The sequence below is a fragment of the Syngnathoides biaculeatus genome, chromosome 2 (assembly GCF_019802595.1).
Source record: "Syngnathoides biaculeatus isolate LvHL_M chromosome 2, ASM1980259v1, whole genome shotgun sequence".
In the NCBI taxonomy this organism is placed as follows: domain Eukaryota; kingdom Metazoa; phylum Chordata; class Actinopteri; order Syngnathiformes; family Syngnathidae; genus Syngnathoides; species Syngnathoides biaculeatus.
The window spans coordinates 6,256,067-6,371,497 of NC_084641.1; the positions used below are offsets into that span (position 1 = coordinate 6,256,067).

The 115,431-nt window shown below is 41.8% G+C and overlaps 7 protein-coding genes and 1 pseudogene across 10 annotated transcripts; 2 read left to right on the plus strand and 6 right to left on the minus strand.

The window, feature by feature from the left end:
* Nucleotides 1-342: 342 nt before the first annotated feature.
* Nucleotides 343-11,586, minus strand: mfsd6a (major facilitator superfamily domain containing 6a). Of its 2 annotated transcripts, none has more exons than XM_061829322.1 (7): nt 11,391-11,586; nt 8,827-10,267; nt 7,730-7,827; nt 7,329-7,490; nt 5,771-5,869; nt 5,073-5,362; nt 343-735 (listed from the first exon to the last, which is right to left on the minus strand). In XM_061829322.1, exons 2-7 carry the CDS (start codon nt 10,263-10,265, stop codon nt 631-633), a joined length of 2,193 nt encoding a protein of 730 aa, XP_061685306.1. In that variant the 5' UTR covers nt 10,266-10,267; nt 11,391-11,586; the 3' UTR covers nt 343-630. The 2 variants fall into 2 exon arrangements, with proteins under 2 accessions (XP_061685306.1, XP_061685298.1); XM_061829314.1 differs by having other exon boundaries at nt 11,171-11,582.
* A 1,805-nt stretch (nt 11,587-13,391) lies between these two features.
* On the minus strand, nt 13,392-15,604 carry LOC133494841 (leucine-rich repeat-containing protein 17). Its single transcript, XM_061809046.1, has 2 exons — nt 15,579-15,604; nt 13,392-15,370 (listed from the first exon to the last, which is right to left on the minus strand). Exon 2 carries the CDS (start codon nt 15,351-15,353, stop codon nt 14,286-14,288), a length of 1,068 nt encoding a protein of 355 aa, XP_061665030.1. The 5' UTR covers nt 15,354-15,370; nt 15,579-15,604; the 3' UTR covers nt 13,392-14,285.
* Nucleotides 15,605-33,555: 17,951 nt separating this feature from the next.
* On the minus strand, nt 33,556-51,344 carry LOC133505841 (aryl hydrocarbon receptor-like). 2 transcript variants are annotated; one of them, XM_061829358.1, is made up of 11 exons: nt 49,966-50,192; nt 49,696-49,883; nt 46,194-46,306; nt 45,581-45,670; nt 44,629-44,755; nt 44,037-44,170; nt 41,534-41,739; nt 41,348-41,457; nt 40,259-40,400; nt 38,893-40,189; nt 33,556-36,138 (listed from the first exon to the last, which is right to left on the minus strand). In XM_061829358.1, exons 3-11 carry the CDS (start codon nt 46,218-46,220, stop codon nt 35,989-35,991), a joined length of 2,283 nt encoding a protein of 760 aa, XP_061685342.1. In that variant the 5' UTR covers nt 46,221-46,306; nt 49,696-49,883; nt 49,966-50,192; the 3' UTR covers nt 33,556-35,988. The 2 variants fall into 2 exon arrangements, with proteins under 2 accessions (XP_061685342.1, XP_061685331.1); XM_061829347.1 differs by lacking the exon at nt 49,966-50,192 and adding an exon at nt 50,415-51,344 and having other exon boundaries at nt 33,559-36,138.
* LOC133497404 (5S ribosomal RNA) lies at nt 41,119-41,237 on the minus strand (annotated as a pseudogene).
* A 384-nt stretch (nt 51,345-51,728) lies between the features above and the next one.
* On the minus strand, nt 51,729-84,436 carry LOC133505834 (aryl hydrocarbon receptor-like). The gene is made up of 11 exons (XM_061829336.1): nt 84,027-84,436; nt 78,607-78,794; nt 58,615-58,772; nt 58,458-58,547; nt 57,211-57,337; nt 56,003-56,142; nt 55,686-55,888; nt 55,477-55,586; nt 55,268-55,409; nt 53,190-54,858; nt 51,729-53,095 (listed from the first exon to the last, which is right to left on the minus strand). The coding sequence occupies exons 1-11, from the start codon at nt 84,083-84,085 to the stop codon at nt 52,997-52,999; spliced, it is 2,985 nt and encodes a 994-aa protein (XP_061685320.1). The 5' UTR covers nt 84,086-84,436; the 3' UTR covers nt 51,729-52,996.
* A 2,342-nt stretch (nt 84,437-86,778) lies between these two features.
* LOC133494140 (cell adhesion molecule 1-like) lies at nt 86,779-91,704 on the minus strand. Of its 2 annotated transcripts, none has more exons than XM_061808038.1 (4): nt 91,489-91,704; nt 91,090-91,174; nt 88,282-88,323; nt 86,779-87,618 (listed from the first exon to the last, which is right to left on the minus strand). In XM_061808038.1, the coding sequence occupies exons 2-4, from the start codon at nt 91,160-91,162 to the stop codon at nt 87,383-87,385; spliced, it is 351 nt and encodes a 116-aa protein (XP_061664022.1). In that variant the 5' UTR covers nt 91,163-91,174; nt 91,489-91,704; the 3' UTR covers nt 86,779-87,382. The 2 variants fall into 2 exon arrangements, with proteins under 2 accessions (XP_061664022.1, XP_061664021.1); XM_061808037.1 differs by having other exon boundaries at nt 91,090-91,164; nt 91,489-91,703.
* A 5,149-nt stretch (nt 91,705-96,853) lies between these two features.
* LOC133494166 (SH3 domain-binding protein 4-A-like) lies at nt 96,854-106,637 on the plus strand. The gene is made up of 5 exons (XM_061808039.1): nt 96,854-96,984; nt 98,794-98,957; nt 99,678-101,998; nt 105,093-105,281; nt 106,037-106,637. Exons 2-5 carry the CDS (start codon nt 98,837-98,839, stop codon nt 106,259-106,261), a joined length of 2,856 nt encoding a protein of 951 aa, XP_061664023.1. The 5' UTR covers nt 96,854-96,984; nt 98,794-98,836; the 3' UTR covers nt 106,262-106,637.
* A 1,646-nt stretch (nt 106,638-108,283) lies between these two features.
* Nucleotides 108,284-110,583, plus strand: LOC133494182 (ADP-ribosylation factor-like protein 4C). Its single transcript, XM_061808040.1, has one exon. The coding sequence runs from the start codon at nt 108,548-108,550 to the stop codon at nt 109,130-109,132; it is 585 nt and encodes a 194-aa protein (XP_061664024.1). The 5' UTR covers nt 108,284-108,547; the 3' UTR covers nt 109,133-110,583.
* The last annotated feature ends 4,848 nt before the right edge of the window (nt 110,584-115,431 follow it).

Genomic DNA, 115,431 nt, shown 5'->3' on the forward strand with positions numbered 1-115,431 from the left:
ACCCTCCGTGCCCGCTTCCTGTTTGAATGCAAACAGCACGAGGACGACGATTCTTATTGAACAAAAAAAAAATGTATTGGTACATCCACTGTGGAGTTTGTCAAACTTGTCGATACTATAGTCATAAACACAAATGGTTTGTGTACCAGTGCAGCCTCAAGATCAGAAAGATGAAACAGGCATTCAACAATACATGTACAGTATTGGGAATTCTTTGGCATTTTATTTTCAATGGTCACTTTCAAATGAGAGTTTAAAGAGCCAATTCTTTCCCAAACTGCAGTCATCACACCTCTAATTCATCATATGAACCATCTGAAATGACTGCGATGACAGAAGGAATTGAAATACTGAGTATTATAGTGCTTTACTGGGAACGTGAAACATAAGGCGAGTAAAATCAACTTGTTGAAGTAAAAACTGGTTTTGCATCAAACAAAAGTCTCCAGCTCAGAAAAGCCCCAAAATAGACAACTTTTCAATTAAATTAAATTAAATCATCATAGCACCTCATTAAATAAGCACTTTGTCAACAGCGGAAGGCTTTAACAGTCTTAAAGTGACAGCAAATCCAACTACTGAGATTTGAAGCCCCCCCCCCGGCACATCCGGCATCTCCTGCATTTTGTTTCAGTCTATAGATGTTGTGGGGATGGGGCTCGGTCCACGTGGAGGTGCGACGCCACAGTCACCGACATTTCCGTGCGCCATCACCACCGCTCCATCATTAGGAACCTGACGATGAAGACATGAAAGAGTTGACAAGCGCCATCAATGCTTGGCCTCACACAATAATGAAATTCCCACGGAATTCCCTACTGAAACACTTATACATGACTAAAACACTCTCACAAACTACTGGAATTTGATGCTCGTAATGCAAAAGCAATGCAAATGTACTCAGCCACCAATTGTACTGTACAAGTTCTCCCATTTCAAAAGATGAGAGGCCTGTGATTTCCATCATAGATATTCCTCACCTGTGACAGAAAAAATGTGGAAAAAAAAAATCCAGAAAATGACTGACTTCTAAAGAATATATTTGTAAATTATGGTGGAAAATAAGTATTCGGTCCCCTACAAAGAAGCAAGATTACTGGTCCACACAGACCCGTAACAACTTCTTTAAGAGGGTCTTCTGTTCTCTACTTATTTGTATTAATGGCACCCGTTTGACCTATAAAAACTACAAAAGACACCCGTGCACAACCTCAGTCACACTCCAAACGCCACTATAGCAAAAACAAAGAGCTGTCAAAGGTCACCAGAAATAACATTGTCGACCTCCATCAGGCTGGGAAGACTGAATCTGGAATAGGTAAGCACCTGTAGCTAATATTATATTGTGTATAAAGTTCTATGAAAAAGAAGAAATGAAATAGAAAATGGAAGACATACTGTACAAGCCCATTGATAATCACCCTCAATATGGGACTCCACACAAGGTCTCACCCCGTGGGGTCAAAATAATCAAAAGAATGGTGAGCAGAAATCCCAGAACCATATGGTGCGGACCTAGTGAATGACTTGTAGAGAACTGGGACCAAAGTAACAAAGGTAAATTAACAACACACTGCCAAGGACTCAAATCTCGCAGTGATAGATGTGCCCCCCTACTTAAACCAGTACGTGTCCAGGCCAATTTGAAGTTTACTAGAGAACATTTGGATGAACCACAAGAGATTTGTGAGAATTCCACATGGTTAGATGAATCCCAAATGGAACTTTTGGTAAAAACACAACTTTTTGTGTTTGGAGGACAAAGAATGCTGAGTTGCATCCAAAGAACACCATTCCTACTATGAAGCATGGTGGCTGACTAAATACTTTTTTCGCCCCACTGTAGAGTAGAAATATTTGGATACCAAATACTGAAATGCTCCCACATTCAGTATTTAATTTGGAACATTCGCGCAACTACAGGGCCTCATTCTCACTACAGTTACACTTTCACGGACGCGACAAAAATATTCAAACACACCACTGAAATGATATCTTGCAAATTATTGAAAAGTTCTCACTCATTCCAGAAACGTTTTTATGTTCATGACTGAAACACTCACACATGACACTGAAACGCTCTCATAAGCAATAATGAAACATTTTCATATACAAATACTCTGATACCCACTGCTGAAATGCTCTCACATGCAATACTGAATTTGGAACGATCGTGCAAACTACAGAAACACTCACATACATGACAAAAACTGTTAAATACACACACACCACTGAAATATTTTCATATTGTAGGAATAATTGTGATCATAATTAACAGACATCTGCTTCCAATAAAGAAATGCTTTGCTCTGCTCTAGATAACGTGGCAGCCTCCTAGCAGAGATGGCAAGAACAAAAACATCTAATCATCAGAACTGTTAGAACTGCTGCTTGTTAAAGTAATGATGACCACACATGTATTCAGCAATCTTCCACACATGCACACGCACATGAACAAACATGTACACCTTGTTTCAAACTGCTTTGCTTGTCGTCTCCTTTTTGTAACATCCATGTAAATAAGGGGCGTCTTAAAACTAAATAAATAGAGGTGCTGAGGAGAAGATAATCAGAGAGTGCAGTGGTAAATTGTACGAGACAGTTCCTCTCCTCTCCTCTCCTCTCCTCTCCTCTCCTCTCTCCTCGCGAGGCTTGAGCTGGTGTCTTTGCTTCCTCTTTTGTCCTGTATAATGAATGTCTGATTGGTGAACCTGACACATATGCACTATTGAAATGTTTTCACACTCATTGCTTAAACTTATTCATATCTCTAACTGAAACACTTTCATATTCATGACTGAAAAACAGTTTTTCATAAACTACTGAAATGCTCTCAGACATCTGTAATACTCTCACATATTGATCTGAAATATCCTGAGATAATACACTGAAATGTATAACTTTAGCAGTAGAGCATTTCAGTAGATTGTGAGATGTAGTTTTGAAACCGAAATTTGACGCTGATGGCCCCAAACCCACAACATACGCCAATGTGCACAAAGACCAGTACACGAATGTCTAACCGCACCAGATTGAAAGGTTGTCACGAGTAAGAAAAGGAAGCATCAAGTCTGAAGAAGGAATTCATCAGAGAGAAAAAAATAAATAAATGTCATGACATATCCTGCCAGTATAGTGGATGTTCGTTATAAGGTAGAGTGCAGAGTCTGCAGTTAGATACACAATATAGATCTTTACACCATGACATCACACATGCAAACGGGCAGAAAAACACCGAGCATTATATGAAGGCATGACGGGCAAACTCTTCCATGTCATTCGACCAGGGAAGCGCCATTGAGAAGAAATGGGAAATGGCCTAAATAACGCTTTCCATCTTCTTCTCTGCCACCGCGGTTTCGCTGTGAAGTGTCAGTCGAAAAATGTTACACGAGATAAATTGCTTCCGAGTGACAGAATACTGACTCTAATCAACATTTCAAAAGTTGGCGATCTAAAAATATACTTGGTGGAAATTAAGACTGTTGATATAGAGGGAGATGAATAGGGTAGGTGTGATCTACCCCGCCCTTGCGCTGCCAGGTAATTATGTAGTCCGACTCACTCGAATGAAAGTCTACTAACAAAGACTTGTTTGCAGCCCGAATGATGATCCTTTAAATAAAAAATAAGGATTTACATTAAGATAAAACGTAGTAAGATCACACTGTCATAATCTGGAATTACAGTATTTTGTAATATAGGAGTGTCATAAGAAAAGAGATTATCTAAAAATGTGTTTGCAATGATCAAGGTCAGAGATTGAGTGTGACTTCACCAGTCTTTCCTGTCACAATGTGTTGCAGAATGCTGAGTGCAATGATAATGAAAAAAAACCACCCATGTCTCAGGGTATTGACACGACAGTCGTGTGGAGCTACAATTCGCCACATTTCAGTATAGTAGCGGCGCCCCACACATGCAACGCATAGCAGCACGATATGATCAGCAACACCACTCCCTCTGGATCCAAAAATTACATGATACACTCATTCTATAAATTTCAAAAACTGCATGTAGTACTTGGAGGAGGATGCAGTTTCCTACCTCAGCCTGATTCCTCTTTATTTTAATTCCTCATTAAAGCCTGTTCAAGCCTCATGTTTTAAGACTGTTGGGTGAATGCCAATCCACTTCATTTTATAATGGGCGAACTGAACTTTAAATTACATTGTTGGGAAAAACTCTTCCAACACTGGCCGTTTGAAAAGTCAATGTCTTTAGACTTGTCGATTTGGAGAATCCTTTTGGAATTTGTACTAGCTTATTGGTGGATATTTTTCCAACTGAAAATTGTTTCCAATCTGAAGCAGCCTTACTCGAATAGCAGACAAAACAAAAGAAATAGGCGGTACAGTATCGCACAAAAATGTTCCCAAAGAGGCAATTATTTTCGACAAATATAAATAAATAAAAATCTTTCATCCAATTTTCAAAATTCTTGGCAAGTACTGTACTCACATTGAAGTACATTCCAACAGGACATCATCATTTGGACAAAAAGCTTGTCACTTTAGTATATGGAGTTTAAAGGGTTAATTACCCCCCCCCTTCCAAAAAAAAATAAAATAAAATCTGGACTATTCCTCCTAAATTTAACATGATAATTTAGGGACGATCAGACTTTCACGTTGCTCCGGATGATAGAACAAATGTGCTCTGTTGACATTGAAATAGATGGCACCCTGTGGAGCAGATGTTAGCTAGCAGGCCAGCCATCGTTTTGCTAAACTACTCCAATAACAACCCAACCCAATTTTACACTGGACATACCAATGACAAATTGACTTCTAATAACTCCATAAAAAAAAAGAAACAACAACAACACCCTAAACCTATGGGACAATATCTGATGTTGAAATTCCAAACAAGTTTTTGTCTTTGTTTTCAGTCTGGGTCAGCAATGCAGCAGTCACTCGTTTTGCCAACCAGAAGTACCGCGACACCTATTGTTCACAAACATTATGAAAAAGTCTATTCAACCAAACAGAAAGTAAATAAAAGATATTCTTATCAGACACTAAAACAACTTAATATGAACGGCTATGGTATGTGAAAGTGCCATTTTTCACCTGTAGTGGCTGAGTCTCGCGCGGCTGTCCAATCTTCACCATGTTCATCATTTCTGTGATCTGGACGATCGCGAAGGCGATGGCGACCCAGGGGGCACCTGAGAGCACCCAGGCGGGCTTTGCTATGTCCTCCTGCTCTTCTTGGTACTTTGTCTTCTTAAGGGGAAGAGGGGTAGCCTGCTTGTTGAGGGCGGGGCTCTCTCTGGCGCTCTGGTTCTCCACCAAATCAATAGTGGCAATGGGAACAGGGCTGGAGGGGACTGGAATGTTCTCTGCCAGCATTTTATCCTCTAGTCGGAGAAAAGAGACATACATTCCTTACAGCTGAGTGGTTAGCATGGGGGGAACAAGCAAACCCCATGCAAGAGGGCTGGATTCAATTCCCCAGTCTCTGTGCTAGCCAGTCGTTTACCGTGGCAATAAATATAAAACAAATCAAATTAAAAAATGGTTACTATACAATGAATATTTCAAAATTCTGTTACTTGAAACCATTTTGTGTCTTAGAAACTTTCCATATTTTTCCATACAAGGGTAGGAACCCGAGAAAAGCAATAAGTACAGCGCTAACTAAGAGTTCCTTTGTATTACTTGCAAAATTTAATTTGAAAAGTAGGGAGCTTCTCTGCATTTACATGTTGTACATGCTCAGTGATAGCTTGGCAAGAACTGAGCGTTTGGAAGTCGGGGTTACCCACCATTTCCTTCCGTTCCGCTTGTCAGACACTGGATGAGGATGAAGATGAGTAGTATGGCCAGGGAGGCCATGCCGATCCCCCGGAACGATACTGCAGCGCCTGCAAAATTTGAAAGGACTGACATCAAGTGTACAATATAGTTGTTTCGCTTTCTTTGGATTGCCATATGTGAGAAAAAAAAAGGATTAGCGGTGTGGGGAAAAAGCTAATCAAGGACTACGTGGGTCAATGTGGTTTGTTGCAATTCTTATGATCTCGTTACGAGACTTTGAAAATTCTAGGTACTCTTCAAGTTGGAAACCTTCCAATGGGAAATTATGGGAGTTACAGTCAATTAAGATGGGATAGCCTCCAGCTCTCCCACAACCTTTGTGAGAATAGGTGGCTTGGTAAATGGATGGATGGATAAAGGGAATCAACTGGAATAAAATGGGAATTTACAAAGATGAAGGTTTTATTTAAAGGTCCCATCTTTTGGCTGTTTAGACACCCATAGAGTGATGCTCTAACAAGAACTTTGTATAAAAGTGTCAATCTCATAAAATAAAAAAATGCACCTTGGTTTTGTCATACAAGTGCCAATAAAAGGTTCCCTCACAGCTACTTCTTATTGCCCCAGTTTTGGAACCACTTGTCCACATTTGGCTAAGACCAGCCCCTTTCTTCCAATTTGATGCCGCCATGCAAAAGACTCACTTGTGAGTGTAGGTTTGTTATCTTGAAAGCGCTGGCTAAGTTGAGATCTTTGATAGTGGTCTGGACAAGCATGAGAACTTCAAATGACCTCATTTCAAGCCTCTTAACAGAAAAACATCTGAAGTTACATCTGAACAAACCTGAAATTTTACTACAAATTTTACATTTACTGAGGGACCTTGGAGACAATATTTCATTCCAAATACTAGAAAAAGTTGGTTTGGCAAAACACAGGACCTTTAATTGGGAAGTTCAATATAAATCAGGAAAATGCAACCTAAAAAAAAAACTGACAGAAACTATTTGCAGTGGTACCTAAAATTCAGTGCCCCCAACTAACCAATTAGAACGAGTTGCTTTTTGGTCCATGTTTTTTTTTTTTCTCTCACCTTGCTTAGTCAGGCAAAATCTAAGGAATGAACAAGCCTCAGATGCTTCACCGCTCAATGAAGAGGAAACAAAATAGAGCTGTTAAGGTACTGCGACACCCTGAGGAAGAAAAATCTATTTTGCATGGATGCCTGCTTTTGACAAAAAATGTATTATTCATCCTTTTTTTTTTTCACCTCATATGCTACTGAAACACTCACACACAACTGATTTTTTTCTGCCATTCAAATACATTATTGAAAATAGATTTTCCAGTGGAGTATGAGGAACAAAGCATTTCTGTAATGTGTGAGCAGTAATCCTCAACCAACCCAACCTCCCCATACCAATATATATATATATATATATATATATATATATATATATATATATAAATATAAAAAGAGCTCTTCTTTTCACAGTGACATTACATCATTGGGGGATGAAGATTTAGGTAACAAAAAAAAAATTAAAAGGAATTGGGTAGTCATACCAAAATAACCGACCAACAGTCCTCCCACCATGGCCCCGCAGCCGCGGCCTAGCCCCAGGTGAAGACCCTGCAGGATGCCCTGGGCAGACGTCCTCAGAGCTGGCGGCACGGCAGCGCTCAAGAAGGAAATACAAGCGGCCCAAACAGAAGCGTGTGTCACACCTGCAATGCAACCATCCCACGTGACATCCTGTAAGTCACGAACATCTTCTCCAAATAAACAAAACAGACAAACACAATGACTTCTTTTGGCTCTATTTTTCAATGTAGTATGTGCAAGTGCTGACATCCATTTGGCAATATTTGCATATGGTGTGTGTGACTAATGCACTTTATGTTCGTACATAATGTAATGCAACTTACATGCAAAGGCTATTTAACACATACTGTATTCGAGTTACCTTGGAGGACCTCCATTGGCAGCACGGTCCAAGCATTCTTCAGATATGAGATGTAGAGGTAGCGCGCAGTGTTGCAGCCCAGGCCGATGTAGAGCACCCTTAGACGAAAAACACGTGTTGAAGCATCTTGGTGATCTTTTAATATCTTACACAATCAATATTGACCTAAATGAAAGCAAGCAATCTAAACACGACACACCCTTGGGACACGTATTCATCGAGATCGTTGTGTTTGCTAAGCACACGCAACACGCTTGCCGACACACACATTCACAAGTACGTCGCAGCTAACTGTGACCTCTGAAATTACACAACCATGTAGTTGCAGTGCTTTAGTGTAGTTATGTGGAGTCTCCCTTTAAATGGCCTCCATCCACACAGAGAATGTGGTTCTGTGTAATCTCCCTTCAATGGCATCACCACAGAATGTGAAGGGCTGCCAGAAGGACATCTAATATGTTTTCTCAAATGTTCCAGCAGATGACAAATTCACAAACCACATCAACGACAGATGAGTCAACAGTGGACTGGGACAGGATGTTGGAGACAAGGTTGTCAAAGCTGCCCTTGAGCAATGAACTGAAGCCACCCAAAAAAAACATTGGTTGAATGATTTCCCATGTGGGAACGATTGGAACAACAGAGAGAAAATTGACTTTTTTTTTTTAAATCCCAAAAAAGGTTTTGGTGGCGTTACAGAAAAAAAAAAAAAGTGAAAACATCTCGTAACTTATCTCAAGTGTGTCAGACTAATTTTTGTAGCGTGCCAATTTGTAGAAATGATTACCCTCAATGGGCCATTATTAAAACTTTGTTGTGAAAATTGCAAAAATCATACATTTAAAATCACAAATCATATTATTACACACTATGCACTCAATTCCCCTACATTTGCTTATGATATAAAGTAGTTGTGTCATTTAACGACAAACTGATTTTGAAATCCAAAGGCAAGGAAAATAGTGTCCAAAAATATTTTAGCATACAGTTGTCCAATATCTGTTAAGTAGTGAGTGGACACCTGGGATCAGTTTTCTACTTGTAAACTAATTTTTTTTTTTTTTTTTTTTTTTTTAATGACATGTTCAAGCTCTCACCTGATGTGTCCCACCAGCTCGATGAACTTATGGCTGGTGAAGTAGGCGGTGAGCTCCGAGACGTGACTCAGGACAGAGCAGACACCAAAGAGCGTGTAGGTGCCATGAAGGTCTTCCAGGTGCCAGTACAGGAAGCTAAAGACAAAGCCGTACCCAAAGCCCATGAACCAGGCTACGAATAGAACCGAGCTGTAGCGCACGCTGCACAGTAGCTTCAGAAGATCGCTGTAGTGGAACTCTTGCTGGAGAACTGTACTACTGCTGGACGGATCCAAGTTGGGTGGCGCCCTTGGGCCGTCCGTCTCTTGTGCTACGCGTTCTGGAATTTCCTGCTGATAGTCAGTACCCTTTTCAAAGTAAAACTGAGTGGCAACAACAAATGCTGCACCCATCAGCACACCGAAGACAATGAAGGCGATCTGATAGTTGCGCAAGCGGAAGTCGGGCAGGATACAGCCGAGACCGTCAATCGTGACGCTAATGTGTGTGTGATCGATCCAGATGCCCACCAGCAGCATAGCGAGACCCCAGCCCAGGGAGCCCCACATCCTCTGCAGGCCGTAGCGATCGCGGGCCTTGCCGAGATACTGCAAGGTGACCGTGTCCACGATGGTGACGGCAGGAGCGCTGAAGAACTCGCCAACAATGATGACTAGCAAAATGATGAGGAAAATGTTCTCCACTTGGGTGTTGTCATAGATGATTTGGTACTCCTTGGGATTGACTGTTGGAACAGAAGTGGTGGATGTGGTGGTGGTGTTCATCGTGGGGGGTGTATCATTGATGCTTCGCATGGTTCTGGAGGCTGGGAAGCGAGGGAGCCAAAGGAGTTCAATGAGGCTGCGGCGGACACGATCGCTGGAGTTACTCTCCTGCGTGAAGTTTCCGGGTGGTTGAGTGGCAGTCACCGAGGGCGGCATCGTCACATCTGCACCCTTCTCCACACATTTCATGTCGGCTGGTTTCACAAAGCCGATGCCGCAGTTGAACACCAACCAGCAGAAGACAGAGAACAGTAGCACGGCCTTCCCCTTTTTAAAGCGGTCGGCCACCACACCCCAAAACGGCGCGCTGCAGAACTCGATAAAGTAACGGATACCCACCAGGAGGCCGCTTCGACTGGCAGACATTCCCAGCTGCTTATAGTAGACCGCAAGCAGCGGGTGCAGCGAGCCGTAGGCGGCGTAGAAGAAAAAGTAGAAGACTTTAGAGATGAGGAGGTGAATGTTTATGTGGCGGAAGATCCTTTCACAGCAGTCCAAGTAGTTGGACTGTGAGACCACCGGTGGCTCAGCTGGGGCGTCGATGGACAGAGTAGCTGGAACAGGAACACTCCTCTGCTGCAGTGACAGCTTGTTGAACGCCTCCTCCGGCACAGACGTGTTCTGTAGGTCCTCCTCATCGTCGGTCAGAATGGCAACCTTGTCATCAGATGGCATATCTGGAAGATAAAATGTGACAGCAGCATTAGGACTTTGAAATTCCCACAGCAATTCTCTGATCTCAAACGTTAATACACTCTTCAGTTTGTGTGTTGTTACCACCACCTACCACGCTATTGCATTTCAAAGTTATTCATCATTGTGGTACTGAGGGAGCCAAGTTGGTTTTTCGGTGGTGACACATGGTGTAACAAGTTTGAGAACCAGTGTCCTATGAAGTCCTTCACTTGTTCCCAACTGTCAAACATCACTATAAAGCTACATCTTGGAATATGGTAGAAGAGTATTATTTTTGTCAGTACTCATACATGATGTAGATTCAATAAACACTTGTAAAAATACATTTTCTTAGGGCAAACCCCTCCCTAATTTTTACATTAAAAATCATGTTCATTGTTCCTTGATTGTTTGTTGCATAATATTCAAGTTTCTTCTGGGTTTTTGTTTGCTGTAAGCTACAATCCTCACGACGGATATTGCATATTTAAAAAAAAATAATAATAAAATATTTCACCGTGTGTGTGGTGCATTTCTATGAGCTTCTCCTTTTTAATTGAACTAAGTGACGCACCACTTGTGATTCACAGCACAACCCATTAAAAGGTAGCAGGTAGGAGACCGTGATGGGGCTCTTCGTGGCCCTGCGCCACAGCTTTGGAAAAAGACTGTCCCTCACTTCGATGCGGAAGTGATTCATTTCTCTCAGAAAGCGTTTAAAATAAGTGTTCGTCTGATCAAAACAGCGCTTACAGAGGCGTCACCAACGATCAGAAATTTGAAAATGACTAACACACTGAATCCATCTCATAAACGGGCTTATTCACTTTGTGCGTGAGGCAGCTCACCTGACACCATTAAACATAAAAATGCAAACCGGCTGAGAAATACATTGAACCGCTCACCTGCTTAGGTCATCGATCCCATTCAAGTCAAACTATTGTTGCGCACTTTCCCTGGAGATTTTCGCTCATTTTCCCATTGAAATCCCATAAATGTCTTCGTTCATGCCTTCGATCCAACACAAGTCGACGTATTGTATGACTTTATCACGAGTATCTATTTGTCGCCGTTTCGTTTGTCTTATTGTGGCTAGTAACGACCTCGTCGAACCGGAGTTCCCACCTGTCCTGCGCCGACATCACCGTCAAGGTAGCCGTGGTGGATAACAGACAATTCCGTATTTTGCTTTCAAAATAATATCATTACATCACACATGTACGACAACTAATCCCGTCCGTCATGAAATTTGGAAGCATTTATGGAATATTTTTAATATTATTATAAAATCAATAAATCTGTTCATGTACAGTTTGCCTTCATCAATCAATTGGACTTCTCAATGTGTTCATCTGAACGTATTGATGTGTATTTTTTCAACATCCGGTATGCATACTGGTGGAATGAAAATGACATCCTCCCGCGACTCGATTATAAGGAACACTCCCAATTAATAACAAATTAACCGAGACGGCCGAGAGCCGAAACTCTGGGTCGACGTCTAATGGACGCAACGCTCAACAGAATCTGCACCAGATTTTTTCTAAATTGTAACATAAAAATAATGTGCATCAACATGCGGCCGAAACCAGTTCAAACTAGACTCAAGTTATCGTCCATTTACACTGTTTTGAATTCAATAAACCTCAATTCAAACGGACAAAAATAGTGTTATGAAGCGTTTACTTATCAAATAATCAATAAATAATGTGAATGAAAATCTTAGCGTACATGTGGCTGACTATTAAATACTGTTATCTCTAGGGGGCGTTGGAGTTATGGACATTGACAATTGACAATGGATGTGACGTAATTCGGACTGGTTTTCTTTCAAGGAAAGCAAATATGAAGGCAAAAGTTGATCTCAAGAGTAATTTATTCATGTCACACACTTATTTAGTACAACAGCTTTCACTTTATCTTAATTAAGCGTCAAAGTCTCTATGTGACAGAAAAGGACTCTGTGTGAACTAAGCATAAGAAATGAAATACTGAAATAATAATGCTGTCTTATTTTATCCGCCAAGAAAAATGGTTCTTACTGGGGAATGAAGCAGCAAATAAGAAGAGGGTGAACTTGTTGGTGGAGGATTACAAAATTGAAAGTATAGTGCTATCTCAATTAACGGGTTTAATGAATTCTGCTCAAAACACTCTTATCTCAAGTCATCTTCCACCAGTAAAATCAATGGAAATGCCATTAAAAAATAAACTTCTTTGTAACCTTTTTAATAAGAAAAATAATACTGTTCGTACAGTATAAAAACATCAAGATATAAAAAAATAAAGAGACTAAGGACATTTTTCATGCTCCAAAAGACATTGTTTGGCTCCCTTTCGGCCAATGGGGGGCAGTATGATACAATTAAATCTAATGCTGGCCCACGAAGAAGACATTTATTGAGTATTTTTAATAAAATGATTGATGATCATTATACTCTATGTATTCTACTGTTGCTGCAGTATTTGTATTTAAATAGCTGTTGTTTAAAGCCCTAAAACTACCTTAAAACTCAAAACTACCATACGACGGCATTTTACAAATCTTAGCAAACATAACTTTCATATGTAAAAGTTTTCTTGTGTTGGAGGGATCTCTTTTTAGTTGATGTTTACATTAACAGTAAACTTCAATATTTGCCATACTAGTGCTTGTTGTAAAGTTCACTGCTGCTGTCACTGTTGTAACTCAAATCATTATTCACAACATGCAAACTCCATCCATCCATCCATTTTCTTTGCTGCTTATCCTCATGAGGGTCGCAGCGAGTGCTGAAGCCTATCTCAGCTGTCAACGGGCAGGAGGCGGGGTACACCTTGAACTGGTTGCCAGACAATCGCAGGGCACATGGAGCCAAACAGCTGCAATTTAGAGTATCCAATTAATGTTGTATGTTTCTGGGATGTGGGAGGACACCGGAGTGCCCGGAGGAAACCCAGAAAGGCACGGGGAGAACATGTAAACTCCACACAGGAGGGGCTGGGATCAAACCCGGGACCTCAGGACTTTGAGGCCAACGCTTTTGCCATGCAAATTCCACACAGGCAAATAAATTAACTAACAATAACCACCAACACAAAAGTGCTTCGTAGATTTATTTGCCGTTAAAAGCAAACAAGATGGTATTGTAATTTGTCCAATGCATTCCAATATGATGAGTGATGATGATACAATGATTATTGTTCCATTCTCCTTCAATTCTGGATCTCGGATGCGGTAAGCAAAATCTTTACTCTTTGATAGCTCAATGAAGCATTTCCGCCGTCAACAACTGATCTTACTACCTGTGCCGACGTAGCACTTCCACAAATGACTAGCATCGTATTGACAATTGTTGACAATATTTAAATTTTCATTCAAGGTGATAGACTACATGCTATCGATATAAGACGGCCTATGTGCAAGAAAGAGCTAAATGAGAGTATGTTAGACTATTCATGCTTATTGATGCTGTCAACTCTTTTCCTTGTTCCCAATAATTACGTAAGTGGTTACTAACAGTTTCCAGTTGACTCACCGCATCAGTCAAGATCCTTGGATTAGTACTTTACATTTTTATGAATTGCTGTTGGCAGCTAGATCCTCCAGCACAAACCTGGCAAAAACAACCATCCAGGGTGGCCTTAGACCAAAAGACAAGTTCCTGGTGGACCCTCCCTATCCATCTGTTTAACGATTTCACCCTTCTAACGCTGGCTCACACCTGAGCTGCCAACATTACTGCAAATAGCACACGGTCACTACATTTAATGCTGTGGGCTACAATCGTAGATACAGAATCCACCACCACCGTTGCTAGCATCACTCGGGCGCTGAACTTTTTTCACTTCATTGGAGCAACAACGTAGCTGAAGCTCACTCGCGCTTATCTCAATTATTGCCTCGGAACACAAAGGAAAAAGAATAATAAATAACTGACAACTTATACGTAACTAAAAAATAAAACTGTAACTCGGGGGGGACTCGTAAGTCAAGGTATCACTTTAAAGGAAAATTTAAAAATACTACAAATGAAAAAGTCAGTAATCTGACTCATCTGAGAGTTCTCCCTGCTGTGTCCAGTGCTTCCTTTTCTTCTTCTTTTTTCTCTTCCTCTCTCCCATAAGCATGGCAGCCAGCACCGTGATAACAACAGTAACGGTGATGATGAGTACGGTGACAGTCTCGGCGATGCACAGTTCTGTGTCCACCTGGGTCAACCGGTAGTTGCGTAGAATTGCGGGGTTCCCGCACGTCAAGTTGGAGTAATCATCCAGGAAGAGTCTCTGGATGCTCCGCAACTTGCGGAAAACTCTCTGCAGGTCACAGTCACAATTCCAGGGATTTCCCTCCAGCAGGATATGGGTGCTGTAGGTGTGGATGCTCAGGAAGGTCTTGAAGTATATGCCGGTCAGCCGGTTGTGGGCCAGGTTGAGGAGGGTCATGCTGGTGAGGGGTTTGAAGACGCCCACCTGTGTCTCGTTGATGTGGTTTCCGGCCAAGTTGAGGACCTCCAGGGAGCGCAGCATGGAGAAGATCCCACTGTTCAGAGACGTCAATCGGTTGCCCTCCAGGTGCAGATGGCGCAAGCTGCTCATGGAGGCAAATGATCTGAGCTGTATGGTGCGGATGTTGTTGCCGCTTAGGTTCAACCTCTGGAGACTGTCCAGGTGCATGAAGCTGGTGCTGTCCAGGGTGCTCAGTGAGTTGTGGGCCAACTGCAGTTCTCGTAGGAAGGTCAAACCAACTGAAAAGCCTTTTCCTAGGGCGGAGATCTGGTTCCTGCTTAAGTCCAGCTTCTGCAGGAACTCCAGGTGCAAGAAGGCACCATCCTCCACCACACTTATGTTGTTGTTCTGCAAAAAGAGCACACGCAGCTTGCGGTTCTTGTTAAAAGACTGCTCGGGGATGATGGCAATCCGGTTGACGGACAGGTCCAGAAACTCTGTGGTGGACGGGATTCTGGCAGGCAGCTGGGTGAAGAAAGCTCGCGAACAGATTGCAAACCTCAGATCCCCATGACAGTCGCAACCCAGCTCGCACCAGTTGACGTGAGACCTGGAAGATGCAGCTGACACAGCCAGGAGGAAGAGCAGAAACTCCCTCATGGCTCCGCACACTCAAACTACACGAAGAAATAATGTTTTTTTTTCAATGAGTTAATTTTCAAGAAGTGTTAAAAATCATGGTAAATGGTCGTCTGTGTGAAGAGGAAAAAAAAAGGACAGATAATACAAAAAAAGTTGCATGATTAAACATGCTAAAAGATAAAGCTTCAAAGAATGCCCTTGCTACAGACATATAGATTTGGTAGATGAAGGCTTTCGTCTTACCAGCAGATGCTCGTCGACATCCAGCGGGCAGCAGGTGGAAAGTGCACATGCTGGAAGTGAGGGAGGGAGGGGATCACGCGGCTGGAAAACCTAATCAGAGATGCCACAAAGAGGGTGGAAAGACACACAGCAGCGAGGGGAGGAGAGCTTGTCAATTATTTACCAGGCGGTGGGAGGACAGGCCAAGCTCAAGGGGAGTGTGTGTGTGTGTGTGTGGGGGGGGGGGGGGGGTAAGAGATTGAAAGAAAAGTGGGCCACGGCGCGGAATTAGAAGGCTTTATTCAAATGACTGCAAGAAGCGCTTAATCACTACCATTTCATAAATATATAAAATAGAGGAGAGTGATTTCTGCACGTACTTTATATATGTGCACAAATCTTTCTCCTATCTAGTGTTTCTATGTTCTTGTTGTACTTGTGGAGGTTTTCTCCAGAATGCCCCCCACCCCCCCCCAAAAAAAAAACATGCTTCGTAGGTTAATGTAAAAATAATTTTCAGTGAATGTGAATTGTTGCTTGGATGTGCTCCAGGTCACCTGCGACCATAACAAGAAAAAAACTACAGAAAATTTACGGATGTCAGAAATTGGAGGCCCATACCAGTTAATATGACATGTAGAATAGCGAGCTGGATTAAGCAAACACTACTAAGTACCAATTGTGCTATAAAATTTCTAAAAGAACAAATAAAATGGTTGGTTTGTGCATCGATTGTGAACAAATTAAATGTGAAAATAATAGTTCCAACTCTGAAGTTTGTAGTTTAATTGAAAACTCAAAATGCTGAATAGTTTCAGGGTACACCACTCCACATATACACAAACAGACGCCACTGGCCGCAGGTCCAGATGTCAATTTGTTTACTCTCATCTGTAGGATGGCGCAGGATGTATCAGATAAATTGCGAGCAGACCTGTTGGTCACCAAGAAAAAGATTACATTAATACCGTCCAAATCCACGGGTCAGATGAAGCACTCTGATGTCATGTGGAGTCCCATTTCGTACTTGAACACGTGTTCAGTTTGGCCTTGATTAACAATGAGGGCATTTTAGCACCTACTGAGGACATCCTTCATTGATTATTTTATTATTATTTTTGTAATTTGTTCTTTTACACCACAAATCCTTTTTTCCTACATTTCTTCATTGATTCAAACCATTTCAACTTCAAAACCCATTCAGAATTTTGGGCATTTTTTTATTGCATTTTTTTAGCCATAAAATTTCCAAAGCAAGATATATTTAAAATTTTTCCAAACTCCTTCCTATTCGTTGACCATTCCAATTTAAATTCTTACATCTGACATTACAAGCTTACGGCCATGCTACCCTTAGAACGCCCGATCTTGGAAGCTAAGTGCGTTTGGTGAGAACTTGGATGGGAGACCGACTGGGAATACCAGGTGCTGTAAACTTCTCTCCCTGACTAAATGCAGAGGGGTTGTGTCAGGAAGGGCATCCGGTGTAACACTGTGCCAAACAAATGTGCGTTCATCTAAGATGACGCGCTGTGGCGACCCCTAACGGGACAAGCCGAAAGGAAAAGAAGAAGACATTTGACATTGCAATAAATTCAATTCAATTCAATTCAATTCAATTCAATTCAATTCAATTCAATCCACAGCATTTCAGTTCAACATCAGCTCTTTAGTATTCACACTTGATTTCTCCACAAATTTAAACACTTTTTGCTCTCCCAAAGAAAATCAATGGCTTCTTTTTTGTTGCAGTGGTGTGTTTGTAATGAGGATGAGGACAGGTTTCCCGTTCCAGCAGGTGTCGGATGTCTGTCAGGGTTCCAGTTTCACCGAGTCACACTGAAAACAATGAGCACAATGTCAATCTGTTTGGCTCACCAAGGAACCGTGGCCACCGTCTAAAACATGGCAGCGATGAACATAAGGATGGGAGAGACAATCATGAAAGTACATCATAACTCACACTTCCAGAGAGCAGCGGGATTAGAGGAAAATCACCAAATGAAGACGTTAATCCACGCATAGAAGGATTACATCTGTGTTCTTCTACTTTGGAACATTCAACTCCATATAACTTAATCTCGATTACTTTCACACTCCAGCCTGGCGGCGCTTTGTATTCACTGCTTCTCACCGACAGAAATCTGAAACTATCAAGCCCCTTTCCACCTTTCAGTACGATTGTGAGTGAAATGAGAAAGTTTCATGATAACAATAACACAGAAAACCCACACGGATAAGAATGTTTTCATCTCTGTGAGATTTTGTACTATTTCCGATGTGAATTGCTGCAATGCTAACATGCTAGCACTCTACACGCCCGAACGTTTGGAAACTCTCACTTTTGATGGAGCCTCCTGTTGTGTTATTCACTCTCTTCGATTGGATTTCCGAACGTAGCCAGTGTGTATCCAAACGTGTATCAAGATAGCAACGCGAGAAAGAAAGTTTAGCTTAGTACTACTTCTAATATGAAATAATTCCAATATGAAAACTGTTGGTATCCTATCATATAGAAAGATCAGGTATGTTACAAAATCCAGAAAACCGGCCACCATTTTCTTTCCATTTTGCTCTGCCAGATTTGCAGCACTCGAATATAGCGAGGGGCAACCAAAATTGCGTTTTATCATTGTTCTTTCCCAGTGACGCTATTGGGACATCCTTTTACCAACAATTTTTTTCAATTCTTAATTCAAATTACTTTTTCTGTGGTTCTGACAAAGATGAAAATGTTTCTTGATTCCGGTCTCCAACATCATACATTGATAGGATTCGGACGCGATTGAAAACTGTATGTACGTGATGAATAAATATTATTCTTACATTTTTTTAGAATGTTGATATCAAATGCCTTTTTTTTATTTTATTTTAAAGGTAATGGCCTGTCACTAGTTCACTTTTGTAATGGTGAAATTTGTTCAAGATTTTGAAATAAGAACTATGAACTGAACCAGTTCATTTTTTGAATGGTCAAATGAACTATTTTGCGTAGAAAATAGTGAAAACCACAACACAGCGATATTAAGGTACAGCAGAAGTGACTTCCTCCAACTGTTCTCTCTTATTTCATTTCAGTGGGGGCTATTTCACCTTGCCTTTTGTGTTATGTTTTTCTGGACACGCTTTCTACAAAATGCGTCACACATAGTCCCATAAAGTTTGTCGAGATGATCGGGGCAATAGCATATGTTGATCCTCGGTGATGCTTTTGAGTTATGTTAAGGAGCTCGAGGTGCGTAAAAGAAGGTGCGCTGTTGTTGTTTATGAAGCACGAGTAAAGGAAGCTGTGTTCAACTTACCTGAAGTATCTGGAGTCTACTTTTATAAAGATAAGCACTTCTACAAAGCTGCTTTTATTATCACAATAAACAGAACAAGAACAAGAAGTGGTTCAGCTTTTTAACTCACAGCACTGTTACGTATGTGGCCAGTTGGCCAACAGGAGGCGCAAAAGACCTTTTTTAAAAGGAAGAGAAAGTTGAGAGGTGTTTGAGCACAAATGAGATCACACACAGAATACTTAGGAATACAGAGCTTATTTAAATTATTATTATTTAAATTTTGCGTAGGGGAAAACCGCAACAGTATCTAAAAAAAATGAGCACACGCCTGATTATTTTTGTAAATATTTTGTTATATTTTTTCATGAGGCAACACGAAAGAAATGACACATTTCTCTAAGGTAGTCAGTTCACATCTTGTACAATTTTAAATTCATAAATTTGTGGTCCCTCAAAATAACTCAACACAGATCCATTAATGTATAATCAGATGGCAAAAAAGGTAAGTAGAAAAAGTCCATATTTGGACACATCAGCAATTTCTGACTGATAGTAATGTGGTTAAAACCAGAAGTCAAATGTTGTCACTATGTCATGGCAAGAAGATGATTCTTCTTATTCTATATATATATATCTATATATATATAGATATATATATATTTTTTTTAAATTTACAATACTCATTTGCCTTTCACTGCAATACACCGTGTACTGATAAGTGCAGTAACACAGTATTTGGGGGGAGATTGCACCCCTGGAAGTGTCCACGCATGTGACAGACAGAGGTGTGAACAAAGAGGACGGTGGCACAGCGTGGCGGCTCCTTGACGCCTCTTCCGTGCCTCTCCTCACATTCAACGTGGCATCTCGGGATCAGTAACAGGAATTGGCTCCTGGTGCCACTGGTCACCACCGCAGGAGACCCAAATGCCAGTGCAAGACTGTGCCTGGTGCTGTCCTCCGTTAGGCCCTGACATCCCGGACCTCCAAGAGGTAATTAATTTGGGTCTACAGCCAGATTCATGGTCCTGATTCCACTTTATCAGATGTGAAGTCATCTGACGATAGATAGATAGATAGATAGATAGATAGATAGATAGATAGATAGATAGATAGATAGATAGATAGATAGATAGATAGATAGATAGATAGATAGATAGATAGATAGATAGATAGATAGATAGATAGATAGATAGATAGATAGATAGATAGATAGATAGATAGATAGATAGATATGGTTATTTACAGATTGAATATTCAGGAGAAATCCAACCTCATCTCCTTGCTGTGCAAGACAAACTAGAAAAGGACATTCTGGACATTACAAACCCAAATTATGGGAAAACTTGATATAATCACATCAAATTATATGTATATATATATATATATATATATATATATATATATATATATATATATATATATATATATATATATATAAGAGGTGTGGCATGGTACCTTTAACCACATATTACACACATAGTAGAGTTAGCAGAGCAGTGCAGTGCAGGACATTTCAAAATCACATACTGTACATTCAATGAAGAAAAAATTCACAATAAAGGGAAAATATTTTAGGAGACATATTATGTAACTAGCGTGTGTACTAATATTTTGGCACTAATATTAAGCCCTCAGAGTTTCATTTTTTATTCATTATTAGAGGGTCTGAATATACAGTTGGACTTGGTATGAATTTAGTGTATTATTGACGACTGCAATATTGTAGCGTTACTACTACTGCACCGCGTCTTATTCTTCCCCCACACCTTCTTTGTTTGTTTGTTCAGCATCTAGGTCAAGGTTGTGTTCCAGAGGAATACACAGACAAACAAGAGCAGTATTTTTGTCAGCTCAGTGTGTGATCGCCCTGTGAGATGTCAGAGCTTTTAGGTCAGACGGATGTGAGAGCTTCCGCAGCTTCCCAGAAAACGGAGCAGGCGTTAAGGAAGGACACGCATTAAAAAAAAAAAAATCCACTTGAATTATTCAGTGATATCGCAACAAAGTTGGCACAACAAAGACGAGCGTTCAAAAGCGTCAGACGAGCAGATAAATACACATTTTTATGTTCAACAATTTAGAAGCATTTCTTCATTCATTCATTTTCCGAACCACTCATCCTCACGAGGGTCGCGGGAGTGCTGGATCCTATCCCAGCTGCCAACGGGCAGGAGGTGTGGCACACCCTGAACTGGTTGCCAGCCAATCGCAGGGCACGTGGAGACAGAAAACAGTCGCACTCACAATCACACCAAGGGGCAATTTTAGAGTCTCCAATTAATTTTTGGGATGTGGGAGGAAACCGGAGTGACCGGAGAAAACTCACACAGCCATGGGGAGAACATGCAAACTCTACACAGGTGGGGCCGGGATTTGAACCCCAGTCCTCAGAACTGTGAGGTCAACGCTCTAACCAGTTGCCCAACCGTGCAGCCAAATAGGAAACTTTCAATGGGAAATATGCTGAATCGATGTGAATTATGAAAATTATTACAATGTGATCAAAATGGATGGATGGATTTGAAAACGCTTGCAAGATGTTGAATAAATTCTGTGAACAAACTGATAATGAATAAATTCCTAATCTGATTATCTAGAAAATATAATTATATTAGTCCATACACGTTTGCAGTCAAAATGTGGCTCCCAATCATAATTATTACTATACTATTAGATATTTCCCACATCCAAATCACTTCTAACGATGAAGGTTTATTTGAATTTTCTTTTTGAATATACTTCATATTTGGCCGTGACCATGCACCATGCCTTTAACTATTCAATAAATTCAAAGACGAGATGTAAAACCAGTTTATCACTGTTATCTACATGTTTTGTCTTTGATGCCTCCCGAATCTGTAAAAAAAAATAGAAAGACGTCTTTTGTAAATCAAAAGTTCTCGTAATATCTTGAAATGTGCCATTACCATCATAGATATCGTCAAGCAGATTAATCTGGCAATCTCTCCATTGTGGAAACTCAATGGGCCCATCGAAGTTATTTAAGATTGGTGTGTTTAAATGCAGGACAGTTTTTCCACACAGAACCAAGTTGATGACATATTGTGATATCAATGAACCAAACTTTGACTTTGAAATTTTCATGACTAAATAGGATAATAGCACTCATGAGAGACCAAGGTTGCACTATATTTCCTTCTAAGAGAGGCCATGAAATATTTAAACCATGCAGTGAGTGTGCAAAGGGTAAAAACCTCCCTCCCAAAATTAAAATTGGACACAGACAAATGTCCATCCTCTCTCCCTCCTGGAGAGTAGCAATTTTTAGTCGAGGTTCCTTGCCCTTCCAAAGAAATGGATTAATATTCTTTCCAACTTCACTCCGGGGGAGCAAAAGTTTCATGGAACTCTTAAAATGAACTCGAAGGCACTGGCTCTTAACTGTTTTTACCCTGGAATTTGCAATGTTGAAATGTTGTGACCCACTTTCATAGACATGACCAAAAATAAATAATCTATTTGTTTAAAAATCGTCTGAAAACACATACAGTATATTTTTGAATGCCATTTCAAATGAGTCTGACATACCTCAAAAAGCGTAGACTATTGCAAACCGTAATACCTGCAAGTCAAAGGTGGACTGGAATTGCTCATGGAGCAAATTAGTGACGAGAGCACAAAACTGTAAAATTTTCTGATGTTTAGCATATGTTCAGTGGGCGAACATGGTCCACCTCTGTACCGTACCAAATGAAAAAAAATCTTAAAACTTGCGATACCGCCTATTAGATCAATAAGTAAGTCATGGATGGATAGAACATGATATATTGTCTTAAAATAATAATATATCATTTCCATAAAGAGAATATTTAGCATTCTAAATCACATCCATTCATCAATTTTCTTGGCCACCTATCCTCACAAGGGTCGCAGGAGTCCTGGAGCCTATCTCAGCTGTCAACGGGCAGGAGGCAGGGTACACCCTGAACTGGTTGCCAGCCAATTACAGGGCACATGAAGACAGACAACAGTCACACTCACAATCACACTCATGGGCAATTTAGAGTCTCCAATTAATGTTGATTATAATTCATAATCGGATGAATATTCGTCTTCTGTAGGCAGCCTCGCCAGCTGCCTAACCTGCTCCAGTCAACTAAACAATTGCTACGACCCGCACTGTTTTGGCATGTTGTCATGGGGCATGAAGTAAAGGCCGCCGCAACATTGTGTATGACTGGTAGCAGTGTGGATGTGGGAGGGATTAAAGGTCAACCCGTGTGAGAGAAGGTGCTCAGGGAAGGTCACACGGAGAGAAAACACAGAGAGATGCTTTTCCTGTCAAACACAATCACAACAACAGTCAGTTATTTGCAGTTTACTCTACAGTGTTATTTACAGCCAGTGATCACGAATAAACATCGTATCATCATCATAAAACATTATAGTGCTTTGAAGACACTCAGAGATGTTTGATCATCAACAATTCAGCACCATCTATCCATCCATTTTCTTTACCGCTTATCCTCACCCGGGTCACAGGCATCCTGGAACCCTATCCCAGCTATCTTCGGGCGAGAGGCGGGGTATACCCTGAACTGGTTGCCAGACAATTGGAGGGCACATATGAACACACAACCATTCACACTTAGGGGAAATTTAAGAGTCTTCACTCTACTTGTCATGCATGCAAACCCCACACAGGAACGGGGCCGGTATTTGAACCCGTTTGCGTGCCTAAATTCAAAATTCCCAAATCTTTTCCAGTGTTTTGTGTCAAAAAGCCAGAAAACCAACTCAGATTCTTTAGTGTGTTTAGATAAATTGCCACATAGTCGCACAATATCGTGTTAAGAGCCTTCAAGCCAAATATGCCGAAAAGGTCACATACACATATACAAGCCATTTTAACGCAGGAAAGGGTGTGGGCTAATTTTAAGGCTGCAACATCCTGTTCAGAATTGTTTTTTTTTTTTTTTTGCTGCGAATAGGGAGTAAGTATTGCTGTTGAAGATTGCACCTACAGTATTAACACAGTAGTCGAAACCAGGGCTATTAAAACAAAGCTAATATATCCACATACATTTCATGTATTTCACTAACAAGTTCTGTTTGCTTAAGAAAATAAATCAAACAGTCCATCCACCCATCCATCCATTTTCCAAGCCCGCTTATCCTTACAAGGGACCCAATCCCAGCTTCTTCGGGTGAAAGGCCTGGGGGTTGGGCTGGCCACTTCATGACTTTGCATGTTTACTAGTGTGTTTAGTGTCATTGTCTTGTTGAAACACCCATTTCAAGAGATTGTCCTCTTCAAGTACCTTGACATATACAAACCGATCCATGAAACCTGGTATGCGATAAATAAGGCAGGGGATTCTTGTAAATAGATTAGTCTCACTATCTTCTCACTGTCATAGTACTTCCAGGTAACTACAGACTCTTTGGTCATCCTGGAGCTGATCATTGGCTGAGCTTTGGCCATTCTGGTTATTCTGCAATCCATTTTGATGGTTGTCTTCCATTTTCTGCCACTTGTCTCTGGTTTTGCTCTCCATTTTAAGGCATTAGCTGAATGCCCCATCACTTTTTGCACCTCTTTGCTGTTCTTTTGCCCAATGTGTTGAACGGCAAGTTTTCCTCAGGCTTTCAAGAAGAAATGCATATTCAACAGGTACCTTGAATTGGGGCCACCTGATTCACGCCCATTTTTCACAAAATTGATGACCTCACTGATTGAATGCCACACACACACCCCTTTCAACAAATTGTCCATTTGCACAGCCTTAAGAGTGTGTTTATCATGAATGCTGGGTTTAGTTGTTTTTCTGAAAATCTACTGCACCTACTGGTAACTTGTTTGAGATGTAGCAATCAAAAATATACTGAAAATGTGGATTAATCTGGTTGGTCACATTAGACTGCTATGATTTTGAACCCTACTGGATCCAGATAACAGCTTCAGATATCGCAGTGTCTCGAGGAGGCTACAGTTCATCTATCCATCCATTTTCTTCACCGCTTATCCTTACGATGGTCACGGGGAGTGCTGGAACCTATCCCAGCTATGAATGGGCAGGAAGCGGGGTACACCCTGAACTGGTTGCCAGCCAATCACAGGGCACATCGAGACAAACAGCCGCACTCACAATCACACCTTGGGGCAATTTAGAGTGTCCAATTAATGTTGCATGTTTTTGGGATGTGGGAGGAAACCGGAGTGCCTGGAGGAAACCCACGCAGGCACGGGGAGAACATGCAAACTCCACACAGGCGGGGCCGGGATCGAACCCGGGTCCTCAGAACTGTGAGGCCAACGCTTTACCAGCTGATCCACCCTGCCTCCGGCTACAGTTCAATTGAGGTAAAATAAAAAATATATAAAAATAAATAACTGGATCACCCAAAATTCCCTTCAGTTAAACCACAACAAAAACAAGGCCATTGTTTTGGGGAGTAAAGAAACACGGATTGCTGATCGTAAATACCAGTCAAGTAAAAATAAATAGATGACGTCTCTCTCTTTAAAAAAACAAAAAGCAAATCCGAAAAAAACCCCTGAAAAACACTGTAGTGAAGTTGTGAATAATGAAGCACAAATATGCATGGATTACAGTATTAATTCCTGGCAGAGTAGCATGTGCAACTAGGAGGAGGTCAAAGCTCATACAATACAGTACAGTATGTGGGTTACAGCGAGCGAGGAGTGGAGGTGGTGGCGCTTCTGCTCTAAAAGCCTCCCAGTTCCTTCATTCTGGCCATTAGTGCCGTGTTTAAAGCTTTATGACAGCACACACAGTTTGGCGCTCCACCGTCTCACCCTTTCAGTGTCACTCATCTGCCAAGGCGATTATTTTGTGAGGGAAATCATCAGGTGGTCTCACATTCCTATTTAGGCTTGATGTCTTTTACACTTTGCCGGGCGATCTAAAGTACAACCACAAATAGTGCACACTTATTCGGTCCCTGGTGGATGTGGAGAGGAAGCAGAGAAGTGGAAGTGCAGAAGGTCCTGCCTGCTGGGCCGGAGCTAATGCGCACTGACATGTCGACGGGTGCGGACAGGTTGTGTGCAGTCACAGGGAGGGGCACGCTTTGCCAATGCACAGTTGGAAGAACAATTATCAGCAATTAATTTAAACACATTCACTTATTTTATTTCTTTAATCCACTTTTTAAATGGAACAATTATTACGCTGAGTGAACCAGTTCAATTCCTAGAAAATTTAAAAAAAAAATTATATCAGTCATTATTGTGTTGGTCAAAAGAACTGAAAAAAGTTTTTAAAATTGACAAGATTGTCCAGAGTAGTTAAATAAAGAGACAATGCCGAGTTTATTGTTTTGTCATTAAGTACAGGGCAGCCAGCAAAAGAATCGAGTCGTTTTATCCAGTAGTCTCACACCCTGTGGAAGGAAGCTGTTAAACAGTTTTGTGTTCTAGGCTTTAATGCAGTGGCTTGCGTACCTTCCAAGTTCCAGCTAATGTGGATTTCCCCATCTGGACCTCTGACACACCCACCTAACCTGGAAATTTATAGCAGCCGCTAACGAGGCGTGACTCATTGAAGTCTGAGACTGGCTTGAAATCACGGATCACTGAGTTTTCTTGAGACCAGTGAATGCCATAGCAATCCATTTGGAATATATTGCACGCTTTAAATGCAAAAATACCTTTCATAGTATCTGACACCCTATACTTTCAAAAGCTTGTCTTTTTTTTCAATTCTGCATGAAATAAATCCAGTTAAAGAAATGTAATTATAATACTGCATTTATGACTGAAAGCATAGTTGGAGGTCCTTAAAAAAAATGGCGTGAATGGTATTCTGTAGAATATTGGTGCCCTGGAAACTTCCTTTCCCCTCAGACTGTGTGTCATTTTTAGGGATGTCCCTGTCCAACTTTTTCACTTCCGATCTGATACCGATATCGAAACCTGACGTTTTGCCCGATTCCAATATCGGTCTAATCTGATATCAGCAATAACTATACATACTGTATGTCACGACCCATCGAGATGGAGGAGGACCCAAATGCAGGACTCTGGAGACGCAGAGGAAGTTTGGGAAAAGTGTTTATTCGGTCCAAAGTCAGGGATCAGGCAGACAGTCAAGTGGGGCAACGGTAATCAGGACGTCGGGCGTGGAGAGCAGGTCCATGGACAGGCAGGGGTCGGTACACGGAAGAACGATCTGGGAAGGCAGGAGTATCAAAGATGTCAGGCTCACGGGGTCGGTTGGATTACAGGCGGAGGTCGGTACTCCAGGGTTGACGATCAAGAGTACGGGAATGCTGGAACGGGGCATGAGTTGCGACGATGTGGCGAAGACCAGTCGTCCCCTGTTTCCTATAAATACCGAGGTTAATCAGCCAGGATGAGGCGCAGGTGTGCACCTTGTAATCAGCGCCGGTGTACGGGGACCCGCCCAACCAGGGCTGGACCGCCAGGACCATGACACTGTACTTATTTTGTACTTTGAAGCCACCATTATGTAAAAATACATACTTGATATTGTCTAAGTTAAGGGCACTGAATCTATATTATATGAAAGTTTAAAGTTTTAATGGAATTATCAAAAATAACTATCGTAATAAATAATGGAAATAAATACACTTTTCCATGATATTCAAATTTTTGGGAAGGAGTCCGCACATCAACAAAATGTTTTCTTGACTGCTCTTTTTGGACACTGCAGTGTAATCATATTATTTTAGTGCCACATTTTGATTTTGTAGGCCAGACTTTCCCAGCTACAAGATGTATTTCATTGATCTTCCCCAAATGTTGGAGAGTGAACCGAGAACCGTGTTTAGTCTGGAACAGTTTATGTACTAAGGATGGGGAAACCTCTTGCATGTATGTGCGGTATGTGTGATAATTTCGGAATACAATAATGTGTAAACAATATTTGTTTTATTGAGTTATAGTTGCTCAAAACACAGGAACATGTTTTATTGTATTTACTCCTGACTGGCCTGATCAGTGGCTCTATCCCCAGAAACAGTGGTCCATGTTCTCAATCGAGATGTCAATGGTTCTACAAGATCATTTCTAGGTCAATTTAATATCTCGCTTATGCACTCAAGGATACACAGACAGTGAATACTGTTGTTAAATATCAGACCGTGGACTGTCACCAAACTCACATGATTCCACAAGCGGAGATGAACCAATGAACCAATGAAAAGATCCAAACTCAGACATATTTTGGCTGTTGTCATGGCAATGCGGCAGGCTTCAGCTGCGGGAAACGGCAGCCCCGCAAAGCTAAAGTGGGACATCCAACATCTTGCTTGGATGATTGATCATGTCACAAGTGCACAAAGTAAACTGCCTGAAGACTGCGGGAGAAAGAAAACTCTCATAAATGATTCGGGGTGGCCCATTAAAGATGTAAAATCAGCAACGATGTGCACTCGCCAGGTCGCAGAAGCTTCAGTAGCTGCCGGCTCACCAACTGAAAGTCATCTCATATTACTACGAGAAGTGAGATAAAAACGGGGTATTTGTGGACATCTCAAGCAGCTGCCTCTGGCATCAAGTGTGTTTGTTTGTTTTGGAATGAATGCGACTTCACACCCGTGCTGGTGCAAGAACGGGGTGTTGTTTGCTTGTGCTAAAAGCATCCAAATGTTGGTGGTGGAGTGCATCACTTCAGGAGGTGTCTGATTGTAAATCTTAGTGTGTTAACAAGTCAACCAGAAATGTGATCACAGGCACAAGCGTTGAAGTCGCCTGGCAAGCTCTGGCCTGACCTGATCTGTCCTTACTGAATTGCCTGCGAGCCAGATATGGCAACTCCCTCCACCTGACTGAGATTGGAGTTCAAAGATGAAAGCATTTGGTTGTGAATGGACCAAGAATTTTATTATCTCGTTGCGAAATGACAATACATTTTAGAAACATATTCACAATCCTTGTACAGACACCAAAGTAAGTTGTGTTAGGCAGTGATTGTTGAACAGTAACCAAGACAACACTTTCCAAAACTGCTGTTTATCAGGTAAGTGATGGTGAGTCCCAGCTCACCAAAATGGAACTTCGTTATTAACATAGTAATAAAGAATACACAAAAGACTGAATCATAAAAGGCAACCTTTTCCATTGGTCGCCTTGATTGCTAGGTGATTTTAAAAACTAAAATATTTATATGCAGAACGCTATTTTTCAAATGTTCATGCATGTGAAGTTATTGTCTAGTTTCACATAACATTAGATGCGACAAATGTTTTAAATAATGTTTTATAAAAAAAAGAGTTAATTTACACACAACTGGTACAAAACATGAATTCATTTTTGTGACAGTCAACACGAAACCGCTCCAGACATTTGTGCTGACTTGTTTCACATTTGGTTTGGAATTTGTACTAAATGCTATATGTTGGTAATTCACTGTTTCCAGAGCTAAATGTTGACTGCTGATGTATAAAAACAAAAATTATACAAAGATTGCATCAGAATATTGTCAGTAGAGACACTATATGCTGCCCAATGTAACGTAACAATAGTTTTTGCTCCCATTTTTCACGAGTGAAACTTTCTGATCCAATACTTTTCTTAGCTGCACAAAAGGAGACCCATTTTTCTGAAAATACTGTACTAGGGTTCAGAAAAGTAGTCATTATCTGACTGTATGTGACCACATTTGATTTCACGCAGTGCGATGCATCTCCTTCGCATCGAGTTGATATGCCACCACTGTGAGGTGAAAAGCTCATTTCAGCAAAGGAGAAGTCCCACTAACACAGATTTAGACGGATTAAAGACATGATATTTTAAGAGAAAATTGGCTTTTTGTGTATATAGAAAAGTCTTAGATATTTGAGTTCAGGTCATGTCAAATGGACGCAGAAACAAATGGTTCTTTTATGTTTTTGATCAGTGTATATTCAGGTTATCAGCTCGAAGGAAAGAGCACAAAGAGCCAATAGACATCTTACCTTGGGGAATATTTCATTTTACTCCCTTTGAGTGTAAGCAGAACCACAAACTATGACATGAGACCGTGAGGGTCATGATCGTCTGTACATGTTTCACCATGTAAATTGAGTGTAAATAAATAGGCAACAACAAGGCAGTAACGTCTCCAGTCGGGAAACTAAAATGCTTTTCTTGTGACATAACAGAGCTGCTCTTATTATGTCAGGAACAGTACAATACACACGGTTGCACTTGTTGGATGCAAAAATGCTGCATTATGATTAATGACTTGTCGCTGTTGTGTGTTTTGTCCCTTGGCAGCAAGAGGGAAAGGACAAAGAAACTTATAAATGCTGGCAATATCTATGGATAATATGTATCACCAGCCATAGATTAACATCTTAGTGATGTGCTGGTGTATTCTTATGGAACCGTGGCACTGAAAACACACACAAAATAAAGGCTAGAAAGACGCTCAATATCACATAATAACTTCAAAGGTGTATTGTTATATCAGTATCTGTTCATTTTACACTGTGAACTTTTGACATTATTTGATATGATATTTTTGTGTTAAAAAACGTTAAATGATACAAAGGCGGTATGAAGCAGAAATATGGCTCATTTGCTCGATTAAATTCAACTTTACTTTTTGGATCAGTTCGAAATATGGTCAGTTTTCTATTGAGCAAAAGTGAGGAAATTGTAACAGTGGATATAAAACATTGACACTCCCCTGTTCAAAGGACAGGTTTTTGTGATATAAAAGAAATCTGATCAAGAACAATCATAATGCAACACAACCCAATCCCCAGTTATAAGAGGTTGTAACACTTGATCAAAAAATTTTCTCAGTTTGTTTTTTTTCAACTCCCTTCTTGAAAAGATTTCCCTTTTTTCAGGTTTTAGGTCATATTAATTGTGGAAAAAGTTGTAAAATAATTTTTCTTGATCAGATTCCTTTTATATCACAAAAACCTGTCCTGTGAACAGGGGTGTGTAAACTTTTGATCATCACTCTATTAGTATGCATACTTTGAAAAGGATTTTAAAAGGCATGGGCAATAACATACTGAAGAAAGAAAGGATGTGACCAATTCAGGCAGAATTCCTCCTCAATGATCAACTGGGGGGACATACGTACATATTAAAATAATGTGATCAGTTTAAAAATATTGTTAAAACAACAAATGCTCATATTATTAATGGAGGAAACCGGATCCAGCGTCAGAAGAAAAAGAGGAATGCACAGAGCCTACAACTGAGTGTAGGGACTTTGAATGTTGGGACTATGACAGGAAAAGCACAGGAGTTGGTTGACATGATGATTAGGAGAAAGGTTGAAATACCGAGCATCCAAGAGAGCAGGTGGAAAGGTAGTAAGGCTAGAAGTTTGGGAGCAGGGTTTAAATTATTCTACCACGGAGTAGATGGGAAGAGAAATGGAGCAGGGGTTATTTTAAAGGAAGAGCTGGCTAAGAATGTCTTGGAGGTGAAAAGAGTATCAGATCGAGTGATGAGACTAAAATTTGAAATTGACGGTGTTATGTATAATGTGGTTAGCGGCTATGCACCAGAGGTAGGATGTGACCTAGAGTTGAAAGAGAAATTCTGGAAGGAACTAGATGAAGTAGTTCTGAGCATCCCAGACAGCGAGAGAGTTGTGATTGGTGCAGATTGTAATGGACATATTGGTAAAGGAAACAGGGGCGATGAAGAAGTGATGGGTAAGTACGGCATCCAGGAAAGGAACTTTGAAGGGCAGATGGTGGTGGACTTTGCAAAAAGGATGGAGATGGCTGTAGTGAACACTTATTTCCAGAAGAGGGAGGAACATATAGTGACCTACAAGAGCGGAGGTAGAACCACGCAGGTAGATTATATTTTGTGCAGACGATGTAATCTGAAGGAGGTTACTGACTGTAAAGTAGTGGTAGGGGAGAGTGTAGCTCGACAGCATAGGATGGTAGTATGTAGGATGATTCTGGTGGTGGGTAGGAAGATTAAAAAGACAAAGGTAGAGCAGAGAACCATGTGGTGGAAGCTGAGAAAGGAAGAATGTTGTGCGGCCTTCCGGAAAGAGGTGAGACAGGCTCTCGATGGACAACTGAAGCTCCCGGAAGACTGGACGACGACAGCCAAGGTGATCAGAGAGACAGGCAGGAGAGTACTTGGTGTGTCATCTGGTAGGAAAGGGGAGAAGGAGACTTGGTGGTGGAACCCCAAAATACAGGGAGTCATACAAGGAAAGAGATTAGCGAAGAAGAAGTGGGATACTGAGAGGACTGAGGAGAGGCGAAAGGAGTACATCGAGATGCGACATAGGGCAAAGGTAGAGGTGGCAAAGGCTAAACAAGAGGCATATGAAGACATGTACACCAGGTTGGACACGAAAGAAGGAGAAAAGGATCTCTACAGGTTGGCCAGACAGAGGGATAGAGATGGGAAGGATGTGCAGCAGGTCAGGGTGATTAAGGATAGAGATGGAAATGTGTTGACTGGTGCCGGTAGTGTACTAAATAGATGGAAAGAATACTTTGAGAAGTTGATGAATGAAGAAAATGAGAGAGAAGGAAGAGTTGAAGAGGCAAGAGTGAAGGACCAGGAAGTGGAAATGATTACTAAGGGGGAAGTCAGAAAGGCATTACAAAGGATGAAAAATGGGAAGGCAGTTGGTCCTGATGACATACCGGTAGAGGTATGGAAGCAATTTGGAGAGATGGCTGTGGAGTTTTTGACCAACTTATTCAACAGAATACTAGCGGGCGAAAAGATGCCTGAAGAATGGAGGAAAAGTGTTCTAGTTCCCATTTTTAAGAACAAAGGGGATGTTCAGAGCTGTGGGAACTATAGAGGAATAAAGTTGATGAGCCACACAATGAAGTTATGGGAAAGAGTAGTGGAGGCTAGACTCAGGACAGAAGTAAGTATCTGCGAGCAACAGTATGGTTTCATGCCTAGAAAGAGTACCACAGATGCATTATTTGCCTTGAGGATGCTCGTGGAAAAGTACAGAGAAGGTCAGAAGGAGCTACATTGTGTCTTTGTGGATCTAGAGAAAGCCTATGACAGAGTACCAAGAGAGGAACTGTGGTACTGCATGCGTAAGTCTGGTGTGGCAGAGAAGTATGTTAAAATAGTACAGGACATGTATGATGGCAGCAGAACAATGGTGAGGTGTGCCTTAGGTGTGACAGAGGAATTTAAGGTGGAGGTGGGACTGCATCAGGGATCAGCTCTGAGCCCCTTCCTGTTTGCAGTGGTAATAGATAGGCTGACAGATGAGGTTAGACTGGAATCCCCTTGGACCATGATGTTCGCAGATGATATTGTGATATGCAGTGAAAGCAGGGAGCATGCAGAGGAACAATTAGAAAGATGGAAACATGCACTGGAAAGGAGAGGAATGAAGATTAGCCAAAGTAAAACAGAATATATGTGCGTGAATGAGAAAAGTGGAGGGGGAAGAGTGAGGCTACAGGGAGAAGAGATAGCGAGGGTGGACGACTTCAAATATTTAGGGTCAACAAACCAGAGCAATGGAGAGTGTGGTCAGGAAGTGAAGAAACGGGTCCAAGCAGGTTGGAACAGCTGGCGAAAGGTGTCTGGTGTGTTATGTGACAGAAGAGTGTCTGCTAGGATGAAGGGCAAAGTTTACAAAACAGTGGTGAGGCCGGCCATGATGTACGGATTAGAGACGGTGGCACTGAAGAAACAACAGGAAGCTGAACTGGAGGTGGCAGAAATGAAGATGTTGAGGTTCTCGCTCGGAGTGACCAGGTTGGATAGGATTAGAAATTAGCTCATTAGAGGGACAGCCAAAGCTGGATGTTTTGGAGACAAGATTCGAGAGAGCAGACTTCGATGGTTTGGACATGTTCAGAGGCGAGAGAGTGAGTATATTGGTAGAAGGATGCTGAGGATGGAGCTCCCAGGCAAAAGAGCGAGAGGAAGACCAAAGAGAAGGTTTATGGATGTGGTGAGGGAAGACATGAGGGCAGTTGGGGTTAGAGAGGAAGATGCAGGAGATAGGCTAAGATGGCAAAAGATGACACGCTGTGGCGACCCCTAACGGGACAAGCCAAAAGGAAAAGAAGATTATTAATGGATTATTTTCACATCATTTCATTTCATGACACTGAGCTTCTTTTGTTTCAGCAATATGTTTCAATACAATCTAAACAGCAGCTGCAAACACGTCAATGTTACCCGGGAAAAGTTAAGAAGTTCCACTTGTATTGAACAAGAAACTTCAAGATTATTTTTTACTGAAACCCAACTACTTCAAGAAAGTGTGTATGTACAGATTACTAGGTGCTGCCTCCGTTTTAGCAGCAATAAGTGAGCACAGATCAGACTCGCTTATGAATACTCGACTAAGATTCAGTGTACGCAGGAACAATACAACACAGTTGACAGTTTCACATCAAACCATCTACGTAGTTCATGTGTAGTGACAAATGCTGATAAATGCTTTGTTTATCTTTTCTGTCGGGATCAAACTACAGGACATATTTGGTCATGATTGCAGCTGACTACTGGCGTAAAATCTTGCTCTGCCTCGGTGAGAGCGTGGCAACTCTCCATGTCGATACCAGCGTATCACATCTTTTGTGATCACTGGGCCCTATCTTGTCAAATTAAACGCTTTTGGGCATGCGTGACTAGAAAATGTGTCATCTTTCATCATAACCAGATACAACTGCTACCAAGGGAACACCAAGTTGTGGACAAACAGTGGATCACAGTGGCAATGTTGGGGAAAAAAAAAGAACTAAAAGAAGAAAAAAAAGTGGGGTATTAGCAGGTCCTCGGCGGATGATGTTTTGGGCTATTCAAGAACTGCTTCACGTATGTTTATGAGTTTTAATTCACTTTTAGTATGAAATATCTCAAAAGCAGGTAACAAAACGTTATGTACCCTATCAAGATACTAGTAGCACTAAAGTTTGTATATAAACATGCTGGCGTCTTGTCAAATCATGTTCTAAAGCTTCAGTAAACATTGGTTTGTGCACATGCCGTCAGGGCAGCAGACTGCGGAGTCTGCAGGCCCGGACCCGCCGACTCAAAGACAACTTTATTCATCAGACTGTCAGGAATCTGAACTCTTTGTCCACTCTGCCCCCTCTTCCTCTGAATTCTGATGCCCCGCAAACTTGTATATGCACACACACTCACAAACAAACACATACAATACATACACGCGCACACTTACATACTTGCACCAAACTCAGGGTTGCACCAGCCACTTTAGTAGCAGTGGGGTTTTACGATCTAATTTATAAATGTCTTATTTGTCTTGGTTCTCTGAGCTTGACTATGTTGCACATGTCACCTGACCTTTGATATTTACACATTTAATGAATACTTTTCAAATTGCATATACTATAGTTAATTTAGCTTTGATATTGATTTTATTATTTGTCTTATGTACCACCACATTCCGTTGATTACCGTAATTTGAATCCTCCAAGTGTGTTAGATATTTTTAAGAATTGACAATAAATGTGCTTTGTACTGGGTGGAACGATGCCTCAGCTGGTAAAACTTTGGCCTAACAGTTCTGAGGTCTCGGGTTCAATCACGGACCTGCCTGTGTGGAGTTTGCATGTTCTCCCTGTGCCTGCGTGGATTTCCTCCAGGCACTCCAGTTTCCTCCCACATTCCAAAAACATGCAACATTAATTGGACACTCTAAATTGCCCCTCGGTGTGATTGTCAGTGCGGCTGTTTGTCTCCACGTGCCCTGCGATTGGCTGACAACCAGTTCAGGGTGTACCCCGCCTCCTGCCTGTTGATAGCTGGGATAGGCTCCAGCACTCCCTGCGACCCTCGTGAGGATAGGTGGCAAAGAAAATGGATGGATGTGCTTTGTACTGTGTGAAGAAATGTTGACAATGGCGAGCAAGTATGGTATGCTATGATGACAAGCATGAGAGGCCAGTCACAATACCCATTCCCATTGGTGGTTGTCAAGGTGCACTGTTGGAGAGTTGCCGTTGATATGTCAATCTACTCTGAAGATATCTAAAAAAAAACAACATACTAGAAATGTTCATTTTGGCTTCGTAGAGCTATTGGAGTGCCAAATTGTTGGTTGTGGACTATGTAACACCACAAGAGGTTTGTTGTTCCTGATAAAATATGTTGATCTGGGAAAATCACCCATCCATATGGGGGCAAAACTCCTGAAGTATGATCCAGACATGATGTTTTAAAGAATCTCTATTTGTATTTCAGATCTGGTACCCTCTCTTCAGAGGATAAATCCTGACTTTTGGCTGTCTGGCAGTCCGTCAGGGCACGAGATCGGGACGTCGCCTGGCACTTCTCTGCTCCCATTGGACATGAGACAGGTCTGGATGAAGGTGGCATTGGCGACGCTGAGGAGGCAAGCGTTCTCCAGCTGAAAAACCACAACCAAGTGGTCACAATCAGAACAATGACTTCAATCTTTCCTTTGAACATCTCTGTTTAAAGACTTTTTTTTTAAAGATCAAACATGCACTTGACTTTAATTCATTCATGCTGTAGACATATATGAGATTCAATTGTTTACTCCATAGTGTAAGTAGTATAAAGTTTGTGTTGCCATCATGATAAAAGATGAAGCAGTTCATGAGTGTGTGCAAAACTGCATTTAAAAAAGCGACTGATGTTCAACTCAGGGCATCAGGGTGTTTCTTTGTTATAGATTATGTTGTAAATAAATGATTATACTGCTATCAAAAGTCCTTTCTCAGCTTATTTTTTTTTTAATTGTTTATAGTTTGAGGTGTCACAAGAGAAAACAAAATTAGCGTCAAAGTCACTGGTCTGCTTGACCTGTTTATTTCCACAAAAAGCTAATTTTCACTGCTTTTTTCTTTTTTTGGGGGGGGGGGACCAACTAATATTTTTGAATCCTGAATAACAGAACATTGTAGAATTCCTGGAGAAAACCCACACAGAACATGCAAACTCCACACAGGCCGGGCCGGGATTTGAATCCTGGACCTCAGAACTGTAATGCCAATGGTTTAACCAGTTGCACCACCATGCTCTGCCTCTTAGTTTATCTTAATGCATTTAACTTTTTTTTTTTAAATGATGTTTGAGAATACTGAATTTTCTTTTAAATTTCTAATTGAAATTGGCTGTAAGTGCACCTCCGTGGAGGCTGTGGACCAGCCTCAGCCGGTCGCTGCCTCCAGTGGCCCTTAGGTAAATTGAGTTTCAGAACCCTGGTCTAAACCAGATAAATAACTGGATGAGCCAATATTTGCTTCAACAAAACCACAACAAACCTTTTTTTTTTTCCAATAAAGAATAGATGACTGCTGTTAGTAAATACCTGGAGTCACTATCTAACGGGACAAGCCAAAATTTCACAACAACGACGTCAGCTGGCGACCACTTTACGGTGTACCCCGCCTCGTGCCCAGTGATAGCTGGGAATGGCTTCAGAACTCCCGCGGCCCTTGTGAGCATAAGCGGCTTGGAAAATGAATGAATGAATAAATGCTTTTAATCTTATAAAGCACGTTGCATTACCTTGTATATGAAATGCGCTATACAAATAAATTGCTTAACTTTGCTTAACCTTATATACTGTTTGAAGCCTTTATGATCCGATCCAAAAATCGTATTACGTCCGGTGCTGAGGAAACTGACCGATTCACACCAAAAACCCAGAATTTTTGTCTCATCATGAGGTAAATAATGACAAGAAAATAGTAGGTCAGCATTGCCATACTCACTGACCCTGAAAAAGAACACCAGAGGCTTGTGAATGGATGTATGCCGGGTCAGCCGTCTTTGGGGGCATTATTTTATTAATTATTGTACTGTATCTCACTAGGGCCTCTTTTCTATCTTCATCTATTTCTGTCACATTCCATTTTATGTGCCAGCATGGCTTCTCATGCTTGAAGCAAAACTCGTAGCACACCTCTATATAATGAATGGTGCAATTGGAGAGCTCACTCTTGTCTAGAGAGAGAGAAATAGAGGCCCTTTCTTGTTTACATAGCATGTCTGGTCACATCATCACAGGTCACAATGAGTTTCATGCCTGAAGCTTATATCTGCTAACTTTCTATGACAGCAAAAGAGCTCAGCGCAGAGTTGGAGGGTTGTACATTCACTACTTTAGTTGAGGTTTGAGAGAAACACATAAGGCCATGTCAAAGGCTTCCAATTGAGCCGCAGATTCAGTGACTCCATTTTGGTCAATTTTCAAGTTACGTACAGACATTTATAGAGAAATGGCATATCTTTCAGATGAATATTTGTTTAAATGAAGTTTTGGTTACAATTTTGACATACAGTACAGTATTCGGTGCAGTCTTAATGTTAGTCGTACTTAGTACTTTTGTTATCTTTCAGTGCAACACTGTGGCAACTCCCTTTTTACGAGAGTCAGGCCCATGTAACCAGACTTCACAAAGCAGAAAAACTTTCCAGAAAGAAAGATTCAGAGATTGTTAAAAGACTCAGAAAATAATTTGCGCTTTAGCTTAGGTACCGGGTGATGCATCTGCATGTTAGTATACAGGGACAACAATATTTATCATCTTTCATGAACTATCGGTAGATGTAACGGTTGTCTTGAATTACAAAACTTTAACACACAACTTTTTTTTTTATGTCCCTCTGTTTAATTTATTTCAGGTAACTAGATAATAGCAACCAATATCCAACCATGTGAAACCAAAAATGATGGTAGTATCTAATTTGTGGTTGCACTGTAAAAGAAAAATGGTCCACTATGAATAGCCAACATAATCCAAGTCCAAAACCATTATACTCGGCAAAATGCCAATATCTGAAATCAAGCAGAATTTCTGTAAAAACAAGTTTATATAAGAAGTAATTATTACCATACAAATCATTAAGATATTAAACTTTAAATCACTATCGCAAAATTACACAAATAGTGTTAGTCTTCTAGCTTAAGTGCTTCAATTAGTTGGCAGCGAAATTCATTTGGAGGGTAGAAGAAGCAAATACTGTAGTGACATCGATGCAGGACAGAACATCAGACCCATTTGTATAAGAATACAGTATGCAATTGTAACAACACCTGTTCTTTTCCATGAAGATAATTACTGTACTTTGCTGGCCATGTATGATCATTGTGAAAATCCTTTACTCTATAGAACATTTGTCTGAGTCTTACCTGATTTTGGGCACCCTGTGCGGTGTTGAACAAGCTATAGGCGTCGACTGAAGGTTGCGCGAGAGCCACCAATTGCTCCAGCTCCATAGCAGCACTTTGCGGAGGACATTGGGCCAAACACGGGTGTAAACCTGGACTCTGGAGCTTGTGAGATTGCTGACCCTGCAGCGTGTGCGGCTGTACAGTGTCCACCAAATGTTCGTAGTGACAAAATTTTGTGTCATTCAGCGCTGAACTGCCCGAATATGGTATGTTTGAGACTACAGGGTCAACCAGCCCATTCTGAAGGAAAGCAGAATTTTTACTGGGCGTAGAGGTTATTTCCAGGGTCTGCGAGTCAGGTATAAAAGTCTGGCTGTTTTCTGGCTGCCAATAGTGACTGGAGTCCAGCGGTGAAGTGTCTTTATTGTCCCTGTTGACAAGAGGATGGGGAGGAGTGTGGTTGTCCCTATTGTTGGCTTTTTCAGCTAATCGCATCCATGGGCTCTTACCAGAGAGTCTGCTGGCGTTTACACTCCCAGATGGAAACATAATCCCACCTGCACCGATGGGCAGCTGCAGAATTTGCCCGCTGATGGACGGAGTGGTTGGGAGAGTGGCCACACGATTTGTCTGCACCGATAGGTTGGCACTTTCGGCAGAATTTGGAGAAAAGGTATTTGGTCCGAATCCAACTATGTCACTGTGTTCTTCACTATTGGATGGCATCACCAATGATTCATGAATGTAGGAGAGAATTTCATTGTTGGTGAGCTCGTTGAGTGTTGAGACATGGCTGGAATCCAATTCTACCTGGATCATCTTCTCATCCAAAAGCAGAAGTTCTAGTTCTTCCGCATTTAGTCCGAGGTTCTCCAAAGCACTTAAGAGTTCACTGTTAGAGCAAGTTTCCTCTCCATCCAGAGATAAAGAGTCCAGGGTGGCTAGCAGTGGATCACACATGGATGTTTCCCTGTTGGATCTTTCTGTCATCTGCCAGCTGTCACCAAATGCAGAAGTCTCTCCTTGCTCTTTGTTAAAAGTACTGGAAACGTATGCATTGTGAGCCTCTGAATCTGGTTGGCAGACGTAAACAGACTGATCTTGGCTCATCAGTGCTTCCAGCAAAGATTTTGGATGCAAGTCCTCCGAGAACTTATTTTCCATTTTCCCCCTCTTGCATTTGGCTTTCCCCTTGAGTGTTTCCGGAAAGCCATAGAGAGGGTAATCAGTCTGGTAGAGAAGTGCCTCACCAGTGGTGAAGGTGAAAGGAAGATGAATGGATCGTTTCTTCAGGTGTTCTCCTCCTTCCTCGTCCCTGTTGAAAGAAAAAATACAATTGAAGAATCCAGGTAACTGTAAGGTCGAGCTGACGTACTTCACTTACACCAGCGGCCTCTGTGTGGCAATAATGTAGTCCGGTTTCTCATTCTTGTAGACAAGGCGAGCGTTGGCTTGGACCCACTTCCATCTGTTGTCCTTGGTGAGCAACCGGAAGACGGTGAGGCCGCTCTCACCGGTCTTAATCACTAGAATGTTAAGTTTTGCATGTGAAGCCTGCACTAAGTACCTCATTTAATGTGGCTTCAGCTAAAATAATTTTGATGACATCATTCTCCAACTTGCGTGTAACTTTCATATATGACCAAGTAATGGGTATGATTAAGCTAATCCTGTTTTTGTTCAGTAGATAAATGCTATTCCTGCCACTTGGCTGGTGCTGAAAGTAATTAAAAACTTACTTGCAATGTAACTTGGTTACATTTGAAATCTAATAATCAGTAATGTAACTAAGTTCTGTTTTTCCCCCCCATTCAGGTATGCATCACAGCATCTTCATTATGTATGTAACTGTTTCAAATGCATGCATATACAGTATTTACATCACTGTGTGTATGAGTACATGCATTCATTGAATTTTTTGTCAGAGAATGTCAGATAAAAGTGATATGGACACCATTGTTGCAACAAACTGGGTCATTTGACACATGTGCTAAGTAGGACACGTAAATTATTGCTTATTAGGAACACATTTGAGTGAAAGTCTTCATATTTGCGCATTATAGCCACCTTTTCTGCCTTTAAAATGAGGATATTTTTCTTCGTCCCGCTTCTTCTTTTCCTTTCGGCTTGTCCCGTTAGGGGTCACCACAGCGCGTTATCTTAGATGAAGTCATATTTGTTTGGCACAGTTTTACGCCGGATGCCGTTCCTGGCGCAACCCCTCTGCATTTAGCCGGGGAGAGAAGCTTACAGCACTTGGTATTCCCAAGCGGACTCCCATCCAAGTACTAACCAGGGCCAAACCCACTTAGCTTTTGAGATCTGACGAGATTGTGCGTTCTCAGGGTAGCATGGCCATAAGCTTGTTTCTTCGTCCCGCAATTGGAGTTAATTAAATTTACTCAAAATGACAAATTGTAATAATTTTCTATCATTTGCCCATCAACATGCAGTCAGTGAACTATTAGCTTACTTCTGATGTGATTTTCAGCACAGTGGAGCATGTCAGCTGCATGGATGAATTGGTATCCCGAACCTCGGACACGTAGTTCAGCCTCAGTGTAACCCAGAACAATTTTACCCCTTAAAAACACAAACATGACACGACGCTTAAAATGGGATACTTGAATGATTAAAATAACCGCACAAAAGCCCACACTTTGCATCACAGGCCATTGGAGTGAAGTCAAGCTTGTGCTTGGTTCTGAAGATCATGTTTTTTGTTCTGATTTCCAGAATAGCTGGTAACTGCAGCGGAGTGGCGATGGCAAACAAGGCGAGCTGGAGTGGGGCACCTCGTTCACTGGTACACTGCAGTCCACTCTGTCCGTGGAGGAATTTCAGCCGACCCTGGATGTTCAAAGCCTGAAAAAAGAAAAATCTCGGGAGTTCCCTTAAAGACAGGTTACATTACATTACATTACATTACATTACACACACACACACACACACACACACACACACACACACACACCACACACACACACCACACACACACACACACACACACACACACACACACACACACACACACACACCACACACACACACACAACACACACACACACAGAAAGGGAAAGGGAGGTTACTTTAATACTTTTGTCTTCTTTATATACCCGTACCACTCATCCCCCACCCAAAACGTACACAGTGTCTGGTGTGATGACCTCCCTCTTCCGTTAACTCTATTTAATTGACCTAGGTGGGTTTAAGAGCTGTGGTGGTGTCAGGAATCTGGTCCTGAATAGCTGGAGGGATTACAAAAACAAAGCCACGGTGACCAGTAGATACCAGCAGAAACCGGGCTTACTGCTCACGCAAACACTTTGGCAAGGAGGAGACGGATAGGTTTGACTCGAAGTGGTGAACCATGAACAATGAATTGCAGCTCCAAGCTTTCACCTCCCAACGACATCAAACTTACTGTATTTGAAAAGACGAGCATTACATGTTTGTGCTTTGTTAAGAGATGAGAACTCTGGAGATATTGTTCTTATTACCATTTGGACTGCAAAACACGTTTGCAGTTTTCCCACAATCGCTAAACCACATTTTTTAAAACCTCCACCCATTTTCTCAAAACCCTAACTACAAATAAGAAACTTCTAAATACATTCAGAAAACCCCTGACATTCCTATCAAATCTCAAACTGTCACCTCAAAACCTCACTCTGCGATCATGTCCAAGTGTCCTTGAGGAAGATACTGAACCCAGTTCCTCCTGATGCTACCATCATTGGAGGAATGTGACAGTGCTGTCATGCTCGAGTACCTTTAATGAAGAAACATACTAGTGTTTACTACATGCTGGGTACTATTTATTTGATTACAAGAGTTGCTTGAATTTTAACAGTTATGAATTTTTTCTAGGTCTTCCTCAGCCTCCTAGTCCACCACCTCTCATACAAACTCCAATGCCTTTCTGTATGTTTCCTTTCATTGTACAGTACTGGGATGAACACTGTCAACTGGATTGTATTTATTTGTTCAACCTTTTATTTTTCCCCCAGGTACAGCAATTTAGTACATTCCCATTGCAGTGCTGACCAAGCTGCAGACGTTAGAGTTATACAACTTTACAACATTTTATACTGCCAAGTTGGTCTGATCACATTATTAGAAACTTGTGTGTTTTATCTGGAGTTGTGTGTAAAATATGACAGTTATGTTGAAGTTGTGTTCACAGTTTGCTGACAAATGTAACAGTTTTGCAACACAAGTGTACCGCATGATATAATGTGTTTTGTGACTTGTGGGAATGTGTTTGAGATTGTGAAAAAAAAAAAGTCTTGCAACCCAAGTCCAAGTACCTGAATAGTATCTAAGGACTGACCAAAAGAGTGTTTGATTTGAAAAATTAGTTTTAGTCCCCTGAGGATTTCATTAAGAGAATGGGTGTTTTAGCAATTATGAAAAAGTGCAATAGGTTTTGGCGGAACAGGTGAATGATTGGTGAGCACATCTGCCTCACAGTTCTTAGGACCCGGGTTCAAATCTGGCTTGACCTGTGCATGCTTTGCATGTTCTCCCTATGCCTGTGTGGATTGTATCCAAGTACTTTGGTTGCTTCTCACATCTCCAAATCATGCACAGTAGGTTGCTTGAAGACTCTAAATTGCCCGTAGGTGTGAATATGAGTGTGAACAGTTGTGTGTTTATATGTGCCCTACAATTGGCTGGCAACCCATTCAGACTGTCCTGTGCTTCTTGCCCAGAGTCAGCTGGTATGGGCTCCAGCACGCCCGTGACCCCAGTGAGGCTATGTGTTACAGAAAATGGATGGATGTTTTTTTCATGATATTATCTTATATGCTATTTTTGTTCCCGATAAAAGGAAGGACAAAGACTTTCTATTGTAGTTGACTGTCTCCATGGGCAGATTATTTTCCAAGTTAGACTAGAAGCCAACATCTCTGGAGCTACTGACTATGACAAAGCAAACTCTCTCATTCCCTCAAGGCCATGGGGGGAAATCAGGCCCTTTTCCCACCTACTGAAGCTCTCCTAAGGAGGATTACATGAGTAAATGGTGGCTTCTGACCACTGAGAGACTCTGAGTTAGCACACCAGAGTGCCAGGGCCACTTAACTGGTCTGAAAACACAGAAGCTCTCTGCAAAGCTTTCGTTAGAGGTATAGTAAAAGTAACATTTCAAATCTCACCAAGAAGCCAGATGAATTGTCAAGTAGGCAGCGGAAGCGGCAGACAAAGGTTCTCTCCAAGAAGGACGAGTTTTCAGGAGGAAGCTCATCAGGGATGTAGCTCACCACGCAAGAGGAACCCGACTCTCCTTCTCCTTGAGAAAAAGTATCACCACAAAATAGAAAATTGCTGAGTAGATTAAGACTATCCTTCATTCATCAATTGCTGACATGGAGATGATTCCAAGTCACATGTCTACAGGAAGGATGGGTGTGGCTGTTCACATGTGCAACATCTACTGAGGTTTCAGCTAATGTCACCTCTCTTGACCTCCAATAAGATTCACCTTTACCAAAAAAAAAAAAAAAAAAGATGACTTGCGACAGCCTGAGTGTCTATCAGGGTTGTTTTTGTTGAAGGAGTCATTCACTTGAGAAAAAGGCGACTTAAGGTTTCTGCGTTTGTAGTCCTAGTGCTTGATCATGCGAGGTTCAAGTTGATCGCGTCTTCGTGCTTCTTGAGACTACTTCTGTTGTCATTTTGGACTACATAACTAAGTGAACTGATTTGAAATCACAGAGCTACTGCCGGGTCAAACAGAGTATTCCAGACCTGCTGCGGTGTCCAAAGGGGATCCAAGGCCCTCAGGAGGGTTGAGCCCCCAGTGCAGGTTCCTCTTGAATTGTTGATGGTCTTCGGCATGGATCAGCTCAAACACGCTGTGGTGCATCACATCCGTCTGAGAAGAAAACACCACAAAGCAGGACTTTTATTCCGTGAATTTTAAATGTAAATGAACTTCTGGTAGTCTCATGACACCTAAACTATATTGTAAAGTAAGATTGGAGTGTGTGTATGATATAGTTCAAGAGAGATGCATTGTATATGAAAATATGATAATCACCCTAACCAAAATAAGATTAGACTAGGGTATCTGCGGAATATGTGCATTGGTGTAAGTTCTCTCCATCCTCAAGTAGACTCACCCTGTCGACTGTTGCAGAAACTTGACAGACAATATTGCAAATATGTACCAGCTGTCTGCTACAGTTGTGAGTTTCAAAACACACCAGATACAGTACATTACCTACCTTGACTCCAGCTTCGATGTATCTTAGGTAGAATTGGAAAACTCATTCACCTAAAGCTGGCTGACCATCATCTTCTAATTTTGCACCTTAGTCACAGTCAGGGGATCTCTCGTCCAAGCAGCTTTCCAAGACTCAACTTTTTTTAAAATTTTATTTTATTTTTGTAACTCCATAAACAATGTGTTCTCCCAAGAAATTATCTGTATGTAAACATTATTGTCAATGGGGCAGTATCAGTGAATTTCCTCATGAACTTTACTTGGTTTTAGTTAAGGTGTCATTTCAAATTAAGTGGTCCTGTGGTTATTTCTCAGCTTGCAAATAATCATATATTCATTTCCTCAACAATGGATCACAATTTGGTCAGAAAATGGCAAGTGGAGCAATTATTCTATAATGCTGATGTTCTTATTTGTGCTGTATTCTGACAGGTGTCTTTCCTGTTTCTCTGTGTACAGTGGCTGAGCCTGTACCTGATGGAAACCAAGGTAATCCTGGATGGTATGAGAGCAGTAAAAGATGATTCCTTCTGCTGTGATCACCAGAACAAATCCACTCAGAGCCTGCAGAGACAACAACACTAAGGACTATTAGAAAATACGACAGAGGTAATATGATGTGCGTGGAGGTTATTCAACACGACGGAATAATCCCGTACACTGGTCCATTGACCAAACAATAGCGTAACTCCATTTATTCCTTACAAATGTTTTCATTTTGTATGAGTGTGATTGTTTGACCTGCTCAATAAACTGTGGAAAGGAAATCAACAAGTGTGACTGCATTGTTTTTTGTTTCATTTTTTACACTTTCTTTTTACTTCTCTTCAATAATGGATGAAACTAACAACTGCCCCATGCTCCTTGTGAGTGCTTTCATTTTATATTTGTGTGTTTGGCTACTTGTCCCATTCAGTAAATGGTTTAAAATATATCAGTGACCACACTTTGCTTTCAGAGGTATCAGAAATTTTCGTATGCAGAAAGAAAGGATAATAATCTTCCAAACAACATGAAATAACTGGAAAATCTGTCATAAAGTGAAGTACATCAGAGCACCTCTGCGTATTAAATGTAGTTACTATACCTGAAGGAGCAGTTCCCCTTCCGGCATACACGGCGCTGTGTGTTCCGGCACATTGCTGTCATGATGGTCAGTACTTTTGGTGACGCCACTGGAGAGAGGTTTTTTCAATGCCACTTGAGAGAAGGGAACAGAAAGAAGAGATTGAGGGCTGTTTTGTCACCGGGATAATCAGACTCCAAGGTAGCGAGAGGAAAATGATGATGATTGAATCCAGGGAAACCCGAGAGAACAGCGTGGAGCAGACAGGCAGAAGATCAAAACTGTGCTAGATGCCAACTCTCACGAGCAGACACAACAAACACCGTTGTTTTAATACAAGTCACATTTTCCCGTAGTCAGGCAGTCCCAACGGCTTAGAAGGGCTCCTACATGACCTCTGGCCTCAAAGACAAAACCGCTGAGGCAGGCAGTGTGCCTCAGAGCCAGGGGATGAAATGGATTTAAGATGGTTGAATCTCGGAAACAAAGGGCTTTTCTGGGGTAACAAAGCAGACGTTAAAAGAGAAGGAAGTTAGTGAGAGGTGGAGACAATACAGAGTCCCAAGGTGCAAATGCCTAAAGGGCTTATGGGGAACATATCGATCTGTAATTGGCAATCAGGTCTTTGTTCGACACACTGCAAAATTACTTTTATAAGTGCCAGCAAATTTGGGGAAAACTGCTTAATTACAATTTCAACTACGGCAAACTACCTGAAGGTAACTGAAGTGGCTGAGATCAAGATAAAATCACATTAGAATAGCGTAATAATAATGTTAAAGACCTTTAATATCCTCCCTAACAAATAATGAAAGGGGAAAAAAATTGGACTGGCAACACTGCTCTAATGTGTAATGTACCATGTGCACTATTTAAGTTGAATTTTTAGGACAAGCGACCCGGTTTGAAACGTCACCATAATATCGACCTGGAGAAGGCCTTGGAATCTTGGTCCCTCCCAATCATTGATGGATGTTTTATTTTTACTGAAACTTCTCACCCAATCGGAGCTGTGGATCCCACAAGTAGGAGAGGAATCGAAAGGGTTGAGATATGTAGAATAAAGTTTTACTTAAAAAAAAAAAAAAAATCATCTCAAGGTCCTTTTTGACCAAATTTTCTATAGGGCGCTCTCACACAAAAACATTTCACAAGAAAGTCATTTTTTCCAATACAAAAAAAAAAAAAAAAAAAAACATTTCTCTCAAAGTTGTTATTCTATTTCCAAAATGTTCGGTGTGTTGTGACAGTCAGCATTTTGAGACTTTCATTTTTGGGAAATCTCGTCATGTTGCTACTACAATACAAATGCAGAAAAAAAAAGTTATGTGGAATTTAAATAAATACACAGCTATGAGTATAAATAAGAAGCCATGTTGAACTTGGAGTCTAGTCGAGCCGAGCGATGAACTTTAACTCTCCTTACGAATACACATTTTCATGATACGAGACAAAATTTGACACCCAACATCCTTGATTGGCCCAATAAGTCTCAAGACTTCCATCCATCCATCCATCCATTTTCAACGCTATTAATTTTGGTTGGTCACTGGAGCCTATCCCAGCTGACTGGGGGTGAAAGCCAGACTACAGCCTGAACTGTCGTCCTCTGTAGTCTTTGCAGTGGTGGGAAGCCTGCCACTGCCAATGGACTGGACCATTTTTGTTTCTAGAACCAAATTATCTTTACTCTTTGGGGCGTTGAAGCACAGCAAAGCCATGCCAAATGTTATTGTTATGATATACTAGATGCTGCTAAACAACGGAAAGGTGGACCATAGCACGGAAACCCCTGGTCTGTAAGGAACAGTTCATCCTCGACAACAAAAGAGTGTCAGCTGGTTTGGAAGGACTGCAAGAGTCAAAAGTTGAAAAGTGTGTGCCTGCACTTCCACCCCCTCCACAAAGTCTGTAAAGTGGTGTGAGTGGATTATCTTGCTGTGTTTTTATTCCCAAAAGCTTTCACGTCCTCCTCCCACCTCCTCAGACCTACATTACTGTGTGTCTGAGACTTTTGGGAAGGAGGTCATCTCATGGCCACAGGCTGAGGGGCTGACCCACAATCCATTAAAGAGTGCATTCAGACATGGTGGTGTACTAGGGGTCATCCGGGGGTGACGCACTTGTTCCGGAGCAAGACAGAAATGGGGGAAGACCTCCTGCTAGTTTCTCCAGGCTGATATGTTTGCCTTTCATTCAATGAAATTTGCTTCTACAAAATACCTCAAGTACAGAGAACTCTCAGAATCTGCATCATCCTTTCTGGGCCATTTCTTACATAAAGATTTATAGAACTTAGCTGGATAGTGGAAATTTGCACAACCGCAATTTTTTTTTTTCTTTGTGTCTCCTGCTGACTGTACAAAAGGCAGTCGACGACCTGCATTAGTTGCCGCTCAATTCAAGAGGCGAACAACCATTCGCACCGTCACTGCAGACAAAATATTTTGTAGGTACAGTGATACCTGTAATTATGATTTATTTATGGCCATGCTCAGAACTAAAAATACTCATGTCACATGTTGTGATGTTTTTTTTTAATTTTAAATTTAAAAAAAATCCACTTTTTAGTATGTAGTACAATGATAACAGTTAGTGAAGATAGAATATTACGACTTAAACAGCTTTTGGAACATATTTTGCCTTAATTCAACGGACACTGTAGTCCTCCTTCTGGTATACATATGTTGGCCACCAGCACAATCCTGAGCACAAACACAAGGATCTGAATACAAATACATTTTTATGTTGATTTGTACGATTATTTGCGAGGAAAGTGAAATGAGACGGCTGTATTTCTCATTCATATTCAATTTGTTAATGTACCAGTGCACCATGAATAGTTTGATTTGATTTGATGTAAATAAGATATGATTTTTTTTTTTTTTTGGGGGGGGGCTCACTGTTATCCAGAATCAGAGTATAGAAAATAGTTGTAGGCTGTATTGTATCATGGCGTGCAACATCGATTATATTTCTTAATAGAGACTCCAAGTTTGAGCGAGATACAGAATGAGTGAGTGTGTATACTATGTGCAATGCAATTGTTAGTTTGGTTCACAGCAAACTACAACCGAGAAATAGTACCAGATACACCAACTTTCCCGTTTCCCATTTTTCAGACCTCGTGTATGAGCCCATTAGGAAATAAAAGCAATTTTACTTGTTGAATGACACTTCTAAAGTTCACCTCATACATTATACTGCAATACTAATATCCATCCATCCATCCATCCATCAATTTTCTCAGCTGCTTATCCACACAAGGGTTGCAGGAGTGCTGGAGCCTATCACAGCCATCATCGGGCTGGAGGCTGGGTACACCCTGAACTGGTTGCCGGCCAATTACAATAAAATAAACAAATAAAGGAATAAAGAAACTTCATATTCATACAGACTACCTGACTGTGAGCAGGAGGCACAATCGCTTGGAGAAAACAGATGTGTTTGTGTGTCATTTTTTTTTTTTTTTTGAAAATGCTGTGTGATGCACGAAAAACTATTTTATGGCATAGTTTCACACCTGAAAAGAATCTTTTGGTCCGGATATAGCTGACACTGAGCCTTAGTATGGACAGCTTGTCCAGGTTGGAGATGACATCCTCGGGGAAGGGCAGCAAGCCGGCAAGCCTGTCCAGCTCCAAGTTCAGACGGTCACGGTGCCGTTTGGACGGGTTGGACTTGTCCCCTTCAGTTGGGGTGAGTTTGGTTCTGGAAATGAGGGAGAGAACAACAAGAATTTCAAAATCGTGACAAAGACATAATGACTGTCATTTAAGATTCAAGAGCATACACTGATTCTGTATGTTATTGTCCACAGAATTCAACCTGTGCATTTGATTCAGAAAATCTTTGGAACTATTTTCCACATTCCAAGAACTTCCACACTCTTAAAACGCCACATTTTCTCAATAAAAATTCCCAATTTTTCATGATAAAATGCATCCATTTTCTGAGTCGCTTATCCACACAAGGGTTGCAGCCCATTCCAGCTATCTTCTGGCGAGAGTCGGACGACACCCTGATCTGGTCGCCAGCCAATCACAGGGCACATAGAAACAACCAACCATTCACACCTGCAGGCAATTTAGAGTCTTCAATGCACCTGCCCTGCATATTTCTGCGAAGGGTGGGAGGAAAAGTCACGCAGGCACGTGGACTCCATGCAAACTCAAACACGGGCTGGGACGAGATTTGAACCCCGCTCCCCAGAACAGTAAATCGTTGTAATCGTGGCATTACCCTTTCTGAAGCGGTTTTCTTCTCTTGCGTCCCGCGTACATGTTGGCTGGTTCGTCCCAGTCGAGCGGCACATCCATCTACGGGGCAGAACTCAAGCCACGCAGCCGGAGTGCGGTCCGGTACCTGTCCCGCTCAAAGGCAAATTCAAGCGCATGACCGATGTACACTGCGATTGCGATAGTAAACAGTTCGGCCTCACATACAACCGACGTGAACAACTATTTGCGATGACGTCATTTGACTTCTTCATGGCCACTGTCCACCATGCACAATTCGAACGACGTCATATTCTCCCTCGACGGCTCCGTGGATCACGTTCGCCTCGACCAACTGCAGTCCGACGTCTTACACGTGATTCAAAATTCGGAGACGGCCGAGCTGGGTCGGGCCGAGCGAGTGCGAGGATCGCTGATAGATGATGTGTCATAGAAAAGGGAGGGAGAGGAAAAGGGGGTGGGCGAAAGGGATCGTCCACCCACTCACGGATGGCCTCTCCACGGCTTGCCTCGATCATCGTCATCCATTCGAATTTTGAGACATACGCAGGTGCACCTGCGCAAATCCTTAAGTCTTACTCACGCATCCATGTGAGCTAGTTCGGTTATTGTACACTTTTACAAAATCTCTTTGTGTCTCTGCGCAAGCAATTCAGATTTGTAATTTTTTTTTTTTGGACGTTCTTAATTTCTGGCAAGTGGAATTTGGTGATAAAGAGCTGCCTCCACGCGTGACAACTAGAAGGGAGACTGGTGCGACTCCATAACAAAATTAAAAAAAACAAAACAAAAAAAAAAAAAAAAAACACGCCCACTAACCTCTCGCGAACCAAAATAAACATTACACATCATTATACTGACCCCAAGTGGACGCTACGGAGCACCGAAATCCTTAAAAACAGCACGAAAATAACGCTTGCAATACAGCACAGTACATATATTTTGCTTTTTTGTCAATTTCCCCTGCTAATTCTAAAACAACTAGCTGGTTCAGTTGAGTTCGTTGATTTCGAACGTTCCAAAAAGACATAGTGACGAACACAAACCACCGGGCCAACATTTATTGTCGCCCCAATGAGAACATTCACACGCAACAACAAAAAACAAGACACACGTATGTACATAGACGTGTGGCTGAGTATAAGAAATTGTGGGGAAAAAAATACATTGACATAAACAATATGTGACAGTATGTATTAACAAAAAAGGAAATACATTCCTTAATACATGCACATACATTTATACATATATACACACTAAACTATCCAGATGCAACCATATATATATATATATATATATATATATATATATATATATATAAAGTATATTTTTTACATGGTTCATCCCACACCCTTCTTCAAAGCATTGTGGGAACAAAAACAAAGTTTTTTGTTGTTGCTGGCTATGGTTTCTCCTTTCATCGCTTGGCAGTTGTTAAATGCACATTACGATAAAATACAGGACCATAATGCAACACAATGCTGAAATGTTCTAAATATACCATACATACCAGACAAAACTCGTTAGGACACACCGCATAAGGCATCCATTACATATGAAATATGGGAGTTGTACGCTTATGTACTGTATGTGCTGTGGCCGCAGGAATGGTACATTTGGAGAATGTGACTTTCAGAATATAGTCAGCTACATTTTTAAGATACCCAAAACAATACATTGAAGTTTTCCACCATTTCACCATTAATTTAGAACAGAAAATAGCAGCGTTTGTGGTTTTACTTCTGCAGTGCACCATACATTAACCACAAAATTGCGACAAACAGGAAAGATGGGGAGGACGGACATTTGCTGCAAAATGTTGAAGGACAGCTTCACTTTTAAGTAATTGTTAGAGACTGCCAAACAGCTTGTTTTCCGTTCAGCTCCATGATTACAATGAAATACATATGCAGCAAAAGGTAAACTTGGGTTGCACTCCAAAATCTGTCAATCATCCCTTTTAAGGCATTGTCTCAGTTACTTTCCATGGAAACAGAAAAACGACATGAATACAACCTTGCGAGAATGACAGTGTCTCAAAATGTAGCGTTTTGCTCCTTTAAGATAGAACAGTTGATCTCATGTTGGCTGGCTGAAGCTTGTAATGCATAGGGGCTTGAAATGAACGTCGCGCTATGTTTAATATAAAAAAAAAACCTTAGAAAATAAAATCTTATCCTTCTGAGATCTCAGTTGTGCGTGTTTGTTTGAGTTGGCATAGAACTGGCATCAAGTTCATCCATCAGATTCATTCCACAGGTTGAATAGTTTCATAAAGAATAAAAAAAAAGAGAGATCAAAAAGGAACAACAAATAAATTAATCTAATTGCTTTGAAGTAGCTTTGCAACTTTGTTAACATTAGTGTAATCTCTTAGATTGGACATCATGTGATTTCAATAAAGGTCATTTTTAATCCACAGCGTACTAAAATCAGGAGCCCTGAATCGTTTATCTTTTTGGTTCCAGCGTAATGCTTAAATTGAATTCTTTTCTTGTTTTGCCTTTTGTCCTTTTCAAAAGCGCATTTCTGTCATTCATGATTGATGACGATCAGTTCATATTGGGATCCTCTAGCGTCTACCACTCAGAGCTGCTTCCCGTTGGTTCTCCGAGGACCCGGAGTTCCCGTTCCGAAATGAGGAAAGTCCACGCCACCATTTCCGAGACCTGAATGGCTGTTGAGCTGTAAAACAGGAGCAAAAATAAACAAATAAAAAACAGGATTCCACATTGTGGCCAGTCAAGCCTGTTTTCAATGTTGTGAGACGTCTTTTTACCCGGTCACTTTGGTTCAGGTACGACAGTTGTTGCACCGGCGGGTTGTTCAGGTCCACACTGTTTGGGGTCATTTGACATGAAAGCGGTACCATATTTGAACTGGATGTAGCCCCGCCATCACCCCGATAAAAGCAGGAGGGTGTGGAAATGTGAACATTGGTGTGTTTCAATCTCTGACAGGACGGAGTCTGACTCATATACCCTTCGTTCACAGGCACATAAGGAGGAGCCTTTTTTAACATACAACTACTTGAAGGCGTGATACGTGGCCCCTCCATGCCGTGCTCAACATTAGATGGAGTCCTCATCAATGAGCTGTAAAGGGCAGGGTTATGCTTCACTATAACCCCTGGATTTACGGGAAGTTCTGACAATCGGTTGGCGTTCATCGGTCCATTTGAAATGATCTGTGGTTCTGTTGTTTGCTCTAGCTGCCAAGAGTGTCTCTGGTCCTGTCCACCTTGAGAGGGAATCACCGAGTGGCTGTGCATGCAGCTGGATGAGGCTGGATCTGCTGTGATCACTGGCTCGTTGGAGACATTTTGTGAATCTATATGGTTGGAGTTCCACTGGCTGTTCTGGAAGCTAAATTCAGGGCATCTTTGTACATGGTGGTCAACGGTCCGGTTTGGCGCACTTTGCTCCACGCACATCTGCAATGATTGGCCCATTTGGTTGGAATGAATCTGAGTGGGGTGCATGAAAGATAAAACTCCAAGGTTGTTGTCTTTAAAACTCACATGTGCACTCCTCAGTTTTTGTTTCTCGGCATTGGAGTCCACTAAATGTGTTGGCGGTACACCTGTGTGTGCGCGGCTATTATGAAGGTGAGAAGGGACAAACAATGTTTGCTTTGAGGGAATCAACTCTGCAACTGGAATGTTTAAGCTAGAAGAACCCAGCTCAGGAAGATCAAAATGGGTCAGTTTCATCGTCCCTAGAACTGCAGATGGTTGTTCGGACATCTGGCCTCGACTGTGTAACACCTGGCTCTGAGACTCTTCAGCGCAGCTGAAGTGCTGTCCTATACCTGGTTGAACAGATCCCTGGTTTTGGAGGTTTAAAGTTGGGACGCGGGTATCCAGCTGGTCTGGCAACTTCAATCCCCCTTCTTTTTGAAGCTGCTCCTCCACATACAATAGGATGTCCTCCATGGCAACATTATTTAAGTCATCACTCAGGTCACAGCTGTTGGTTCTCACTTTCAGAAGCGTGCTTTCCCAGCTCTTGAGCTCATCGGTTGTCACATCCACTGCATCTATGAGGTCACCATCCGCAAGGATCTGCTGCAGAGTCTCCACCATGTCTTGGATTGTGTCCTCAGACTTAGCTATACTTGTAACAGCCAGTTTGGGTGAAAGTTGCTGCCAGATATCTCCTGGAACGTTGACTGTGGCGTGGGAGTCCTTAAAGGGAGTGTTGCTAATGCTGTCGACCGTGTTGGCGCTGTTGTGCTTGCAGTACACTGACTGGTCCTGGTTCAGCATGCAGCCCAGGAGCGAGTTAGGATTGACTGAGTGGTTGTCTAGCTTTCTTTGTTTGGCGGGGGAGCAACTGTCAGGTATGTCGACGGGTGGCACCAGGTTGTACAACACCGCCTCACCAGTGGTGAAGCTAAATGTCTGCTGAAGCCGATGTAGACGAAACTGTTCCTCTCCTTCTTCATTTCTGCAGCCAAGACAAAAACAAATGAAGTGACATGTTCTAGAACCTGTTCAGAACAACTCTTGTGAAGCATCAATACCCAATAACAAGCAGTAGCAACAAAAACAGGACTAACAGGAGCCAAAACCTCTCGTCACCCTCTGTGGTAATTATTACTTGTTATATAATTATCAGGAAATAACTTGCGATAAACGATACATCTATTAAGGAAAATTTTAAACAAGCACTCTGGCTGCAAATCATTGGGTGATAATGACAAGTCAGGCAGTGTAATGACTCCATAACAGGACAGTTCAAAATCTCTTGTATGCTATTCTGCCTCGTCCAAAGGCAACAAGACGTGAGAAATGCTCGGCCCACCCCGGTATAGGACGGACTGATGAAAAAATAAAAAAAATCTCTTGCAACTTACGTCAAAGGTGTCTGCCGGGCCACAATGAAATCTGGCCTCCCTTCCTTTAAAACTAGTCTGGCATTGGCCTTGACCCAGAGCCACATCCCCTTTTTAGTCAGCAGCCTGAAGACGGTAAAACCACTTTCTCCCGTTTTCATCACTAGGCAAGCAAAGATAATTAGTTCCTAGATATAGATTTGAGCACGTGTAAGAAGAGTGTGACTCACTCCTGACGTGGTTGTCAGCACAGTACATCATGTCTGCCGCGTGGATGAAGTTGTAACCTGAACCTTTCGTGAAGAGTTCTACTTCGCTGTAACCCAGAACCACTTTTCCACTGAAGAGAATCCACAAATTTCAATCACGGACTTCCTGTTCCGGGCATAACTGTGTACTTAAAAATGTATTTATCAGAAAACAGAATCCGAATGTCTACCTGGTGTCGATGCCTATAGGTGTGAAGTCCAGCTTGTGCTTGGTCTGGAATATTAGTGTCTTGGTGCGGATCTCCAAGATTGATGGCGGCTGCAGGGGTGTGGCAACACCAAAAAGGGCCAGCTGTGGGGGAACCTGCGTCCCTCCCTCTGACACCCGGTTCTGACCGTGGAGAAATTTCAGGCGCCCGCAGAAGTTCAAAGCCTGGAGGAAAAAAAAAAAACATTGGCGACCCATCAGGTGACACCATCAGTTTTGTAGTTCAAACCCAACTTTAGACCTCATGTCATAAATTGTTGTGTTTTTCTTTTTGCCTACCACAAATCCAGATGAGTTGTCAAGTAAGCATCGGAATCGGCAGCAGAAGTTTCTCTCCAGGAAAGATGAGTTTTCCGGAGGGATGACTTCTGGGTCGTAGATTACCAGGTTGGTGCTGACTTCAGTGCAGCTTTGCCCTCCTACATGTAAACATTCAGAGATTAAAGGGAAATTCTGGTGATTTGGATTAACAATGTATCCAATAGGGCATGTAATATGTACTGTATCTTGACAATGCAATGTTAATCCTCTCTCATTTAATGGTGTTTTGAGAAGACGTACAATTATGAATTTTCAAGGGCGATGCCATTTTGGCGAGTCACATGACCTCCGTGCGCGGATGTGACGTATGAGGTGCCGCACCAAAGGCTCAATTACATGGGACACCATTATGGACAGCGCTGATTTCTCGGATTTATCCTCATCTGATAAAGAAATAGCAATATCGGTTGATCGGGAAGACGGGGGAATAATTCTATACCGATTTGAACCTGTGGCTGTAAATAATGTTGAAAATTGGGATGGTTCTTCAGGCGGAATGACGCGGAGTCTGACGAGTGAACGCCGGGGCTCGGGGAGCTTTCTCACGGCCCCGCTGCTCCCCGGAGTTTGCTCGCCGGGGCTTGGGGAGCTCGCTCACGGCCCTGCCGCTCCCTGGAGCTTGCTTATCGGAGCTCGGCCGGAGCTCGCTCGCGGCCCCAACGCTCACCGGGGCTTGCTCGCGGCCTCGCCGCTTCCGGAGCACGCTCGTCAGACTCCGCGTCATTCCCATCCGGAGAACCATAAGAATATTCAACATTATTGACAGCCACAGGTTTAAATCTGTATGGAAGTATTCCTCCGTCTCCCCGATCAACCGATACTGCTATTTCTTCATCAGATGAGGATAAATCCGAGAAATCAGCACTGGTGTCCCATGTAATCGAGCCTTTGGTACGGCAACTCATACGTCACATCCGCGCACGTAGGTGATGTGGCTCGACAAAATGGCGGTGCCCATGAAAATTCGTAGTTGCCGATAAAATCTTCTCAAAACACCATTAAATGGGAGAGGACTCACATTATATTATCAAGATACAGTACATATTACATGATCTATTGGATACATTGTTAATCCAAGCCACCGGAATTTCCCTTTAACATCACTGGGCAGGGGACTCATCTGAGCTCAGGTCATACCAGGTTTGGACGATGCAAAGGTGACTTACTGTTGCCGTCCGCAATGCCATCTTGCTGGCTGGAATATGGTTTGAAAGCGAAGTGAAGTTGCCGTCTGAAAAGCGCTCGATCATCTGTGTGGATCAACTCAAACACACTCTGATGGATCACGTCAGACTGTAAAACAGAGCAGAGTACTAGGTATCCCCATCTCCACTTATAAAAAGTCGTTTCCCCAGCAATGCTGGTTGAGTTTAACTGTATTAACAGTTACCTTTTGTCATTTGCCATTACAGAACAGCTAGCGCTGCCTTGACTGACCTTTAATGTATTCCGTCACTGTGCTTGAAACTCAAGATACTCCTAGCTCAAATCTGCCCTTTGAAATGTTGCTGCCTTTGCTGTTGATGGCTTGGCCAAGACAGACATACAGTACATATTACATGAAAAAGAGGATTTTTTTTTCCAAAAATGACAAATTTTGTGTGGTTCGCAAAGGCTACGTTGCGGTCATGTGACTGCCTTGTATCATCTGTTTGGTGAGTTGGTGTTAAATGACATTAGCGATCATGTTTGATTGGCACTAAGGGTGCCCTCTGCCAAAATCAAAGATAGAGTTTAAAAACACAGAAAAACGGATATATCAATGTAGCTAATGTCATGTCGATCATTGTAATGGGGTAAAAGTAAAACGTATGGTGCATTTAATGTACTCTGAAAAAATACGACTTGAGTAAATGAAGTAAATTCAAGTAAGTGCATTACTACCTACCTTGAGGAAGACATGTATCTTCAATCTAGGCGAACATTTTACTATATGGGGAAAAAAAAAAAGAAATACAGCCTCCCCTGGTTAAAGTTTGCATGTACTCTTCGTGCCTGAGTGGGGTTTCTCTGGGTACACTGGTTTCCTCCCACATTACCAAAACATGGCAGTAGCTTAATTGAAGAATATAAATTGTCCGTAGGTGTGAATGAGTGTGTGACAGTTATTTGTCTCTTTGTTCCTTGTGATTGGCTGAAACAGTTCGGATGCATGTTACGTGGTAGTATGTCGTGATTGTTTGTAAGACGACACGGGATTGTGTTTTTGAGAACAACGATTTTCAGTTTTAATGGAAAATTGTGATAGCCCTGCGCTCTCTCACCCGCTCCTGCTAACTCGACTCAAGGATGATTACCACAACTTCATAAAATTTACCTTAACTGTGTTGTCAGCAGACATTAGCCTTCCATGAAGTGAGCCAAATGATGATCATTATAGTCTTTTGTTACGTTACTGGGAAGTTGTTCTCACCTGTTGGAAACCAAGTAAGTCCTGGATGGTGGGCGATGCGTAGAAGACGTAACCTTCGGTGGTCACCACAAAAACGAAGCCATTCAATGCCTGTAGACAAACATTTGATTTGACCAAAAACTCTACTTTCTTGGTTCCAACCTCTCTCAGGTCTGACCTGGAGGAGCAGATCTCCCTCTGAGAAGCTGACTCCATCAATGGAGGCTACTTGGGAGGTCACAACGGAGGATCTGAGTGAATTCTGGACATCTCCTCCAAGTATAGGACTTTGCTTGCTGGACCAGGTGGAACCATTTTGTCCATTCTTGAGGGTGGCTATCATGACAGACAGAGCTCTTTGATTAAGAATTGTGGATTTCTATGAATTTTTGCAAGCAGAAACTTTCTTTTGGAATCAACACAACAAGTGAAGCACCACTGTGTAACTTCATTACTTTTTAATAAGTGTATGCTGTCATTGCCTAGAGACTTAATGGCAACCATTTCCGGGTGTAGTCAGGTTCTTGCCCAAAGTAAGCTGAGGTAGGCTCCAGTGCCCCGTGACCCCGCATAGGATAAGCAGCGTAGAGAACGAATGGACGGCTCTGCTGTCACTGTGCAGAAGCTGCACTGGATCAGGTAGATGCTAGAATGATTCAGCAATCCAGCCTAGACTCTTTTACAAACCGAGGAGAGCAGAAATGCTTTGCCCTCTATCAGGGTGGAGTCGCCAACTGTTTCCTGTTGTCTTACAACAGTGTCATTCATCAAGTCCTTCTCTTCCTCCTTTGAGCTTATCAAGCAGGCCTAATCATGGCAGGGAAACAAGATTGTGCACCTTAAAATATCCTCTCAGAGAGCAAGATTGTGATGTTTTTAAGGTTTAAAACAACTGAAGGACAAGAACAGACATGACTTAAAATGTCAGTGCTGAAGTAACAAACAAAGAGGCCAACAAAGCCAATCTCAACTCCTTACAACTGTGAGCCAAATGCCGATATTGACAACAACCACATACCAGTAATTACCATTACCTGTTGGCTTATATCATTTTGTTGGTGGATGGAGGTCAAAGACAAACTGACGCCTTAAATAGATTCTAAGTATAGAACGAGTCAATGCTTCCATTTTGTTAGTAAAGTCTAGTAGAAAGTAGATATTTAAGAAGGGGGGGGGGGGGCTGGAGCGAAATGCTACTTTTAAGCCTGCAACATTATGAAGAAAACTTCATTGTTGTCAAATAATTTGATATGTGAGCTGTGTGGTGGCTGTGCCTGATTTGGATAAACCCTAGCAGACAACAAGTGGGCAGGCTGGACATTGGCTTGACTCCACTAGTGGGAATATGGAATGGCTATCTGATCATGTAAATGCGGGGGGCGCAAATCCTCAAATGACACAAAGGTACAAACTGTTCATGGACTTAAAATTCCAAGAGATGAGAGAATTATGGTGATTTTGAAGACAGGCTCCAATGTCAACATTACATGATTGTCCAATGCATATTATGGTTTAAATAGTATTACCATGAAGTTGAAACAGTCAAGGAAATAAGGAAGATGAGAAATAAGCAAAGGACTACTGCTGACCACACAGTAATGAACTGAAAATAGTCCATGAACAGGGATCTTGTTTGATGTGCGTCCTGCGTCCATTATGCAAAAAAATCATGAATGCAAAATGATTTGTAAATGTGCATCCATTGACACAACATTGCAAGAATGTGTGCAACACTCAAATTAAGCGGACTTGTATCGCAGTTTCCGGGTCAAAATTTTTATTTTGTGCACCAGAAAACCCATTCAAAAGCAAAACTGCAAATCAGGTTTACTGCAGAGACGGCTGTAAAGATGAAGTTAGCAGTGGAGTTAATGACACAAAGAGGTTGCGTCACCAATGTGTGGACGTGGAAGTGAAGCACTGAACTCAGAAACTCAAAAACTCTGGTACAGGAGGAGTTTGGTGAGGCCATGGAGAACAACTTCCAGAAAATTCTGGTCTAGCATCTCGCGTCCCAGAAGGAGGAACCAGTGCACCATCAACACTGTGTATACTGGGGACGTCGAGAGTTGGTGGGGAGAATATTTCAAAGACCTCCTTAATTCTACTGACATGGTTTCCCATGAGGATACAGAGTCTGGGGTCTCTGAGGCGGGCTGTCATATCTCTAGGGTTGAGGGCAACGAAGGGGTTAAAAAGATTCTCAGTGGCAAGGCTTCATGGGTGGAGAAGCTTCACCCAAAGTTCCTAAAGGCTCCCTGTGTTGTGGGTTGTCCTGGTTGACACGCCTCTGTAACATCGACCGACGAGTGTGTTCCAACTACAGGGGATCACACTCCTCAGAGTTTCTGGTAAGCTCTACTTAGGGATCCCGGAGAGGAGAGCCTCTCGGGAAGTCGAATCTCAGATTCAGAAAGAGCAGTGGGGTTTTCGTCCCTGCCGTGGAACAGTGGAGCAGCTTTACATGCTCGGCAGGGTCCTTGAGCATGAATGGTTTGGCCAATCAGTCCATATGTGTTTTGTGGACTTGGAGAAGGCAGTCAACTGTGTCCCTCAAGGACTCCTGTGAGGGGTGCTTCGGAAGTATGGGGTAGCGAACCCCCTGGGTTCTTGGGCCCTAGTATGACCAATGTCCGAATTTGGTGTGCATTGCTGGCAGTAAATTGGACTCGTTTCAGGTGAGGGACTGACAAGGTTTCCCTAGGTCATGGATGTTGTCCATAATTTTATGGACAGAATTTCTAAATGCAACTGAGGCATGGAGGGGGTTTGGTTTGGTTACCTCAGTATTGAATCTCTGCTTTTTGCAGATCATGTGGTTCTGTATGTGTCATGATCATGCCGCTCCAGCACGAGCTGTGCGGGTGTCCGCACAGGTGCGCTGATTGGAAGGTGCACACCGTCGCCTCATGGAGTCTGATTATGCTGTGGATTTATATGACTGCGATGACAACTGGCCGGGGCCAGTTCGTTCTATCACGTCCCATCGGAACGAGAGTAGGACCCAAATGCAGGAACTCGGAAGACGCAAGGTAGTTCAAGAAGAGACGCGTTTATTATATGCCGAGGTTGGGGATCGAGCAGGCAGTCCGGTGCAGCAGCGGTAGTTGGGACGTCGGGCGAAGAGAGCAGATGAGCGGACAGGCAGGAGTCGGTACACAGGGGAACAATCAACGCAGGCAGAAGTAACAAAGGAGTCAGGCTTACAAGGTTGGTCAGAGAACGGACGAAGGTCGGTACACACAGGTTCGATCAGGGATACCGGAGCACACGAATGGGACATGAAGCTCATACGAACTGGCCCCGGCCAGTTGTCATCGCGGTCATATAAATCCACAGCATAATCAGACTCAATGAGGCGCAGGTGTCCACCTTCCAATCAGCGCATCTGCGCGGACACCCGCACAGCTTGTGCTGGAGCGGCAGGATCATGACAGTATGCTTCAAGCCGTGATCTGAAATTCTCACTGAAGCAGTTAGCAGTCAACTGTGAAGTGGCTGGGATGAAAATCTGCACGTCCAAATTTGAGACCATTGTCCTCAGCTGGAAAAGGGTGACGTACACTCATTGGGTCGGGGATGAGATACTGCCCCAAGCGGAGGAGTTCAAGAATCTTTGTGTTTTGTTCACGGATGAGGAAAGAATGAAATGAGAGATTGACAGGTGGACTGGTGCAGTATCTAAAGTGAGGAACTAAGCTGAAATGCGAAGCTCTCAATTTACCGGTCGATCTATTTTCCTCCCCTCATGAATTGTGTGTTGTGATCGAAAGAGCAAGATCCTGGATTACTGGTGAAGTGTTCCGGGCATGCCCTAGCGGGAGGAGACCCCGGGGATGAGCAAGGACATGCTGAAGGGATGGCTGGCCTTGGAATGCCTCAGGATCCCCCGGAAGGACTGGATGAAGTGGCTATGGAGACGGAAGTCTTGGATTCGCTGGCAAACCTTCTTCCTCTTTGTCTGATTGTTGTCCAACATGTTTGGGCATGAAATTCTAAAAGTGAAAAAAATTGTTTCTGGAATCAGAGCGCTCCCAAATTCTAGAGAGGCTAAACAAGTTGATCTGAGCTGTATTTCCTACTTAACCAACTGCTTTTTACACACCTTCTGTCGACGATAACATTCAAATGATCATTAAAGTTGTACAATTAAGGCTGACACTAATGTATTTATTTGTTCAAGTCTTATCCTGCAGGCTTTCCACACAGTTAACATGCTAAGCCTATATGTTTACATAGTAATTTAAGTATGTAATTATTGTGTTTTGTCCTTCTCAAATAGGCTTTAATAACATTTTTAAAATCAAGTTAGAGAGGCTCAGATAGTATGAAAATGGTTCAGAAAATGGAACGATGGAAGTTGAGGAGCGTAGAAGGCAAACTATTACAGCATATGAACCGGAAATACCACTGACGGCCTAGTATATTTTCCCCTTTGAAAAAAAAAAGATATATTATTTTCACTGGATGCCAACAATATGCATTTTTAAGTAGTAGAAGAGAATGCGTAAAAATAGAATAAAATGACAAGATATGGAAGGCACTTTAGTTGGTTCAAAACAACATGGGAATGTGGCTAATTTGCTCTTGTTGGTGTTTACTTCTCTTCAGTAAACACACAAAAAAAGCAAGCATGCACAGACAGTCATGCATGCACACGAGCAAAAGTACACACGCACACATACACTAACAAAGCCTTGCGTGCGAACTTTTAACCTCCAGCATCCTGAGGGGAGAAAGAAGAGGAAGGAGACTGATGGAGGAAAAGACAAAAAGAAAGATGGAAAACATTTAGCAGGGCACTTACATGCACAAACCCATGCGCACACACGCGCACACACACCTACATGCACGCACACACACACACACACACACACAGACACACACACACAGCAGTGATAATGTTGATAAGCTTTAATAGCTTCCAAATGTATAATAAAATGTTTCTTAACATGGAAATGGCTGAATATTTTTATTATTACTATACAATAGAAAGTGACAGAACAAGTATGGGTAGGGAAAGTATGTGGGGGAGGTACCCACTGTGGTGTCAATGACCTCATTAATCGGATCAGCAAATTATGACATGACATTCAGCCAATCAGTATAAAATGCTAAATATCATCCGATACCGATCAGGTCCATAACATCAATGTAAATTCTACTTCTTACTAAAATGCTATTGACTACATGCTAAAAATATTCATAAAAATGTGAGGGCAAGACTCACTTCTGTGAGATACTTACACAGGGATGAGAGAACTGCACATAACAATAGCCGTGAAGCCTGAGCCATCCCTTAATATCCATTCAGCTTTATCAAAGAAAAAACGAGATATTTTCCACTTATCTCCAAATAATGAGCGTGTTTATCTTTCGGACCAAACCAGCAAGATGATTCCACAGAAAAGGAACTCCATAACTATGGGCACGTGCCCCAGTTTAAATGAGCTGTGCCACATCTGGAGTGCAGACAGTTTTTGTTGGATTTGTAGGTGCTGTTTGATGATTAAAAAATAAATGTTTTCTGCGTAACTGCTAGTGTCACATCCAGCAGAGCGTTTCCCACTGATTCATCATTTGCAACTGCTTGGGACAGTCACGGCCCTTGCCTCCAGATAAGTGCGGTGTATTGCTATGGCTGCCATCGTTAAAGAGTCCACAATGCTCATTAGTATCTGAAGTAGCACTTTTAGTAAAAACATGCAGCAGTGGGGTGGGGTAGTTTGTTTTGTGTGCGAACATGCATTTGTGAGGAAGAGGTTATACAAAAGTAGATGGCCTGTGCCCCAGTAGAGCTTTATGTATAGCAACGCCCCTGCCCATAAGTCAAGGTTCTGCCAAGCATTCTCCTTCTGGGAACCACAAATATACATGAACTTTGGGAACATAAAGCTCTAATAGGTTCATACACCACAAACTAGGGTGCAGTATAACGTTGAGTGATGATTTAGTGCTTTATAGGATTATTAGGATTTTAAACTCAATTTTAATCTTTAATGCCACTTGCAGTGGGGAAATATGATCTCTTCTTAGCGGTGGTTAGGTAGGGGAGGGTGGTGTTAGCAATGGAGCATTAACGCTCCTGTTGCTGTCATCAGGGAACCTTTACAACTGTTGATAAGGCTGTGGTTGTGCCCATTGTTCTTTCACCCCTCAACCCCTCCATCTTATCTACCCACTGTCCCCATTCTCTGCCTCTCCATTTCAACCCAACTGGTTGGGAGAGACGATCACCTCGCAGAGCCTGGGTTGAGGTTGGGGTTTCTTTCTTTTTTTGGAGGTCAAATATTTTTAGAAATAGACTAGTAGCAGAGTATTTTGCAGAAATATTGTTAGATAGTTCATGATTAATGCAGTACTTCACTATAAGGTTATGTGTGTCATTAACCAATACATGGGTTTGTTAATACGTTGAGCGATTGAGTCCCCTGAACAAACCTGGCTGACTGCTACCCTAAATGCTGACTGACAGCCACCGTGGGCTGCAGACATGCTAGGTTGGCAGCCAGGCAGAGTTGCGTGTAAAGAGTTTATTTATACAAGAGTGCGAATGTGGGTGTGTGATGGGGGCCAAGACGTTTTGTTGAGGCCTGAGGCATCATTTCTGCGCCAGAAAGGGACGTTGTCTTACTTTTGTCGTAATTTAAGAGTAGTCTACAACAGATCACATGCTGTATGGACAGAAGTGTATGTACACCATACAGTGTGGCTGCATCCAAAATTCTAAAAAATGACTCATGCACCTCCATCAGCAGAAATACAGGATGTTAATCATAGGTATGTGCAATGTAAAAGATATTCATAGTGTAAACAAACAAGCATGTTTGCGTGTGCGTGTGTGTGCACGTGTTTATGTGGGTGTTTGTGTGTGTCCATGGGCAAAAGACACTATCTGATAATCAGTTTGCATTGGCTGAGTCCAACCTGTCATATGCAGTGTGTGTCTGATCATGCCTGAGTGGCTCCTCGAACTCTTTCATTATTCTTTCCTTCAGGGTGTGTTCGCACTTGTCATGTTTGGTTTGGTTGAATCCTGGTGTGTTGGATTTAAAGTGTGAACGCTATCATGCCAAACAACTGGATCGAGACCACTTGGAGAAGTGACTCGGTCTGTTCCAACTCAACTAACCAATATGAACAAGAATTACAGTATTCTAGCAGAGTTACGAGAAAGCATGGTTTACCGTTTCAAGAATACATTTTTGAGGACTATTCTAAATATCTGACTGCCTATAAAATTGTTTAAAAAAAAAAACACACATCGGCGGTATGAGTCAATCAATATGTCTAAAACAGACAACATGTAATTCCCAGATCAGATTACAATACAAATTGGCTCTTTAACAGACTATTGCAATAAAATCTTCTATTTTGATACCACAATATCCTTTTTTATCTTTTTTTATGATCATTGGGCTTTATCTTCATCACATTTCACATAGTTGTGAGTTGTAGCACAAAAGTTGTGCAGCGGAAAACTCCAACCCCATAGGGCACTGAAAAGGTTTTGAAATGATTTATTTTTCTCTTTTTTTTTTTTTTTTTTACATCACAGAAAGAACAGATGTATGTAGCCTTTTGTTTTCACTGTACCTGCTGAGCAAAAAGAGCAGCAGCACAAAAAAAAAGCACTTTTAGAAACTGGGTGGTGAGGCCACAGTAATTCTTTGATGTAGAAGTGGTTGCATGAAACTGCAGTGTTGGTGAGATACATTGGAAAAGAAAAGGACCTTACAATAACTCTTTGCAGCATTTACAGTAATTGCCCAAATCACCTTGAACTTAAGAGGTTTTGAAGGCACTCCGGAGACATCTATTTGACTATAAGGAAGTTTCCTTCAAAGTAAGCAATAAAAAGTAGGAATGTAAGTGCCAATTGGAATGGTGTGGGGAAGAAACATGAAGGAAGCTGAGAAACACCAAAACTGAAAGAAGAGGAGCCTTGGCCTGCACCATCCCACACAGGAAAAATCCCTGTGTCTTAAATGCATTTTCTCAGTGATTAGAGTGGAATCAAGTCAAACAGGCCTAATGGGTTTGTTTCCCCGCAGCTTTGTCACCTACATTTGTAACTGCTATGACAAAGATTGATATAAATACAAAGGCACCTAGATTTACAAGTTCAATTCACTCTTTGACCAAGATTCTAATACAGATTACTCAAACATCAAAAAAAATATTAAACCACTGAAATGAGATTTACCTGTTCCAACCAAAGCAAATAGTGTTTTTGGTTACTTATTTTTAATGAACAAACACTTCACTGTGTTGTAAAATCCAAAGATAAAACTCGGAAATGAATTAGAAAGTCAAGAAATACTAATTTCATGTGTAAGTAAGCTGTATGTCAAGCGCATTCATGCTTTATGTGCCTTTGAGGTAAGGGGGGCTTGTAGGTATTTGTCAATAGCCTGGTGTCAAATGTGTTGTTTGTTTGAAGTTAGTTCAGTACTAGCATATACTTCATGGTCCTTGCAAGTGTCTTCATTTTCTATTTGTGTTTTCAACTGTCACCTTCAATAAATGGCTGAAAGGTATTCAGCAACTGTTGGTGTACTTTTCCTGCTCTTAACGGCGGCGAATTTGAAACTACGTCGTAAATCGAATTTTGCCAAGCAACTTAAAGGTCAAGTGTCATCCCTATAAACATTCTAAAATACATATTGTAATGAAAAATACATATAACATTATTCACTTCAATGTCTTTGCGAAAAAACAAATATGAGTGGAGAGCGCGTCATCCATGCGCAAAGTTGCGGATGTGTCATTCGACATCCAAGTGGTTGCCATATTGGCTGCATCTCCTGTCCGTGACGTCAGCCCGGACATTCGCCAATGAAAACATGCTGTAGCCCCTACTGTGGGAGACGAACACGCCCCTTCTGACACTGAAGCTCTTTTCAAATAAGAGAACATCTCACAACTGAGTGAAGTTACCGGGGCAATATTACCCTATTGTTAAGAGGTATATTTAGATGATATGTGATCACGGCCAAACCGCCTCCCTGTCCGATCCACTTCCGCGGCGGAGATGAGCTATCGTGGCCCTGCGCCGCGACAAGCCACCCCGGCCGGGGTGGCTCATCTTTGGCGCACAATTGTCTTATCACGGCGCCGAGCCGAGCTGCTTTACGGGGTTGTCATCGCACGTGGCTGAGTGCGCCATTGCTGGCAGCATTGTTCATAGCCGCCGCCGTCCGCAAGCCCGATGCGGCAACCATCCGACGCGCACATCGACACATTTAGCACCCCTGTCATACGTACGCAGATCTTTTGTTACGTTATGAGAGACGGATTACGTGGCCTGCCTCAAACTATTGTTTCTTTTAGAAGCTATATACACACCTACCTGTTGTTTGGGACCCATGAAGCTCTCGTCCTTTGCACCTGTGCAATCCATTTTTCACGACAAAGTGGATCTCTTGGAAACTTATGAAGGGTAAATCCATCCTCCTGAGTGTTCGAGCAATATCCAGCAATGCAGCAAACCGGCATTTTTGGCAAAGGAACAACGAGCTGCCTTCCCGCAAGTAAAACCAATAGAAACAAATGAGTCCACTGCTGGGCGCTCTTGCCCCGTAGCTCACTTCCTGCTTCTTCTCGAAAACAAATCCCTCGAGAGGATTTTTATGGCGGGTGTTACAAGAAGCCATATACTTCAAAATCATGTTTTGTGGTGAAAAAACACATGGGTCCATACCGACTGCCATTTTTCATTAACAACATACTAAAAATCCTCCATTTCATGACACTTGACCTTTAAGCAAAAAAAGAAAAAAATCAGTTAAGCCAGAACTCATCACTGGAAAAACTCATATGTTGGTGTCATCATAAGTCAAGGTGCTGCTTTGTGGGTAACAGGCAAACCAAATTAAACAAATCCTGCTTCAAATTATGGATATCTGTAAATGCTGTCACTTAAGTCTTGGTCTGAAAGACAGCTCCACCAACCGGTCCAAACAATCCAATTGTGATTACATCAACATATCATTGGGACTGGGGTTTGTGTGTGTAATATTCAGAGTTGCCAGTTTAAACACAGTGTAAATCCTCACATGAGCTGCAGCACTCCCAAATAGTTGAATTAGTTCATGGTTAATAAGCCAGTGGGGTGGCATTAATATCCACTTTCAAATTCAGTTCCAGTGCATGTTCCCTGGACTTTGGGCTGTAGAATCCTGGAAATTCTTAGGTTATATCCCACATACTGGCAGCACAGTGGAAAACTGTTTTGAGTGTACGCCTCACAGTTCTGAGGACCGGGATTCAAATCCCGGCCTTGCCCGTATGGAGTTTGCATGTTGTCCCCATGCCTGTGTGGGTTTTCTCCCGGTGCTCCGGATTCCTCAGTCATCCCAAAAATATGCATTAATTGGAGACTCTAAATTGCCCTTAGGTGTGATTCTAAGTGCGACTGTTGTCTGTCTCCAAGTGCCCTACGATTGGGTGGCAACCAGTTCAGGGTGTATCCAGCCTCCTGCCCAAGGATGGCTGGGATGGGTTCCAGGGCACCAACATGGATTTTATCAGGCTGATGCTGTTTCCGATATTTGTCAGAAAAAAAATTCTTATAACTGATTAATAGGGTGAATAGTAACACAAATTAATAGAATAAATTACATCTAGAACAGGATAGACATTAATTACAGGCAGAACGTTGAGTGTTTTACTATATAGTACTTTGTCTTTTCGTATTTACAATAACGTTACAGAGAGTTGGAATTTGCAAGTACAAATATACACCTGAAAATGTTAAATACCGTAATTTCTCAAAAATAATGCGCAAATTTTTCCCAAAATATTTTCAAAAGTTAATATAATATATTTAGGTATGGATGAAAAATAAAAAATACAATCACGTTGTATAGTTGTTTACAGGTACAAAGATTGGTAAAAAAAGGTATACATATACATTTCGACATGAAATTCGATGTCCAGGTCCAAGTCCAACAGTGTTAAATATTTATTTAAGACTGTAACGTGTTATCAACAGTATTAATCAAACGTTATGCCATCATTGAGCATTTATTTTAGTTGGTTGAGGGATTCTGTTCTGACTATTACAGGGACCAAGACAAGCGTGTCCTGTGGCCTGTCCTGAGATTATATTATGGCTACATCAGCACGTGCACAATGACCATTACTAATGATTGTTGTACATGATTGTTTTTTGAAAAACAATACAAGTACAGACCAAACAAAATATAAATACAGATAATTCCCAATATTTTGAGCATATGGGTAGCAGCAAATTGGTTTCGCGCATTGTACATTGGTAGAAGGGTTTTCCTGATTTTTTTTTAGGTCAATTTTGGGGGTACGTATTATACTTCAGGACGCATTATACTTGAGAAATTACGGTAATTAATATTTAAATTGAACCCACAAATCCATTCAGTATATAAGCAACCTTATAGTCCCCTATTATGTTATATACTTAAATGGCAAAATACTGGTTACTGGCGCAATATTATTTCTGCATGATGCCCACTAAGGTTAAAATGTGTTGTTGATGATGAGAGGCTCACGTTTTTGCTGTGAGAGCAACATCATTCTCAGGAGTTTCTGCAGCACAAATGTAACACTGGAATCCGCCGTTGTTGCTGTAAATCATGGCCATGTGTGTCCATGACTATGCGCTAACTGCTATAACATTTCATTGTCTGTAAAGATGCTTATTAAATTGAGGGGTGGGCAAACGGCCCAAGGACATCATTCTAAGTGACTAACACTTAACAGCATTTAATGTTTCATGAGAGAGTAAAAATACATCGGTATTTCATTGGCAATAATGCACTGCAGCTGATTATGATTCTTTTGAGAAGGTCTCCCAATTAATTGGCTGGGCTGTAGTGATGGGCCGACAAGCTCATTACACTGCAATCTGTAATTTCTTCATAACTCTGGACAAAAACTAACCTAAGTCTGTCATGAGCCTGCCGCTCCAGCACGAGCTGCGCGGGTGTCCGCGCAGGTGCGCTGATTGGAAGGTGCACACCTGCGCCTCATGCAGCCTGATTATGCTGTGGATTTATATGACCGCGATGACAACTGGCCGGCGCCAGTTCGTTGATCTTCATGTCCCGTTCGTGTGCTCCGGTTTCCCTGATTGAACCTGTGTGTACCGACCTTCGTCCGTTCTCCGACCAACCTTGTAAGCCTGACTCCTTCGTTACTTCTGCCTGCTTTGATTGTTCTCCTGTGTACCGACTCCTGCCTGTCCGCTCACCTGCTCTCTTCGCCCGACGTCCCAACTACCGCTGTTGCACCGGACTGCCTGCTCGATCCCCTACCTCTGCATATAATAAACGTGTCTCCTTGAACTACCTTGCATCTTCCGAGTCCTGCATTTGGGTCCTACTCTCGTTCCGATGGGACGTGACAAAGTCAGAGATTTATTGGTCATCTCTAAGGTTACTTCTGGTATTGGTATACAGTACAGTCATTAAATTGGCAATTCTATTCAGACTTGCTCTTCGTGCTATGCAGAGCCACTACACAAGCAATGGTCCATATATTGGTGTGGGGGGCAAGCCAGGAAGGACGTCCTATTTTACAGACATGTCGGAACAAGCTGTAAGGATACACCAGCTCCTCTTTCATCTGCCTGGGCCAAAGTATGTAAACAAGACAAGCAGCACTGAAGAATCTGCATCTCACTGTGAGACAAGCAAACCTGTTTTCAGATCTAATCACGTGACAGTGTCAGTCACATAACTCAATGTTAGCTGGTCAACAGCTGAACAAAGTTTTAAAATGAGAACTAATGTCACTGAAATAAGACCGAAAAATGTGAGGTGAAAACAGCTGCAGATATGCCAGCGAAGGGAAGTGCTGACTTCCACAGAAACAGTTGGGTCATCAAACAAAGACATTCAACCCAGAAGGAGCCTGTCTTCTCGATAATAATAAACCCGTGGCTTCCATATTCATGACTCTTATTGTAGTGTATGAAAATACTGGTTTTGACATATTTTTACAAACTCCCTATTGCTTGTGTAAACCTAGTTCAGCCCAAGTTGTGACTGACAAACCAAACGGGCACCTTTCTCAATCACAGGGATACCTTCGTTTTACAACTTCTTCTGCAAATAATAATTTCCTGTCAGACATTAGGAGAAATTGGGGCATATTTTCATCGAAAAAACGAGCAAACTACTTTATGGACAGCAGGGAAATCCTCATGCTACAAATTCTTCGACCAAACATTATTTCCTGTCAGACATCAGGTGAAACTGGTCAATATTTTTAGTTTTAATGGTGTGCTTTTCTGGATAAACATCTGAGCGAGCCAGGAACGCAAAAACAAAAGGTTCTCGAGAAGGACAAGACCTCTCTCATAATTCTATGTGCACTTCTTGTGTGATAACTGGCCTTGAGTGAGCGCCGAGTCACTGGAGACAAGTGAGCAGAGAGACACGTTTGTTTCATTGTTTGCCATCGGAGGGGTTACTCCCCTGCAAGTGTCGCTGGTGGGCCCGAGAGATGCTCGAATGACAACACATCTGGGACTGGTTGGGGTATAGCAAAACAAGGGGGCTCAAGAGGTGCCAGTGCAAATTATAGTGCAAAAAGGAGACAGCTTCATCTGCCCCCAAATAGGCCTCAGCTCTCAATGGGCAGTGAAGGGAAGTTGCGGGTGGGGAGAGTGTTTATTGGAATGATTGATTTACTGATTCACTTTGAGGGACTTGTCTCCCTTTACCTTCTGTAAGTCAAACCCCGTGTGTACTCATTTGTTGCAACAATAAGTTGTCATAAAAATTAGTTATTGTGCGTGCAGATTGACAAACTCATTCACATGATCTTGTGAAAAGTAGACAGGTAATCATAGAAAGATTTCTCTAAACACAGCACTTAATTGCCCACATTTGCAGGTGTATTTTGTAGTATCTGTACTATGCCATTTTTCTCTGTAAAACAAACTGGAAATTGTTGCAGCCATCTAATTTTGGGCCACCTCCGGCATTAAAACATCAAATACAAAAAAAGTGATGATTTGATCAGCATTGCACTAAATTGGTTATCATTTTTAACCTCAATTGCCTCTGAGCAGCTACATATCAGAAACCCTTCGAAGTCACTTCTAAAATGGCCACAGAAAAAAATGGCTTCACATGATCAGAATTTTTGGGGCCAATCACTGATCAGCAAGCTTAAAAAACGATAACTGATCACCAATCTGATGACAAAATGGAACAATGTGTCGAGTTAAATGCGAAGTAAATGTCTTTTGCGGAGCCAATCAGTGAAGTCAGTGGTGACGGGATTGGTGAATTACAACATTAAAAACGATCAGACGATCATCATAAAATGCTAATCACCAGCATATACTGATTAAGATGATCAGATTGGTGTAAAGTCTAGAAAAAAGCTGCAATTGAAGGGTACCTTACAATTGTTGGACTTTAAGGTTTATACAGTACCTGGTTGTACTTTTACAAGGGCCAACAAGGCACGGGTATATGCTATAGATCTGAAATTCAACTGTTAAAGGTTAGTGCTGGCAAGATTACTCAACATGTCACTCTTGCTTCTTCCATCAATATTGTCAACAATTCCTTTTATATTGCACATCATTTCTTTTTTTAAACTATTTTTCTCTCAAAAAAAAAAGATTGGTACTTTCTCTTCTTTGTCTGCATTCCTGTCTTGAGCTCACGTGCTCTGTAGTGGTAAACTGCATCAGCTGTTATCAGAAAGGTTGTGACAGAACGATCTGGCCAGGGAGGTGGGGTCACTAAATCACAAGGTCTTCTATCGTGAAATGCGGGCGGAAATAGAGCGGCAGAGCGCCGAACTGGAGGTCCTCACGGCCCAGGTTCGGCAAGGATTAGAGAACCACCCGAGCTACGCCGACGTCGCGGTTTCAACAGACTCTCTGTTGACTCACGTCCACGCTGCAGTGGCTACGGATCTGCTACCGAGCAAGTTTCACATTGCTGTGGCAACGGATCCACCGCCGCGCCATTCCCACGTCACTGTATCAACAAATTCACTGCAAGCTCACGTGGCAGTGGAAAAAGATCCGCCGCCTCGCCATGCTCATGTCGCGGTTGTGACAGACGCGGTGCTGACCGATTCTCACGTCACGGCACCCATCCACTCCTTCCCTAGCCGACCCCACGTCGCGGCTGGCAGGAGATTCACTGGCGCGTCACACCTACGTCGCGGTGGTGACAGGTGTCCGGGCGACCCCTGTAGGAAAAGGGTGGAATTGGCGATAGAGGATGAGCCTGCCAGAGCGCCTTCAACGTGCGTGTTCCCAAGGAACAAGACCCAGAAGCGACTTGCAGAGGGCTTAAGTTCAGAGGCTGGAGCGAATTTTGATAAAGGATAAAGGCGAACTATTTTCCTCCAGTGAACAGGAGGAGGACTTCATCATTCCTGTCGCTCCGTGCCGTGCCCAGGAATGATCCATTCACGCTCCCTAGTGTCTGCCAGTTCACCTCCGGGGCCCCTGACTATGAGCCAGTCGGTCTCCATCTGAAGGAGCCGACTCTCATTCAGGAACAAGCGGTTCAAACGAGTTCAGGAGTGCCAAGGGAAACACCGGAAGTGCAACAGCGCAGCTGTCCAGGCGGTGGCGAGGGCTCCATAGCCGCCTCACGTTCCTGTCCAGGTGGTGGCGAAGGCTTTGCAGCCGCCTCACGTTGCTGTCCAGGAGGTGGTGATGGCGCCGCTGCCGCCTAACGTTCCTGTCCAGGAGGTGGCGATGGCGCCGCAGCCGCCTCATGTTGCTGTCCAGTAGGTGGCAATGGCTCTGCAGCCGCCGCCTCACGTTCCCGTCCAGGAGGTGGTGATTGCTCCGCCAGTGCCTCACGCTCCTGTCCAGCAGACGGTTGCAGCGTCACAGTCCCCTTCCTTCCAGTACCTGCGGCGACGGGTCCGCAGCCATCCCTCACCCCTGTCTCAGCGGGGACAGGCCCGCGGCCGCTCCACACCCCTGTTTCGACTGTGACAGGAGCTGGGGAGTTCTGATGGCCCACCCCGGAACTGGAAGGGGTTCGGGATGGTTGTGATGGTGAACGTGGCAGTCATGGCTTTGATTCTTCTCTCCATCGTTTTCACTCTAGATGATTCCCGACTGCTTCATGACCTTGCCTCGGCAGGGACTGATCCCCGGCCGCCTCATGTTGAAGCTTCGTTGGCGACCGCCCACTGGCCACGATGGGTCGTGACAAAAACCTACATGACATTGATGCATCACCATCTAAAAAGTAAAATGATTTAATTTCTGAGAAAGAGGGACAATCGTCTCAGAAATGAATATATTAGCTTTAGCACACATAGGTTATGTGTAATGTTATGTCTTTTCTTTGGCATGGTGCTCTCCCCAGCCCCCTTTCAACATTTAAAAAATGTAGATGCCTGATAAAATTCAAAAGTGTAAAATTTTTCTTTTGTTTATATTTTGTAAATATGAATATTGCCTAGTTTTTCTTTCCATTTTAAAATACATCCAAGTTTCACAGCTAAAATATTCAAGAGTATAGTCCATTTAGTTTGGACCATCGTTCATAAAGCTCATTAAGTTTTATTTTAAGTTTGCATATAACTTAAACACCTCAATGTGCAATCTAATGATGGTTATTTAAGAGGAGCTGCTTGCAGGTTTGATGAGATTTACAATACATATGATCCCACTCGTCGAAGAGCAAAAGTAATCCGTGACTGGTTGACTGTCAAAATCATAATTTCGGTAGCTCTGCTCAAGAGTGTAAAGGCAAATATTTCTAGATACCACCCCATGTTATTTTTCAAACCGTATTTGTGTCCCATTTCATAAAACACATTTTCAAAAGAATTCTGGGGCTCAACTAGACTAATATTGGCTTGGCAGCATTAGACTGCAATAATGAATCCCAAAATAGAAGCGCACTGACACAAAGTCTGTGTTGTGGCTGCTTGGGCAGGTTTCAACACGAATGTTTGGCTGCTGTATTTTGACTCCAATCCTCATGAAGAAGTTCAAGAGGTCTGATGCGATCACATTGACGTAAAGGAGACTATCGTCTCAAAAACAGAACTCCGTTTATTTTCATCATTCGGGATGGACAGGGGAGCCACGTGACGTGGTCTGTGAGTATTTCCAAATAGGGGATCTGTAAAAGGACATTATGTTACACCATATTAGAGGTACCATCCATCGTTCCATGCATTTTCTTCACCGCTTATCTGCACTAAGGACGTGGGGAGTGCTGGAGCCTATCCCAGGTCTCAAGGGGTGGGAGGCGGGTTACACCCTGAACTGGTTGCCAGCCAATCGCAGGGCACATAGACACATAAAGCCACACTCACAATCACACCTAGGGGCAATTTAGAGTGTCCAATTAATGTTGCATGATTTTGGGATGTGGGAGGAAACCGGAGTGCCCGGAGGAAACCCACGCAGGCACGGGGAGAACATGCAAACTCCACACAGGCGGGTCCGTTATTGAACCCGGCACCTCAGAACTGTGAGGCCAACGCTTTACCAGCTGATCCACCGTCCCTCTGCCCATATTAGAGGTAACAATGTAATACAATTCATTTGAGTTCTAAACAAGCACGAGACACATTTATGACAACTCAAATCAGGAAAGAAAAGCATATCTCATTCAATCACCAGAATCAAGTCCTCATAATTCATGTTTTCATTTCTGGGTTTCCACATTAAGATTCACGGTCCCAAGATTCAAAAGGACCTTGAGAAGAATTCATCTGTCAGAAGGCCTAGCTCTCTCCATAAAAAACACATCTGGACAGTCCATCCACAGGCTGGTTGGGTGGGAGGGGGGGGGGGGGGGGTGCTTGTGTTTGTTGACAGAGCAAGAAAATATCTAACAAAACACAAAGTACAGAACTCCTTCAAGGGAGTGTATGTACTGTATTTCCTGAGGCCCACTGGAGGAGGGAGGTTTGGACAAGCTATTATAAGACCGCAAATTGCTTCAATCCAATGCAAGCTTGAGCCACAATGGCGTCACTCTAACCTGGAAATATGTGGCAACTTCCTATCCACTATGTTTTAATCATTATTTATGATATTTCCCTTAGAAAACTTAATGGGGTAAGTGAACACGTCATCAAGTACGGCTGGCAGTCAGTAACATGAGTGCAACTGAGAATGAAACCCAATTGTGACTTTCAACTACAAAACAACGAACAATACTGGTGTTGTAAGGAACATTCATGGGACTTGACCCTCGGAGCTTTCCCGTCAGACCAAACACACACTTTGTACAGCCCCATGGCCAGTGGCCTTGGACAAAACAGGAGTGAAGCGACAGAGACAGAACATTTCTTTATCCACACTAATTCAGCCATCCGATAAACCTTTTACACTTCCTTGTCATCTTTGTTCAATAGAAGCATCCTGGAAGTGGAGTGTGCAACCGATGGTGGGTTTGAAAAAGTCTGACAAAGAGAAACAAGTAGATACTGTGTAAGAAAGTCTCTCATGACCAATTTCCCATCCCACCTTATTATCTGACGACTTCAGGGCTACTGCTCTATATAACTTGAGCGAGTGTCCACAGATTTTTTTTTCCATCCTTTTATCTTGATTGTTGTGTTCACTAATACTAGCCTGACGTTTGATTTTACAGTGGGAACTCCAAAGGTCTCTGCTCATAAAATTTTCGGACAATATTTCAAGAAATATTGCTTGTGTTCACAAACCATTATGTCGCGTAATTCACATGCACATTCATTTATTTTTGGTGGAACGGTGGTTGACTGGTTAGCACGTTTGCATTGCATTTCTGCGGTCCAGGGTTCAAATCCCAGCTATGTGGAGTTTGCGTGTTCTACCCGTGCCTGTGTGAGTTTTCTCCGGGAAATCCGGTTTCCTCCCACATTCAAAAAACATATGTGGTAGATTGATTGAGGACAGGCCCGAATTGCCTGTAGATAAGAATGTTACTTCGAATGGTTGTTTGTTTATACTATATGTAACATGCGATTGGTTGGCGACCAAAGAACAAACATCTCAATATATTGTAAGTAATACAACCCCAAAAGAAAAAGTCATGAGAAGTTGTTAATACTAAAAAGCCAAGTGAGTAGGATAATAACAAGCATCAGAATGCATTTCTGATGTAGTGCTACTTTGAAAGAGCCTTTGAAGTATAACTAAGCTACACTGTGAAACTTTCTAGTGTGGTGGGTGTGAATGACTGTGCCAAGCCCCATGAATACATACAGCCCTGAGCTGTCCAAGTGAAAGGAAAACAGGTCTAGCCATTTCAACAACAATGGGATTTGTGGAGGTCAGGTGGGGTCAGTTCTTGTTTGGGGGAGAGATTAGTCAAAAGCAATGTATGTCTGAGGGATTCAGATAAGCAATAAACTCCAGACATTGAAGGAGGGGGATGGCAGATGGCTCTCAAAGTTAAAATGGTCCTAGGGTTTTACAAGTGAAGACCATAGTTAAAATCCCTGATATGATCAGAATCACGAGGATAGGGATAAAACGGACAAATGTGAAGGACTCTGGTGAATCGAGCGTAACATACTGCAAGAGAGGGTCTTACTGATTGACTTCAGTAAACACTCCTAATTTGATAGGTGTAGAATTCAACATGGCTGATACATGAGCTCATTGATAGACGTTTCGACTGAACTTGAGGTAGTGTCTATTTGTGCTCATAAACCACACACAGACACAGAGACTGAAGTGCTGGCCCGTAACTTTACACCTCCTTTGGCCAAAAGGTCAGTTCCAAATATATGGTGTGCCAGAAGGGCCAATTTCACAGCAACACAGGGATTTAGTAACCCTGTACACGAGATCCCACACCATGAAACCTCATCTGCAAAAATGGATTATGCCCTTCAGTAAGTCTGCAACTGCAAAAAGGTGATTCAAGCAGAATGACCCTAGCCTCACTTTGATGATGAGGCGCACTGATGATATTTGCGATTTTTTTAGAGCAACCAGTTCAAGAGGCATTTTTATTTTCTCTCATAGTAAAACAAATGTTCACCTTGTCCCCACATTACTGTCCCAACTTCAGTCTTGGAAAGTTACGTAAAACTCCATTTGACATCAGCCCTACAACTAACTCAATAAATGATTGGGTTCTGGCACAAGTAAGACACTCAGAAACAGTTGATTGATTTTGTTTGAATCTAAACTTCACGGTGGTACTGTACAGCTCTGAGTTCTGCTCCTGAGACTTACCATTAAAGAAGCTCTTAACCTTCAGGTAACCCACACTGAGGCGGAGTACGGATAACTTATCCAGGCGACCACGAACTTCTTCAGTGAAGGGCAGCAGACTGGTCAGTTTGTCCAGCTCGCTGTTCAGTCGGTCACGGTGCCGTTTGGACGGGTTTGATTTGGCACCTTCTGGAGGTGGCAGTTTGGGTCTGCAAGACAGATGGTGAAGAGCACTAAATAAAAGGCTAATATAAGCAGGAAAACATGATAAAATGTGAACTGCTTTTTTTTTTTTTTTTTTTAACTGGCTCGTCTCCCCTGAAGCTGAAGACAACGTCATAGGAACTAAGGTAACAATCTGAATCGGAAGATGTACAATGTGAAACTGCATCACCTCACACTGGCTTGATGATACTGTACATTGTATAAGCATGAGAGTACCTGAAGTATTTATAAAGCACATCATACCAAGTCTGTAGTTTTTTGTTTTTTTTTTTAGCCAAAAGGCACGTACCATTGTCAGTCCTCAGATCCACAATGAATCACAACTTTTCCAGATCAACTGTTTCATCAGTGCATCACTCACTTGTTTACTTTATGTCCTCTTGATGAATTTACATAAAATTTCTAGATACCACAGTTGTACAGTAATATAATTTCTGCCTATAAATTAAATACTTTAACTGACAACTAACATTCTCAGTGGTTGTTCAGCTTCACCTCCTAATGGGGAAAAAAATATTATTGTAGTTGAAGAGCTTAATTCATATTCAGATGTTGTTATAGAATAATGGGACTTAAGATTCAGGTGAGGGCAGATGGGTTGGTGTGCAGTAAATAGAAGATACTCGCATTTCCAGTGCTTACATTCAACATTTTTGCAGGCACTAATGAAAACCGAATCATTGAAATAAATTGAACTTATGTAAACTTAAAAAAAAAAAAATTGTCTTGCTCACTCCGAAACAATCAATAAGATTGCAGAGTATCTGCAGCATCAATCTTTACAGTAAGTGGGAATAATAAAATTAAACATTTTTGTCAGCGATTGCAAAGCTTTGACAAGTCTTGGTGATGCATTCATGGCTGCAGTACATACCAAGTTCTGGAGCTGAAAGTGTTAAATATGAACATTCTTTCATTCCTTCCGGTTAAAACAGCCATCTGCTTACAATAATCCTCCAGAAAACGATGGATCCAAGATGAAGGCAAGATGGTTATCAACGCATTCCTGACAGCAGGACTTTCAGTGAGAACAAAAAGAGGCCACTATTGCTGCCTCTGCCGCTATCTGGCATATCAGCAATGTGAGGGGTGTGTCCGTCAGCCCAAAATGGGATCAAGTTGGACTTCAAAAAACACTCCCCTGCGATCACACAAAGGTACTCTGTCTCAGGTGAATGAGACACCTTTCAAGAAAAGAGTGTACCAGTAAACTGCCTCTTGACAATGGAGTTCTGATATGAAGGAAGTGAATTAGTGCCAGTGATTTGGAAAACTAGAACCATCCTAGTTCTCAGAATCTGCACAGGGCAAGGTTCAGGATTTATATATTTGCAAGAAGTAATGTTTTTTTTTCAAGTGGTTAGCTTCTGCTTCACAGTTCCAATGTTGATAAGTTTGCATATTCTCCCCGTACTTGCATGAGTTCTCTCTGGGTAGCCTGTTTTCCTCCCACATTCCAAAAACATGCATGTTAGGTCACCTGACAAATCTAAGTAATTTATTTAGATGTGATTTGCTTGGGCCGTTACTGATTATTATTAGTCAAGAAGGCCCATTTGCAGTAAAATAAAATAAAAACATAAAAGTAAAATTTTGAATAGTACAAACTCCCGACACTTAACATAATTTAAATGTCTTTCCGCACGTTAATGAAATCGCTTTTCAGATTTGCAACATTTTAGAGCTTATAATTAATCTTAGACAATGGACTTTTAATTTTAAATATCTAGCAAAATCCGCAGGGAGCTACTAGGCTCAGCACCATGTCTTATGAAGTTAAATAAACCTGAAATTATATAACCTCCGAGAGTTTTCAACAACAAATAAAATATTACAAAATTTCAATACAACTGAAATGGTCATCTTTCACTTATCTTTCTTTTAAGTTCCAACAAAAACAAAACATTTTGTACGGTCAGTTCCCAGGGTCAGCACAATCTCTCATAAAGTTGGCTGAAAACTTAGAGCTACTTGGTATGTTGGTGTTGAGTATGGTAGTAGAGCAATGTGTTTCTACGTTTGTTGTGTGTTGTTGTAATCTATGTTTTGTAATACCATATTCTGGGTATTTGTGTTGTGACCCCCTCAAAAATGAGGGACTGCATCTCTTGGCGCTATCCTAAATATGTTAAAAATAAATACAATAAATAGGTCCCAGACGGCGGTACGGTGGCTCAGTTGGAAAGCATTGATCTCACAGTTTTGAGGTCCTGAGTTCAATCCCGGAGCCGCCTGTGTGGAGTTTGCATGTTCTCTCCTTGCCTGCATGGGTTTTCTCCGGGTATTCCGGTTTCCTCCCACATCCCAAAAACATGCAACATTAATTGGAGACGCTAAATCGCTCCTAGGTGTGATTGTGAGTACGGCTGTTTGTTTCGATGTGCCCTGCGATTTTTTTGCAACCAGTTCAGGGTGTACTCCGCCTCCTGCCCATCGACAGCAGGGATAGGCTGCAGCACACCCCGTGACCCTTGTGAGGATAAGCAGCCAAGAAAATTGATGGATGGATGCATGGTTCCCCGACGTTTACCCAGTTTTAAATTGATTTATTATAGGCTATCCGATTAAAAAAAAAAAGAAAAATGCAAATTTCGATAAGCGTCACATTGCCAAATATGAGGGCTGATAGTGATGCAAACAGGACAAAAAGCTGTGTAAATGCCAAGTTCGGTGTTCACTGGGAAAGAGGCTACTGTTGTAACATTTTCAAATCAAGGAAGAGGAGAAATATGAATTCCCAAGAGCAGCTTTGACTAAAAACATCCGCTGAGTGAATACAGCTGACTTACAGTCCATTAATGCTTTTTGCGTGACATAGACCTTTGTCTGTTTGGGTCAAGGGAGGGAAGGACAAAAAAATGAAATCACATATATTTGTTGTAACAGGTATCGCCGGAAAACCCACACAAGCACAGGGAGAACAATCAAAATTACACAGAAAAATCTGCACGCTTTCCTGACCAATCACTTCCAAGTCACAAAGATTCAGAGTAATACAGTTACTCACATTTGAAAAATGTACAGGTGTGGTCAGTCATGCCCGCAGATATAAAGTTGCGGGTGTCTGTTCTGTTTGTACGTATGAGTGTAGCCCTTTAAGAGTGGAGGGGCACAGTGCCAGGTAAACTAGGAAGAAGTAAGTTGAGCAGCAGCTCGTTGTTAGAGACTGTGTGCTTCTGTGTTTAAAAAAACAAAAAAGACAGTCTGTGGTTCACTGCGCTGGATTGGTTTTCATGTGCGCTGAGAGTGTGCGACAAGTGCGCAATTGCACAGTGGCGCAGCTTAGAGGGAACATTGGTCAAGACTGCACAAAATAAGCGACGTCTTTCAATATCTATGTATTTCTACTCGTAACAAATTTTACGCTCGTGATTTTTCATGCTTCATTGTGCAGATTTACGAGTGCGATGGTCCGCGGGTGCATAGGTCCCTGTCAAATCACAATGACTGGTAATAGCAAACCTCTTTCAAGGCAATGTCACATACAAATGTAGCATTAGGGTGAGAGGACCCATGGAAGAACTATTTCTCTCTGGGATCTGTGGAAAGATGAACTTTAGGACACATATAAGCAGAGAAACACACAAAAGTTATCGAAAGATGAAACAGAGTTGAAGTCCTGAATCTTGAATTAGCTCACTGGTCAAGCATAAAATGGACCAAGGGACAATTAATTGTCTTTGTACTTATAAAAACTCAGTTATAGGCTTCATGATCTTGAATTTGTTCATTTGTACAGTACTTAGTTTATATTGTGTTTGATGGCTGCACATAGTTTCATAAGACATCAATCTGGAAATAAAGTGAAGCAATCTCTAAAAACGGCTCACTCGCTCATTTGGCTGAGGGACAACAACTTGTGTTTCGCTGTTGTAAAAATTAGAGGGACATCCAGTTGTTGTGTGGTCCGCTCCCATGGTGACCACAACCTCCAAAATGGAGCCCTCAAAGTGCACGCACGAGAACTGGATGACTCAAAATGTTACAGAGAATATGAAATGGCAGCAGTGTTCTTGTTAAGCAGACTGGGTGGGCCTGCACTCAGTCTAACCAGATTGTGTAACCAGCGTGGGACAGTCTTCTATCGTGTATGAGCTAAATATTTCACTCCCTGCCCACTGCAGGGACAAAAGCCTGCCTGCAACTTAGTTAATCATGTCGTTTGAGCATGGAAAAGCAACTTATCGTGTGACGGTGGTGCTTACATAGCTTTCCGCATCACAGCAGGCCTTCTCTTATTTTATTATCTGTTTTTTTCCTGACTTTTAATCATTACATTTACATTACATTTAAAAACATCTGTACATTCTACTCCTTTATTTGTTGTAAGCTTGTTACTTTTTTCAAGCTTCACAGACGACGATGTTAAAAGAAAAGTCAGCCTCAGTTGAGATCTATATAGATTGGGAGGTTGGGATCTTGGTAATGCAAAAGAAAAGGGACAGAAGCAACATGGATGAACTTGAGCCAAGGGAACATTAACACCGATAACGGTGCTGATACAAAGACTCAAGATAAACTCCATCCATGGCCTTGTTTGGCAGATTTTTTATTTTTTTTTTGGCAGAATAATGATGAATGGTGCAATTGTTCTGTATCGAGCTATCTTAAAAACCTCCGGCTTCTGGCATTCAAAGATTCTCTGTCTAATCTGATCAAAAGCATACACGTTTTTTCTTTTAGTTGTAATCAGGTAATTTATAATTTTTTTGCTCATTTGCTGTGCTTATGCAGGACTTGTCTTGTCATTTCACCTCCAGCAAGTTTTCAGTGATTTTTCTTCTAAATAGGGGCAGTCTAAAATTTAATAAAAGACGGGAAAACTACTCAAGTTTTTCCTCCGATTATAGTTAGCAAAACGAGTCTTGTATGAAACTGACCTGAAACAATGTTTTATCATCTTAAGTACATTTCAGCCTGTGCAATAAACCTTTTAAATGAAACAGATGATTAGAATCACTACGATACTACTTACCAGAAAATATAGTACTTCCAGATACTGAAAATACAGTACGTGTGTGTGTGTGTATATATATATATGTAATATATAAAATAATTATATATACATCAGAAACACGTTGTTTTAGCGTGTTCCTTATGAGCCATGGCGACAGAATAGAACAGACGCGAACAGCGTACTGTTGCTGTATTTTAAGTAATTTGATTGTAGTGGGAATATTGGGGGTAGTTTTGTTTTTACGTTTGTTTTTACTTACATTTTTTGAAGCGGCTTCTTCCGTTTCCTCACGGCGTAAATGGCCGTGCTCGCCAGCATGTTGAGATCCGAGGCAAAAAAAAAAAATCCCAACGGTAGTTTAATCACGTTTTGATAGCCATGCACCCAAAAAATAACCACATCCTCAGCGAAAGTTTGAAAAATGAATCAATACTTTTTGGAGGGGCGTTCTGTTTATTTCCGTCGAAACGCCCATCTGAAGCCAGCAGAGTGCTACAGCTTGACAAACCCACGACGAAACCGCCCACAAAGTTCAAATGCAGGGACTTTATTTTGTATTTTAAAGTGACGATTTGTGGAGATCCACCGGTGTGTCGCCCGAGCAGCCCAACTTGAGAAGAAGTCGAATGTGGCTGCACACAAAAATGACCATGAAGTGTTTAAGGTGGACTACATAGGAGCGTGGATCGAGTGAATAGAGAGAAGTGCGCTAACCGGAAGGACAACCTTAAAAGTCCAAAAGGTTTGCACTAGTACATTAACTTGCTCGTACGTACTTTAGACTTGTATGTAAGCGAGTAAGACTGGGTGTATGTAAGAAATGTACTATATATATATATATATATATATAATATATATATATATATATTAAAAGCTATCCGTACCTTATTGTTGAATTTATAATTAATGGAATTGTAAATAGTTAACACATTAGTTATTCAAATAAACCAACGCTGAATGCATATTTGAATTTCTATGTTTGTATTATTTATGATAAAATAACTATTTAATGAGACAGATGAATAAAATGAACATATATGCAACATCAATAAAAAGTAGCAGTTGTAATCATCATCATCATCATCATCGTCTCCTTCTTTTCCGTTTGGTTTATCCTGTTAGGGGTCGCCATAGCGTCATCTTCTACATCTTCCTCTCTAACACCCACTGTCCTCATGTCCTCACAATATCCATCAACCTTTTCTTTGGTCTTCCTCTCTCTTTTTTGCCTGACAGCTCCATCCTCAGCACCCTTCTACCAATATACTCACTCTCTCGCCTCTGGACATGTCCAAACCATTGAAGTCTGCTCTTTCGAATCTTGTCTCCAAAACATCCAACTTTGGCTTTCCCTCTAATGAGCTCATTTCGAAGCATCTTCATTTCTGCTACCTCCAGTTCTGCTTCCTGTTGTCTCTTCAGTGCCACCGTCTCTAATCCGTACATCACGGCCGACCTCACCACTGTTTTGTAAACTTTGCCCTTCATCCTAGCAGAGACTCTTCTGTCACATAACACACCAGACACCTTCCGCCAGCTGTTCCAACCTGCTTGGACCCATTTCTTCAATTCCTTACTACACTCACCATTGCTCTGAATTGTTGACCCCAAGTATTTGAAGTCGTTCACCCTCGCTAGCTCTTCTCCCTGGAGCCGCACTCTTCCCCCTCCACCTCTCAAGTCAAATTAAAATCAATCCTATGTCAAAACTCATTGCTCCAATTATTCCCATCAAATAAAGTTTCCACATGTCCAAATGTCATTGATTGGCCTTGAAAAATCAAAAAAAAAATGTTATTTTTTGGTGTGGGGGGGGGGGGGTATTTTTAACAAATAAAAATTGCACTGTATTATAAAAACATGTAATAAACATAAATACAAAGAAATAGACTGTTTTTAGGATGTGTAATTAAGCCGAAAGTCACACACACACACCCACACACACACAAGTGCTCACCACTTTCACCACAGACAAAGAAATTACAATTTGAGGCTTGTGAGATGTTACCCTACTCCTTGACGACTGTCAGGGTGCCCTTGAGCAAGGTACTAATCAACGCTTCATACTGGGCATGCACTACTCCACCAAGGTCATGGATGTCTTTTGGGTGCAATTTCAGAATTACCCTAAAATGCACTGTAACCTCTCCAGGTTAACTTAATTTGGCCTTCTGTCAACTTTTAAAGCTCATGTCCTCTTGTTCAGCTTTTCATTACCTTTTGCTCAACTCGTAGGGGGCTGAACGTTAAAATTCACAACAGGAGTTTGTTCCCAAACATTACACTCTAGTACACTTCAGACATCAGTCCCTGGTGTAAACATTTTTTTTACCCTTGTTCAGAATAAGGCCCTCGCTGTGTCCTTTGAATGAATCCAAATGTTTTGCCTCATCTCTCGGTTTGACCCAGCTTCCTTGGAAACTACTGGCGCGAAGCAGCTGTAATGTGAGACAAGTTAACGCTGATACATTCATATTGACTGCATCATTGCTGGTTGGAGTTGCAGTGATGAAAAACAGGCAACCTACCAGTTTCTATGAATCACTCGTAAAATGAATGTTCCTGTAATAAATCTAGCGAGTTCTCTGCCAAACTATCCTTCTTCTGGTCAACAGTGAGCAATTTGGGGAAATGCAGAGTTATTTATCTCATTAATTTCCTTCCTTGAGACAATTGAGTGGTTTTAGTCTGTGGCAAACTGACACCAGGCCACAGTGATATATTTTAGCCACAGGGTGGTGCTGTTCATAACTCAATTTTAAATACCGCACTCAAAACAACACAGTATGACCTTGACAAGTTGAAAATGACGAAATAGCTTGAAGTTCAAAGCTACTATGCATTCTTGTATATTTATGATAATATTTCTCATCAGGATAGACCTATATAGATATACATGGAAACATATTTTACAAGTTGTACAGTAAATCTAACTACAACGCATATGAAAATTCTACACAAGTGATGTAAAGATTGAGAACAAAATTCATTCTTTCAAAACATTTTCCACCTTTAATGTGACCGATAAACAGTAAAACTCAATAGAAAATTAAATATTTACAAGAGGTGAAGTGCAAATAAACAACAGCGATCATGTGGTAGCACAAGCATGCGCGCGTCGAATAACTGGGGATATGAGTGTGTTCACAATGAACCATTTAAACTCATATTACTCATATTACATAATACATAAACTCATGTTAAATAAGTGTCAGAACACTAATGCCACCATTCAAAAAGCATCTCCGATTAACATGAAGAAAGTGGAAAAAAGTTTGAAACCTGAACATTTATATTTTTGACATCCCACAAACCTGACATAGGGATATGGGTGTGAACAATTTTTATATCCACTGTATCCTACAAAATTAGACAGTTTTTTGCTACACATGATTTTTTTCCCCAAACAAGAGGTCTTGCGTCATTTTAGTAGGTTTAGTTCATTTTTGTAACTTTTTGACTTATTTCACAAGCCTTTTTAGTGGAATTTTTTTACAAATTTGCAAAGAGTAGTAATATTTGAAGAGCAACAACCAGAACAAGAAAGTGCATCCAGATCTTGAACTCCTGCTTAGCATTCACTATTTTCCTGTAAAAAGTTCACATCTTCTTGAGTTAGTCGTGCACTGTAACCTCAAGAGGAACTTTGTGTTGGAGTTCTGTATCAGAACAAACTGAGTCATCATCATCATGATCATCGTCATCATCATCTTCATCATCGTCATCATCATCATCGTCATCTTCCTGGTTGTCTATCTCATGGGTGAAGTAGGAGCCTTTATGTCTGGACCGGCACCACAGCACAAGTGCAATCACACAGATGAGGATGAGCAGCATCACCCCTATGACACCTTCAAGAGGAAACACACAACCATAAAGTACAATACTTAATTTCATGCATTTTAATTATATGAGAAATAGCAAACGTAGACATAAAGGGCTCTATTTTCAAAGACAGTGCATCTGTGGCAGGGTGCAAATGTAAGCAGTTTCTCATTATTTATTTTTATTTTTTGCAACCATTGCTCACTGCTAATGTTTGCCAATTCGTCAGACCGGTCTCCGCCAAGATGAGCATTCTGGAGCAGCAAGAGAGTGTCCTTGATCATGAGCTACCGTGAGATACCGAAGTCTTGACATAACTAAGTTATTGGTGATGAACTCATTCTGTATTCAATAAGGGTACCGGATCTCATTGTCTGGGCCAAAACTGGCCAAGACGAGTGACAATGCTTTACTTACCCACAGATCGCTGCAGTTACGCATCGCCCTCTTGACTGTCATGGTGCCACATTTAAAGGCAATGAGAGGAGCCAGTTTGATTGGCAGGGAATGAAGTTTCTGTAAACACGCCCAGAGCGGTACCGCCCGCCTGCTCTCGGATCCGTCGGTCTGCACTGGTCTACAAATTTACCAATACAGATCTAACCTACCTGTAGCATGGAGTTATGCTGCCTGCTGCACCAGATTTATGCCAGTCTTGAAAATTGGGCCCTTCATTGTTTAGCTCTCACCTCCAATCAAGGCTGTAAAGGTACTCCCATCCATGTTGACGCCTTTATAAGAAAATCAAACAAAACAAAGCACACACACTAGTTGAAGTATACTTCGATACTGTAAGTGAATTTTTACTGATCTATTTTTAGTGATGGCGGCAGGGTGGAACAGCTGGTTAACCATTGGCCCCGTCTGTGTGGAATTTGGATGTTCTCCCCGTGCCGGTGTTGGTTTTCTCCGGGCACTCCAGTTTCCTCCCACATCCCAAAAACATGCAACATTAATTTGGACACTCTAAATTGCCCCTACGTGTGATTGTGAGTGCGACTGTTGTCTGTCTCCATGTGCCCTGCAATTGGCTGGCAACCAGTTCAGGGTGTACCCTGCCTCCTGACCGACGATAGCTGGGACAGGCTCCAGCACTCCCTACGACCCTCATGGGGATCAGCGGTGAAGAAAATGGATGGATGGATGGATATTTTTACTGATCCCAATTCCTTCTCATCTAAAAGAAGAAACGGTGAGAATCATTGTTGGGAAAATTGTAATAAGGTGTATTGCATTTTTCATTGGAGTGATTCTTCATCACAGTGTCCTGGCCCACATGTTGGCCACCTTAAGCTCTACATGTGTGAGTTGAATAAGTTGGACACTTGAGATACAATTGTTAATGCTACACTAAGAACTTTCATATATTACAGATTCACTGCACATATTTTGCATGGAAAAGTGTCATGACACAGGACCAAACAAAGTATCAGAAGTAGATACACCGATACTTAGAAGTACATTGGCCCCTCTACTTACTGATGACCTTTCTTACACATTTCTCCAGACAAAACACGCCACTCGGTTGCTTTCTTGTCTTGAGTTTCCAACAAAAAATTTGAGTTGCGAGTGCCAACTGGTGCCAGGGAACTTGAAAACAAGCAGCAGCTAATGAACATTTAAAGAGCTTCATGCTGTTTATTGCCATTTCCTATTGAGGTTTAAGCATAAACCAAAAAGAATTGTACCGCACATTGTGTAATTAAGTAAACCACATAACATATAAATGTCTTCTAGATCAATGCTAATATACAATGGAATATCATTTAGATGGCCTAAACAAAACTTGGATCGATATTCCGGTAGTTAGAACTCTTTAAACAGTGCCAATTTAAACACGGTGCAGCATCACATGCAGACAGGCAATATTAAAATATTCACAGTCATGTATAGTATGATTTATCTGACTAATATTACTGCGGCTTGTTGAGTCATACAGTTGTAAAACTGCTTTGTTAATCATGAATGTCTGTATCCGACTGTGGCCTGGTAGCTTATCCTCACACACTAGAAGGAGTGCAATGTCAATGGGCATTGAAGCATGAAATATGGATGCACCAAGTGTTTAATTCTTTGCCATTTATTTAATTGTGTCATTTGAGGCATCTTTTGCACATTAATGTATTTTTTAAGTATAATGCTGTAGAGTGCTATTTAAAAAAAATCAAAACCTGCTAAAGATTTTTTTGTTGATTTTTGTGGGGGGTGGAATAAATTAATGGAACTTCGATTAATGAGTAATCTGTGTGGTCACTGAACAAATTAAAAGTGAAAGTCAAGGGATCACAGTATGATAAAGTGAAATCAAGTTGAAACTAGCGGTAAATATTTGCATAGGTTGCTTTGTGCAAGGAAAACCAGGCAACAAGGTCAAAATTTTAGAAGCCATTTTTCTATCACGCAATTGTCTTCTTTAGGGCTGCGGATGAGATGGAGCATATTGCAGCTGATTTTGGGCCTGAGGGATGGTACACTCTGGAATGGTTGGTGCTCAAGTTCAGGGCACATACAAAAAACAAAGAACAATCCACACTCATGTGTACACCAAAGGAAAATGTATACTCTTGAGCAGGTACTTGGAGAAAAGCACCCCGAAAACATACAAACTTCACGCAGCCAAGATTGAAAACTGCAACCTTTCAGGTGTCAATGATCATTCACTATTCACCCCTTCCCTGTGAGGCAGAATTGTCTTCGATATCATATTTATTAATCAACTCCTCCAAATAGTTTTATTTTGTCAAGTTCTACTGGATCCTATGTGGAAACAAAGAGCAGCTGGTATCAGAGTCAGCGCTTATCTCCACGGCGACAGGCGCAACGTTGGGGAGTTGACTCTACTCTGATGTAAGTCTGATTAGTGACTCCTTACTTGTCACTCGTGCCTTAGTCGTGATGTCATCATTGCTCATTATTTTACACAGTATATGTAATATCCCTCCATGATCATGGTGACTTGGGTATTTCTGAATTCCCACCACATCTATTTTCAAATCAATTCATAATTAGAAAAGTAAACTATTGGTGACAATACTGCAAGCAATTTCACACTTGTAACACTTTCATAAACAATACATTCACGAGAGTAGAGGGGAAAAGGATAAATTCATCATTTAAGCAATTTCCCCTGTTTCTCAACGGCTCTGCTTTGGTCAAATGACATAGAAGGGCGCAATCAGGCTTTTTATTTTTCCACCTAGAAATGTGTAGCATCATGGGGAAGTTACAAATAAAATAAACATAAAACCTATGCCAGGTAGAGGGATGAAAGGGCAGGAATGTAGCAGGAGACAACAACCCAGCAAAGGCCTTATGGGAACAAAAGCAAACATTTGTGCTTCCACAGCCCAGCTAGTCTGCTTTGAGTCTTTGTTGACTTTTGCCGTATTTAACTAAGAGTGTGTTGTTCTTTAACAACGGAGTCCTCTCTGACTGAATTCAAGTCCCTGTGAGGACTTTCTCACTTTCAAACACTTTCTTCTCTTCCATTGACATACCGTCCACAGGCTTGGTCACCAGGTCTGGATGCAGTGTCGTTTTCAAGGGGGGAGGAGTTCTGTAAACTGCCATTTCTGCAACAACCTCTGTGCAAATAAACAACAGAGGCAGAATGTCACACTTGAGTTTGATATTTAAAAAACATACTTTAAGATGTAACTAATACGTTTGCGGTGCTCTGAGGTCAGAAACACTCCAAAGAAAATATACTTAATCACTAGTCAGAATGATGACTTTAACATTGATAATTATTCTTCCTTTCTTCTATGTTCAGTGGCATACAGTGAATAGTTTTATCACACTTTTTCTCTCCATGCTATATCTGCAGCATTTTAAGTCTTGACAACATCAACATGACAAAAAAGAATAATAATATGAACAACGCGACCAAAACTCACCAGCTCAGTCTGACAGCAGCGAACAAAAACTTGTGCAGAAAACACACATGCAAGTCAGTAAGGACACACGCAGATGGGTGCGGTGCTTCTGCAGCTGCGGCCCCGCCCACCAACGGTGATGATGCTCCTTTAGAAGACATCAGTGTGTGAACTCCACCCGAGGTTCCCCTCCACACTTCAAATGCTTGAAAACTCGTCAAGCTCATCTCAAGTTGTCGTCAACACTCCCGTGGTCATCTCAAGTAAAATCGAAGAGGCTGCTGGGCTATCTGCGTGTTGCCGTCGTCATGGCAACAGGCACGTCAAGGGGCTGGAAATTGCAAGGCCAGTAGCAGGTTTTCACCAGTGGAGGGAGGCATTCATCCATGCATTTTCTGTACGATACCTCTTGTCCTCAAAAGGGTGAAGCGCGAATACAATACGGCACTTCGCTACATCACGTACAATACGTCGACTTTCAGTTATCTGTGTTTTTATCTGTAATTGATTGATTGATTGCTTGAGATCGTTTGACGTTGTTCACTATAAGAAGGATTAAGTGGATCTTTCTGACATTCAAAAACTCAACCTCTAATATTAGAAAAAAATCACTGTAATAATAATGGTAATAATAGAAAAAATATATATTAGTCACTCAGCCCCTGACATCTGGATTTTGACCTGTTTTCCATTTCTCTCTTCCTGAAGAGAACTACTTCAGAGGCATCTACGTGCAGGACTTCATTTCATTCAACAGACTGGACTCTTCTACTGTTTTAACTAACATTGTACAGCATCATATCATGTGATAAATGTTGCCCTGTCAGCATCCATTGTCGCCCTGTCATCCTAAACGTGGCATCCTCCATGTGTTAGACCTTCTCAATGTTTTTTTCTTTCTCTTTTCCCCTTCAATGGGGCTGACCTGGATGGGGGTTCTAGGCCATGCAATGTTGTTGATTTTTGTGACCTGTGTGCCTGTGAAGCTCTTTGAGACACTTGGTGATTAAGAGCTATTTAAACTTGATTAGTCTTGACTTGACATACAATATAAAGCCTCATGAAACCTTCATAAAAGACACAAAAAAAGCTTTGGCTGAAGAGTGAGTAAGTGTAGTAAGTAAGTAAGTTAGTTAGTTAGTTGTAACTTGTCCATTTCTGACAGTTTTTTCATTTTCTTGATTTATGTAATGTCTTGTAAAATATTTTTTTTTATCGCAATGTAGATTCTTAGACACTTTAAGAGCCACTGTCATGAAATGCATGATTTTTAGTATGTTATTAATGCAAAAAAACGCCAGCCGACATGGACCCATGCGTTTTTTCACCACAAAACATGATTTTGACGTCCATAGCTTTTTGTAACTCCCGCCATTAAAATCCTCTCGAAGGATTTGTTTTCGAGAAGAAGCAGCAAGTGATGTAAAGGACGGAAGCAAGTGGACTCGTTTGTTTCCATTAGTTTTACCTCCGGGAAGGTAGCTCGTTGGTTCCTTCGTGTTATCCAAAATGCCGGCTCCTTGCATTGCTGGACATTGTGTGAACACTCGGGCGGATGGATTTACCCTTCATAACTTTGCAAGAGACCCGGATCGTCGTGAAAAATGGATTGCACGGGTGCAATGGACGAGAGCTTCGTGGGTTCCAAATGACAGGTAGGTATGTATACAGCTCCTAAAAAAAATAATAGTTTGGGGCAGACCACGTAATCGGTCTCTCATAACGTAACAAAAGATCCTCGTACGTATGACAGGCGTGCTAAATGTGTTAATGTGCGTGTCGGACGGCGTCAGGCTCGCGGATGGCGGCGGCTCTGAACAACGCTGACGCCAATGCCGCACTCAGCCGCATGCGATGACAACGCTGTAAAGCAGCTCGGTCCGGCTCACCTCACCCACCTTGGCGCCGAAAATGAGCCACCCCGGTTGAGGCGCCGCATCCGCTGTTCACGGTTTCGGTGAAGGCTGCGTGTCAGGCTTGCAGACGGCGGCGGCTCTGAAGACGCTGTCGACAATGCCGCACTCAGCCGCGCGCAACGACAACACCATAAAGGTGTTGTTCATTGCGAACGGCGGCCTCTATGAACAAGACTGTAAAGCAGCCCGGCTCGGCTGCGTGATAAGCCACCTTGGCGCCGAAAATGAGCCACCCCGGCTGAAGTTCCCCGTACACCGTTCACGGCCTCAGCGACAATGCCACACTCAGCCGCGTGTGACTACAACACCATAAAGCGCCCCGGCTCGACGCTGTTGTTCATCACGGACGGCTCGGCGCCATGATAAGCCGCCTCAGCGCCGAAAATGAGCCGCCCCGGCCGGCTGCAACAAGCCGCGATGGCTTATCTCTGCCACTGAAGTGGCTCGGACGGGGAGGCGGTTTGGGCGCGATCGCATATCATCTGAATATGGGTCAAAACAATAGGGTAATACTGCCCCAGTAACTTCACTCGGTTGTGTGATGTTCTCTTCGAAAATAGCTTCCGTGTCAGAAGGGGCGTGTTCCTGTCCCATAGTAGGGTCCACCGTGTGTTTTCAAAGGCGAATGTCCGGGGTGACATCACGGACAGAGGATGCAGCCAATATGGCGACCACTTGGATGTCGTAGAATGACACTTCTGCAACTTTGTGCATGGATGACGCGGTCTCCGCTCATATTTATTTTTTCGTATAGACATTGAAGTGAATAATGTTACATGTTTTTTTCATTACAATATCTATTTTAGAATGTTTATAGGGATGACACTTGACCTTTAAAGTATGAATAAAAAAGTAGTAAAGTGAAAAAGATTGTCAGTCAAACCAAATCCTGTCAAGTTGTTTTTATTGATTACCATGTGTGTTATAAAGCATCCCATCCAGAAATATCTTAGGGCAGAGAGACTACGGGCCCAGAAAATCCCAGGAACTACTTCATGACATTTTAGAGAAGTGTTCTCTTGTATCTTAATGACATCTATTGCAGATTTTTTTGTTGTCACCACAGTGATGAACGATGTGACTTTCTCATGTGGCATATTCCGTTTCCTAATCCCATAATCCTCTGCAGTTTCCACACTCACCCCCCGCCCCCGATGGGATTAGAGAATCCTGGATCAGTGTCTAACCTACACACGCTCCCACCTGATGGCCCACATATCTAATTCCCACTTCCAGGATGGACTAATTAGAAAGACAGGAACTGAATGACTTGCTAACAACAGTTTCTTCTTGACCTTCTTCTGCACCTCACCTCTTTCAAATAATTTTTCGTGAACTCAGAATTGCTAATGCTAATTAGAGAAATCAGAGAATAAAAACAGAATAGCAGGAATGAATCAATGAAAACACTTCCTGCCATGGCCACATAGAGTAACCCTTAATTGGCTTCACGTCATGGGAACAAAGATGCAAACTTTCTCTGAGGATGGCGTTGACTGAAATCGCTCATTGGCCCAATTACAGTAACCGCCCCCTATAGGGATCGGGCCCTGCCACTAAGAGCAAAAATCTCAAAATAAATTATGCACACAAAAACGGGTTTGTAATTGTCTATAGATGCCACAAAATGAAATAAAACACTTAAAACAGTATGTGATATTTCATTTGGATTGATTTCTTTTGTATGGTAAAAACAAATACACTGGATTATCAAGAAAGTATAAATACCACACAGCTAGCATGTACTGTACTGTATTTAGTAGTTGAATTATTCACCAGAAATAAACCACCTTCACATGAGGCTCTTCACTACTATTAGTTAGCATATTATCTTAAATAACATGCGAGCACAAAGTGACATGACATCACACAAGTGCAAACAAATGTGGACTACAGGGAAGTGCTTTACGCAAATGCCGTTACGTCATTAATAACACCTTAGGTAATAAAAAGTAAATAATAAATGCTGGTAAAATAGACTATATCAACTATTAATTGCTACATCGTGAGAGAAGGAAAAACACAGCGGTTGGAGATTATATTGTTTTAAATGAAAAGAGTGCTAGACAGTAGCATCAAATTTCACAATAAGCAGCCAACTGGTAAATAGTGAGTAAATAGTCAAAACATTAAAAGGGCGAAGTGCTCTCTTCAAGCTGCTTATTGCCACTGCCAGTTGAGGTTTGCTGTAAAATTAAACCACAACAGAGATAATTACACGCCATCTAATTAAACACACGTTTAGTTTCATTTTACAAAAGTCCTGCTATCTTTAGAATCGCACACAATGCAAAACACATTAGATGAGTCGTGTGGATTACTACAATGAGCCTATAAAAATAGCATAAATCCAATGGGGTTGTACGGTTTGTCCATCTTTATGTATACAGTACTGGCTCTGAAGTGAGCTCTGTGTCAATGCAGCATGGAAGTGACTCAAGCAGCAGCTTTGAAATGGGAAGAGAAAAGGAGCGATCTCATTATGATAATGAAAATGAGTAGTTCAGTGAATTTCTCTCTTTCAAGCTGGTACGACATTGAAAACCTGCCAGTGAAATGAGATAAAACCCCAGCGAGGAAAAAAGAAGACGAAAAAGAAAAGTAATGCCAATGTTATTTGTATCTTAATCAATCAAAGACATCAGCAGAAGTGAAAAAGGTAATCACACTCTCAACTTCAAGTAGAAGTAAAGATATTACTGTAAAAAATACTGGTGAGAATACAAGGACTGATTCCACTGGTGTACAGTACTTAATAAAAGTAAAAAAGTACAACACTTTGAAATGTACTTAACTACAAAAGTAAAAACAATAGCTTACTGTTATCTACACGCAATGCAGTTGTGATAATTTAGCACAACAGAAAATAACATGTCTTCCTCTGCGCACATAATTGTTTCCCTCTTTCATTAACTTAAATATGGAAATGCAATGGTGCCTCGCCCAAAATTGTCTCAGTATCATAATTAATTGAATAGCTTGTTTAGACTAGCCTACATCTTTTTGATGTTATAACAAGAACTTCTTTTGTATTGTTCAAGGATAAAATACTTTCACATGTGTCACGTGTTTCCAGTGTGTTTTAAATGGTGTTCTTGTACGCTACCAACACCAAGAAATCTCCATAGTGGGATAATAATCTACATATTTTAAGGCATAGTGAGGATGGTGGTACTTTTCGTCATTTTTGGTGGGGATAAAAGTGGTTTCATACATTTGTGACATTTTTGTTTGGTCGGGGTGCTGTGAGATTTTTCTAATGTACATCCTTGTGATGAATAATATGTATCTTGGCCCATTTAATGTTAAGAAACAAAACATATGTCAATGTACAAATGATATTGATTCTGACATCAGTGTTGGTCTTTGTTGCAACATGTATGGTCGCGTGTCTGTCGGTGGCTCCGCCTCTGCTCTGGCGTCCCCCCCACCCCAGGAACACACGCACACATCTCAGAAGGACCGCAGCAGCCTCCTCCAGAAACAGAACAGTCCGTCTGGTGCACGAAAACTTCTGGACCCGGAAGATATCTTTAATTTGATCAATTAACCTTAAATAGTAATGAAGCAACACAACGTAGGAACGAGAACAAAAACTGAGGTGAGCAGAACATTCTACGATAAATTCTTTTGGAATATTACCTTGCTTTGAACCAGCAATGTCACATGTTCACATTTATTTTAATGCCCCAACACTTCTTATGATATATTTATTCCCGAATGCGTAATTTTTTCTTGCTTTTTTTAAACACTGAAATGTATTGGGCTTCGTGCTTTAACAGGTCCGCACAGTGCACTTAATGATATTATGAATACGAGCTGTATATGAATATGATGAATGGTTTTTGTTATTTAATAATAAAAGGTTTGGGTAAAATATCATGAATTACAAAATTAGATTCACCACACAACTGCAGGAAGGAACAATGAGAGGCATGACATTTTTATGCAAAGAAGGAGAATTATTCATTTAATCATAGAGCCTTGAATTTATGCATATCAGGCTGCAGTAAATTAGCAAGCACGTTTTAGCCCTGCCAGTAAGGTCACTTGGTAATCTCAAAATCCTGAACTGGATACACACATACACACGCACACACACACACACACACACACACACACACACACACCGTTAGACACATAATTCAGGATTACCTTTTACACACACCAGTGAAATGATGTCATCCACATTGAAAGGCTCTCACATTTCTACTGAAACACTCTCAACACACTAGAATATTTGACTTAAATCACAGATTTTTTTCCATTCACAAATACCAAAATACTCACACACACACTACTAAAACTCTTACACTTGGTGATTTTTTTTCCCCTTCCACATACACGACTGATGGGCTCTGAAACGCTACTAAAACACTTTCACTTACCGATCTTTCGTTGATAAAATCAAATTTAATGGTTTCACACACTAGTGAATTTGTTTTTGTTCATGCTCAGTGAAACACTGTCACACATACTTTTCTTTTTTTTTAACTTACACCCATCTTAATACCAGAGAAACACTCATTACTACAGAAACACAACTGAAAAGCTCTAACAAACAATCCTGGAACACTATCACTTAATACTGAAATATTGTCACACATGTCTGAAATGCTCTCACATGCTCTGTTTTTATGTTTTTTCCCCCTCACATATCCTACTGAAATTCTCACACTACTAAAATATTCTTCAACATTACTGAGACACTTTATTACAGATTACTAAATTCTCTGACTCTTCATACGGAACTACATTAATAATACACTGACAAACCCATCACAGGTTAACACAATAGCAGTGTGTATAAGAGTGTTTAAATAGTGTGTGACAGAGGTAATCCTGAATTAAATCCCGCAGACTACTCAGATTTTTTTTTTTTTTTTTTACTGCGCTGATCTTTTCACGAGTGCGAGCCTGCAGGTCTGTAAGTCTTCACTGTAATCTTTCAAGCAGCTACAATGGTTATTTTATAACGTCTCTGAGCATAAAGCTCCTAAAAGCTCCGGTACTCTTACACACAGATTAGAAGGTAATAAGATCTTCTTGCTGCTGTTATTTTTCATCATAAAATCCCCTTACAACCTTCCCTGCGTTGTCCTGTAACAGCTACAGTGGAACCTCTAAGGTTGAATGTAACTGAGTCTGGAATGAACCCAAAATTTAGGGATGCCACTGAAGTTGCAAAGCAAACTCGCAAGACTAGTGTCACCATCGCCGGTTTCTATCTTATCAAGGTTCGGGTGGAGGGCTGTATTGTTGTCCGTTAAAAGATTAATTGAAATGATTAATTGAGAAGAAAAAATATCGTCATACAGCTTTATAAATGAAACAGATGTTTTCAGCATTCAATACTTCTAAAGCAAACAAAGACACGCTCCAGCTCAAACATCTTTTCATCCATTGACAGATGAAAAGCTTCAAATGAATGGAGAACACAGGGAGGATTGGCCATGGCAGCCCATCGAATAATCAGCATGACGAGCAACAATCACTGCCTTCCTCGCTGCAAGTCTGAGGGGACACTTGTGGATCTCGGCGTGGGGGGGCCAGCCAGCCTCAATCAAATCAAAGGTCAGGAAGAAATGTTTTCTGCGGAAGTGATGGACGTGAAATATCTGTTAATTTATCCTCTAATTGCATTCCAGCAAGGGAATCCCGGGTGATGTGGAAGATAGAATGGAATCAAAATATATGATAATATTGCTTCATGGAAGGACTTTTTATAAGTAGGAGTGTACATTATTTAGCAGCATCATATTAAAAGCAAACATTAAGCCTATCAATTGAGGATTTGTTTTTGTCCCTTCAGTACATTTTTTTTTATTGAACAACATATTTGGTACATATGTTGCACATGCTGAATCATAAACCATTGGTGAAGGCCTGGTGAGATACAATGTGTCTGTGAGTCTAAAATTTTCTGTTATAACACCTTTCGCTCCTCTAGGAATACTGAATGATGTGAAAGTGTCTGAGAGACTTTTTGTCAATTTTTGGAGAAGATTTCGGACTTGTAGGTCAGGAAAGTGTTTGATGGGATTGAGGTCAATCCTCTCAAGTCCTTCTACACCAAACTCATCAAACATCTATTATGGACCTTCTCAAAATGTTAGCCTGATGCCTAATTTAAGATCAAATAAATATGGTACTAAAAAGACGAACTAGGCTGTTTAGGCTTAAGCACAACCTCTCACTGTCCAATTTATTGGTGTATTGGTGAACAGACACTCTACATGTCAAGCGCAATGTCCATATATTCTACTTAACTATTGCCATCTCTTTTGCTTTCAGTGCCTTCTCCAAGTGCCTTAAAACTCGACACAGCAGCTTCCTTTGGGGCTGTACAGGAAGTGGTGGCCATCAAGGATTACTGCCCCACAAGTTTAACCACCCTGACATTTTCCAAAGGTGATCGACTCTTTATTCTGGACACTTCAGGCGGCGAGTGGTGGTATGCCCACAATAACAAAGAGATGGGATACATCCCGGCTTCTAGTGTCAAATTACTCAACTTCAGGAATTCTTCCTTCAGTGATAGCGGAATGATTGAGAACCTTGGAGAGGAAGAGGAGGAGTTGAAGGAGTTTCAAGGGTTTGGAGAGTGGGCAGGAGTGACATTAAAAGCCTCTCCAACTAACAACCACCTTCCCTTTTCTGTTAACCCCTCCACCCGTCCTTTAAATCAGAAGTGTAAAGCGTCAAGTGTAACAAATGGGACTGATTTGAGTCTTTTTGATACTCTTGCACCTCCAACTAGCTACAACTTTGTCACCAATAATATCAATTTTAGTATCCTCAACAGCTTTCCCAAACAAGAGGCCATGCAAAACGTCCATAAGGATCATCCTCTTCTAAGGAGTAAGCATTCCCAGTGTCTTTCTCAACTCTCTATTCTTCAAACAAAATCAAATCCGAACATACCTTCCTCATGTTTCTTCACCGATCTGAAGGCGCCTTCGCCAGAGCAATTTCAGAGTCGTGAGGACTTCAGAAATGCATGGCTCAACCACCGAAAGCTGGCCAGGTCATGCCATGACCTGGTATCACTGGGCCAGAGTCCCGGTTGGGGTCAGACCCAGCCGACTGAGACAAGCATTGCATGTAGTTTAGATAGCAGTGGAGGTGTGGTTCAACTCCCAGACACCCACATTATTATGCACGTTCCTGAAGGTCACGTTTGCCACGGCGACTGCCAGCAGATCTCCATGAGAGCCTTACTGGATCTTCCCCTGGAACTCAACAATGACAATTGCTCCACTGTTAGCCCAGTGGTGGAGATCAAGTTCAGCAACATGCAGATCAAGTCTTTTGTAACATTGGAGATTAAAGTATCAGTCACGCTAAAGAAGGACAGCTGCCACTCCGCTGAGGTGCTTTGTGTTCGGAGCAACTGCAAAGATGGGCCTTACATCCCCATTCCTGGTTGTTATATTTATAAGGACATGGTTCAAGTGCGTCTGGACAGTCTTGAGCCATGCATGTATGTGGTGGTTGTAGTTCAGTCACTGTGCATTAGTCACAGCATGACTGTGTGGAATCACATGCAGAGGAAGCTAACGCTTGGTGTTTATGGGCCCAAGCACATCCACCCTTCCTTTAAGACAGTTGTTGCCATGTTTGGGCATGACTGCGCCCCTAAGACCTTACTGGTGAGTGAGGTGGGTTGTTCGGCTTGCTCCACCCCTCCAGTCACCCTCCAGTTGTGGGGGAAGCAACACTTTGTTCTGGGCTTCCCCCAAGACCTCCAAGTGTGGTTGTATCCCAGTGTATCTAACTATCAGGTAAAAGCCAATAATGGTGCAGGGAGGATCCCGGGATTCCAACTTAAACTGGCGAAGGTTAGCCATCTTATCTATATGATGTCATCGCATGACCCCAATATCATCTCAGAATTCACTCTGAAGGTCCAAGTGAAGGACATGCTGGACTGCATCCTCACCCAATTCTGCATCCATACGCCCCAACCGCTGCCGAAGTCTGGAGCAAGGACGACGGGCCAAAGGAGATTCTTGAAAAAAGGAGAAGTAGATAAGATTGCCCTGTCACCATTGGCTATCACCTCTAAATACCCAAAATTTCAAGACCGGTGCATTACAAGCCTAAAATTTGGGAAGCTGATTAAAACAGTAATACGGCAACCCAAGAGCAACTACCTCCTGGAATACAAGAAGGGGGATGTGATCGCTCTGGTCAGTGAGGAGAAAATTAAACTAAGAGGGCAATTACGCACTAAAGAGTGGTACATTGGATACTATCAGGGGAGGATGGGGCTCGTCCACGCCAAGAATGTGTTGATTTTGGGTAAGGTCAAGCCAATTTACTGGTGTGGGCCTGACCTGACGACGATGACGCTGCTAGAACAAATCCTCAAGCCTTGCAAATTTCTTACATATATCTATGCCACTGTTAGGACAGTTCTAATGGAGAATGTAGGAAATTGGAGAGCGTTCGCTGATGCACTGGGCTACGGGAACATGTCACTCAATTACTTCTGTCGGACCGCACAGGACAATGAGCCAGAGAAGGTAGCATGTGTTCTGGAGAAACTCAAAGAGGAGTGCACCAATGAGGAGAACAAGGAGAGGAAGTCATTTCAGAGGGAACTCATGATGGTGAGTAGCTATATCATCACAGTAAAAAGTAGACCCCTCAGTTAATTGAGAAATCAGTTTCAAAATGTGCAGCTGACCTCCACACGAACTCCAAATTTCTAAAAGGAAGAGAGTACCTTGGAAAACTTCAAAGAAGCCACTTTAATAAAGCATTTGCAGTGCATCAGAGGCATACATTAACCATGGTCAGGACAGATTCACCAGTATCTATATTTCAGATAAAAATTGTCAAAGTGGAACATTAACAGTTTGCCTTCACACAGTTGATGGGGGATGCCCGATTAACATAGTTATTGTCATGTAACGAGGTCAAAGCAAGCAACACGAAAGAGTGTGGACATTGAGTCTTGGATTTTATACTTCATTCTCTGGTTACGGCAGGCAGAGTTTTGCATCAATTATGCCACTAATACTGCATCATAAATAGACAGATGTCAACTTCAATCAACTTAAACCCCCTCATCCTATAGCCACACCTGACACAAAAAGCAGCAGAATTGCCATCTGACATTGCCATAGTAAAGACACCTCATCTTTCATCCTTCATTTGGCCTTGATGAAGATAGTCTTTGTAAATATATGTATTATTTGATTGGGTCTTTATTTTTAACCTCCAGGAGACTTAACTGAGTTATCTAGGATGAAAAGTAAAACAAAAGTATTAACAGACAATGTTGCACGTTAGGATGTTCCTGTGCTGAAATGGAGGCAGACTTTAATTTAAACCTGCCTGTTCTCAATGCGGCTGTAAAGCACTCTGGGTCTGGGATGTGTGTTTCTTCCTAACATCTCAACGTTAGAGATACTGGACCTCGGTCCAGTATCTCTCAAAGCCAAAAAGTGTCGCCTGTATTACATAATTATTCCCCCATCAAACATTCGCAGTCCCAGAAAGAAAATCCTTGACTATTAAACAAGCCTCTTATTATTTCTTATGGCTCACGAGTGAAGAAACAGTTGGATTAAAATTTGTTAGCAGCTTTGGACCTGAAGCCGGTAGCCATACGGCAATGTTCCCATGAAAAGCTGTGGGAAGTGATAACTGACACCAAAAGAAAACAGAGACTCTGGATGTAACCTCGGTATGACAGGTCATGATCAATTTCATTGCTTCGTTTAGCAACAGCAACTACTTCTTCATCTATTCTTTACGCTCACTCTTTGCCGCCAAAAGATAGAAAACGATTCATGATCCATCTTCCCTCCTTGCAACAAGTGAAATTTGAGCAGGAGGCCCCGGGGGCACCTGACACTGGCCCGGCAGATCTCTTCCAATGTCGGATTGGGTTACAGTTCACAAGAGTACTGTATATTAACAGGATCATGTACTGACACACATCTAACAGTGTGCAAAGTAGCATCAGCATCAGGTGCTGGATAATAAATACAATCTCTATGGACCATCCAGAATTGCTCTCAGTTAGACAAAGTTTAATGAATTGTCGATGCCTCCTCAGACAGCTGACAAAAGGTACATAATCGTCATGACCATTTCTAACCTCCATGTGATCTAATATCCAAATAATGTGTACGTGTAAGTGAAGGATGACGAGTGCAAACCTCTACGAATACAATCTCGGTGCTGGATTCTGGGTGTGCCTTTTATTATTATCCTGTACTTTGTTTTGAAACTGTTTCTTGTTTCATGTGACAGCTTGCTCTTCAATTGACCCCTCCGTGGATATTGCGCAATCCGCGTCACTGACCAATCAGGGGCCAGAGATCTGCATAAACCAAAGCCCGTTTTTGCTCCCGCCATTTTCTCAGACAACATTGCATGGTCCAGTATAGGTTTAGTTAGCATTTTATCGCGTATTTGGGTTATTTAACAAAAAATATGGTTAAGAGGTGTAGTCACGGACTTTGTAATAGTGACGACAGGTATCCTGAAAGGCTAGTTGGTGGAGTTCGATTCGTACCCTTTCCAAAACCGAAGACCCAGTACGAAAAATGCCTTCGATGGATCAAACTTTGTGGAAGACCGCAACATCAACTATATCCATCTAATATCAACCGGAACACATGTTTGCACGAAGGTATGCCATATATTCAATTTTCAATAAATGTCTCGTATAAATGAATTCGAAGTTCTTCGCTAGCATAACACTGCTGCGTGTGAACGGTTGACACACTTATTCTTTGTTGAGTGATATTTAGCGATGATCGGACTGCACAAACATATTGATTTCTTGCTGGCTCGCGGCCGAAAGTTAACCAGACTGTGTTTCCACGAAGATATGCCCTAAATTTGATTTTTAATACACGTCTCGTATAAATGAATGAGACGTTCTCCGCTAGCATAACATTGCTACGTGTGAATGATTGAATGAAATCAGAAGCATGGCGTCTCTCTCAGTTAAGAATGTATTGTATTTAGAATCTATAATATATCGTTGATTTGAATGAAATCAGAAGCATGGAGTCTGTCTCAGTTCAGAATGTATTGTATTGTATTTGCCATTTTTACTGTTTGTCTTACGTCAGCGCACGTGGCGTGACGTCACTTCAGGAGGCGTGGTTAAGTGCCCTGTATGGAGGGGTCAATTCTTTCTGTCTTAAACGACACATCTGTCCCAAACAAATCTGCTACTTTGCATGTCGGAGGGTATTATGCTCACGCCGCAGGGTTAGCCTTTGTGTGTACGTGTGTACGTGTGTATGTGTTTGTCCAGCTATATTTAGACTCAAGCCTTCATGGAGCTTAAATCAGAAGATGAAGGCCTGCACGTTAGAAGGCTGCCACTCTGCTCAGCCAGGTGACAGGGGGAGAGCGCTGTGGGAGAGGGGGGAGGTGGGGGCTGTGGTTTGGCCGAGGGGGCTGTAAGGGAGGCCAGAACATTGTCACTTTTTCAAGTCAAAACTCTCAGGTAGAAATCTAGTAAAAAAAAATACATCAAAGAAATTTCTGGGTAGTTTCCTTAGATTTTAACAAAAAGTTAATATGTGATGATTCTCCTCCTCTATCCAAAAGTATCCCCACCCCCACCAAGAAAAGTCCCATTATTAATAACTAATGAAATTTCCCAATTTTTTCCTCGCTGTAGTTACACGCCCATACAGTATATTTTCTTCATTCTGCCTACTGCCTTATCAGGCCTTGCTCAAGATGGACTGCCAGGGTCTAGTTGCCAGACTGGTTCTGGACTTTGTCCTCTTAACCACAGCTGTAGAGGTGGCCTCCCGCTGGAGGGAACTTGCCGAGAAACTGGCCCGGGTGTCAAGACAGCAGATGGAAGCTTACGAGGCACCGCACCGTGACAAAAGCGGCGAGCTGGACAATGAGGTGAGAATGTGTTACTGTTACATATTGTGGGTGGTGTGCTAGATCTCAAGGGGGTGGAGGAGTTCGGGCAAGATTCCAGGAGATTTTAGCGAGGGATTTTGGGATCTATTTCTAACTGGAAACTTTGAAAGGTTTGGTACTCAAGTTACCATCAGAGAAAGTTTTGTCTTTTGCCACTAGGAAGTACAATATCTGATTTCTATTTTCTAGTCACTTTAAGTCAGGAACCCCTAAAGGGAATTACTCTTTTTTTTTTTTTTTTTTTTTAAAATAGAATAGTGTACATGGCGGCACAGTGGAACAGCTGTAAAGCGTTGGCCTCACAGTTCCGAGGTCCCGGCTTCAATCCCAGACATGCCTGTGTGGGGTTTGCATGTTCTCCCCGTGCTTGCGTGGGTTTTCTCCAGGCACTCCGTTTTCCTCCCACATCCCAAAAACATGCAACATGAATGGGACAGTCTAAATTGCCCCTCGATGTGAGTGTGACAGTTGTCTGTCTCCATGTGTCCTGTGATTGGCTGGCAACCAGTTCAGGGTGTGTCCCACCTCCTGCCCGTTGACAGCTGGGATAGGACTCCCCAGACTTCCAGGAGTTCCTGCAACCCTTGTGAGGATAAGTGGCTAAGAAAATGGATGGATGGATGGTGTACACACTTATAATACCAAATTGTTTTTGAAATTTGACTGCATTTTTGTCTGTCGGACATTTATATAAGTTAAATTTTTATCTCACCCCTCAACCTTGACCCCATCAGTCCATGTGGAAACCAGCCTACGACTTCCTGTTGACGTGGGCAGCGCACGTAGGGGACAGCTACCGTGATGTCCTCCAAGAGCTCCACTTGGGCCTGGACAAGATGAAGAACCCCATCACCAAGAGGTGGAAGCACCTGACCGGCACTCTCATTCTCGTCAACTGCCTCGACATCCTCCGAAGTGCCGCCTTCTGTCCCACTGGCTATGGTGACTTTGCCATCTGAGTTGCAACCTTTGCCAGTATCCAAGGCCAGTCCGGCTTTTGCGCTCCCTTATCCATGGCTAAAGGCTCTGCACTCCTGGTATCATCCACCAGTCGAGTATTGATCTTTTTTGATCCCCCAAAATAAAAAAGAAAGCTAGGTGAATTTATTTTCTCTTTCATAATGCATAAAATGTCATTCATTATTATCTGTATTGCGACTTCGCACCCCCCTTATGGAAGTTAATCTTGTCCAGTTGAACTGGCCTCACAACGTCATAACCATCAGCCATGCAGTTTGGGAGCAGGTAGACGATTTCGTAAAAATAATTCATCATTGTAATCCTTAACATACAGTCAAAGAAAGAAAGCAGGTTGGGAAATAAATCCCAAATTATTCCGATAAACTTTCCTCGTTTTTTTAAATTTGTCCAATGCAAAATTTGCTTGTTTATTGTGTTTGTTTTGTTCAATTTATTTTTTAATTTTTATTTGCTTGTAATTACATAAATTTTGAATTCTGATTATCTGTGAGGTTGTATCTTTGTGTGCATGGAGATTGAATTTGTTTTCTCTAAACTTCCAAGTTTCTGGTGTCCTCTCACGTGCCAAAAAGATGCATTAATTGGACACTAAATTGCTCTAAGGTGTGATTGTGAGTGTGACTGTTGTCTGTCTCCATGTGCCCTGCGATTGGCTGGCAACCACTTCAGGGTGAACCCTGTCTCGTGCCCAATGACAGCCGGGATTGGCGCCAGCGTTCCCGTGACCCTCGTGTGGATAAGCGACTTCGAAAATGAATCAATGAATGAATTACATATCTACAGAGTTAACATGCTTGCGCCTGACTAACAATGTAAAATAACTGCAACAGTGAACACTATTTGAATCGCACTGTGTTAAAATTACACTTTGAGAGTGAAATTAAACTCTTAACACGTTTAACCTTGAAATTTCAACAGTCCAATTTTTGCTGTCAACACTGAAGCAATTTCTTGCTAAGCTTCTGTTATGCTTTTGCACGTCATCATTTTAAATGCAATTTATCTTTGATCCAGGTGGGTGATGGTGGTGGCCATTCAACTCATTGTAATCCATCCATCGATCCATCCATTTTCTAACTAACATTAACACTAACATTCTAACCAGTTACAGCACTGTGCTGCGCAGTTGTAATTTAGCTGTACGGTAATAAAGACTGGTAAATAATAGAGGACTTGAGTACAAAACTCACAACTCTATACCCACACTTTTGCACACTCCTTTCTGTATAAATGTCTATATTTGTGCTGCAGCTGCAAAAGAAATTGTCAGATTTGTATTTGAAGATATCTAGTTGCCTTTTATTCTCCTTCTTTTTCTTTCGGTTTGTCCCGTTAGAGGTCTCCACAGCGTGTAATCTTTTTCCATCCTCCATCTTCCTCGCTAACACTCACTGCCCTCATGTCTTCCCTCACAAAATCCATCAACATGCATTTTATTCTCCTGAGGTTGCCAAGACTTGAAGACCAGAACCCCCCAGGGGCTTTTTCTCGGTTGTGTCCTAGGAGCGCCCCATTCTCGTGTGACCAAACTCTGCTGCCATCGAGTGGCGACCATAATTTAACAAGACCGCGTGTGACACACCAAGCTGTAGAGTGCAACGACGAATGTAACAATTAAACATAACCCACAATAGCAGAAAAGTTAAGTTGCCGGTGGAAATGAAAGAAAAGCTTTCAGCAACAATATTGCAACGATATGCGTCCCAGCACTTAACGTTTCACGGAGGTTTTTGTGCGCAGAGGAACTAGTACAGGCGATGTTTCAGAATAAAAGCTTTTGAGTTTCCTTTGTCAGATAACCAACGTTACCGCAAAGGTGGGCTTTTCTTTTTTTTTTTTTTTTAATCGCAAAACCGGATGTCAATTCTCATCCATCTCGCCGTACCCATTCCCTTCGTGATATCCGTTTTTTTTGTTTTGTTGCTGTTTGCGTTGTTTATTATTATTATTATTATTATTATCATTATTATTTAAATCCACGCGTCACTTGCACTCTTATGGTTGATGACATTTAGCAGCACGCCACCATATGTACGACTGCAGACACACGAGAGGACGTAATGTGACGGCTGCACGGTTTGTCGCGAGTCTTGGAGAAGTGACACGGAGCCATGCGGGGATGCGGAGGTCGAGGAGGTTTGGGAGATTAAGACTGAGGCTGCCGGAGTGCCTCCGCGCCATCCTCATCAGCCGCCGTTAAAGCGGCTCGGGGTTTTCGGACCTTGCAGCATCCTTCCATCCGGACTCCATGCTGTGCTTCCAGGATGGGGACTAGTTTCTCCAACCTGACAGCTTTCCAGTCCCTGCACATCGTCATGCTGGGCTTGGACTCTGCGGGCAAAACCACGGTGCTCTACCGGCTCCGGTTCAACGAGTTCGTCAACACGGTGCCCACCATCGGCTTCAACACGGAGAGGATCCGGCTGGGTGGCGCGGGCACGTCCAGAGGGATAAGTTGCCACTTCTGGGACGTCGGCGGCCAAGAGAAGCTGCGGCCCCTGTGGAAGCCCTACAGCCGCTGCACGGACGGCATCGTGTATGTGGTGGACTCGGTGGACGCCGAGAGACTGGAGGAGGCCCGGGCCGAACTGCACAAGATCACGCGCTTCTCCGAGAACCACGGAACCCCGCTGCTGGTCATCGCCAACAAGCAGGACCTGCCGCGGGCCCTTGACGTGGCGGACATCGAGCGGCAGCTGGCCCTGTCCGAACTGAGCCCGTCCACGCCGTACCACGTCCAGCCCGCCTGCGCCATCATCGGCGAGGGTCTGCACGAGGGCATGGACAAGCTCCACGAGATGATCGTCAAGAGGAGGAAGTCCCTCAAGCAAAAGAAGAAGCGGCAATGAGGCATAGCTAAAAAAAAAAAAAAAAAAACCTTAAAATTAGCGCAAGCCTCCGTGTGAGGGATGCCAAAATGACCCTTTTCACTGCGGGGATATTCAGTGCTTAGCACATTTAGTAGACCACCTGTCATTTTTATGACAAGTGCGAATCGCTTTCATGCTGACTGTCAAATTCAGGAATTTCTCAGCCGTGAGGAATCCCAATTGAATTCATTTTTCATGTCCAAATTTGCTGTGGCCCACCAGGCCTCACTGAGAAGTTGTGAATCAGACAAGCATAACATTAATATTCGTCTGGATTTTGGGAAACTGCACATTTAATAGCGGCACTTTTGCGGATAACATGAGTTTGAAAGTCACCGTTTTAGAGTTTAGCATTAAAAATAAGCATGTGCCACATTGCAAGTCTTTTTAGTCATTACAAAATAACCCATTCTTATTCTAATACTAACTTCATTCTTCTTTCATACTCGCATGTGAGGTGCCTCATGGGCTTCTTGTATGAAGAAATCAATTAAGAAAAGCAATCAGCCGCTTTTTCATCATCTGACGTGAGATACCTCAAAGTTGAGAGTGCAAAGATTTAAAAGAGTCACATTCGTACCTCTAGAACCCCTTTGCAAACTATGACTACTATGTAGAGGTGATTAATCAATTAATCAATCAAAATTATAACTCAGAATGCATCGTCAGCTTTTTGACTCTAGGGTCTCCTCATCTTTGGCTGTTGTCGGCTGTGTTCAGGAATGATGTGTCAAATAATGCCAAAAAAAAAAAGAAAAAACCTCATTCGGCGTTAGCACACTCACACACAACACACACATCCTTGTTCAGTTTATTGCTGCGTACTATTTTGCAAAGTTTTATAGTGGAGCAGCTGGTTGGAATAATGGAGCTTCTTTAGTTATCCAAGCAATAAAAGAACACAAGGGAAGACAAGTAACTTTCGGACCAGTGTGTTTTTGGAAACAGTTAGTAGAAAGTCTTAGATGCATGGGCATAAAAAAAAAAAAAACAACATTAATTGGAGACTCTGAATTGCCCCTAGATGTGATTGTGAGTGCGATTGGTCGAATGTCTCCATGTGCCCTGTGATTGGCTGGCAACCAGTTCAGGGTGTACCTCGCCCCCTGCCCTTTGACAGCTGGGATAGGCACCAGCACTCCTGTGACCCTCGTGAAGTGGCTCAGAAAATGGATGGATGGCTATATGTACACACCTATTTACCACATGATTACATCATTTCCAGTAGGTCTTGGTGAGGATAGAGAGACCACATAGAAGATGTTTCATGTTCAGGATGGCTTGAATTTGTGGTTGACAACTTGCTGTAAATGACGTTTATGCATTCCAAAACAAATTAAGAATGCCACCAATGACTTATAATTAACTGCCATGAAGTCCTTGCACTCTGATATTTGAGAGATGATAGAGTGTGTTTCACAATTGTTTATTTTCTGCTAAAATGCAAAATAACAAAGGTTTATTGCAGGGAAACCTCCGCATCACTATAATAGCAATATTTTCACAATAAAAATATCCATCCATCACATTACAATATTTAAGATGGCTGTGGTATTAACCTTAGATACAATGGTGGTCTGTAATGTTTTTTTGTAAGCACTATAAATCAATTTAACAATTTTTTTTTGCAGGGGAAAAAAATTGCCCAGTAAAATCACATAGATACGCATGAGCAATCGTAGCAGTCTTAAATATCCGAGATCAACACGGCCTGCACGCTTCTCCATGTCAAGAAAGACCTCAAGCGCTGTGGTAACATCAGCACTTCAGTCATCCGTCAGGATGTCAGATTTATGTTGTGAAAATTGTCCCAGAAGAAACCATCGCTTCACCTGGAGTCCAGTATGATGTCAAGGTCAAAAAGCCTTTAAAAAATCTCACCAATTTGCACCTGTACAAGGAATTGAAAGTGTCTTGAATGCCTTTTAAATTAGTATTGTAGCAGCTCATGAAAGAGGACTTTTAAGTGCCATACTTTCAAACAGATCAACATTTGTAATTTTGCTGTAAGGATTGTCCTATAATCCCAACATGTCTCTTGCAAATGTAACTGACAAGTAGCAGAAGATGCTGCATGCAAGCTAAAGATGCACGATGGCTGATGGTGTTGTGCCAAATATTGTAACCTCAAGTCTCGTCTTCATCATTGCAGCTTGAGCCAAGTTCTAGACCAGGTACAGTATCCAAACGCCATCCCACCATCCATTTTTTAGCAACCTGCAGTATAGCAAAATAAATCAATAACTAAATAAAAATAACAATACACAAGCTACAATGTATTAAAAAAAATACGAGTATGTTGCTATTTCGGCTGAAGTGTTTTGTCTTTGCATCTTTATCTGTACATCATTGAGTTTCTTCTTGCCACGTGGATTTTGAGAAACAAAGCGAATGAAATCACAGTTCGAATATCCTGTTTTCATGAAGAAAAAACAACCAAGCAGCATCTGGACTGTCAATTCCTATCTTGTCATGAAGTGGAATGGGGCGATGTTCTACCTCTTGCAAGTGGCACCGTCGGGGCACCTTTGAAAGTTGACTGAACACACTTGGCAGCAAAACCAAATGTGGCGTGACATGGCAAAATTTATTACAAAATTATTATGAGGATAAAATGTTTTTGTATTATTTTAAGATAAAAAAAAAAAATTGTTTGAGCGCATTCATGGTTCATGATTTCTGGTCCCAAACGCCCTGCAAAGAGATGACCCAATACATACAGCATATATTTAAAAAGAAGTACAGTTATTTATGTAAAAGAAGAGCCAGGGAACAAAAAGCACCGATTTAACTCCATCTGTCCATCCAGCCATCCATTTTCTGAGATCCTTATCCTCACGAAGGTTGCAAGAGTGTTGAAGCCAATCCCAGCTGCCATCGGGCAGGAGGCAGGGTACAATCTCAACTGTCCATCCATCCATCCATCCATCCATCCATCCATTACACTTACAATCACACCGACGGGTAATTTAGAGTCTCCAATGAATGCCTGTTTTGGGATATGGGAGGAAACTGGAGTGCCTGGACAAAACCCATGCTGGCACGGCAAGAACATGCAAACTTCACACAGGCGGGGCCAGGGTTGAACCTGGTCCTCAGAACTGTGAGGCCAAGGTTGTACAGCTGTGACACCGTGCCACCCTGATTCAACGCCTTTATTTTGATAACATATTGTGAGGAAAAATATGAACACATTCTTCCTCAGATTTTCCATCTGGTGAAATAAAAGATTTTAGACTTCACAAAATAAAAAGAATCTCTCAGGTATTGTTTATGAACTTGTCTAAATCTGTTTTAGTGAGCACTTCTCCTTCCAGCCATCCATTTTCTTTGCTGCTTATCCTCACGAGGGTAGCAGGGAGTGCTGGATCCTATCCCAGCTGTCAACGAGGAGGAGGCGGGGTACACCCTAAACTGGTTGCCAGCCAATCACAGGGCACATAGAGACACTCACAATCACACCTAGGGGCGATTTTAGAGTGTCCAATTAATGTTGCATGTTTTTGGAATGTGGGAGGAAACGTGAGTGACCAGAAGAAACGCACGCAGGCACAGGGAGAACATGCAAACCCCACAGAGGCGGGTCCGGGATTGAACCCGGGACCTCGGAGCTGTGAGGCCATCGCTTTACAGCTGTTCCACTGTGCCACCATGTACACTATTCAATTAAAAAAAAAAAAAAAAAAGATTCCCTTAAGGGCTCTTGACTTAAAATGACTAGAAAATAGAAATCATATACTGTACTTCCTTTACCAGCTGATCCACCGTAGCAGTTCTCCTTTGCCAAAATAATCCTTTTACTTCATTCTCTGACAGTAAGCCCAGTTCCGCCAGTTTAAAAACAATGCTTTTTTTGCATGAGTTAACCCCCCTCCCCCCACATACTGTGCATGGTGCAACCCATTTCACCAAAGACTTTTTTCATCACTTGCAGAAGTCCGTTTCTGCTATTTATTTATTTATTTATTTATTTATTTATTCACTCATTTATTTTTATTTATTTATTTATTCGTCTATTTATTTTTATTTATTTATTTATTTATTTGTTTGTTTGTTTGTTTATTTATTGGTTTGTTTGTTTGGGGGAGGGGGTAAATAAACGTTGCACATCTTACGTAGGTTGACAGTGAGCACCAATTGAGGGTTGGGGTGTTGTTGTATTGCTGGCAGTTTCAAAGTAGAAAAATCCTTTTTTTTTAAGGAGCATCAAAAATGATTTAAATTGATTTCGTAAATGGTTGGAAAGATAAGTGTAAATGTCTTTTCCTAGAAGTCGAATCGCATCCACTAGCTCAGCACTATTTTCCTAAAACGAGCCTCCGACTGTTTACTGTATCAAACATGTTAAATAATGCAATTAAGCATAAGTGAAGGCAACTTTTCGTGGCGATATTACGAAAAGTTGACTGAAAATGCTTGCATACTAGCCAGTCATCATGTGGGAAATTAAACAACTAATACTACACTGTATGCAAAATGTTACCTCCCTTATTTTTTTGTTCAAAATGCAGCTGTAAGTGAGCCATTGCAAGATTTGACTTCTCAATTTGGTTAAGTTAGTTAAGTATAACTCGTTTTTTTTCACTTTTGACTTGGAAGCTATTGGCTGGGCTGGAATCAGAGTCCCGTTCAAGTGACGACCCTGTTTGAAACACTATGATGTCAAAGTTAAAAGGTTACCAGAGGAATTTATAAAGTTCTGCTCCTGGGTTGCACCAGACTGGGTACCCCCCTCCCAAATAAGCTATTTTATGAAGCAACATCTTTTCAATTTAATGATTTGTCCAAAACCACACAACAGTATTATTCAGTAGCTGTCCTTGCACTTTTTCTGTCAGACTACTTTCCTCTTCGGGAAAAGGAAGCTCTTAAATATTACACATAATATCCATGTTTCATTTTACTCTTCAATTGGGTTTTGAGCAATTGAGTTTTTTTTATGTTGTTTTATGTTGACTTGAGAGTCTTAGGAACAGAAAAAATATACCAACCTGGAGAAGTCTTTTGTCTGTCTTTTATCCTTAATCCTCCTTTAGCAATGATTTGCTTTTTAAAACCAGCAAAAAGTTGATCAATTAAAAACCTGAATTTGCAGCACTACCACACACATGAGTGTTGTGTTTTAAAACATTGCTTCGCACGGATTCAGTCCTGTAGCTTTAATAAACGTAAACAGCAGCGGACTACATTTAAGGGATTGTGCCTCTATTAGAGGATTTTGACTTTTGAAAATATTTTTTAGATATTATATTTTTCTTCATTTGCTACAGTTGTAATAACTCAACAACTGTGACAAAAATGTCACTTTGAGGGAAAATTCCAAACTCGCCTCAACTCGTTCATAGCGTTTTCAGAATATGGGCTCATACAGTTTTTTTTCTCTTTCTTGAAAAATATTTCTTTATCTGCTACAAACCCCGAACCTTCAACAGTTTCAGTCGTCAGTTGTGTGCTCCTCGAATCTCAACACAACAGACCACACCCATAGAGATTCTATAGTGCTCCCGATCTCAATGTTTCACGTGGCCACACTTAATCTCACAAAACCAAAGAAGAAGAAACACTTCTGGATATTCAGTTTGTGTTGATATGTGCAAACAAACGTGACCATTCCCAATAGATGTGGCATTGCGGTGCTTTCTTCCTTCTCTCCTGAATCTGATGTATATCATCAGTCCTATTTTTTTGTTTTGTATGCTGGTTCTGTTCTACCTTTATAGTAGTAAGTGAGTCTTCTTCTAATACTTTGATAATGCACATTACTAATTTTAGTATTTTAGCGGAAACACTAACCGGTCGGCAGTTCACAACAGGGAATTTTTTTCCCCCTTATTTTTCCTTACATGAACTCACAGTTGTGCAAATTTGGTGGGAGGCCTCTTTTGGTGTTGTGTGCTGTTGCTTGGAATTTGAAATTTCACGGCGTGAGTGTGATTGCCACGTGAGCTTGGGTGCTTTTTTTGAGTTCTATTTGATTGGTGATGGTCAAATCACCACTAGCCCGGCACCCGGATAAGTCTCAGCCCATGCCTACTCTTTTTATCTGAATCTTACCAGTTACTCTGTATACGAGTAAGGAGTAAAGTGTCTATTTGAGCTGAAACCTCGTCACTTGTCAGTGAGTAACTATATCTGTGTGCCATAAATACAATCCACTATCCAAGTACTGTATTTCTCTGGGTGAAATTCCCAGGTTGGCATAGTCAGGCAACCCCTTAGTCCAGTATCCTGGTTTGCCAGTTATGCTTCTATTATTCACACCAAATTCCTTAAACACT

Bases quoted from the DNA above. Each gene is read 5' to 3' on its own strand.
- LOC133494182 (XM_061808040.1), top strand. From the start codon at position 108,548: ATGGGGACTAGTTTCTCCAACCTGACAGCTTTCCAGTCCCTGCACATC.
- mfsd6a (XM_061829322.1), bottom strand. From the start codon at position 10,265: ATGCCATCTGATGACAAGGTTGCCATTCTGACCGACGATGAGGAGGAC. The intron at 7,491-7,729 runs GTAACTCGAATA...GTTGCATTGCAG, and splicing joins GCCAATGGAGGTCCTCCAAG to GTGTGACACACGCTTCTGTT. The intron at 5,870-7,328 runs GTATGACTACCC...CAAATTTTGCAG, and splicing joins ACTGTTGGTCGGTTATTTTG to GCGCTGCAGTATCGTTCCGG.
- LOC133494140 (XM_061808038.1), bottom strand. From the start codon at position 91,162: ATGGCAGTTTACAGAACTCCTCCCCCCTTGAAAACGACACTGCATCCA. The intron at 88,324-91,089 runs GTATGTCAATGG...TTTCTTATAAAG, and splicing joins GGTGACCAAGCCTGTGGACG to GCGTCAACATGGATGGGAGT. The intron at 87,619-88,281 runs GTGAGAGCTAAA...TTCCTCTTGAAG, and splicing joins CTTTACAGCCTTGATTGGAG to GTGTCATAGGGGTGATGCTG.
- LOC133494841 (XM_061809046.1), bottom strand. From the start codon at position 15,353: ATGAGGGAGTTTCTGCTCTTCCTCCTGGCTGTGTCAGCTGCATCTTCC.
- LOC133494166 (XM_061808039.1), top strand. From the start codon at position 98,837: ATGGCAGCCCATCGAATAATCAGCATGACGAGCAACAATCACTGCCTT. The intron at 98,958-99,677 runs GTCAGGAAGAAA...TTTTGCTTTCAG, and splicing joins CAGCCTCAATCAAATCAAAG to TGCCTTCTCCAAGTGCCTTA. The intron at 105,282-106,036 runs GTGAGAATGTGT...TGACCCCATCAG, and splicing joins GCGGCGAGCTGGACAATGAG to TCCATGTGGAAACCAGCCTA.
- LOC133505841 (XM_061829347.1), bottom strand. From the start codon at position 50,491: ATGGATGTGCCGCTCGACTGGGACGAACCAGCCAACATGTACGCGGGA. The intron at 44,756-45,580 runs GTACAGGCTCAG...TTTTCTTCTCAG, and splicing joins ATTACCTTGGTTTCCATCAG to ACGGATGTGATGCACCACAG. The intron at 40,190-40,258 runs GTAAGTGAAGTA...TTCTTTCAACAG, and splicing joins GCCACACAGAGGCCGCTGGT to GGACGAGGAAGGAGGAGAAC.
- LOC133505834 (XM_061829336.1), bottom strand. From the start codon at position 84,085: ATGCTGGCGAGCACGGCCATTTACGCCGTGAGGAAACGGAAGAAGCCG. The intron at 58,773-78,606 runs GTAAGTCTCAGG...CTGTCATGATAG, and splicing joins GGTTAAGAGCTTCTTTAATG to CCACCCTCAAGAATGGACAA. The intron at 55,410-55,476 runs GTGAGTCACACT...TTGCTTGCCTAG, and splicing joins TGCTGACAACCACGTCAGGA to TGATGAAAACGGGAGAAAGT.